At 40.8% G+C, this 144,179-nt stretch overlaps 4 long non-coding RNA genes across 4 annotated transcripts; 1 reads left to right on the plus strand and 3 right to left on the minus strand.

Annotated features, from left to right (window-relative positions):
* Positions 1 to 11,536: 11,536 nt before the first annotated feature.
* LOC126094901 (uncharacterized) lies at positions 11,537 to 55,479 on the plus strand. Its single transcript, XR_007521893.1, has 3 exons — positions 11,537 to 11,651; positions 12,109 to 12,932; positions 55,465 to 55,479. It is a non-coding gene; the product is annotated as an uncharacterized LOC126094901 (long non-coding RNA).
* On the minus strand, positions 30,502 to 31,684 carry LOC126094897 (uncharacterized). The gene is made up of 2 exons (XR_007521890.1): positions 31,586 to 31,684; positions 30,502 to 31,128 (listed from the first exon to the last, which is right to left on the minus strand). It is a non-coding gene; the product is annotated as an uncharacterized LOC126094897 (long non-coding RNA).
* A 17,589-nt stretch (positions 55,480 to 73,068) lies between the features above and the next one.
* On the minus strand, positions 73,069 to 74,485 carry LOC126094896 (uncharacterized). The gene is made up of 2 exons (XR_007521889.1): positions 74,150 to 74,485; positions 73,069 to 73,692 (listed from the first exon to the last, which is right to left on the minus strand). It is a non-coding gene; the product is annotated as an uncharacterized LOC126094896 (long non-coding RNA).
* Positions 74,486 to 132,059: 57,574 nt separating this feature from the next.
* LOC126094903 (uncharacterized) lies at positions 132,060 to 135,562 on the minus strand. Its single transcript, XR_007521895.1, has 3 exons — positions 135,358 to 135,562; positions 132,323 to 132,411; positions 132,060 to 132,192 (listed from the first exon to the last, which is right to left on the minus strand). It is a non-coding gene; the product is annotated as an uncharacterized LOC126094903 (long non-coding RNA).
* Between the last annotated feature and the right edge of the window lie 8,617 nt (positions 135,563 to 144,179).

The raw sequence follows: 144,179 nt of genomic DNA on the forward strand, positions 1-144,179 counted from the left end.
AAACGTACGTTCCTTGTAGGAAGCTTAATCACTCATTTCCTCTGGCGACAATTTCTACCAAATTACCTGCATAGTATGACTTTAGGTCAGGGCTGGCAGTGATTAAGGTAAATCTGATGACAGAACGTTACGTGGCGGTCATCATGTGTTACCTCTCATTTTTCCATCAGTACAGTGCTCGTCCACATATGAACTGTCGGTGTAATGTTGAGGTACTCCCATGGACAGCAGAATGCCCAGATCTGTCTCTGATAGGACATGTTTGACCCCACTTCGGATGTTAGTTGTGACCCAGTGTCAGTATCAAGGTCCAGCTACAACAGTTGTGTGCCAACTAGCGTCAGAAGATAAAACAGCTTTATTTCACCCTTCCCAGCCGAACCAGTGGATGCATCCATGCCACAGCATTTGCAGTCCGATAACTAGTCTCATATTGCCAAGTTCTCTGTGAATTTGACTCGACATTGCAATTCCCGAAATAATATCACTTACCCTCTGAACCCGTGAAATTTAGTTTCGTTTCTTCCATTGTTTCTGGGTGCTCCTTTCTCTCTTTTTTTCAGCCAGTGTATTTTAGACGGTTTTCACTACTCACTCTTCTTTCGGGAAGCCTGGTAAAATTTAAGAATAACGAGATCCATAGCCACGGAAACATGGCGACTTGTGGCACTTCTCTCGTGAAGGAGTGGATCTGGATGCAGAGGCGCTGTGTGAACTCACCAGAATGCTGTAAGCCGTGGCTTCGCAGGCGATGGTGGCGCCGTCTCCAGCCACCCAGCCCGTCGGCTCCAGGTACTTCTCAAGGAGTCTCAGGGCGTCGTATAGGGCTGTCTTCTTATCTGGCTCTACTTCGTTTTTACCCAGGAAGAGCAGTGAAAACTGTGAAGAAGACAATATCTCCGTCAGTGTATAATGTACGCAATACAACACCGATACAAGAGAGCCACACTAAGTAAATGTTTGTCGTAGCGTATTAATACACGTCATTTTCCCGACACTTAGCTGTGTTGACACACAATGATAAAATTTATCGAAGTCGATACAGAGACAGTTTACCACAGACGTGTGTCTGCGCTCCACTCAAAGATAAAAATTTCAGATACGCGCAAAACAACATGCACATATCCCGTGATGTCATTAGATCGCTGGGAAAGCCTGAAGATTTACAACATGCACATATGTTTTGAACAATGAAATCACGAATGCAGATTTATGTGGAATAAAGAGATCTGTTTCGATACAACTTACTCAATGTATACACCTTGATTAGAAGTGTTTATATGAGGATATCTACTAGGCTGGCAGGCTTGGCGCCACATGTGTTGAAGTGCTGGACAAGTGTCAACAGGTTGAGTTTATTGATAAAATGTTTGGACATGGAATGTATTAAGATACGGCCACAGCAGCGATTGCCACTGAGTACAAGAGTAATGTATGTGAGATAGCTACTAAATTCTGAAAATTTTCTGTGACTATTTTGAAAAGGGAGTCTAGTCATGCAAGCTGCAAGAAACATTTGTTCCTCACACGCAAGGTGGGCAAACAGCTTCTTCTGTGGCAAAGAAGAAGATACTCAGGACCTTAGCCTTTCGCGGGCAGGTGCTCTACCAACTGAGCTACCCAAGCACGACTGCCGGCCGCGGTGGTCTAGCGGTTCTAGGCGCTCAGTCCGGAGCCGCGCGACTGCTATGGTCGCAGGTTCGAATCCTGCCTCAGGCATGGATGTGTATGATGTCCTTAGGTTAGTTAGGTTTAAGTAATTCTAAGTTCTAGGGGACTGATGACCATAGATGTTAAGTCCCATAGTGCTCAGAGACATTCGAACCAAGCACGACACCCGCCCCGTCCTCACAACTTTACTTCTGCCAGTACCTCGTCTCCTACCTTCCAAGCTTTACAGAAGCTCTCCTGCGAACCTTGCAGAACTAGCACTCCAGAAAGAAAAGATATTGTGGGGACATGGCTTAGCCACAGCTTGGGGAATGTTTCCAGAATGAGGTTTTCACTCTGCAGCGGAGTGTGCGCTGATATGAAACTTCCTGGCAGATTAAACTGTGCGCTGGCCCGAGACTCGAACTAGGGACCTTTACCTTTCGCGGGCAAGTGCTCTACCAACTGAGCCCCCTCAGCAAGACTCACGCCCCGTCCTCACAGCTTTACTTCTGCCAGAACCTCGTCTCCTACCTTCCAAACTTTCCAGAAGCTCTCCTGCAAACCTTGCAGAACTAGCACCCCTGAAAGAAAGGATATTGCGGAGACATGGCTTAGCCACAGCCTGGGGAATGTTTCCAGAATGAAATTTTCACTCTGCAGCGGAGTGTTCGCTGATATGAAACTTGCTGGCACACAGTTTTAATCTACCAGGAAGTTTCATATCAGCGAACACTCCGCTGCAGAGTGAAAATCTAATTCTGGAATAAGAAGACACTTAATACGTCGTGCATGGTTGCAACAAATGATCATCATGAATCAGTGATATCATGTCAGCGCTCTTTTACTTGAATTTCCAACTAGCAACATGGTACCAACATACTTTTGAGAGTCCTAAAAGATTATGGAGTAATGTATAAACATGTAAGGGAAATGGAAATGAACATCTGGTGTAGAATTAGTCTAATCTTATCCTCGCGATCCCTACAGGAATGATATGTGTGGGGTTGTAGTACATTCATAGCATCATCATTTAAAGCCGGTTCTGGAAATGAGTCTGTCTTCATGTCTATGCCGGTTCAGTTTATTCAGCAACTTCGTAGTGCTCTATTGTGGGTGAAAAGCCTGTGACCATTCGTGCTGCACTTTGTATACTTTCAATATCCCCTGTTGGTTCTATTTGGTACGTGTCCCACACACTTGAGCATTATTCTAGGATGGGTCACCTGAATGATTTGTAAGCAGTCTCCTTTGTGCACCGATTGCACTTTCCTACGTTTCTGCCTCCTGCTTTACCTACGACTGAGGCTATATGATCGTACCATTTTTCATCACTACAAATTGATAGCTCCAAATATTTGCATGAGTTGACCGAATCCAGCTGAAGCTTGTTGCTGTTGTAGGATACTATGTTTATTCGTTCAGTGAAGTGCGCAGTTGTATGTTTCTGAACACTTAAAGCGAGTTGCCAATCTTAGTACCGCTGTGAAAACTTACCAATATCTGACCGAATACTTGTGCAGCTCTTCTCATATTACATTTCATTGTAGAAAACTTCATCATTTGCGTGAAGACTGAGGTTACTATTAATATCGTGCACAAGGTTAATGTAGAACATGGACAGCAGGGGACACAATATACTATCCTGGAGCACAAACGAAGTTACTTTTACTCTGCATCTCAGATAACATGCTTCGTCCTCTCTACCAAAAATGCTAACCCCAGTCTGAAATTCCGTTCGATACCTCTTACGATGGTGCTTTCGATAAGTAAGCGTAGGTGTGGTACAGAGTCAAATGATTTTCGGAAGTCAAGATATACTGCGTCTACCAGACTGCCTCAGTCCATGGCTTTCAGCTTGACATGTAAATGGAGGGTTGGTTGCTGAGACATGTGGGCTCCTATTGAACTTATTTCCAGACGTTAGTCGTTATCTTTGACAGAGGCACGCTGGGATGGAGTAGAGGGCGCGGAGAGTGGAAGAGGGTGCATGCGGGCAGTGATCAGACCGGCGAGAGGCAGTGGTGGAGTGATGGTTCAGCAAGGCAGAAGGAAGTCAGCACCAGCACCGAGTGCAAGCGCCGCGAGCCGGGACCACTTGTGACGTGGCTATGGGAGTGGGTATCAGGCGCCTGGCCACCCAGGGTAGTATACCAGCTCACCTGCAGGTTCTGGGATGTACTGTGTGGCCCTCGTCAGTGGAACTCCTCGCTCTGGATTTCATGCACTTTGATGTTAACTGTCTGTACCGGGAATGTGCACGTATCAATCGACACAGCTACTTGTCAGGACTAAAACTGATCTTCGTGTAATGAAGTGCTGCAGTTTTTATGTGGTTTACCAGCATGTGACTCATTTGTAAATTGACTGTAGAACTGTATAACCTGCTCTCTTGCATTATAAGAAACATGATAAATTTAAATGGTAACTGATTCCGCTGGTGTCTGTATTATGTCGTAAGTTATCAGTTAGGGGGAATGTAACGCAATGCATACGCATGACAGCCTTTGTGTGTCCGGCATTATGTAAGTAACTTTTGAACGTGAGTTGACACCAAGCTGTTGAGCGAACTTTCTTAGCGTCTGTGTTCTGGTTGCATTGTGATTAATGAGAGTAGTTAAAATATATTCTCTTAGAGCATTTTGGAGAGCAAAGCTATTCTATTCTTCGGTTATCGTAATCTTGAGAAATATGTGACTTCCTAATATTGGCCAAATTGATTAGAACACCTTTATAGCGTAGAAAAGTTTGTGTTTGTTAAGTTTTAAAGCTGCTGTGAAGTCTGAATGAGATTTTGGAATCATTGCAGCGCATTCTGCTGTGGGTTTAATACCCGTTCCATTAAACAGTTTGATTCACAAACAGTAGTTGCCACTGAAGGGCTGTTATATGGCATTTTCCGTTCAATTGTAGTTAACCAAGTCTGTATAAATTTTACTGCATAGCTGGTCGTTGCCGACCTGAATATCTTGTCAGTATTAAACCTCAAGAAGGTACCTGTTTTTAGCTTAACCTTTTTTAATTTTATTTATTACGATCAGTGCTGTTTAAAGTAGAGGTCTTGTGGAACCATATTGGAATGTTCTTAAAGAAACTGAATTTAAAAAAAAAATACTTCAAGTTTTAAATTACACTGACGAAAAGAATCGCAACACTAAAAAATAATTAATATACAACATTTCTCTAGGTAACATATTTATGCAATTAACATTGCAACATCACAGGTCAAAGTAAGTGCGAGATGAGCCATTGCAAATGTGAAATGCTGGTGCATTAATAACCGATGTAACCGCCAGAATGTTGAATGCATTGTGTTGCACAGGTGCAGAACTTCAGATTGCAGGATGGAGTTCCACGTCTGTTGCACTTGGTCAGTCAATGTAGGAACGGTATCAACAAACGCTGAATTTGTAGTTCGATGATGTCCAATACATGGTCGAATGGACGGATCTGGTGATCGAGTAAGCCACGAAAAAAAGGTCGACACTCTGTAGAGCATGTTGGGTTACAACAGTGGTTTGTGGACGGACGTTATTCTGCTGGAAAATGTCTCCTGGAATGCTCTCCATGAATGGCAGCACAACAGATCGAATCACCAGACTGAAGTACAGTTTTGCAGTCGGGTTGCGTGGGATAATCACGAGAATGCTCCTGCGATGTTGCAATCCAGATTATAACTCAAAGCTTAGGTCCAGTTTGTCTAGCACATAGACAGATTGTGCAGGTCTTCACCTGGCCTTTTTCTAACCAACACACGGCCATCAATGACGCTGAGGCAAAATCAGCTTTCATCAGAAAACACAACAGATCTCCATCCTGCCCTCCAGTGAACTCTCGCTTAACACCACTGATGTCGTAAAGGGTGGTGGTTTGCGTTCAATGGAGTGCACGCTACAGGGCGCTTGCTGTCGAAGTAACCGATTTCTAACAGTTCGTTGTGTCACTGTGGTGCCAACTGTTGCTCGAACTGCTGCAGGTGCAGTTACGATGCGACACAGCCATACACTGAACACGACGGTCTTCCCTCTCTGGTCTTCTTGCGACCACACGTTGTCGTGACGACCGCTGCCAGCAGTCATGCACAGTGGCTACATCCCTGCCCTGTCTCTCTGCAGTATCGCAGAAGGAACATCCAGTTTCTCGCAGCCGTACAACACGACGTCGGTCAAACTCAGTGAGGTGCTGATAATGTGTTGATAATAGCGTCTCTGACGCCTTTAAGGGATTCTTGACTAACATCAGCTCACCACGTCCTGTCTCAAAGGTAACTAACGCTCACAACCGTTTCAACGTGTATTTAAAGCAAACCTAATTTCCTTCCTCGGCTGGCCGTTGTGGCCGAGCGTTTCTAGGCGCTTCAGTCCGGAACCACGCGGCTGCTACAGTAGCGGGTTCAAATCCTGCCTCGGGCATGGATGTGTGTGATGTCCTTAGGTTAGTTAGGTTTAAGTAGTTGTAAGTCTAGTGGACTGATGACCTCAGATGTTCAGTCCCATAGTGCTTAGAGTCATTTGAACCATTTTTTGCTTCCTCGTAGTAGCACTAGTAGCGGCACTTTGTGCGACTGCCGCGGAATCTGAATAGACGTCATCTTTGAGCTGTAGAAACACACCCACCAACTTTCGTTTGTGTCGCGCAACTCCTCCTTGTTGTTGCGATTTTTTTACGTCGTTGTATTTATGGCCGTTAATGCCAATCCAAGCCCAGTACCCAGAATATTTTAATATTTACATGCTTTTTCTACGATGCCATGGTTTAAGATTTTAAAATGTTTTAGCTTTCTGCTTCAAAAAATTTTTGCTGGTGCGCTGTTTAAGTTTGAAACGTAATCTTAGTTGTTAGTCTGTTGTGGTGATTTGAATGTAACTGCCCTTCTACCCACGCCTTTGGGTCCTGTTGGGTGATCTGTTATGGCCATTGAATCCGCTAGGTTGTAACTGTCTGCGATGAAGCCTATTTAAAGATACTTGTTCTATATTTGATTTTGTATTCTTTTGGAAAAAGTTTACAAACAAGAAAACTGGAAATTTGTGGTAAATTCCTATGGGAACAAACTGCTCAGGTCATCGATCCCTAGACTTACACACTACTTAATCTAACTTGAGCTAAGGACAACACACACACACACACACACACCCATGCCCGAGGTAGGACGCGAACCTCCGACGGGGGGAGCCGCACGGCTGCAATCAAGATCTAAATAATTTCATTATTAGTAGTGTGTAATGTAACCTTTGAAAATAAATGTTTATTGAACTTTCTTATTTAATTGTGAATGGTGTTTGAAATATTACCTCCGTTTACTTGTGGCCTGACCCTCCCACCGGACAGCTAATTACGTTGACGCCGAAGTGGCGTACCAATTCGGTTGGGTTTCACGTGACCGATATTTTTGTAATCCTTGCTAATTCTTATGGTGAAGATCATTATATTCGAGCACACGTCCATGACATAACCAAACATTCAATGTCATGTTTTCCTCCTATTTTTCAGAATCAACAACCTGAAGCTCTCCCAGTGGAAAATAGCACCACCTGTTTGACGAAAGAGTTGGTATCGTATGTTCTGGATTAATCTGAAACAAAAAGTCATTCAGTGCTCTGGTTCGTCATACTCGGTGGTTTTTACAGATTTCAAAAGAAAGGTGAATGAGCATAGAGGATATGAATCAGCGCCACTACTCGATTACGACATTACCCTTCCGACTGAAAGTAGGAAAAAATAGTATATGTTCAGGATACTCAACAGTCTAGTCAAGGATGTACAAATTAAATACGTACTAATGAAGAATGGTGTAAACCATAATAGCAACATTTTAGCGATCAAATTGAAGGAGAAATTCGCTGGTGTCAAAAATCAGGCTAGATTTGCACAAAACGTTCCTCAAATTCTAGGTTTGGAACGAAACAATGTTTTTGATAACAAAAAACAGCAGCACAACTGTAGGACAAGGAACTTGTAGCATTCAAAATGTCGCGCTATAGGAAGTGTAAAAATTAAGTGAACAGATTAACTACTAAACAAACAAGGGATACAAACTACTATCCGTTGGATCTTTGGCTGTGGTGTCATATTTTAAATTTTAAACATTGCTTGAGTGAACCACATATAATGTCTCAACTCAGTGTAATGTGTTTTCACTATATGCTACATGTAGACAAATCTAAAATATTTGACACCCAGTAATCGTCCTTAGTATATGTAAATATCTTTGAGACAGCAGTTCATATAAGCTACACAAGAGGATAACATAGAATAATTTTTCAGAAGAAAACTAGAAGAACTCCACTGAATATAGCACACAGTGCTGAAATATGTATGGATGATTACAAAACTATAAAACGATGTCCAGCCAAACTAGAGAGGATATAAAATGTAGACTGGCTAGACAAAGAAAATCAATTCCGGAAAAGAGCATATGTTAATACTGACTATAAATGTAAATGTTAATAAGTCCTTTCTGAAGGACTGTGCATGGAGGGTAGCTTTGTACTAAAGTGAAACATTGACAAAAAACAGTTGACAAAAGAAGAGTGTAAAAGTTTTGCAGTGAAGCGCTACAGAAGAATTGTAACGATTAGATGGTTAGATATGATGGCTGATGAGGACATTCTGAAGCGAGTTAGGGGAAAACAGAAATCTGTATCACAGGTTCACTAAAAGAAGGGATGGATTGATACGAAACATCCTGTGGCATCAATAATTCAGATTAGCAACAGAGGCAAGTGTGGGGATTAAGAACTGTAGAGGAAGAAGGGAGACCAAGGCTTGAAAACTGTTATGCAAGTTTAACTGGGTGTGGGTTGCAGTAGTTATGTAGAGCTGAAGAGGCTCGCACAGAACACGTGGAGAGCTGCATCAAACCAATCTACCACATGTGTGGTTAACGTTGAATGTTCTGGCCATGAAAATGTTAACGTCGTTTTGTCTATCCAGTATAGGAGGGCTGCTAAGAAAGTAAGGTACGATACGTCGCGAAACAGTGAAAATCCGATGAAGCTTTGCACAGATGTGTTGGGCAGTGTCTCTAGTATGCCTGTCGATCACATCAAGTCGCTCTTTTCAGTGACAGCTGATTAAAAACTAGAAGCATTCCGTGGAAGATGCAGATTCCGACATTACATGCCAAATAAGCAAAAACAAGTATGGAGTAAAGATTTTTGCAGTAGTGGATGCCAGAATGTTTTACACATTCAACATGGAGGTATATGGTGCGCAACAGCATGAAGGCCCTTACAGACAGGACAAAAGACCAGTTGAACTTGTTCAGAGACTTTGCCAACCTATCCTGAATACAGGCCACAACATAACTTGCGAGAATTATTTTACAAGTTACGGGCTTGCAAACACATTGATTAAGAAGAAGACGACCATCTTTGGTACCCTGAGGAAGAACAAGAGATAAGTCCCAAGGCGATTTATTAACACTAAAATACGACAAGAAAAGTCATCTATGTTTGGGTTTCAGAAAAATTGCATCTTAGTCTCTTAAGAGCCGAAACGAAATAGAGTGGCATCACTACTGTCAACGATGCACCACAATGGAAATATTGACGAAAATACAGGGAATGATAAAAAACAAGAAATTATCACTTTCTATAACCTTACTAAGGGCGGAGTTGACGTTGTAGACGGAATGAGTGCAACATACAATGTAGCTAGACACACAAGATGTCCTATGGTTGTTTTTTATCGCATCATGAACATACAGCTGCGATAAATGCTGCTATTATTTCCAACTCAAATCAGAAAGAACAACTCAGAAGAAGAGAGTTTTTGAGGCAGCTTTATTTGCGCTTCTGCATGATCATCTTCAGCAAAGAGTAATGTCACAAACATTGCCAAGGAAGATAACTGAAAGAATTGGAGAGCTTTGCAGTGTGAAAATTTGTGAAGTGGAGTCAACTGCGATTTCACGAGGACGGTGTGTGGACTGCAGAAGCAAAAACAGAAAAACAAGATATATTTGTAAGAACTGCAAGGAATACATTTGCCTTGAACATTCTGTTACTGTGTGCCAAGACTGTATCGACAAAATATCTGACTGAATACATCCATTATTTTGATAACAGCTAAATTTTATGTATCTCCATTTGTGTATATATTTTTGACCAAAATATTAAATTTATCCTTTAAATATATTTACTGAACTGATTTTTAATGATATTACTTCATTTAATAAGGCTTTCCTCCATAACATACAGCTAAATGCTGAACTGATATTTAATGATATTTTTTCATTTAATAACGCTTTCCTCCATAACATACAGCTAAATGCAAAGTCAGAAAGATAGAAACCGCAAGGGTCTGAGAGACCAGCTGCGTGTACTGAAGGACGACGCCGCCTTTGTGACCGAGCGGTTCTAACCGCTACAGTCTGGAATCGCGCGATCGCTACGGTCGCAGGTTCGAATCCTCCCTCGGGCGTGGATGTGCGTGATGTCCTCAGGTTAGTTAGGTTTAAGTAGTTCTAAGTTCTAGGGAACTGATGACCTCAGGTGTTAAGTCCCATAGCGCTCAGAGCCATTTGAACTAGACTTGGCCACTGTTTCTATGTTTCGATACAGTGTGTCGATACATGGAACTGTTTCAGTGTTTCGGAACGGTTGTCGTTCACTGCTTCGAAACAGTGGTGTTTCATTCCGCCCCCGTCTCAGACCAGATTCGATCTCAAGCCAGACACGGAAACTGTATCGTTGTTTCAAAATAAGGCTGTATCAGTCCACCTGTGCCTGGAACGGACTAATTGTATCGAAACAGTGATGTTTCATTCCACTCTGTGTCGGACGAGATTCGGGCTCGGCACAGGTACTGAAACACAACATACCACCTCATGAACCTCTTTCAAGAGTGTCGAAATCTTTTTGACAAACAATAGCATGAAGCTTAAGATATCCGAAAATAAGGCTTCGTTTCTAGCTGAATGTCCTGTTTCGAAATGGCGTAACATCTGCTTTATAAACACTAACCAAACAATAAAACAACACATACTATTCACATTCAAAATAATAAATATGTGAAAATCATTCAGTTAAATTACACTTTTTTTATAACATACGCTTCTCTGTTCATGTACAGTAATCATATTAAGAAACGCAAGTAAGCCTACAACATTTTGAATAAAAAAAGGCGTAGAGTGACAGTTATTTGACATATACATATATTTGATGTAGGTATAATTGCAAGCAATCTGTTTGACAAATCACTGATAGTGTAATGGTGTACGGGAAGGGCTGGGAAGCATGGTGAATTTATAGTAACGTTTCGAAACACCTTGAAAGACAAAAAAATTTCTGTTATATTTTGTTATTTATTCGAATTATTTGGCGTTATTTGTGAGTCTATAGTCACTGTGCCTATTATCCACAATGATTCCCTTTGTGTAGATGGAAATTAGCAGGATGGGTATAATACCCATACTAACGGAATGTGTGTTTCTGCAGTTTGCTCCCACCTCCAGTTCCGTTCGTGGTGGTTCTTCTGTCTTCAGCTATGGCTGTCCTCAGCCAACTGAAAAGTATGAAAGTCACGCGACACGAAAGCAGCGCATTTGCTGCAGGAAATACGAAACTGCCAAGACGCCTAAGTGATAGTTTCATACTTTCTGCGACATGATTAGCGCTCTCGCACCTCATTTGTGTTTATATGGACATACTTACACAGTAGACATTCAAGATGATAAAATGTGTAGCTTTATTAGAATACAAAACACAAACTGTTTCACTGTTTCGAAACAACGTGTCGGAACATTACATTGTACTGTTTCATTTGTTTCGAAACAATTACGTGTTTCAGTTTGCCCATCTCTAATTTGAACCATTTTTTGAAGGACGACATTTCAAAGTTCGCGGCGTCAAAGAGAAGCAATACATTAGACAAACGATGAACCACAGTCGGAAGCGCATCAGAGACGTAACTTTGTACAGGGAAATGTCAAATGGGTGTGTCCAAGCTGCTGTGAAGTAACAGGACGTAGTATTTGCAAACGAACAGGAGAAAACGTGAGTAAATACTATCAAAATGCAAAACAGAACCCATGAATGTAGAAACCACTCGAAATAGTTCTCTTTACCAAAGCTTCAAAAAATCGTTGTCGATGTCCACAGGTCCAGATCAATTACACGAAATCGCGTTTGATATATAAAACAAACTTGTCACAGCTAAGAACTTGGAAAATACGATAGCGGCAAGGACAGAAACGAACATATGCCATTAATTTCACCAAAATATACAAATTAAAGATCGGACGATAAAATTAATGCAGACGGTTTTCTATCATGCCTCATGTATGCAGATGTCTTGTGTTCTGATTTAGACTTGTGGCTTATTTTGCTGTGCAGGCACATGACACACTCAGTGTAAAATAAAATCTAAAGTGCACATATGATTTAAATGACAACGTAATCTGATGCATCATATTCCATAACCTAAAAAGATCTTGTATGTATGTATTTTCAGGAAAATAATAATATACCCACTGAGGATGCTACAACTGAGGTGAACCATGTTTGGGTGATGAAGTAAAACAATAATTTGTGTGCTTACAAAAAGGTGGACTCATCCTTAATTCATTAACATTTTTTTGCAAAACACTGGAACTGAGTCCAAACTCAAATAGGCCAATGATGTAAATAGACTGTTGTATTATAGAAGCTGCAACTCTCAGGAATACCTGCAATACTACCTTTACGACATACTTCTCCAGTTGGCCAACTCTTATTAAAGTTGCTGGGCATATAACTGATGAACTGCAAGAGGAAATTACCAACAAATGAAGACTTCAAAGGATGGTCTATGGACAAGTATTCCACAGGGGATACTCAGGATCCACTATTTTATGTCTATTAATAATCTTGTGTTACATATATATTTATTGTAAATGGTGTCGAAATAGCGGTAAGAAAATGTGTCGAGTAGCAAGTATAGACTGTTGGGTCAGGAGAACTAAGAAAACTGAATCCCTTTCTCCAAAACCAGATTTCACACAATTATGCCCAAAGTGATACAATGTAGTGGTAAAATATTGACATATTTTGTGAAAATATGTATAACACTGTTGAAAATAAAGAATGATAGCAGTCATAATTTTGTGAGATGTGGTCAGAGGTAAAAATGTAAAATTAGTGTTATGTTGTATATTTCTGTTGACAATGAAGAAAGATGCCAGCCTTAACATTGTGAGTTGTAGTCACATGAAAATTTAAAGTGAATGTAAATGAATGGTCATAATAATCCATTGGCACTACTGATGAGATGACAAGAAAAATTTTATAGTCTATGAGGTCAGTGTCTATAATATTTTACGAACGAGATGGGAGGTGTCCCAGAATCCAATATTAAGAGATGAAATATCACATTAAGTGTACTTTGTATCTAAGAGCTATCTTGGGAAGACAGCAGAAGCATTTGTGCAATCATTTGCTCAAGCACAATCAGTATGGGACTGGCTCTCATTGGCCCTAAGTTTCCTTGAGAATTACACTGAGTTCAGTCTTGGAGCATCCTTTTAGCTTGTTGGCTCTTTACAGGTTTGAGTCCTGCAACAGCCCGCATGAAAGTCGCTCTTCAGTTGCATCAATCGAGGTAGGCCTTTGTCAGTCAAACATGTAATCCTTACTCCCTCTAATTATTTCTTTATGTCTGTCCATCCCATCTTATGGCATTGTTTTGCACAAAAAAGAGTATAGCTTTGAAGATAATACCTGAGAAATACTGTTTGTGTGTGTGTGTGTGTGTGTGTGTGTGTGTGTGTGTGTGTGTTTGTTTGTTTTGCTGCTGTTGATCATGGTAAGAAGCTGTGTTGGGTTTCTACAGAGACATCATCTCTCTGCTCTTATGCACCTGCATTAGGCAACATGCATATGAAACGTCACGGTTGCAGAGTTAAGTGCAGTACGGTACTAAGCATTCCTACTGTGGGGTGAAAGCCCCATAGCTATAGTAGTATTAAGTATTTGAATGTTGTTAGTTTTATCACATTAATACACATGTATCTTAAACTACATGCTGTTCCAAGTCACATTTCATGGCTACTGTTACAAGGAGTGGAGACATTATTTCATTTTTGCAATAATGTCAAGATTAAAACAAAGCTCCTAAAATGTGAATACATGTTAGCAGCTACATGTGACAGTGGATGAAGGACACCATTCGTCGGTATTACCAGGTAACTTCTATGTTAAGTGTTATTTGGCGCCGGCCGGGGTGGCCAGGCACTACAGTCTGGAACCGCGCAGTCGCTACGGTTGCATGTTTGAATCCTGCCTCGGGCATGGATGCGTGTGATGTCCTTAGGTTAGTTAGGTTTAGGTAGTTCTAAGTTCTAGGGGACTGATGACCTCAGAAGTTAAGTCGCATGGTACTCGGAGCCATTTGAACCATTTGCTAATTGGCAGTGGGAACAATCATGGGTGTTAAATCATCAGCTGATTAAAAGACAGGGCTATTCAAAATCAAGAAACAAATTTCAGACATTTATATCTTCCAAGTTACAAACAGTAGCAACATAATTCCAATGTTTCTGGACATACAACAGTTTAAATTTTGAATTCTAGAACTAGACTTGCATCAAAACTGTTTATTTCCTCAACATGAAGGTGATTCAAATGACTTCATCTTCATGCAAGATGGTACCCCGTCTCATTTCTCTAAGTACATCCAATGTTATCTCAATGTCACCATTCCATGTGTTGGACTGGAAGAAGAGGAGCAGAAGATGAACATCACCAGTGACCTCCCAGGTCTCCAGATTTGACTTCTATGTCTGAGGTTATGTAAAAGACCAAAAGACCACTTTTTATCCCCCCCCCCCCCCTTTTGTCTGACACCCTTGAAAGTCTGTGACATCGCATTGTTGAAGCTGTGAATTTGATAACAAGATACGAGCTGCTTTGTGTGTGGCAGGCAGTGGGCCACCATTTTGATATTTGTCGTGTAACACATGGTGCTCACATTGAATACATAAAAATTTGAATTTTCTCTTTCCAGGAACGTTGGAGTCATGTTCCTATATTTCGTAGTTTTAAATCTCTTCCATCTTTTTGAATAAACATGTAAAATTGTTATTTTATTCATTAAAAACATTAAAGTAACTCACACAAGAAATTTGATGCAAGATCCTTTTTTTCGACAGAAACAGAACTAGAATAACACCAATGACTTTCTAGGTAATGTTGAAACATTGTTAAGATATAATACTATTAATCTCACAAATACTTTCATATTCCCTACTTTATAGGTCAGCTACACTTTCCCAAAATTTTTCCAATCGAACAATGCTGAGCATTTGCCTTTCCTACTGCCAGTCTGGTACGCCCATTCCATTTCTTATTACTTTGCAATGTTATGCCTAGATATTTGAGTGATGTGATTATGTCAAGCAGCACACTACTAATGGTGTATTTGAATGTTGCAGTATTGCTTTTCCTAGTCACCTGTATTAACCTACATTTTTCTGCCATTATAGCAAGTTGCAGTTAATCACACCACCTAGAAGTTCTGTCCAGGTCACATTGTCTGCTGCTACAGTCACTCAACGACAACACTTTTCCATAGAGCAAAACATCATCAGGTAACGGCAATAAATTGCAATTGCTGTGCAGCCTGTCAGTCAGATCATTTATGTGAATATAGAGTAACAGTGGTCCTATCACATTTCCGTGTGGCACTTGTGGTAATACACTTGTCTCTGATGAACACCCACTGTCAATGACAACACTCTGGCATCTATTATCTAAGAAGTCTTCAAACCACTTACATGTCCAGGAACCTTATCCACATGCTCTGAACTTTATCAACAGTGTGCAGTGAACACTTTCGGGAAAGCTAGGAATATGGAATCTGCCTGTTGTCCTCCACCGATGGTTTATATGGTATCGTGAAAAAAAGGTGAGCTGGGTTTGTCTTGAGTGATGCTTCCTAAATATGTACTTATTTGTGGTTACAAGCTTTCCTGTTTTAAAGAAATTTATTATATTTATTTTAAAGAAATTTATTATATTCAGACTCAGAATGTGTTCAAAACTTCTGCAGCAAATAATTGTTATGGATATTAGTCCGTAATTATAACATACTGATAAATTTTACCAACAGAATAACAACATAAAAATGTGTATTTTTTTAAGAATTCAGTACCATGTCATGGGAATATTCACATGACAAGGGAACTATTAGAACTTAACAATGGTGTGTTTTTCTTTCTTTCTACCACACTATTGTAACTGAACTTGTAAGTTTTTTAATACTGGTACTATTCTGCTTCATGACACAACAAACACCATTAAAAAGTTAAATTATCAATACAATCAAACACACGAACAAAATTGTAGCACTAAAATAATAGTGAACAATAAATGCAAGTCTTTTTCGTCTGCAGAAAAGTGTTAATGAGGAAGGTCAATAGCAGTTACTGATGAGAAAAGCATCTCTCTGTGTAATTTTCAGTTTATTCTGGTACAATTTATGATTGAGAGTAAATGTTCTGTGTAAAACTACTGTCTGCAAACTACTGTTAGTCTGGAAACTATTCTGCTTAACAGGTTATGGGTCCAGTTTCAGTGAACTGTTGTTGGCAAATCTTCTAAACTGTATTTAGTACAGTTAAGTGTTAAAAAGAAAAATTTTAAGCATGCTAGAAAATACAGTTGCAAGTTGATGTTAAAGTGTCGACAAATGAGTTTAGAGCACTGTCAGTTGAATTTTGAGGTTAGAAACATTAACAGCTGTGTTTTAGGTTAAAAGATTTGCATTCAGAAAGTAACTTGTGATTGTACAGTGTACACTCAGATCAAGGTCTGCAGAAATGGATACGTTGCTTTATAAGGTACATAAATCATTACTCCAAGAATTTGACTGGTGAGGCTGGAAAAGGAAGGTATTCATTTACCATGCAGGTGTTATGAATTTCATTGACAAGACATTACTGAATCTCCAGCAAATCAAAGAAGGTGCTGCAGAAATAAAAGTAATAAAGCATAAGGAACAGTTTGAATCAGTTTCCTAAGGCAAACATTGATACTGTGTGTATGACAACATGTGCTATTATTTATGAAGTGTATCAGCGGTAATGAAAAAGGAAACAGCTAGTGATACATGAGCTGCCTTAAAGCAGCAATTTGATGCCACATCCAAGGATCAGTTGTTTAAAATTTGTACGGTCATTTTCACCATTAGTTGGAGATTGGCTGGTGGTTCAGATGCGTTCTTTTGGTCGAATTGTGCCACAAATTTCTTTTTCCCCCATTTTGATTCAATACCTCATTAGTTACTTGATCGATTCACCTAGTGTCCAGCATCCTTCTGTAACAACTCATTTCAAAAGCTTCTGTTCTTTCCTTGTTTGAAATGTTTATCATCAAATTTCATTTCCACACAAGGCTATACTCTAGACAAATATCTTCAGAAAATGCTTCATACCACTTAAGTTTATGTTGGATATTAACAAATTTCTCTTTCTCAGAAATGCTTTTCTTCCTATTGCCAGTTTGCATTTTGCATCTTCCATACTTATGCAGTCATGAATTATTTTTCTGCCCAAATAGCAAAACTCACCAACTACTTTTAATGCATAATCTCCTAATCTAATTTCTTCAGCATTACTTGATATAATTCGACTGCATGCCATTACCCTTATTTTGCTACTGTTGATATTAATGTTATAATCTCTTTCCAAATCACTGTCTATTCCATTCAACTGTTCTTCTATTTCCTTTGCTGTCTTTACAGTGTTGTTAGCAGGCCTCAAAAAGTTTTTATTTCGTCTCCTTGAAGCTTAATGTGTTGTGTGAAATCCTCCTTGGTTTCCTGTACAGCTTGCTTGATGTACATATTGAAAAACATTGGGGAGAGGTTAACACTTTCTCACTACTATCTCAGCTACTACTTTCCTTTGATGCCCTTCAACATATATAACTACAGTCTGATGTCAATATTAGTTGTAGATAAGCAACTACTCCCTGTATTTCACTTCTGCTGCCTTACAACACAGTATGATTCCTGTATTTATATTCCTGTCAACATTGTCAAAAGCTTTCTCTAAATATACAAATGTATTAACCTAAAATTGATGATACAGTATTTACTGCCCTGTATGTTCCTGCATTTCCCTGGAACCCAAACTGATTAATTTCCACCATCTTCCATGATTCTGTAAATAATTTGTGTACTTATTTAGCAGCCATGGTTTAATAATACTAGTTCAGTAATATACTAGTTCAATAATATTCACACCGATCAGCAACTGCTTTCTTTGGGATTTGAATGATTACAATATTCTTAAAGTCCAGCAGTAACAGTAATTTGTCTGTCTCTTATATCTTGGTGTACCAGGTAGAATGAGTTTTGTCATGACTGTGTAATATCTCTTTATATTCGATGAATTATTCTGATACAATTCTACCCTTGAATGACGTTTACTAATTTTCTATCTTCATACTTGCAGAATCCATGTGCAAAGTAGTTTCAGACAATAGCTAAGCCATGAGTGCATACTTATTATTTGTAGAACTCTCTCTGGTGGTTGTTAGAAAAAAGCTTCAGAGATTGTCTTCGTGCCGATTAGCCTGAGCATTGTTTGAAGAATTGTAATCTCTCTCTCTCTCTCTCTCTCTCTCTCTCTCTCTCTCTCTCTCTCTCTCTCTCTCTCTACCTCCGGAAAGGCAACTCACTCTACCCTTCACAACCTTTCCAGCAAACCTCAACCACCTCTCATTGCACACAAACCCAGTCTCTCCCATCTACTCAATCTCCCACTTCCAGCTCCACTCCCTCCAAAACCTCAAAATTCCATTCACCGCAATCTGGTACCACAACACCCTAATTCAGTAGTTAACCTTTCCTCCAAACCTCTCTCCCAATCCGAAACCTCTGTCCTATCCAAAGGCCTCACCTTCAGCCCCACTCCCAGATTCAACCAAACAGCCCTCGTCAAAGATTTACTGTCCTACACTCGTACTCTCTGCTGGAAGTATCACTTTGCCACGAAGAAAAATGATCCTAATCCTACCCCTAATGATCCAACTCCCCAAGACACTATCCAAATTGAACCCTGCCTGGAACAGTTCCGTCCTCCGTCACAGCGGAACCCACCTCCTCTTCCTCAAAATCACCCTCTCCAAACCTTCCAGGAATTTCTGACTTCCAGCCTTGCCTCTCAATCCTTCTTAAAAAACCTTAATCCTACTCCCAACATCACCACTGCTGAAGCCCAGGCTACCCGTGATCTGAAGGCTGACCGATCCATCGTCATTCTTCCGGCGGACAAGGGTTCCACGACCGTGGTACTTGATCGTCGGGAGTATGTGGCTGAGGGACTGCGTCAGCTTTCAGACAACACCACATACAAAGTTTGCCAAGGTAATCCCATTCCTGATGTCCAGGCAGAGCTTCAAGGAATCCTCAGAACCTTAGGCCCCCTACAAAACCTTTCACCTGACTCCATCAACCTCCTGACCCCACCGACACCCCGCACCCCTACCTTCTACCTTCTTCCTAAAATTCACAAACCCAATCATCCCGGCCGCCCCATTGTAGCTGGTTACCAAGCCCCCACAGAACGTATCTCTGCCTATGTAGATCAACACCTTCAACCCATTACATGCAGTCTCCCATCCTTCATCAAAGACACCAACCACTTTCTCAAACGCCTGGAATCCTTACCCAATCCGTTACCCCCAGAAACCATCCTTGTAACCATTGATGCCACTTCCTTATACACAAATACCCCGCACGTCCAGGGCCTCGCTGCGATGGAGCACTTCCTTTCATGCCGATCACCTGCCACCCTACCTAAAACCTCTTTCCTCATTACCTTTGCCAGCTTCATCCTGACCCACAACTTCTTCACTTTTGAAGACCAGACATACCAACAATTAAAGGGAACAGCCATGGGTACCAGGATGGCCCCCTCGTACGCCAACCTATTCATGGGTCGCTTAGAGGAAGCCTTCATGGTTACCCAGGCCTGCCAACCTAAAGTTTGGTACAGATTTATTGATGACATCTTCATGATCTGGACTCACAGTGAAGAAGAACTCCAGAATTTCCTCTCCAACCTCAACTCCTTTGGTTCCATCAGATTCACCTGGTCCTACTCTAAATCCCATTCCACATAAACGGTCCCTTCCCTACAGCCTAGGTCTTCATGGCAAACGAATCTGCTCCAGTCCGGGATCCCTGAAGCATTACACCAACAACCTGACAACAGCTTTCGCGTCCCGCAACTACCCTCCAGACCTGGTACAGAAGCAAATAACCAGAGCCACTTCCTCATCCTCTCAAACCCAGAACCTCCCACAGAAGAACCACAAAAGTGCCCCACTTGTGACAGGATACTTTCCGGGACTGGATCAGATTCTGAATGTGGCTCTCCAGCAGGGATACGACTTCCTCAAATCCTGCCCTGAAATGAGATCCATCCTTCATGAAATCCTCCCCACTCCACCAAGAGTGTCTTTCCGCCGTCCACCTAACCTACGTAACCTCTTAGTTCATCCCTATGAAATCCCCAAACCACCTTCCCTACCCTCTGGCTCCTACCCTTGTAACCGCCCCCGGTGTAAAACCTGTCCCATGCACCCTCCCACCACCACCTACTCCAGTCCCGTAACCCGGAAGGTGTACACAATCAAAGGCAGAGCCACGTGTGAAAGCACCCACGTGATCCACCAACTGACCTGCCTACACTGTGATGCATTCTATGTGGGAATGACCAGCAACAAACTGTCCATTCGCATGAATGGACACAGGCAGACAGTGTTTGTTGGTAATGAGGATCACCCTGTGGCTAAACATGCCTTGGTGCATGGCCAGCACATCTTGGCGCAGTGTTACACTGTCCGGGTTATCTGGATACTTCCCACTAACACCAACCTGTCAGAACTCCGGAGATGGGAACTTGCCCTTCAGCATATCCTCTCTTCTCGCTATCCGCCAGGCCTCAATCTCCGCTAATTTCTAATTTAAATCTGCCGCTGCTCATACCTCACCTGTCTTTCAACATCACTTTTGCCTCTGTACTTCCGTCCCGACTGACATCTCCGCCCAAACTCTTTGCCTTTACAAATGTCTGCTTGTGTCTGTGTATGTGTGGATGGATATGTGTGTGTGTGTGTGTGTGTGTGTGTGTGTGTGTGTGTGTGCAAGTGTATACCTGTCCTTTTTTCCCCCTAAGGTAAGTCTTTCCGCTCCCGGGATTGGAATGACTCCTTACCCTCTCCCTTAAAACCCATATCCTTTTGTCTTTCCTTCTCCTTCCCTCTTTCCTGACGAGGCAACCGTTGGTTGCGAAAGCTAGAATTTTGTGTGTATGTTTGTGTTTGTTTGTGTGTCTATCGACCTGCCAGCGCTTTTGTTTGGTAAGTCTCATCACCTTTCTTTTTAAATATATTTTTCCCACGTGGAATGTTTCCCTCTATTATATATATATATATATATATATATATATATATATATATATATACATATTGCTCCTTCATACAAAAGGTGTGTAACAATTTACATTAATTGACATTTGAGAATTAATTACATTCATCGATATATTGTGTAGTTGTTAATCAGAAGGGAACTTCTGAAAGACTGGATACGAAACTGCATTTAATAATCCAAGAGCTCCATTACTTCTTCAGAAGGTTAAACTTCATCAAAGCCAAATAACCGCTTGATCTGAGGTTTCCAGACTGATTATACAATGCTCCCAAAAATATGAGGCATTTTATTCCTACAGACTGCCGCAAAGCACGAGCCAGCAGAGAAGAAGAATCATCGCCTGATTTCATTCTAACAAGTAAAATTTGTGAATCATTTAGAGTGACTGAGTTACGACTGTGTTTCTTATTATGAATGATTGACTGCTCGAATGAATTGAGAACTACATACTTACGTAGACAGGAGAAAAAATTACAACTGGTTCCCTCAAGGACCTCAGTAATTCTGAGTGACCTTGTTTTGACGTTTTCAGTGTTTTGTCAAATTCACTCGTAGAATTGTATCTCCCACGTCATCTTCATCTATTTGTGCTTCTCTTTATATAAGTTCTTCTGTCTTCGAGTTTCTTTTCCTTAGTCTACATATACATTTCAACTTTCAATATTCCATTCTTTGTTTAGTATGTTCTTGCCACCTGAGCTCTAAATTTGCTGACAGTGATTCCCTTTTCTATGAAGATCTCTCTACTTTTCCTATAGACAGTGTCTATGTTTCCCATAGTCATGCATGCTTCTGTAACGTTGCATTTCTCATCCAGCCATTGGTGTTTTGGCAATTTGCACTTCATATCAATTTCATTTTTTAGATATCTGTAATTCCTTTTGTCTGATTCATTTGTTGCATTTTTACATTTTCTCCTTGTGTTACTTATCTTCAATAACTAATACGTTAACCAAGGATTTCTACTGAACTATGTCTTTTTGCTTATTTGATTCTCTGTTATCTCACTATTTCATCTTTAAAAGCTACCCATTTGTCTTGCATTTCTTTCACCAGTTTTAGTCAACCATTGCCTACTTATGCTACCTTTGAAATTGTCAGCAACTCTAAAACCAGATTTGCCCCTGGAAATCTTTTACAATTGAAAATTTCGTTTTGAAAGCTCTGTCTTACTACTACATTATAAATCTGAAAGTTTATGGTGTGTACTTTGTACAACTAATTGTAAGTTAAGAACAGAAGGCCCATCAATGGCTCTAAGTTCTCTCATAAGCCAATGTAACCACAAAAATGATTTGAAAGCATCACATGCATCTATAAATTGAGCCCCAGTTGGCAGAAGAATGACACACTAACATAGTTTACTCTTTCACACAACTGCATCACCTTGAAACTCAGCCGGCCAGAGTGGCTGTGCAGTTCTAGGCGCTACTGTCTGGAGCCGAGCGACCGTTAAGGTGGCACTCTCGAATCCTGCCTCGGGCATGGATGTGTGTGATGTCCTTAGGTTAGTTAGGTTTAATTAGTTCTAAGTTCTAGGCGACTGATGACCTCACAAGTTTAAGTCTCATTGTGCTCACAGCCATTTGAACCATTTTTTTGAAACTCAGGAAGAGCATCATTAGTCTACTTTTCCCCAACATGATTGATATTACTGTAAGCTTCAATACTGCATTTATCGGTTTCCTCAGCATTAATTCCTTCTGTAATTGTCATTTTAATATACCAAACAGTGGAAAATCTGGGATGGATTAATGACAGAATTACGCAAAATACAGATTGCTACTCACCCATACAGTGCAGATGTTGAGCTGCAGATAGGCAGGACAAAAAGACTGCCAAACATTTAAGCTTTCAGCCAAAAAGGCCATCGTCAATGTGCTGGAGTGGGAGCAGGGAAGGCGGTAGGAGGGTGGAGGACAATGGCTAATGAAGGCTGAGGTCAGGAGGGTTACGGGAACATAGGATATACTGCAGAGAGTGTTCTCATCTGCGTTGGCCACTGTTCCTTGGTGACCATGCACATTCGCACGGACAGATTGTTGGATGCTAGGCCCACATAGAACAAGCACAGTGGTCGCAGCTTAGCTTGTAGATAACATGACTGGTTTCACAGGTTGCTCTGCCTGTGATGGGATAGGTGATGCTTGTATCCGGTCTGGAGTAGGTGGTGGCAGGACGATGTATGGGACAGGTCTTGCATATAGGTATATTACAATGATATGTGCCCTGAGGCAAGAAGTTGCGAGCTGAAGTTGTGTATGGATGGATGAGGATATTGTGTAGTTTTGGTAAATGGCAGAATACCACTGTGGGAAGGGTGGAAATGATAGTGGTTAGGACAGCCCTCATTTCAGTGCATGACAAGAGGTAGTTGAAACTGTGGCAGAGCACGTGATTCAGTTGCTCCAGTCCTGGGCGGTACTGAGTCACAAGTGGAATACTCCTCTGTGGTAATATGGTGGGACTTCAGTACATGGAGAGATAAGGCATGGGAGATCTATTTGTGTATGAAGGTGGGAATGTAATTACAGTCTGTGTAGACATCAGCGAGACCCATGGTATATTTCAAGTGGAACTGCTCATCATTACAGATGCAGTAGCTATGGGTGACTAGGCTGTATGAAATGGGTGGTAGCTGTTGAAGTGGAGGTATTTCTGGTGGTTGGAAGAGTTGATATGGATGGAGGTACAGACATAGCCATCTTTGAGTGGAGGTCAATATCAAGGAAGGTGCCCTGTTGGGTTAAGGAGGACCAGATGAAGTGAGTGCAAGAGGAGCTGTTGAGGTTCCGGAGGATTGTGGATAGGGCACAGCACCCTCACAACACGATCCAGATTGCAAAGATGTCATAAATGAGTGTGAACAAGGTAAGGTTTTTCGTATTCTAGGTGGTTAGAAAGGATTCCTCCACATGGCCCATGAGTATGTTGACATAAAATGCTGCTATGCGGGTGCCCATTGCCATACCCTGTATTTATTTGCTGGTGATGCCTTCAACGGGGAAGTAATTGTGGGTTAGGATATAGTTGGTCATTGTGACTAGGAAGTAGGTTGTAGGCGTGAAATCCATTGGGCATTGCGAAACAGAGCTCAATAGTGGCAAGGCAAAGGGCATTAGGAATATTGGTGTAAACGGATGTGGCATCAATAGTGACAAGCGGGATACCGTGTGGTACCACCAACGCAATGACAATCTTTTTACTTCTCTCGTTAACCCTACCCTCTTTCTAACCTCCTGATTTCACCTAGCCGTCCTTCCCTCTCTCTACCTTGTCCATGTATGCTCCCATAAGCAGCACTTTACCGTCCTCCACTCCTGCCCTGCTAAATGGTGAGTAGCAATCTTTGCTTTTCATAATTTTGTCATTTTAGTATACCTAAGTATTTGTTTCAGCAGTTCATGATGCACCTGTGTATGTATACACTCGCAGACACACACATATCTCCGGTGAATAGGTATAGGTGTGTGTGTGTGTGTGTGTGTGTGTGTGTGTGTGTGTGTGTGCGTGGGTGTGCGCGCGCGCGTATACCTGTCCTTTTTTCCCCCTAAAGTAAGTCTTTCCGCTCCCGGGATTGGAATGAGTCCTTACCCTCTCCCTTAAAACCCGCATCCTTTCATCCTTCCCTCTTTCCTGATGAAGCAACCGGGGGTTGCGATAGCTCGAAATTTTGTGTGTTTTTTATTGTACCCATCTACCAGCGCTTTCCCGTTTGGTAAGTCATGGAATCTTTGTTTTTAATATATTTTTCCCATGTGGAATGTTTCTTTCTATATATCCTTTTAATCGTACAATTTCGTATCAGTTATCTTTTGTCATAAATCTCAGTATTCAGATTACAATTCTTCAAACAATGCTCAGGCAAATCGGCACAAAGACAATCTCGGAAGCTTTTTTCTAACAACCACCAGAGAGTTCTACAAAGAATAATTATGCGCTCATGGCATAGCTATTGTCTGAAACTACTTTGCGCATGGATTCTGCAAGTATGAAGATAGAAAATTAGTAAACGTCATTCAAGGGTAGAATTGTATCAGAATAATTCATCGAATATAAAGAGATATTACACAGTCATGACAAAACTCATTCTACCTGGTACACCAAGATATAAGAGATAGACAAATTACTGTTACTGCTGGACTTTAAGAATATTGTAATCATTCAAATCCCAAAGAAAGTAGTTGCTGATCGGTGTGAATATTATTGAACTAGTATATTACTGAACTAGTATTATTAAACCATGGCTGCTAAATAAGTACACAAATTATTTACAGAATCATGAAATATGGTGGAAATTAATCAGTTTGGGTTCCAGGGAAATGCAGGAACATACAGGGCAGTAAATACGGTATCATCAATTTTAGGTTAATACATTCGTATATTTAGAGAAAGCTTTTGACAATGTTGACTGGAATATAAATACAGGAATCATACTGTGTTGTAAGGCAGCAGAAGTGAAATACAGGGAGCAGTTGGTTATCTACAACTAATATTGACATCAGACTGTAGTTATAAATGTTGAAGGGCATCAAAGAAAAGTAGTAGCTGAGATAGTAGTGAGAAAGTGTTAACCTCTCCCCAATGTTTTTTCAATATGTACATCAAGCAAGCTGTACAGGAAACCAAGGAGGCATTCACACAACACATTAAACTTCAAGGAGAAGAAATAAAAACTTTTTGAGGCCTGCTAACAACACTGTAAAGACAGCAAAGGAAATAGAGGAGCAGTTGAATGGAATAGACAGTGATTTGGAAAGAGGTTATAACATTAATATCAACAGTAGCAAAATAAGTGTAATGGCATGCAGTCCAATTATATCAGGTAATGCTGAAGAAATTAGATTAGGAGATTATGCATTAAAAGTAGTTGGTGAGTTTTGCTATTTGGGCAGAAAAATAATTCATGACTGCATAAGTATGGAAGATGCAAAATGCAAACTGGCAATAGGAAGAAAAGCATTTCTGAGAAAGAGAAATTTGTTAATATCCAACATAAACTTAAGTGGTATGAAGCATTTTCTGAAGATATTTGTCTAGAGTATAGAGTTGTGTGGAAGCGAAATATAGATGATAAACATTTCAAACAAGGAAAGAACAGAAGCTTTTGAAATAAGTTGTTACAGAAGGATGCTGGACACTAGGTGAATAGATCAAGTAACTAATGAGGTACTGAATCAAAATGGGGAAAAAGAAATTTGTGGCACAATTTGACCAAAAGAAGGGATTGGTGTAGAGTGCATCTGAACCACCAGCCAATCTCCAACTAATGGTGAAAATGACTGTACAAATTTTAAACAACTGATCCTTGAATGTGGCATCAATTTGCTGCTTTAAGGCAGCTCATGTATCACTAGCTGTTACCCTTTTCATTACCACTGATACACTTCATAAACAAAAGCACTTGTTGTCATATACACTGTACAAATGTTTGCCTTTGGAAACAAATCAAACAGTTCCTTGAGCTTTTTGATTTGTATTTCTGCAGCACCTTCTTTGAGTGGCTGGAGCTTCAGTAATGTTTTGTCTATGACATTCGAAACACCTTCGTGGTACTTGAATATCTTCCTTTTCCAGCCACATCAGTCAAATTCTTGGAGTAATGATTTATGTACCTTATAAAGCAACGTACCCATTTCTGCAGACCTTGATCTAAGTGTACACTATATGATCACAGGTTACTTTCTGAATGCAAATCTTTTAACGCAAAACTCAGCTGTTAATGTTTCTAACCTCAAAATTCAACTGACAGTGCTCTAAACTCATTTGTCGACACTTTAACATCAACTTGCAACTGTATTTTTTAGCATGCTTAAAATTTTTCTTTTTAACACTTAACTGTACTAAATACAGTTTAGAAGATTTGCCAACAACAGTTCACTGAAACTGGACCCGTAACCTGTTAAGCAGAATAGTTTCCAGACTAACAGTAGTTTGCAGACAGTAGTTTTACACAGAACATTTACTCTCAATCATAAATTGTACCAGAAAAAACTGAAAATTACACAGAGAGATGCTTTTCTCATCAGTAACTGCTATTGACCTTCCTCATTAAACAATCAAATACAAATATATTTATGACTGTAACAATTATGAGGTAACTTCATGTGTAATAACACTTTTCTGCAGACGAAAAAGACTTGCATTTATTGTTCACTATTATTTTAGTGCTACTATTTTGTTTGCGTGTTTGATTGTATTGATAATTTAATTTTTTAATGGTGTATGTTGTGTCATGAAGCAGAATAGTACCAGTATTCAAAAACTTACAAGTTCAGTTACAATAGTGTGGTAGAAAGAAAAACACATCATTGGTAAGTTCTAATAGTTCCCTTGTCATGTGAATATTCCCATGACATGGTACTGAATTCTTAAAAAAATACATATTTTTATATTGTTATTCTGTTGGTAAAATTTGTCAGTATGTTATAATTATCGTCTAATATCCATAACAATTGTTTTCTGCAGAAGTTTTGAACACATTCTGAGTCTGAATATAATAAATTTATTTAAAATAAATATAATAAATTTCTTTAAAATAGAAAAGCTTGTAACCACAAATCAGTACATATTTAGAAAGCATCACTCAAGCCAAACCCAGCTCACATTTTTTTCACAATAGCCTATAAATCATTGGTGGAGGACAACAGGCAGATTCCATATTCCTAACTTTCCAGAAAGTGTCCACTGCACACTGCTGACAAAGGTCAGAGCATGTGGATAAGGTTCCTGGACATGTAAGTGGTTTGAAGACTTCTCAGAAAATAGATGCCAGAGTGTTGTCATTGACAGTGGGTGTTCATCAGACACAAGTGTATTACCACAAGTGCCACACGGAAGTGTGATAGGACCACTGTTACTCTATATTCACATAAATGATCTGACTGACAGGCTGCACAGCAATTTACTGCCATTACCTGATGATGTTTTGCTCTATGGGAAAGTGTTGTCATTGTGTGACTATAGGAGCAGACAATATGACCTGCACAGAATTTCTGGGGGGCAACTTGCTATAAGGGCAGAAAAATGTAGGTTAATACAGGTGACTAGGAAAAGCAATACTGCAACATTCAAATACACCATTAGTAGTGTGCTTCTTGACATAATCACATCACTCAAATATCTAGGCATAACATTGCAAAGTAATAAGAAATGGAATGGGCGTACCAGACTGGCAGTAGGAAAGGCAAATGCTCAGCATTGTTCTATTGGAAAAATTTTGGGAAAGTGTAGCTGACCTAAAAAGTAGGGAATATGAAAGTATTTGTGAGATTAATAGTATTATATCTTAACAATGTTTCAACATTACCTAGAAAGTCATTGGTGTTATTCTAGTTCTTCTGTTTCTGTCGAAAAAAAGGATCTTGCATCAAATTTCTTGTGTGAGTTACTTTAATGTTTTTAATGAATAAAATAACAATTTTACACGTTTATTCAAAAAGATGGAAGAGATTTAAAACTACGAAATATAGGAACATGACTCCAACGTTCCTGGAAAGAGAAAATTCAAATTTTTATGTATTCAATGTGAGCACCATGTGTTACACGACAAATATCAAAATGGTGGCCCACTGCCTGCCACACACAAAGCAGCTCGTATCTTGTTATCAAATTCACAGCTTCAACAATGCGATGTCACAGACTTTCAAGGGTGTCAGACAAAAGGGGGGGGGGGGGGATGGATAAAAAGTGGTCTTTTGGTCTTTTACATAACCTCAGACATAGAAGTCAGATCTGGAGACCTGGGAGGTCACAGGTGATGTTCATCTTCTGCTCCTCTTCTTCCAGTCCAACACATGGAATGGTGTCATTGAGATAACATTGGATGTACTTAGAGAAATGAGCCGGGGTACCATCTTGCATGAAGATGAAGTCATTTGAATCACCTTCATGTTGAGGAAATAAACAGTTTTGATGCAAGTCTAGTTCTAGAATTCAAAATTTAAACTGTTGTATGTCCAGAAACATTGGAATTATGTTGCTACCGTTTGTAATTTGGAAGATATAAATGTCTGAAATCTGTTTCTTGATTTTGAATAGCCCTGTCTTTTAATCAGCTGATGATTTAACACCCATGATTGTTCCCACTGCCAATTAGCAAATGGTTCAAATGGCTCTGAGTACCATGCGACTTAACTTCTAAGGTCATCAGTCCCCTAGAACTTAGAACTACCTAAACCTAACTAACCTAAGGACATCACACGCATCCATGCCCGAGGCAGGATTCAAACATGCAACCGTAGCGACTGCGCGGTTCCAGACTGTAGTGCCCAAAACTGCTTGGCCACCCCGGCCGGCGCCAAATAACATTTAACATAGAAGTTACCTGGTAATACCGACGAATGGTGTCCTTCATCCACTGTCACATATAGCTGCTAACATGTATTCACATTTTAGGAGCTTTGTTTTATTCTTGACATTATTGCAAAAATGAAATAATGTCTCCACTCCTTGTAACAGTGGCCATGAAATGTGACTTGGAACAGCATGTACTTTAAGATACATGTGTATTAAAGTGATAAAATTAACAACATTCAAATACTTAATACTACTATAGCTATGGGGCTTTCACCCCACCGTAGGAATGCTTAGTACTGTACTGCACTTAACTCTGCAACCGTGACGTTTCATATGCATGTTGGCTAATGCAGGGGCATAAGAGCAGAGAGATGATTTGTCAGTTGGAACCCAACACAGCTTCTTACCATGATCAACAGCAGCAAAACAAACACACACACACACACACACACACACACACACACACACACAAAAACAGTATATCAGTAAATTATTTCTCATGTATTATCTTCAATGCTATACTCCTTTTTGTGCAAAACAATGCCATAAGACAGGATGGACAGACATAAAGAAATAATGAGAGGGAGTAAGGATTACATGTTTGACTGACAAAGGCCTACCTCGATTGATGCAACTGAAGAGCGACTTTCATGCGGGCTGTTGCAGGACTCAAACCTGTAAAGAACCAACAAGCTAAAAGGATGCTCCAAGACAGAACTCAGTGTAATTCTCAAGGAAACTTAGGGCCAATGAGAGCCAGTCCCATACTGATTGTGCTTGAGCAAATGATTGCACAAATGCATTGCACAAATGCTTCTGCTGTCTTCCCAGGACAGCTCTTAGATACAAAGTACACTTAATGTGATATTTCTTGTCTTAATATTGGATTCTGTGACACCTCCCATCTCCTTGTAAAAATATTATAGACACTGACCTCATAGACTATAAAATTTTTCTTGTCATCTCATCAGTAGTGCCAATGGATTATTATGTCCATTCATTTACATTCTCTTTAAATTTTCATGTGACTACAACTCACAATGTTAAGGCTGGCATCTCTCTTCATTGTCAACAGAAATATACAACATAACACTCATTTTACATTTTTACCTCTGACCACATCTCACAAAATTATGACTGCTATCATTCTTTATTTTCAACAGTGTTATACATATTTTCACAAAATATGTCAATATTTTACCACTACATTGTATCACTTTGGGCATAATTGTGTGAAATCTGGTTTTGGAGAAAGGGATTCAGTTTTCTTAGTTCTCCTGACCCAACAGTCTATACTTGCTACTCGACACATTTTCTTACCGCTATTTCGACACCATTTACAATAAATATATATGTAACACAAGATTATTAATAGACATAAAATAGTGGATCCTGAGTATCCCCTGTGGAATACTTGTCCATAGACCATCCTTTGAAGTCTTCATGTGTTGGTAATTTCCTCTTGCAGTTCATCAGTTATATGCCCAGCAACTTTAATAAGAGTTGGCCAACTGGAGAAGTATGTCGTAAAGGTAGTATTGCAGGTATTCCTGAGAGTTTCAGTTTCTATAATACAACAGTCTATTTACATCATTGGCCTATTTGAGTTTGGACTCAGTTCCAGTGTTTTGCAGAAAAATGTTAATGAATTAAGGATGAGTCCACCTTTTTGTAAGCACACAAATTATTGTTTTACTTCATCACCCAAACATGGTTCACCTCAGTTGTAGCATCCTCAGTGGGTATATTATTATTTTCCTGAAAATACATACATACAAGAGCTTTTTAGGTTATGGAATATGATGCATCTGATTACGTTGTCATTTAAATCATATGTGCACTTTAGATTTTATTTTACACTGAGTGTGTCATGTGCCTGCACAGCAAAATAAGCCACAAGTCTAAATCAGAACACAAGACATCTGCATACATGAGGCATGTTAGAAAACCGTCTGCATTAATTTTATCATCCGATCTTTAATTTGTATATTTTGGTGAAATTAATGGCATATGTTCGTTTCTGTCCTTGCCGCTATCGTATTTTCCAAGTTCTTAGCTGTGACAAGTTTGTTTTATATATCAAACGCGATTTCGTGTAATTGATCTGGACCTGTGGACATCGACAACGATTTTTTGAAGCTTTGGTAAAGAGAACTATTTCGAGTGGTTTGTATATTCATGGGTTCTGTTTTGCATTTTGATAGTATTTACTCACGTTTTCTCCTGTTCGTTTGCAAATACTACGTCCTGTTACTTCGCAGCAGCTTGGACACACCCACTTGACATTTCCCTGTACAAAGTTACGTCTCTGATGAGCTTCCGTCTGTGGTTTATCGTTTGTCTAATGTATTGCTTCTCTTTGACGCCGTGAACTTTGAAATGTCGTCCTTCAAAAAATGGTTCAAATTAGAGATGGGCAAACTGAAACACGTAATTGTTTCGAAACAAATGAAACAGTACAATGTAATGTTCCGACACGTTGTTTCGAAACAGTGAAACAGTTTGTGTTTTGTATTCTAATAAAGCTACACATTTTATCATCTTGAATGTCTACTGTGTAAGTATGTCCATATAAACACAAATGAGGTGCGAGAGCGCTAATCATGTCGCAGAAAGTATGAAACTATCACTTAGGCGTCTTGGCAGTTTCGTATTTCCTGCAGCAAATGCGCTGCTTTTGTGTCGCGTGACTTTCATACTTTTCAGTTGGCTGAGGACAGCCATAGCTGAAGACAGAAGAACCACCACGAACGGAACTGGAGGTGGGAGCAAACTGCAGAAACACACATTCCGTTAGTATGGGTACTATACCCATCCTGCTAATTTCCATCTACACAAAGGGAATCATTGTGGATAATAGGCACAGTGACTATAGACTCACAAATAACGCCAAATAATTCGAATAAATAACAAAATATAACAGAAATTTTTTTGTCTTTCAAGGTGTTTCGAAACGTTACTATAAATTCACCATGCTTCCCAGCCCTTCCCGTACACCATTACACTATCAGTGATTTGTCAAACAGATTGCTTGCAATTATACCTACATCAAATATATGTATATGTCTAATAACTGTCACTCTACGCCTTTTTTTATTCAAAATGTTGTAGGCTTACTTGCGTTTCTTAATATGATTACTGTACATGAACAGAGAAGCGTATGTTATAAAAAAAGTGTAATTTAACTGAATGATTTTCACATATTTATTATTTTGAATGTGAATAGTATGTGTTGTTTTATTGTTTGGTTAGTGTTTATAAAGCAGATGTTACGCCATTTCGAAACAGGACAGTCAGCTAGAAACGAAGCCTTATTTTCGGATATCTTAAGCTTCATGCTATTGTTTGTCAAAAAGATTTCGACACTCTTGAAAGAGGTTCATGAAGTGGTATGTTGTGTTTCGGTACCTGTGCCGAGCCCGAATCTCGTCCGACACAGAGTGGAATGAAACATCACTGTTTCGATACAATTAGTCCATTCCAGGCACAGGTGGACTGATACAGCCTTATTTTGAAACAACGATACAGTTTCCGTGTCTGGCTTGAGATCGAATCTGGTCTGAGACGGGGGCGGAATGAAACACCACTGTTTCGAAGCAGTGAACGACAACCGTTCCGAAACACTGAAACAGTTCCATGTATCGATACACTGTATCGAAACATAGAAACAGTGGCCAAGTCTAGTTCAAATGGCTCTGAGCGCTATGGGACTTAACACCTGAGGTCATCAGTTCCCTAGAACTTAGAACTACTTAAACCTAACTAACCTGAGGACATCACACACATCCACGCCCGAGGCAGGATTCGATCCTTCGACCGTAGCGGTCGCTCGTTTCCAGACTGTAGCGGAGAGTGTGACCCAGAAACCATCAAACATTATAAAAACTACTGTGTTATATTAAGAAAAGTTATTAAAAAATCCAGAAGTATGTGTATCATGTCTGAAATCAGCAACTCTGATAGTAAAATTCAAACAATTTGGAATATTATTAAAAGAGAAACTTGTCAACCAAGAGCACAGGAAGACAGTATTACCATCAAATTGAATGAAAATTTTACGAACAAAAAGTCAGAAGTTGAAAATATTTTTAATAATCATTTTCTAAATGTTGTGGATATAGTAGGATCCAAGTGTTCATTAGAAGATGCTAGGCTTTTAATGGAAGAGGCCACACCTATGCAATTTGATACAATTGAAATCTCACCCACTTCTCCCTCTGAAATTAGGAAAATAATAAACTTGCTTAAAAGCAAATACTCACATGGAATTGATGGCATTTCCAGCAAAATACTAAAAGCTTGTTTTCAATAGATAAGTAAGGTTCTCAGCCACCTGTGTAATAGCCTTCTGGAACAGGGCATTTTCCCTGGTGGACTGAAATATTCTATCGTTATACCTTTGCATAAAAAGGGGATAGATCCGATGTCAACAATTACCGTCCAATCTCCCTTCTAACAGCTTTATCCAAAATTTTTGAGAAAGTAATGTATTCAAGAGTAGCTTCACATATCTGTAACAATGAAGTACTAACAAAATGTCAGTTTGGTTTCCAGAAAGGTTTTTCAACAGAAAATGCCATATATGCTTTCACCAATCAAATTTTGAATGATCTGAATAACCGAACACCACCCATTGGGATTTTTTGTGATCTCTCAAAGGCTTTTGATTGTGTAAATCACGAAATACTGCTAGATAAGCTCAAGTATTGTGGCATGAGTGGGACAGTGCACAAATGGTTTAATTCGTACCTAACTGGAAGAGTGCAGAAAGTTGAAATAAGTAGTTCTCATAATATGCAAAGATCAGCACATTCCTCAAACTGGGGAACTATCAAGAATGGGGTTCCACAAGGGTCAGTCTTGGGTCCTTTGTTGTTCTTAATATATATTAATGACTTGCCATTCTATATTCATGAAGAGGCAAAGTTACACCCCTGGAAATGGAAAAAAGAACACAATGACACCGGTGTGTCAGACCCACCATACTTGCTCCGGACACTGCGAGAGGTCTGTACAAGCAATGATCACACGCACGGCATGGCGGACACACCAGGAACCGTGGTGTTGGCCGTCGAATGGCGCTAGCTGCGCAGCATTTGTGCACCGCCGCCGTCAGTGTCAGCCAGTTTGCCGTGGCATACGGAGCTCCATCGCAGTCTTTAACACTGGTAGCATGCCGCGACAGCGTGTACGTGAACCGTATGTGCAGTTGACAGACTTTGAGCGAGGGCGTATAGTGGGCATGCGGAAGGCCGGGTGGACGTACCACCGAATTGCTCAACGCATGGGGCGTGAGGTCTCCACAGTACATCAATGTTGTCGCCAGTGGTCGGCGGAAGGTGCACGTGCCCGTCGACCTGGGACCGGACCGCAGCGACGCACGGATGCACGCCAAGACCGTAGGATCCTACGCAGTGCCGTAGGGGACCGCACCGCCACTTCCCAGCAAATTAGGGACACTGTTGCTCCTGGGGTATCAGCGAGGACCATTCGCAACCATCTCCATGAAGCTGGGCTACGGTCCCGCACACCGTTAGGCCGTCTTCCGCTCACGCCCCAACATCGTGCAGCCCGCCTCCAGTGGTGTCGCGACAGGCGTGAATGGAGGGACGAATGGAGACGTGTCGTCTTCAACGATGAGAGTCGCTTCTGCCCTGGTGCCAATGATGGTCGTATGCGTGTTTGGCGCCGTGCAGGTGAGCGCCACAATCAGGATTGCATACGACCGAGGCACACAGGGCCAATACCCGGCATCATGGTGTGGGGAGCGATCTCCTACACTGGCCGTACACCACTGGTGATCGTCGAGGGGACACTGGATAGTGCACGGTACATCCAAACCGTCATCGAACCCAATGTTCTACCATTCCTAGACCGGCAAGGGAACTTGCTGTTCCAACAGGACAATGCACGTCCGCATGTATCCCGTGCCACCCAACGTGCTCTAGAAGGTGTAAGTCAACTACCCTGGCCAGCAAGATCTCCGGATCTGTCCCCCATTGAGCATGTTTGGCACTGGATGAAGCGTCGTCTCACGCGGTCTGCACGTCCAGCACGAACGCTGGTCCAACTGAGGCGCCAGGTGGAAATGGCATGGCAAGCCGTTCCACAGGACTACATCCAGCATCTCTACGATCGTCTCCATGGGAGAATAGCAGGCCGCATTGCTGCGAGAGGTGGATATACACTGTACTAGTGCCGACATTGTGCATGCTCTGTTGCCTGTGTCTATGTGCCTGTGGTTCTGTCAGTGTGATCATGTGATGTATCTGACCCCAGGAATGTGTCAATAAAGTTTCCCCTTCCTGGGACAATGAATTAACGGTGTTCTTATTTCAATTTCCAGGAGTGTAGTATGACTTTAGGTCAGGGCTGGCAGTGATTGAGTTAAATCTGATGACAGAACGTTACGTGGCGGTCATAATGTGTTACCTCTTATTTTTCCGTCAGTACACTGCTCGTCCACATATGAACTGTCGGTGCAATGTTGAGGTACTCCCATGGACAGTAGAATACTCAGATCTGTTTCTGATAGGACATGTTTGACCCCGCCTCGGATGTCAGTTATGACCCAGTGTCAGTATCAAGGTCCAGCTACAACAGTTGTGTGCCAAATAGCGTCAGAAGACAAAACAGCTTCATTTCACCCTTCCCCGCCAAACCAGTGGATGCATCCATGCCACAGCGTTTGCAGTCCGATTACTAGTCTCATATTTCCAAGTTCTCTGTGAATTTGACTCGACATTGCAATTCCTGAAATAATATCACTTACCCTCTGAACCCGTGAAATTTAGTTTCGTTTCCTCCATTGTTTCTGGGTGCTCCTTTCTCTCCTTTTCTTCAGCCAGTGTATTGTAGACGGTTTTCACTACTCACTCTTCTTTTGGGAAGCCTGGTAAAATTTAAGAATAACGAGATCCATAGCCGCGGAAACATGGCGATTTGTGGCACTTCTCTCGTGAAGGAGTGGATCTGGATGCAGAGGCGCTGTGTGAACTCACCAGAATGCTGTAAGCCGTGGCGGCGCAGGCGATGGTGGCGCCGTCTCCAGCCACCCAGCCCGTCGGCTCCAGGTACTTCTCAAGGAGTCTCAGGGCTTCGTATAGGGCTGTCTTCTTATCTGGCTCTACTTCGTTTTTACCCAGGAAGAGCAGTGGAAACTGTGAAGAAGACAATGTCTCCGTCAGTGTATAATGTATGCTATACAACACCGATACAAGAGAGCCACACTAAGTAAATGTTTGTCGTAGCGTATTAATACACGTCGTTTTCCCGACACTTAGCTGTGTTGATACACAATGATAAAATTTATCGAAGTCGATACAGAGACAGTTTACCACAGACGTGTGACTGTGCTCCACTCATAGATAAAAATTTCAGATACGCGCAAAACAACATGCACATATCCCATGATGTCATTAGATCGCTGGGAAAGCCTGAAGATTTACAACATGCACATATGTTTCGAACAATGAAATCACGAAAGCAGATTTATGTGGAATAAAGAGATCTGTTTTAAATACAACTTACTCAATGTATACACCTTGATTAGAAGTGTTTATACACTCCTGGAAATTGAAATAAGAACGCCGTGAATTCATTGTCCCAGGAAGAAGAAACTTTATTGACACATTCCTGGGGTCAGATACATCACATAATCACACTGACAGAACCACAGGCACATAGACACAGGCAACAGAGCATGAATAATGTCGGCACTAGTACAGTGTATATCCACCTTTCGCAGCAATGCAGGCTGCCATTCCCCCATGGAGACGATCGTAGAGATGCTGGATGTAGTCCTGTGGAACGGCTTGCCATGCCATTTCCACCTGGCGCCTCAGTTGGACCAGCGTTCGTGCTGGACGTGCAGACCGCGTGAGACGACGCTTCATCCAGTCCCAAACATGCTTAATGGGGGACAGTTCCGGAGATCTTGCTGGCCAGGGTAGTTGACTTACACCTTCTAGAGCACGTTGGGTGCCACGGGATACATGCGGACGTGCATTGTCCTGTTGGAACAGCAAGTTCCGTTGCCGGTCTAGGAATGGTAGAACGATGGGTTCGATGACGGTTTGGATGTACCGTGCACTATTCAGTGTCCCCTCGACGATCACCAGTGGTGTACGGCCAGTGTAGGAGATCGCTCCCCACACCATGATGCCGGGTGTTGGCCCTGTGTGCCTCAGTCGTATGCAGTCCTGATTGTGGCGCTCACCTGCACGGCGCCAAACACGCATACGACCATCATTGGCACCAAGGCAGAAGCGACTCTCATCGCTGAAGACGACACGTCTCCATTCGTCCCTCCATTCACGCCTGTCGCGACACCACTGGAGGCGGGCTGCACGATGTTGGGGCGTGAGCGGAAGACGGCCTAACGGTGTGCGGGACCGTAGCCCAGCTTCATGGAGACGGTTGCGAATGGTCCTCGCCGATACCCCAGGAGCAACAGTGTCCCTAATTTGCTGGGAAGTGGCGGTGCGGTCCCCTACGGCACTGCGTAGGATCCTACGGTCTTGGCGTGCATCCGTGCGTCGCTGCGGTCCGGTCCCAGGTCGACGGGCACGTGCACCTTCCGCCGACCACTGGCGACAACATCGATGTACTGTGGAGACCTCACGCCCCACGTGTTGAGCAATTCGGCGGTACGTCCACCCGGCCTCCCGCATGCCCACTATACGCCCTCGCTCAAAGTCCGTCAACTGCACATACGGTTCACGTCCACGCTGTCGCGGCATGCTACCAGTGTTAAAGACCGCGATGGAGCTCCGTATGCCACGGCAAACTGGCTGACACTGACGGCGGCGGTGCACAAATGCTGCGCAGCTAGCGCCATTCGACGGCCAACACCGCGGTTCCTGGTGTGTCCGCTGTACCATACGTGTGATCATTGCTTGTACAGCCCTCTCGCAGTGTCCGGAGCAAGTATGGTGGGTCTGACACACCGGTGTCAATGTGTTCTTTTTTCCATTTCCAGGAGTGTATGAGGATATCTACTGGGCTGGCAGGCTTGGCGCCACATGTGTTGAAGTGCTGGACAAGTGTCAACAGGTTGAGTTTATTGATAAAATGTTTGGACATGGAATGTATTAAGATACGGCTACAGCAGCGATTGCCACTGAGTACAAGAGTAATGTATGTGAGATAGCTAATAAGTTCTGAAAATTTTCTGTGACTATTTTGAAAAGGGAGTCTAATTATGCAAGCTGCAAGAAACATTTGTTCCTCACACGCAAGGTGGGCAAACAGCTTCTTCTGTGGCAAAGAAGAAGATACTCGGGACCTTAGCCTTTCGCGGGCAAGTGCTCTACCAACTGAGCTTCCCCAGCACGACTCACGCCCTGTCCTCACAGCTTTACTTCTGCCAGTGCCTCGTCTCCTACCTTCCAAACTTTACAAAAGCTCTCCTGCGAACCCTGCAGAACTAGCACTCCTGAAAGAAAGGATACTGCGGAAACATGGCTTAGCCACAGCCTGGGTGATGTTTCCAGAACGAGATTTTCACTCTGCAGTGGAGTGTGTGCTGATATGAAACTTCCTGGCACACAGTTTTAATCTGCCAGGAAGTTTCATACCAGCGAACACTCCACTGCAGAGTGAAAATCTCATTCTGGAAGAAGAAGATACTTAATACATCGTGCATGGTTGCAACAAATGATAATCATGAATCAGTAATATCATGTCTGCGCTCTTTTACTCGAATTTCCAGCTAGCAACATGCTACCATCATACATTTCAGAGTCCTAAAAGATTATGGAGTAATGTATAACCATGTAAGGGAAACGGAAATGAACATCTGGTGTAGAATTAGTCTAATCTTATCCTCGCGATCCCTACAGGAACGATATGTGTGGGGTTGTAGTACATTCATAGCATCATCATTTAAAGCCGGTTCTGGAAATGAGTCTGTCTTCATGTCTATGCCGGTTCAGTTTATTCAGCAACTTCGTAGTGCTCTACTGTGGGTGAAAAGCCTGTGACCATTCGTGCTGCACTTTGTATACTTTCAATATCCCCTGTTGGTTCTATTTGGTACGTGTCCCACACACTTGAGCATTATTCTAGGATGGGTCACCTGAATGATTTGTAAGCAATCTCCTTTGTGCACCGATTGCACTTTCCTACGTTTCTGCCTCCTGCTTTACCTACGACTGAGGCTATATGATCGTACCATTTTACATCACTACAAATTGATAGCTCCAAATATTTGCATGAGTTGGCCGATTCCAGCTGAAGCTTGTTTCTGTTGTAGGATACTATGTTTATTCGTTCAGTGAAGCGCGCAGTTGTATGTTTCTGAACACTTAAAGCGAGTTGCCAATCTTAGTACCGGTGTGAAAACTTATCAATATCTGACCGAATACTTGTGCAGCTCTTTTGATATTACATTTCATTGTAGAAAACTTCATCATTTGCGTGAAGACTGAGGTTACTATTAATATCGTGCACAAGGTTAATGTAGAACATGGACAGCAGGGGACACAATATACTATCCTGGAGCACACACGAAGTTACTTTTACTCTGCATCTCTGATAACATGCTTCGTCCTCTCTACCAAAAATGCTAACCCCAGTCTGAAATTCCGTTCGATACCTCTTACGACGGTGCTTTCGATAAGTAAGCGTAGGTGTGGTACAGAGTCAAATGATTTTCGGAAGTCAAGATATACTGCGTCTACCAGACTGCCTCAGTCCATGGCTTTCAGCTTGACGTGTAAATGGAGGGTTGGTTGCTGAGACATGTGGGCTCCTATTGAACTTATTTCCAGACGTTAGTCGTTATCTTTGACAGAGGCACACTAGGGTGGAGTAGAGGGCACGGAGAGTGGAAGAGGGTGCATGCGGGCAGTGATCAGACCGGCGAGAGGCAGTGGTGGAGTGATGGTTCAGCCAGGCACCAGGAAGTCAGCACCAGCACCGAGTGCAAGCGCGGCGAGACGGGACCACTTTTGTGACGTGGCTATGGGAGTGGGTTTCAGGCGCCTGGCCACCTGGGATAGTAAACCAGCTCACCTGCAGGTTCTGGGATGTACTGTGTGGCCCTCGTCAGTGGAACGCCTAGCTCTGGATTTCATGCACTTTGATGTTAACTTAGACTTAGAGAAAGCTTTTGACTATGTTAACTGGAATACTCTCTTTCAAATTCTAAAGGTGGCAGGGGTAAAATACAGGGAGCGAAAGGCTATTTACAGTTTGTACAGAAACCAGATGGCAGTTATAAGAGTCGAGGGGCATGAAAGGGAAGCAGTGGTTGGGAAAGGAGTAAGACAGGGTTGTAGCCTCTCCCCGATGTTATTCAATCTGTATATTGAGCAAGCAGTAAAGGAAACAAAAGAAAAATTCGGAGTAGGTATTAAAATTCATGGAGAAGAAGTAAAAACTTTGAGGTTCGCCGATGACATTGTAATTCTGTCAGAGACAGCAAAGGACTTGGAAGAGCAGTTGAACGGAATGGACAGTGTCTTGAAAGGGGGATATAAGATGAACATCAACAAAAGCAAAACGAGGATAATGGAATGTAGTCAAATTAAGTCGGGTGATGCTGAGGGAATTAGATTAGGAAATGAGACACTTAAAGTAGTAAAGGAGTTTTGCTATTTAGGGAGTAAAATAACCGATGATGGTCGAAGTAGAGAGGATATAAAATGTAGACTGGCAATGGCAAGGAAAGCGTTTCTCAAGAAGAGGAATTTGTTGACATCGAGAATAGATTTAAGTGTCAGGAAGTCGTTTCTGAATGTATTTGTATGGAGTGTAGCCATGTATGGAAGTGAAACATGGACGATAACTAGTTTGGACAAGAAGAGAATAGAAGCTTTCGAAATGTGGTGCTACAGAAGAATGCTGAAGATAAGGTGGGTAGATCACGTAACTAATGAGGAGGTATTGAATAGGATTGGGGAGAAGAGAAATTTGTGGCACAACTTGACTAGAAGAAGGGATCGGTTGGTAGAACATGTTTTGAGGCATCAAGGGATCACAAATTTAGCATTGGAGGGCAGTGTGGAGGGTAAAAATCGTAGAGTGAGACCAAGAGATGAATGCACTAAGCAGATTCAGAAGGATGTAGGTTGCAGTAGATACTGGGAGATGAAGAAGCTTGCGCAGGATAGAGTAGCATGGAGAGCTGCATCAAACCAGTCTCAGGACTGAAGACCACAACAACAACAATGATGTTAACTGTCTGTACCGGGAATGTGCACGTACTAATCGACACGGCAACATGTCAGGACTAAAACTGATCTTCGTGTAAGGAAGAGCTGCAGTTTTTATGTGGTTTACCAGCATGTGACTCATTTGTAAATTGACTGTAGAACTGAATAACCTGCTCTCTTGCATTATAAGAAACATGATAAATTTAAATGGTAACTGATTCCGCTGGTGTCTGTATTATGTCGTAAGTTATCAGTTAGGGGGAATGTAACGCAATGCATACGCATGACAGTCTTTATGTGTCCGGTATTCTATAAGTAACTTTTGAACGTGAGTTGACACCAAGCTGTTGAGCAAACTTTCTTAGCGTCTGTGTTCTGGTTGCATTGTGATTAATGAGAGTAGTTAAAATATATTCTCTTAGAGCATTTTGGAGAGCAAAGCTGTTCTATTCTTCGGTTATCGTAATCTTGAGAATTATGTGACTTCCTAATATTGGCCAAATTGATTAGAACACCTTTATAGCGTAGAAAAGTTTGTGTTTGTTAAGTTTTAAAGCTGCTGTGAAGTCTGAATGAGATTTTGGAATCATTGCAGTGCATTCTGCTGTGGGTTTAATACCCGTTCCATTAAACAGTTTGATTCACAAACAGTAGTTGTCACTGAAGGGCTGTTATACGGCATTTTCCGTTCAATTGTAGTTGACCAAGTCTGTATAAATTTTACTGCATAGCTGGTCGTTACCAACCTGAATATCTTGTCAGTATTAAACCTCAAGAAGGTACCTGTTTTTAGGTTAACCTTTTTTTAATTGTATTTATTATGATCAGTGTTGTTTAAAGTAGAGATCTTCTGGAACCATATTGTAATGTTCTTAAAGAAACTGAATTTAAAAAATAATTCAAGGTTTAAATTACACTGACGGAAAAATTGCAACACCAAAAAATAATTAATATACAACATTTCTCTAGGTAACATATTTATGCAATTAACATTGCAACATCACAGGTCAATGTAAGTGCGAGATGAGCCATTGCAAATGTGAAATGCTGGTCCATTAATAACCGATGTAACCGCCAGAATGTTGAATGCATTGTGTTGCACAGGTGCAGAACTTCAGATTGCAGGATGGAGTTCCACGTCTGTTGCACTTGGTCAGTCAATGTAGGAACGGTATCAACAAACACTGAATTTGTAGTTCGATGATGTCCAATACGTGGTCGAATGGACGGATCTGGTGATCGAGTAAGCCACGACAAAATGTCGACACTCTGTAGAGCATGTTGGGTTACAACAGTGGTTTGTGGACAGACGTTATTCTGCTGGAAAATGTCTCCTGGAATGCTCTCCATGAATGGCAGCACAACAGATCGAATCACCAGACTGAAGTACAGTTTTGCAGTCGGGTTGCGTGGGATAATCACGAGAATGCTCCTGCGACATTGCAAATCAGCTCATAACTCAGAGCTTAGGTTCAGTTTGTCTAGCACATAGACAGATTGTGCAGGTCTTCACCTGGCCTTTTTCTAACCAACACACGGCCATTAATGGCGCTGAGGCAAAATCAGCTTTCATCAGAAAACACAACAGATCTCCATTCTGCCCTCCAGTGAGCTCTCGCTTAACACCACTGATGTCGCAAATGGTGGTGGTTTGGGGTCAGTGGAGTGCACGCTACAGGGCGCTTGCTGTCGAAGTAACCGATTTCTAACAGTTCGTTGTGTCACTGTGGTGCCAACTGTTGCTCGAACTGCTGCAGGTGCAGTTACGATGCCACACAGCCATACGCCGAACACGATGGTCTTCCCTCTCTGGTCTTCTTGCGACCACACGTTGTCGTGACGACCGCTGCCAGCAGTCATGCACAGTGGCTACATCCCTGCCCTGTCTCTCTGCAGTATCGCAGAAGGAACATCCAGTTTCTCGTAGCCGTACAACACGACGTTGGTCAAACTCAGTGAGGTGCTGATAATGTGTTGATAATAGCGTCTCTGACGCCTTTAAGGGATTCTTGACTAACATCAGCTCACCACGTCCTGTCTCAAAGGTAACTAACGCTCACAACCGTTTCAACGTGTATTTAAAGCAAACCTAATTTCCTTCCTCGGCTGGCCGTTGTGGCCGAGCGTTTCTAGGCGCTTCAGTCCGGAACCACGCGGCTGCTACCGTAGCGGGTTCAAATCCTGCCTCGGGCATGGATGTGTGTGATGTCCTTAGGTTAGTTAGGTTTAAGTAGTTGTAAGTCTAGTGGACTGATGACCTCAGATGTTCAGTCCCATAGTGCTTAGAGTCATTTGAACCATTTTTTGCTTCCTCGTAGTAGCACTAGTAGCGGCACTTTGTGCGACTGCCGCGGAATCTGAATAGACGTCATCTTTGAGCTGTAGAAACACACCCACCAACTTTCGTTTGTGTCGTGCAACTCCTCCTTGTTGTTGCGATTTTTTTACGTCGTTGTATTTATGGCCGTTAATGCCAATCCAAGCCCAGTACCCAGAATATTTTAATATTTACATGCTTTTTCTACGATGCCATGGTTTAAGATTTTAAAATGTTTTAGCTTTCTGCTTCAAAAAATTTTTGCTGGTGCGCTGTTTAAGTTTGAAACGTAATCTTAGTTGTTAGTCTGTTGTGGTGATTTGAATGTAACTGCCCTTCTACCCACGCCTTTGGGTCCTGTTGGGCGATCTGTTATGGCCATTGAATCCGCTAGGTTGTAACTGTCTGCGATGACGCCTATTTAAAGATACTTGTTCTATATTTGATTTTGTATTCTTTTGGAAAAAGTTTACAAACAAGAAAACTGGAAATTTGTGGTAAATTCCTATGGGAACAAACTGCTCAGGTCATCGATCCCTAGACTTACACACTACTTAATCTAACTTGAGCTAAGGACAACACACACACACACACACCCATGCCCGAGGTAGGACGCGAACCTCCGACGGGGGGAGCCGCACGGCTGCAATCAAGATCTAAATAATTTCATTATAAGTAGTGTGTAATGTAACCTTTGAAAATAAATGTTTATTGAACTTTGTTATTTAATTGTGAATGGTGTTTGAAATATTACCTCCGTTTACTTGTGGCCTGACCCTCCCACCGGACAGCTAATTACGTTGACGCCGAAGTGGCGTACCAATTCGGTTGGGTTTCACGTGACCGATATTTTTGTAATCCTTGCTAATTCTTATGGTGAAGATCATTATATTCGAGCACACGTCCATGACATAACCAAACATTCAATGTCATGTTTTCCTCCTATTTTTCAGAATCAACAACCTGAAGCTCTCCCAGTGGAAAATAGCACCACCTGTTTGACGAAAGAGTTGGTATCGTATATTCTGGATTAATCTGAAACAAAAAGTCATTCAGTGCTCTGGTTTGTCATACTCGGCGGTTTTTACAGATTTCAAAAGAAAGGTGAATGAGCATAGAGAATATGAATCAGCGCCACTACTCGATTACGCCATTACCCTTCCGACTGAAAGTAGGAAAAAATAGTATATGTTCAGGATACTCAACAGTCTAGTCAAGGACGTACAAATTAAATACGTACTAATGAAGAATGGTGTAAACCATAATAGCAACATTTTAGCGATCAAATTGAAGGAGAAATTCGCTGGTGTCAAAAATCAGGCTAGATTTGCACAAAACGTTCCTCAAATTCTAGGTTTGGAACAAAAAAATGTTTTTGATAACAAAAAACAGCAGCACAACTGTAGGACAAGGAACTTGTAGCATTCAAAATGTCGCACTATAGGAAGATGTAAAAATTAAGTGAACAGATTAACTACTAAACAAACAAGGGATACAAACTATTATCCGTTGGATCTTTGTCTGTGGTGTCATATTTTAAATTTTAAACATAGCTTGAGTGAACAACATATAATGTCTCAACTCAGTGTAATGTGTTTTCACTATATGCTACATGTAGACAAATCTAAAATATTTGACACCCAGTAATCGTCCTTAGTATATGTAAATATCTTTGAGACAGCAGTTCATATAAGCTACACAAGAGGATAACATAGAATAATTTTTGAGAAGAAAACTAGAAGAACTCCACTGAATATAGTACGCAGTGCTGAAACATGTATGGATGATTACAAAACTATAAAACGATGTCCAGCCAAACTAGAGAGGATATAAAATGTAGACTGGCTAGACAAAGAAAATCAATTCAGGAAAAGAGCAAATGTTAATATTGAACATAAATGTAAATGTTAATAAGTCCTTTCTGAAGGACTGTGCGTGGAGGGTAGCTTTGTACTAAGGTGAAACATTGACAATAAACAGTTGACAAAAGAAGAGTGTAAAAGTTTTGCAGTGAAGCGCTACAGATGAATTGTAACGATTAGATGGTTAGATATGATGACTGATGAGGACATACTGAAGCGAGTTAGGGGAAAACAGAAATCTGTATCACAGGTTCACTAAAAGAAGGGATGGATTGATACGAAACATCCTGTGGCATCAATAATTCTCAGATTAGCAACAGAGGCAAGTGTGGGGATTAAGAACTGTAGAGGGAGAAGGGAGACCAAGGCTTGAAAACTGTTATGCAGGTTTAACTGGGTGTGGGTTGCAGTAGTTATGTAGAGCTGAAGAGGCTCGCACAGAACACGTGGAGAGCTGCAACAAACCATTCTACACTCCTGGAAATGGAAAAAAATACACATTGACACCGGTGTGTCAGACCCACCATACTTGCTCCGGACACTGCGAGAGGGCTGTACAAGCAATGATCACAAACACGGCACAGCGGACACACCAGGAACCGCGGTGTTGGCCGTCGAATGGCGCTAGCTGCGCAGCATTTGTGCACCGCCGCCGTCAGTGTCAGCCAGTTTGCCGTGGCATACGGAGCTCCATCGCAGTCTTTAACACTGGTAGCATGCCGCGACAGCGTGGACGTGAACCGTATGTGCAGTTGACGGACTTTGTAGCGAGGGCGTATAGTGGGCATGCGGGAGGCCGGGTGGACGTACCGCCGAATTGCTCAACACGTGGGGCGTGAGGTCTCCACAGTACATCGATGTTGTCGCCAGTGGTCGGCGGAAGGTGCACGTGCCCGTCGACCTGGGACCGGACCGCAGCGACGCACGGATGCACGCCAAGACCGTAGGATCCTACGCAGTGCCATAGGGGACCGCACCGCCACTTCCCAGCAAATTAGGAACACTGTTGCTCCTGGGGTATCGGCGAGGACCATTCGCAACCGTCTCCATGAAGCTGGGCTACGGTCCCGCACACCGTTAGGCCGTCTTCCGCTCACGCCCCAACATCGTGCAGCCCGCCTCCAGTGGTGTCGCGACAGGCGTGAATGGAGGGACGAATGGAGATGTGTCGTCTTCAGCGATGAGAGTCGCTTCTGCCTTGGTGCCAATGATGGTCGTATGCTTGTTTGGCGCCGTGCAGGTGAGCGCCACAATCAGGACTGCATACGACCGAGGCACACAGGGCCAACACCCGGCATCATGGTGTGGGGAGTGATCTCCTACACTGGCCGTACACCACTGGTGATCGTCGAGGGGACACTGAATAGTGCACGGTACATCCAAACCGTCATCGAACCCATCGTTCTACCATTCCTAGACCGGCAAGGGAACTTGCTGTTCCAACAGGACAATGCACATCCGCATGTATCCCGTGCCACCCAACGTGCTCTAGAAGTTGTAAGTCAACTACCCTGTCCAGCAAGATCTCCGGATCTGTCCCCCATTGAGCATGTTTGGGACTGGATGAAGCGTCGTCTCACGCGGTCTGCACGTCCAGCATGAACGCTGGTCCAACTGAGGCGCCAGGTGGAAATGGCATGGCAAGCCATTCCACAGGACTACATCCAGCATCTCTACGATCGTCTCCATGGGAGAATAGCAGGCTGCATTGCTGCGAAAGGTGGATATACACTGTACTAGTGCCGACATTGTGCATGCTCTGTTGCCTGTGTCTATGTGCCTGTGGTTCTGTCAGTGTGATCATGTGATGTATCTGACCCCAGGAATGTGTCAATAAAGTTTCCCCTTCCTGGGACAATGAATTCACGGTGTTCTTATTTCAATTTCCAGGAGTGTACCACATGTGTGGTTAACGTTGAATGTTCTGGCCATGAAAATGTTAACGTCGTTTTGTCTATCCAGTATAGGAGGGCTGCTAAGAAAGTAAGGTACGATACGTCGCGAAACAGTGAAAATCCGATGAAGTTTTGCACAGATGTGTTGGGCAGTGTCTCTAGTATGCCTGTCGATCACATCAAGTCGCTCTTTTCAGTGACAGCTGATTAAAAACTAGAAGCATTCCGTGGAAGATGCAGATTCCGACATTACATGCCAAATAAGCAAAAACAAGTATGGAGTAAAGATTTTTGCAGTAGTGAATGCCAGAATGTTTTACACATTCAACATGGAGGTATATGTTGCGCAACAGCATGAAGGCCCTTACAGACAGGACAACAGACCAGTTGAACTTGTTCAGAGACTTTGCCAACCTATCCTGAATACAGGCCACAACATAACTTGCGAGAATTATTTTACAAGTTACGGGCTTGCAAACACATTGATTAAGAAGAAGACGACCATCTTTGGTACCCTGAGGAAGAACAAGAGATAAGTCCCAAGGCGATTTATTAACACTAAAATCCAACAAAAAAAGTCATCTATGTTTGGCTTTCAGAAAAATTGCACCTTAGTCTCTTATGTGCCGAAACGAAATAGAGTGGCATTACTACTGTCAACGATGCACCACAATGGAAATATTGACGAAAATACAGGGAATGATAAAAAACCAGAAATTATCACTTTCTATAACATTACTAAGGGTGGAGTTGACGTTGTAGACGGAATGAGTGCAACATACAATGTAGCTAGACACACAAGATGTCCTATGGTTGTTTTTTATCGCATCATGAACATACAGCTGCGGTAAATGCTGCTATTATTTTCAACTCAAATCAGAAAGAACAACTGAGAAGAAGAGAGTTTTTGAGGCAGCTTTAATTGCGCTTCTGCATGATCATCTTCAGCAAAGAGTAATGTCACAAACATTGCCAAGGAAGATAACTGAAAGAATTGGAGAGCTTTGCAGTGTGAAAATTTGTGAAGTGGAGTCAACTGCGGTTTCACGAAGATAGTGTGTGGACTGCAGAAGCAAAAACAGAAAAACAAGACATATTTGTAAGAACTGCAAGGAATACATTTGCCTTGAACATTCTGTTACTGTGTGCCAAGACTGTATCGACAAAATATCTGACTGAATACATCCATTGCTTTGATAACAGCTAAATTTTATGTATCTCCATTTGTGTAAATATTTTCGACCAAAATATTAAATTTATCCTTTAAATATACACTCCTGGAAATTGAAATAAGAACACCGTGAATTCATTGTCCCAGGAAGGGGAAACTTTATTGACACATTCCTGGGGTCAGATACATCACATGATCACACTGACAGAACCACAGGCACATAGACACAGGCAACAGAGCATGCACAATGTCGGCACTAGTACAGTGTATATCCACCTTTCGCAGCAATGCAGGCTGCTATTCTCCCATGGAGACGATCGTAGAGATGCTGGATGTAGTCCTCTGGAACGGCTTGCCATGCCATTTCCACCTGGTGCCTCAGTTGGACCAGCGTTCGTGCTGGACGTGCAGACCGCGTGAGACGACGCTTCATCCAGTCCCAAACATGCTCAATGGGGGACAGATCCGGAGATCTTGCTGGCCAGGGTAGTTGACTTACACCTTCTAGAGCACGTTGGGTGGCACGGGATACATGCGGACATGCATTGTCCTGTTGGAACAGCAAGTTCCCTTGCCGGTCTAGGAATGGTAGAACGATGGGTTCGATGACGGTTTGGATGTACCGTGCACTATTCAGTGTCCCCTCGACGATCACCAGTGGTGTACGGCCAGTGTAGGAGATCGCTCCCCACACCACGATGCCGGGTGTTGGCCCTGTGTGCCTCGGTCGTATGCAGTCCTGATTGTGGCGCTCACCTGCACGGCGCCAAACACGCATACGACCATCATTGGCACCAAGGCAGAAGCGACTCTCATCGCTGAAGACGACACGTCTCCATTCGTCCCTCCATTCACGCCTGTCGCGACACCACTGGAGGCGGGCTGCACGATGTTGGGGCGTGAGCGGAAGACGGCCTAACGGTGTGCGGGACCGTAGCCCAGCTTCATGGAGACGGTTGCGAATGGTCCTCGCCGATACCCCAGGAGCAACAGTGTCCGTAATTTGCTGGGAAGTGGCGGTGCGGTCCCCTACGGCACTGCGTAGGATCCTACGGTCTTGGCATGCATCCGTGCGTCGCTGCGGTCCGGTCCCAGGTCGACGAGCACGTGCACCTTCTGCCGACCACTGGCGACAACATCGATGTACTGTGGAGACCTCACGCCCCACGTGTTGAGCAATTCGGCGGTACGTCCACCCGGCCTCCCGCATGCCCACTATACGCCCTCGCTCAAAGTCCGTCAACTGCACATACGGTTCACGTCCACGCTGTCGCGGCATGCTACCAGTGTTAAAGACTGCGATGGAGCTCCGTATGCCACGGCAAACTGGCTGACACTGACGGCGGCGGTGCACAAATGCTGCGCAGCTAGCGCCATTCGACGGCCAACACCGCGGTTCCTGGTGTGTCCGCTGTGCCGTGCGTGTGATCATTGCTTGTACAGCCCTCTCGCAGTGTCCGGAGCAAGTATGGTGGGTCTGACACACCGGTGTCAGTGTGTTCTTTTTTCCATTTCCAGGAGTGTATTTACTGAACTGATTTTTAAAGATATTACTTCATTTAATAACGCTTTCCTCCATAATATACAGCTAAATGCAAAGTCAGAAAGATAGAAACTGCAAGGGTCTGTGAGACCAGCTGCGTGTACTGAAGGACGACGCCGGCTGGAGTGACCGAGCGGTTCTAACCGCTAGATTAGATTAGATTAGATTAGATTAATACTAGTTCCATGGATCATGAATACGATATTTTGTAATGATGTGGAACGAGTCAAATTTTCCAATACATGACATAATTAAGTTAGTTTAACAACATACTTAAGTTAATATAACAACTTTTTAATTTTTTTTTATATTTTTTAATTTTTTAAAATTTATATCTTAAAATTCCTCTATGGAGTAGAAGGAGTTGTCATTCAGAAATTCTTTTAATTTCTTCTTAAATACTTGTTGGTTATCTGTCAGACGTTTGATACTATTTGGTAAGTGACCAAAGACTTTAGTGCCAGTATAATTCACCCCTTTCTGTGCCAAAGTTAGATTTAATATTGAATAGTGAAGATCATCCTTTCTCCTAGTATTGTAGTTATGCACACTGCTATTACTTTTGAATTGGGTTTGGTTGTTAATAACAAATTTCATAAGAGAGTATATATACTGAGAAGCTACTGTGAATATCCCTAGATCCTTAAATAAATGTCTGCAGGATGATCTTGGGTGGACTCCAGCTATTATTCTGATTACACGCTTTTGTGCAATAAATACTTTATTCCTCAGCGATGAATTACCCCAAAATATGATGCCATATGAAAGCAACGAGTGAAAACAGGCGTAGTAAGCTAATTTACTAAGATGTTTATCACCAAAATTTGCAATGACCCTTATTGCATAAGTAGCTGAACTCAAACGTTTCAGCAGATCATCAATGTGTTTCTTCCAATTTAATCTCTTATCAATGGACACACCTAAAAATTTTGAATATTCTACCTTAGCTATATGCTTCTGATTAAGGTCTATATTTATTAATGGCGTCATACCATTCACTGTACGGAACTGTATGTACTGTGACTTATCAAAATTCAGTGAGAGTCCGTTTACAAGGAACCACTTAGTAATTTTCTGAAATACTGTATTGACAATTTCATCAGTTAATTATTGTTTGTCAGGTGTGATTACTATACTTGTATCATCAGCAAAGAGAACTACATAACTTTGCCTCTTCATGAATATAGAATGGCAAGTCATTAATATATATTAAGAACAACAAAGGACCCAAGACTGACCCTTGTGGAACCCCATTCTTGATAGTTCCCCAGTTTGAGGAATGTGCTGATCTTTGCATATTATGAGAACTACTTATTTCAACTTTCTGCACTCTTCCAGTTAGGTACGAATTAAACCATTTGTGCACTGTCCCACTCATGCCACAATACTTGAGCTTATCTAGCAGAATTTCGTGATTTACACAATCAAAAGCCTTTGAGAGATCACAAAAAATCCCAATGGGTGGTGTTCGGTTATTCAGATCATTCAAAATTTGATTGGTGAAAGCATATATGGCATTTTCTGTTGAAAAACCTTTCTGGAAACCAAACTGACATTTTGTTACTACTTCATTGTTACAGATATGTGAAGCTACTCTTGAATACATTACTTTCTCAAAAATTTTGGATAAAGCTGTTAGAAGGGAGATTGGACGGTAATTGTTGACATCAGATCTATCCCCTTTTTATGCAAAGGTATAACAATAGAATATTTCAGTCCACCAGGGAAAATGCCCTGTTCCAGAAGGCTATTACACAGGTGGCTGAGAACCTTACTTATCTATTGAAAACAAGCTTTTAGTATTTTGCTGGAAATGCCATCAATTCCATGTGAGTTTTTGCTTTTAAGCAAGTTTATTATTTTCCTAATTTCAGAGGGAGAAGTGGGTGAGATTTCAATTGTATCAAATTGCATAGGTGTGGCCTCTTCCATTAAAAGCCTAGCATCTTCTAATGAACACTTGGATCCTACTATATCCACAACATTTAGAAAATGATTATTAAAAATATTTTCAACTTCTGACTTTTTGTTCGTAAAATTTTCATTCAATTTGATGGTAATACTGTCTTCCTGTGCTCTTGGTTGACATGTTTCTCTTTTAATAATATTCCAAATTGTTTGAATTTTACTATCAGAGTTGCTGATTTCAGACATGATACACATACTTCTGGATTTTTTAATAACTTTTCTTAATATAACACAGTAGTTTTTATAATATTTGATAGTTTCTGGGTCACACTCTCCGCTACAGTCTGGAACCGAGCGACCGCTACGGTCGCAGGTTCGAATCCTCCCTCGGGCGTGGATGTGTGTGATGTCCTCAGGTTAGTTAGGTTTAAGTAGTTCTAAGCTCTAGGGAACTGATGACCTCAGGTGTTAAGTCCCATAGCGCTCAGAGCCATTTGAACTAGACTTGGCCACTGTTTCTATGTTTCGATACAGTGTATCGATACATGGAACTGTTTCAGTGTTTCGGAACGGTTGTCGTTCACTGCTTCGAAACAGTGGTGTTTCATTCCGCCCCCGTCTCAGACCAGATTCGATCTCAAGCCAGACACGGAAACTGTATCGTTGTTTCAAAATAAGGCTGTATCAGTCCACCTGTGCCTGGAACGGACTAATTGTATCGAAACAGTGATGTTTCATTCCACTCTGTGTCGGACGAGATTCGGGCTCGGCACAGGTACTGAAACACAACATACCACTTCATGAACCTCTTTCAAGAGTGTCGAAATCTTTTTGACAAACAATAGCATGAAGCTTAAGATATCCGAAAATAAGGCTTCGTTTCTAGCTGACTGTCCTGTTTCGAAATGGCGTAACATCTGCTTTATAAACACTAACCAAACAATAAAACAACACATACTATTCACATTCAAAATAATAAATATGTGAAAATCATTCAGTTAAATTACACTTTTTTTATAACATACGCTTCTCTGTTCATGTACAGTAATCATATTAAAAAACGCAAGTAAGCCTACAACATTTTGAATAAAAAAAGGCGTAGAGTGACAGTTATTAGACATATACATAAATTTGATGTAGGTATAATTGCAAGCAATCTGACTAATCACTGATAGTGTAATGGTGTACGGGAAGGGCTGGGAAGCATGGTGAATTTATAGTAACGTTTCGAAACACCTTGAAAGACAAAAAAATTTCTGTTATATTTTGTTATTTATTCGAATTATTTGGCGTTATTTGTGAGTCTATAGTCACTGTGCCTATTATCCACAATGATTCCCTTTGTGTAGATGGAAATTAGCAGGATGGGTATAGTACCCATACTAACGGAATGTGTGTTTCTGCAGTTTGCTCCCACCTCCAGTTCCGTTCGTGGTGGTTCTTCTGTCTTCAGCTATGGCTGTCCTCAGCCAACTGAAAAGTATGAAAGTCACGCGACACGAAAGCAGCGCATTTGCTGCAGGAAATACGAAACTGCCAAGACGCCTAAGTGATAGTTTCATACTTTCTGTGACATGATTAGCGCTCTCGCACCTCATTTGTGTTTATATGGACATACTTACACAGTAGACATTCAAGATGATAAAATGTGTAGCTTTATTAGAATACAAAACACAAACTGTTTCACTGTTTCGAAACAATGTGTCGGAACATTACATTGTACTGTTTCATTTGTTTCGAAACAATTACGTGTTTCAGTTTGCCCATCTCTAATTTGAACCATTTTTTGAAGGACGACATTTCAAAGTTCGCGGCGTCAAAGAGAAGCAATACATTAGACAAACGATAAACCACAGTGGAAGCTCATAAGAGACGTAACTTTGTACAGGGAAATGTCAAGTGGGTGTGTCCAAGCTGCTGCGAAGTAACAGGACGTAGTATTTGCAAACGAACAGGAGAAAACGTGAGTAAGTACTATCAAAATGCAAAACAGAACCCATGAATGTAGAAACCACTCGAAATAGTTCTCTTTACCAAAGCTTCAAAAAATCGTTGTCGATGTCCACAGGTCCAGATCAATTACACGAAATCGCGTTTGATATATAAAACAAACTTGTCACAGCTAAGAACTTGGAAAATACGATAGCGGCAAGGACAGAAACGAACATATGCCATTAATTTCACCAAAATATACAAATTAAAGATCGGATGATAAAATTAATGCAGACGGTTTTCTAACATGCCTCATGTATGCAGATGTCTTGTGTCCTGATTTAGACTTGTGGCTTATTTTGCTGTGCAGGCACATGACACACTCAGTGTAAAATAAAATCTAAAGTGCACATATGATTTAAATGACAATGTAATCTGATGCATCATATTCCATAACCTAAAAAGATCTTGTATGTATGTATTTTCAGGAAAATAATAATATACCCACTGAGGATGCTACAACTGAGGTGAACCTTGTTTGGGTGATGAAGTAAAACAATAATTTGTGTGCTTCCAAATGGTGGACTCATCCTTAATTCATTTACATTTTTCTGCAAAACACTGGAACTGAGTCCAAACTCAAATAGGCCAATGATGTAAATAGACTGTTGTATTATAGAAGCTGAAACTCTCAGGAATACCTGCAATACTACCTTTACGACATACTTCTCCAGTTGGCCAACTCTTAAAGTTGCTGGGCATATAACTGATGAACTGCAAGAGGAAATTACCAACAAATGAAGACTTCAAAGGATGGTCTATGGACAAGTATTCCACAGGGGATACTCAGGATCCACTATTTTATGTCTATTAATAATCTTGTGTTACATATATATTTATTGTAAATGGTGTCGAAATAGCGGTAAGAAAATGTGTCGAGTAGCAAGTATAGACTGTTGGGTCAGGAGAACTAAGAAAACTGAATCCCTTTCTCCAAAACCAGATTTCACACAATTATGCCCAAAGTGATACAATGTAGTGGTAAAATATTGACATATTTTGTGAAAATATGTATAACACTGTTGAAAATAAAGAATGATAGCAGTCATAATTTTGTGAGATGTGGTCAGAGGTAAAAATGTAAAATGAGTGTTATGTTGTATATTTCTGTTGACAATGAAGAGAGATGCCAGCCTTAACATTGTGAGTTGTAGTCACATGAAAATTTAAAGTGAATGTAAATGAATGGACATAATAATCCATTGGCAATACTGATGAGATGACAAGAAAAAATTTATAGTCTATGAGGTCAGTGTCTATAATATTTTTACAAGGAGATGGGAGGTGTCACAGAATCCAATATTAAGACAAGAAATATCACATTAAGTGTACTTTGTATCTAAGAGCTGTCTTGGGAAGACAGCAGAAGCATTTGTGCAATGCATTTGTGCAATCATTTGCTCAAGCACAATCAGTATGGGACTGGCTCTCATTGGCCCTAAGTTTCCTTGAGAATTACACTGAGTTCTGTCTTGGAGCATCCTTTTAGCTTGTTGGTTCTTTACAGGTTTGAGTCCTGCAACAGCCCGCATGAAAGTCGCTCTTCAGTTGCATCAATCGAGGTAGGCCTTTGTCAGTCAAACATGTAATCCTTACTCCCTCTCATTATTTCTTTATGTCTGTCCATCCTGTCTTATGGCATTGTTTTGCACAAAAAAGAGTATAGCATTGAAGATAATACATGAGAAATAATTTACTGATATACTGTTTTTGTGTGTGTGTGTGTGTGTGTGTGTGTGTGTGTGTGTGTGTGTGTGTGTTTGTTTGTTTGTTTGTTTGTTTTGCTGCTGTTGATCATGGTAAGAAGCTGTGTTGGGTTCCAACTGACAAATCATCTCTCTGCTCTTATGCCCCTGCATTAGCCAACATGCATATGAAACGTCACGGTTGCAGAGTTAAGTGCAGTACGGTACTAAGCATTCCTACGGTGGGGTGAAAGCCCCGTAGCTATAGTAGTATTAAGTATTTGAATGTTGTTAATTTTATCACATTAATACACATGTATCTTAAACTACATGCTGTTCCAAGTCACATTTCATGGCCACTGTTACAAGGAGTGGAGACATTATTTCATTTTTGCAATAATGTCAAGAATAAAACAAAGCTCCTAAAATGTGAATACATGTTAGCAGCTATATGTGACAGTGGATGTAGGACACCATTCGTCGGTATTACCAGGTAACTTCTATGTTAAATGTTATTTGGCGCCGGCCGGGATGGCCAAGCAGTTCTGGGCACTACAGTCTGGAACCGCGCAGTCGCTACGGTTGCATGTTTGAATCCTGCCTCGGGCATGGATGCGTGTGATGTCCTTAGGTTAGTTAGGTTTAGGTAGTTCTAAGTTCTAGGGGGCTGATGACCTCAGAAGTTAAGTCGCATGGTGCTCAGAGCCATTTGAACCATTTGCTAATTGGCAGTGGGAACAATCATGGGTGTTAAATCATCAGGTGATTAAAAGACAGGGCTATTCAAAATCAAGAAACAGATTTCAGACATTTATATCTTCCAAATTACAAACGGTAGCAACATAATTCCAATGTTTCTGGACATACAACAGTTTAAATTTTGAATTCTAGAACTAGACTTGCATCAAAACTGTTTATTTCCTCAACATGAAGGTGATTCAAATGACTTCATCTTCATGCAAGATGGTACCCCGGCTCATTTCTCTAAGTACATCCAATGTTATCTCAATGACACCATTCCATGTGTTGGACTGGAAGAAGAGGAGCAGAAGATGAACATCACCAGTGACCTCCCAGGTCTCCAGATCTGACTTCTATGTCTGAGGTTATGTAAAAGACCAAAAGACCACTTTTTATCCCTCCCCCCCCCCCCCCCCCTTTTGTCTGACACCCTTGAAAGTCTGTGACATCGCATTGTTGAAGCTGTGAATTTGATAACAAGATACGAGCTGCATTGTGTGTGGCAGGCAGTGGGCCACCATTTTGATATTTGTCGTGTAACACATGGTGCTCACATTGAATACATAAAAATTTGAATTTTCTCTTTCCAGGAACGTTGGAGTCATGTTCCTATATTTCGTAGTTTTAAATCTCTTCCATCTTTTTGAATAAACGTGTAAAATTGTTATTTTATTCATTAAAAACATTAAAGTAACTCACACAAGAAATTTGATGCAAGATCCTTTTTTTCGACAGAAACAGAAGAACTAGAATAACACCAATGACTTTCTAGGTAATGTTGAAACATTGTTAAGATATAATACTATTAATCTCACAAATACTTTCATATTCCCTACTTTTTAGGTCAGCTACACTTTCCCAAAATTTTTCCAATAGAACAATGCTGAGCATTTGCCTTTCCTACTGCCAGTCTGGTACGCCCATTCCATTTCTTATTACTTTGCAATGTTATGCCTAGATATTTGAGTGATGTGAATATGTCAAGCAGCACACTACTAATGGTGTATTTGAATGTTGCAGTATTGCGTTTCCTAGTCACCTGTATTAACCTACATTTTTCTGCCCTTATAGCAAGTTGCCCCCCAGAAATTCTGTGCAGGTCATATTGTCTGCTCCTATAGTCACACAATGACAACACTTTCCCATAGAGCAAAACATCATCAGGTAATGGCAGTAAATTGCTGTGCAGCCTGTCAGTCAGATCATTTATGTGAATATAGAGTAACAGTGGTCCTATCACTCTTCCGTGTGGCACTTGTGGTAATACACTTGTCTCTGATGAACACCCACTGTCAATGACAACACTCTGGCATCTATTTTCTGAGAAGTCTTCAAACCACTTACATGTCCAGGAACCTTATCCACATGCTCTGACCTTTGTCAGCAGTGTGCAGTGGACACTTTCTGGAAAGTTAGGAATATGGAATCTGCCTGTTGTCCTCCACCAATGGTTTATAGGCTATTGTGAAAAAAATGTGAGCTGGGTTTGGCTTCAGTGATGCTTTCTAAATATGTACTGATTTGTGGTTACAAGCTTTTCTATTTTAAAGAAATTTATTATATTTATTTTAAATAAATTTATTATATTCAGACTCAGAATGTGTTCAAAACTTCTGCAGAAAACAATTGTTATGGATATTAGACGATAATTATAACATACTGACAGATTATACCAACAGAATAACAATATAAAAATATGTATTTTTTTAAGAATTCAGTACCATGTCATGGGAATATTCACATGACAAGGGAACTATTAGAACTTACCAATGATGTGTTTTTCTTTCTACCACACTATTGTAACTGAACTTGTAAGTTTTTGAATACTGGTACTATTCTGCTTCATGACACAACATACACCATTAAAAAATTAAATTATCAATACAATCAAACACGCAAACAAAATTGTAGCACTAAAATAATAGTGAACAATAAATGCAAGTCTTTTTCGTCTGCAGAAAAGTGTTATTACACATGAAGAAGTTACCTCATAATTGTTACAGTCATAAATATATTTGTATTTGATTGTTTAATGAGGAAGGTCAATAGCAGTTACTGATGAGAAAAGCATCTCTCTGTGTAATTTTCAGTTTTTTCTGGTACAATTTATGATTGAGAGTAAATGTTCTGTGTAAAACTACTGTCTGCAAACTACTGTTAGTCTGGAAACTATTCTGCTTAACAGGTTACGGGTCCAGTTTCAGTAAACTGTTGTTGGCAAATCTTCTAAACTGTATTTAGTACAGTTAAGTGTTAAAAAGAAAAATTTTAAGCATGCTAAAAAATACAGTTGCAAGTTGATGTTAAAGTGTCGACAAATGAGTTTAGAGCACTGTCAGTTGAATTTTGAGGTTAGAAACATTAACAGCTGAGTTTTGCGTTAAAAGATTTGCATTCAGAAAGTAACCTGTGATCATATAGTGTACACTTAGATCAAGGTCTGCAGAAATGGGTACGTTGCTTTATAAGGTACATAAATCATTACTCCAAGAATTTGACTGGTGTGGCTGGAAAAGGAAGATATTCAAGTACCACGAAGGTGTTTCGAATGTCATAGACAAAACATTACTGAAGCTCCAGCCACTCAAAGCATGTGCTGCAGAAATACAAATCAACAAGCTCAAGGAACTGTTTGATTTGTTTCCAAAGGCAAACATTTGTACAGTGTATATGACAACAAGTGCTTTTGTTTATGAAGTGTATCAGTGGTAATGAAAAGGGAAACAGCTAGTGATACATGAGCTGCCTTAAAGCAGCAAATTGATGCCACATTCAAGGATCAGTTGTTTAAAATTTGTACAGTCATTTTCACCATTAGTTGGAGATTGGCTGGTGGTTCAGATGCACTCTACACCAATCCCTTCTTTTGGTCAAATTGTGCCACAAATTTCTTTTTCCCCCATTTTGATTCAGTACCTCATTAGTTACTTGATCTATTCACCTAGTGTCCAGCATCCTTCTGTAACAACTCATTTCAAAAGCTTCTGTTCTTTCCTTGTTTGAAATGTTTATCATCTATATTTCGCTTCCACACAACTCTATACTCTAGACAAATATCTTCAGAAAATGCTTCATACCACTTAAGTTTATGTTGGATATTAACAAATTTCTCTTTCTCAGAAATGCTTTTCTTCCTATTGCCAGTTTGCATTTTGCATCTTCCATACTTATGCAGTCATGAATTATTTTTCTGCCCAAATAGCAAAACTCACCAACTACTTTTAATGCATAATCTCCTAATCTAATTTCTTCAGCATTACCTGATATAATTGGACTGCATGCCATTACACTTATTTTGCTACTGTTGATATTAATGTTATAACCTCTTTCCAAATCACTGTCTATTCCATTCAACTGCTCCTCTATTTCCTTTGCTGTCTTTACAGTGTTGTTAGCAGGCCTCAAAAAGTTTTTATTTCTTCTCCTTGAAGTTTAATGTGTTGTGTGAATGCCTCCTTGGTTTCCTGTACAGCTTGCTTGATGTACATATTGAAAAAACATTGGGGAGAGGTTAACACTTTCTCACTACTATCTCAGCTACTACTTTTCTTTGATGCCCTTCAACATTTATAACTACAGTCTGATGTCAATATTAGTTGTAGATAACCAACTGCTCCCTGTATTTCACTTCTGCTGCCTTACAACACAGTATGATTCCTGTATTTATATTCCAGTCAACATTGTCAAAAGCTTTCTCTAAATATACGAATGTATTAACCTAAAATTGATGATACCGTATTTACTGCCCTGTATGTTCCTGCATTTCCCTGGAACCCAAACTGATTAATTTCCACCATATTTCATGATTCTGTAAATAATTTGTGTACTTATTTAGCAGCCATGGTTTAATAATACTAGTTCAGTAATATACTAGTTCAATAATATTCACACCGATCAGCAACTACTTTCTTTGGGATTTGAATGATTACAATATTCTTAAAGTCCAGCAGTAACAGTAATTTGTCTATCTCTTACATCTTGGTGTACCAGGTAGAATGAGTTTTGTCATGACTGTGTAATATCTCTTTATATTCGATGAATTATTCTGATACAATTCTACCCTTGAATGACGTTTACTAATTTTCTATCTTCATACTTGCAGAATCCATGCGCAAAGTAGTTTCAGACAATAGCTATGCCATGAGCGCATAATTATTCTTTGTAGAACTCTCTGGTGGTTGTTAGAAAAAAGCTTCCGAGATTGTCTTTGTGCCGATTTGCCTGAGCATTGTTTGAAGAATTGTAATCTGAATACTGAGATTTATGACAAAAGATAACTGATACGAAATTGTACGATTAAAAGGATATATAGAAAGAAACATTCCACATGGGAAAAATATATTAAAAACAAAGATTCCATGACTTACCAAACGGGAAAGCGCTGGTAGATAGGTACAATAAAAAACACACAAAATTTCGAGCTATCGCAACCCCCGGTTGCTTCATCAGGAAAGAGGGAAGGAGAGGGAAAGATGAAAGGATGCGGGTTTTAAGGGAGAGGGTAAGGACTCATTCCAATCCCGGGAGCGGAAAGACTTACTTTAGGGGGAAAAAAGGACAGGTATACGCGCGCGCGCACACCCACACACACACACACACACACACACACACACACACACACACACACACACACACACACCTATACCTATTCACCGGAGATATGTGTGTGTCTGCGAGTGTATACATACACAGGTGCATCATGAACTGCTGAAACAAATACTTAGGTATACTAAAATGACAAAATTATGAAAAGCAAAGATTGCTACTCACCATTTAGCAGGGCAGGAGTGGAGGACGGTAAAGTGCTGCTTATGGGAGCATACATGGACAAGGTAGAGAGAGGGAAGGACGGCTAGGTGAAATCAGGAGGTTAGAAAGAGGGTAGGGTTAACGAGAGAAGTAAAAAGATTGTCATTGCGTTGGTGGTACCACACGGTATCCCGCTTGTCACTATTGATGCCACATCCGTTTACACCAATATTCCTAATGCCCTTTGCCTTGCCACTATTGAGCTCTTTTCGCAATGCCCAATGGATTTCACGCCTACAACCTACTTCCTAGTCACAATGACCAACTATATCCTAACCCACAATTACTTCCCCGTTGAAGGCATCACCAGCAAATAAATACAGGGTATGGCAATGGGCACCCGCATAGCAGCATTTTATGTCAACATACTCATGGGCCATGTGGAGGAATCCTTTCTAACCACCTAGAATACGAAAAACCTTACCTTGTTCACACTCATTTATGACATCTTTGCAATCTGGATCGTGTTGTGAGGGTGCTGTGCCCTATCCACAATCCTCCGGAACCTCAACAGCTCCTCTTGCACTCACTTCATCTGGTCCTCCTTAACCCAACAGGGCACCTTCCTTGATATTGACCTCCACTCAAAGATGGCTATGTCTGTACCTCCATCCATATCAACTCTTCCAACCACCAGAAATACCTCCACTTCAACAACTACCACCCATTTCATACAGCCTAGTCACCCATAGCTACTGCATCTGTAATGATGAGCAGTTCCACTTGAAATATACCATGGGTCTCGCTGATGTCTTCACAGACTGTAATTACATTCCCACCTTCATACACAAATAGATCTCCCATGCCTTATCTCTCCATGTACTGAAGTCCCACCATATTACCACAGAGGAGTATTCCACTTGTGACTCAGTACCGCCCAGGACTGGAGCAACTGAATCACGTGCTCTGCCACAGTTTCAACTACCTCTTGTCATGCACTGAAATGAGGGCTGTCCTAACCACTATCATTTCCACCCTTCCCACAGTGGTATTCTGCCATTTACCAAAACTACACAATATCCTCATCCATCCATACACAACTTCAGCTCGCAACTTCTTGCCTCAGGGCACATATCATTGTAATATACCTATATGCAAGACCTGTCCCATACATCGTCCTGCCACCACCTACTCCAGACCGGACACAAGCATCACCTATCCCATCACAGGCAGAGCAACCTGTGAAACCAGTCATGTTATCTACAAGCTAAGCTGCGACCACTGTGCTTGTTCTATGTGGGCCTAGCATCCAACAATCTGTCCGTGCGAATGTGCATGGTCACCAAGAAACAGTGGCCAACGCAGATGAGAACACTCTCTGCAGTATATCCTATGTTCCCGTAACCCTCCTGACCTCAGCCTTCATTAGCCATTGTCCTCCACCCTCCTACCGCCTTCCCTGCTCCCACTCCAGCACATTGACGATGGCCTTTTTGGCTGAAAGCTTAAATGTTTGGCAGTCTTTTTGTCCTGCCTATCTGCAGCTCAACATCTGCACTGTATGGTGAGTAGCAATCTGTATTTTGCGTAATTCTGTCATTAATCCATCCCAGATTTTCCACTGTTTGGTATATTAAAATGACAATTACAGAAGGAATTAATGCTGAGGAAACCGATAAATGCAGTATTGAAGCTTACAGTAATATCAATCATGTTGGGGAAAAGTAGACTAATGATGCTCTTCCTGAGTTTCAAAAAAATGGTTCAAATGGCTGTGAGCACAATGAGACTTAAACTTGTGAGGTCATCAGTCGCCTAGAACTTAGAACTAATTAAACCTAACTAACCTAAGGACATCACACACATCCATGCCCGAGGCAGGATTCGAGAGTGCCACCTTAACGGTCGCTCGGCTCCAGACAGTAGCGCCTAGAACTGCACAGCCACTCTGGCCGGCTGAGTTTCAAGGTGATGCAGTTGTGTGAAAGAGTAAACTATGTTAGTGTGTCATTCTTCTGCCAACTGGGGCTCAATATATAGATGCATGTGATGCTTTCAAATCATTTTTGTGGTTACATTGGCTTATGAGAGAACTTAGAGCCATTGATGGGCCTTCTGTTCTTAACTTACAATTAGTTGTACAAAGTACACACCATAAACTTTCAGATTTATAATGTAGTAGCAAGACAGAGCTTTCAAAACGAAATTTTCAATTGTAAAAGATTTCCAGGGGCAAATCTGGTTTTAGAGTTGCTGACAATTTCAAAGGTAGCATAAGTAGGCAATGGTTGACTAAAACTGGTGAAAGAAATGCAAGACAAATGGGTAGCTTTTAAAGATGAAATAGTGAGATAACAGAGAATCAAATAAGCAAAAAGACAAAGTTCAGTGGAAATCCTTGGTTAACGTATTAGTTATTGAAGATAAGTAACACAAGGAGAAAATGTAAAAATGCAACAAATGAATCAGACAAAAGGAATTACACATATCTAAAAAATGAAATTGATATGAAGTGCAAATTGCCAAAACACCAATGGCTGGATGAGAAATGCAACGTTACAGAAGCATGCATGACTATGGGAAACATAGACACTGTCTATAGGAAAAGTAGAGAGATCTTCATAGAAAAGGGAATCACTGTCAGCAAATTTAGAGCTCAGGTGGCAAGAACATACTAAACAAAGAATGGAATATTGAAAGTTGAAATGTATATGTAGACTAAGGAAAAGAAACTCGAAGACAGAAGAACTAATATAAAGAGAAGCACAAATAGATGAAGATGACGTGGGAGATACAATTCTACGAGTGAATTTGACAAAACACTGAAAACGTCAAAACAAGGTCACTCAGAATTACTGAGGTCCTTGAGGGAACCAGTTGTAATTTTTTCTCCTGTCTACGTAAGTATGTAGTTCTCAATTCATTCGAGCAGTCAATCATTCATAATAAGAAACACAGTCGTAACTCAGTCACTCTAAATGATTCACAAATTTTACTTGTTAGAATGAAATCAGGCGATGATTCTTCTTCTCTGCTGGCTCGTGCTTTGCGGCAGTCTGTCAATCTGTAGGAATAAAATGCCTCATATTTTTGGGAGCATTGTATAATCAGTCTGGAAACCTCAGATCAAGCGGTTATTTGGCTTTGATGAAGTTTAACCTTCTGAAGAAGTAATGGAGCTCTTGGATTATTAAATGCAGTTTCGTATCCAGTCTTTCAGAAGTCTGATTAACAACTACACAATATATCGATGAATGTAATTAATTCTCAAATGTCAATTAATGTAAATTGTTACACACCTTTTGTATGAAGGAGCAATATATATATATATAATAGAGGGAAACATTCCACGTGGGAAAAATATATTTAAAAAGAAAGGTGATGAGACTCACCAAACAAAAGCGCTGGCAGGTCGATAGACACACAAACTAACACAAACATACACACAAAATTCTAGCTTTCGCAACCAACGGTTGCCTCGTCAGGAAAGAGGGAAGGAGAAGGAAAGACAAAAGGATATGGGTTTTAAGGGAGAGGGTAAGGAGTCATTCCAATCCCGGGAGCGGAAAGACTTACCTTAGGGGGAAAAAAGGACAGGTATACACTTGCACACACACACACACACACACACACACACACACACACACACACACACACATATCCATCCACACATACACAGACACAAGCAGACATTTGTAAAGGCAAAGAGTTTGGGCGGAGATGTCAGTCGGGACGGAAGTACAGAGGCAAAGGTGATGTTGAAAGACAGGTGAGGTATGAGCAGCGGCAGATTTAAATTAGAAATTAGCGGAGATTGAGGCCTGGCGGATAGCGAGAAGAGAGGATATGCTGAAGGGCAAGTTCCCATCTCCGGAGTTCTGACAGGTTGGTGTTAGTGGGAAGTATCCAGATAACCCGGACGGTGGAACACTGTGCCAAGATGTGCTGGCCGTGCACCAAGGCATGTTTAGCCACAGGGTGATCCTCATTACCAACAAACACTGTCTGCCTGTGTCCATTCATGCGAATGGACAGTTTGTTGCTGGTCATTCCCACATAGAATGCATCACAGTGTAGGCAGGTCAGTTGGTGGATCACGTGGGTGCTTTCACACGTGGCTCTGCCTTTGATTGTGTACACCTTCCGGGTTACGGGACTGGAGTAGGTGGTGGTGGGAGGGTGCATGGGACAGGTTTTACACCGGGGGCGGTTACAAGGGTAGGAGCCAGAGGGTAGGGAAGGTGGTTTGGGGATTTCATAGGGATGAACTAAGAGGTTACGTAGGTTAGGTGGACGGCGGAAAGACACTCTTGGTGGAGTGGGGAGGATTTCATGAAGGATGGATCTCATTTCAGGGCAGGATTTGAGGAAGTCGTATCCCTGCTGGAGAGCCACATTCAGAATCTGATCCAGTCCCGGAAAGTATCCTGTCACAAGTGGGGCACTTTTGTGGTTCTTCTGTGGGAGGTTCTGGGTTTGAGAGGATGAGGAAGTGGCTCTGGTTATTTGCTTCTGTACCAGGTCTGGAGGGTAGTTGCGGGACGCGAAAGCTGTTGTCAGGTTGTTGGTGTAATGCTTCAGGGATCCCGGACTGGAGCAGATTCGTTTGCCATGAAGACCTAGGCTGTAGGGAAGGGACCGTTTATGTGGAATGGGATTTAGAGTAGGACCAGGTGAATCTGATGGAACCAAAGGAGTTGAGGTTGGAGAGGAAATTCTGGAGTTCTTCTTCACTGTGAGTCCAGATCATGAAGATGTCATCAATAAATCTGTACCAAACTTTAGGTTGGCAGGCCTGGGTAACCATGAAGGCTTCCTCTAAGCGACCCATGAATAGGTTGGCGTACGAGGGGGCCATCCTGGTACCCATGGCTGTTCCCTTTAATTGTTGGTATGTCTGGTCTTCAAAAGTGAAGAAGTTGTGGGTCAGGATGAAGCTGGCAAAGGTAATGAGGAAAGAGGTTTTAGGTAGGGTGGCAGGTGATCGGCATGAAAGGAAGTGCTCCATCGCAGCGAGGCCCTGGACGTGCGGGGTATTTGTGTATAAGGAAGTGGCATCAATGGTTACAAGGATGGTTTCTGGGGGTAACGGATTGGGTAAGGATTCCAGGCGTTTGAGAAAGTGGTTGGTGTCTTTGATGAAGGATGGGAGACTGCATGTAATGGGTTGAAGGTGTTGATCTACGTAGGCAGAGATACGTTCTGTGGGGGCTTGGTAACCAGCTACAATGGGGCGGCCGGGATGATTGGGTTTGTGAATTTTAGGAAGAAGGTAGAAGGTAGGGGTGCGGGGTGTCGGTGGGGTCAGGAGGTTGATGGAGTCAGGTGAAAGGTTTTGTAGGGGGCCTAAGGTTCTGAGGATTCCTTGAAGCTCTGCCTGGACATCAGGAATGGGATTACCTTGGCAAACTTTGTATGTGGTGTTGTCTGAAAGCTGACGCAGTCCCTCAGCCACATACTCCCGACGATCAAGTACCACGGTCGTGGAACCCTTGTCCGCCGGAAGAATGACGATGGATCGGTCAGCCTTCAGATCACGGATAGCCTGAGCTTCAGCAGTGGTGATGTTGGGAGTAGGATTAAGGTTTTTTAAGAAGGATTGAGAGGCAAGGCTGGAAGTCAGAAATTCCTGGAAGGTTTGGAGAGGGTGATTTTGAGGAAGAGGAGGTGGGTTCCGCTGTGACGGAGGACGGAACTGTTCCAGGCAGGGTTCAATTTGGATAGTGTCTTGGGGAGTTGGATCATTAGGGGTAGGATTAGGATCATTTTTCTTCGTGGCAAAGTGATACTTCCAGCAGAGAGTACGAGTGTAGGACAGTAAATCTTTGACGAGGGCTGTTTGGTTGAATCTGGGAGTGGGGCTGAAGGTGAGGCCTTTGGATAGGACAGAGGTTTCGGATTGGGAGAGAGGTTTGGAGGAAAGGTTAACTACTGAATTAGGGTGTTGTGGTACCAGATTGCGGTGATTGGAATTTTGAGGTTTTGGAGGGAGTGGAGCTGGAAGTGGGAGATTGAGTAGATGGGAGAGACTGGGTTTGTGTGCAATGAGAGGTGGTTGAGGTTTGCTGGAAAGGTTGTGAAGGGTGAGTGAGTTGCCTTTCCGGAGGTAGAGAGAGAGAGAGAGAGAGAGAGAGAGAGAGAGAGAGAGAGAGAGAGAGAGATTACAATTCTTCAAACAATGCTCAGGCTAATCGGCACGAAGACAATCTCTGAAGCTTTTTTCTAACAACCACCAGAGAGAGTTCTACAAATAATAATTATGCACTCATGGCTTAGCTATTGTCTGAAACTACTTTGCACATGGATTCTGCAAGTATGAAGATAGAAAATTAGTAAACGTCATTCAAGGGTAGAATTGTATCAGAATAATTCATCGAATATAAAGAGATATTACACAGTCATGACAAAACTCATTCTACCTGGTACACCAAGATATAAGAGATAGACAAATTACTGTTACTGCTGGACTTTAAGAATATTGTAATCATTCAAATCCCAAAGAAAGCAGTTGCTGATCGGTGTGAATATTATTGAACTAGTATATTACTGAACTAGTATTATTAAACCATGGCTGCTAAATAAGTACACAAATTATTTACAGAATCATGGAAGATGGTGGAAATTAATCAGTTTGGGTTCCAGGGAAATGCAGGAACATACAGGGCAGTAAATACTGTATCATCAATTTTAGGTTAATACATTTGTATATTTAGAGAAAGCTTTTGACAATGTTGACAGGAATATAAATACAGGAATCATACTGTGTTGTAAGGCAGCAGAAGTGAAATACAGGGAGTAGTTGCTTATCTACAACTAATATTGACATCAGACTGTAGTTATATATGTTGAAGGGCATCAAAGGAAAGTAGTAGCTGAGATAGTAGTGAGAAAGTGTTAACCTCTCCCCAATGTTTTTCAATATGTACATCAAGCAAGCTGTACAGGAAACCAAGGAGGATTTCACACAACACATTAAGCTTCAAGGAGACGAAATAAAAACTTTTTGAGGCCTGCTAACAACACTGTAAAGACAGCAAAGGAAATAGAAGAACAGTTGAATGGAATAGACAGTGATTTGGAAAGAGATTATAACATTAATATCAACAGTAGCAAAATAAGGGTAATGGCATGCAGTCGAATTATATCAAGTAATGCTGAAGAAATTAGATTAGGAGATTATGCATTAAAAGTAGTTGGTGAGTTTTGCTATTTGGGCAGAAAAATAATTCATGACTGCATAAGTATGGAAGATGCAAAATGCAAACTGGCAATAGGAAGAAAAGCATTTCTGAGAAAGAGAAATTTGTTAATATCCAACATAAACTTAAGTGGTATGAAGCATTTTCTGAAGATATTTGTCTAGAGTATAGCCTTGTGTGGAAATGAAATTTGATGATAAACATTTCAAACAAGGAAAGAACAGAAGCTTTTGAAATGAGTTGTTACAGAAGGATGCTGGACACTAGGTGAATCGATCAAGTAACTAATGAGGTATTGAATCAAAATGGGGGAAAAAGAAATTTGTGGCACAATTCGACCAAAAGAACGCATCTGAACCACCAGCCAATCTCCAACTAATGGTGAAAATGACCGTACAAATTTTAAACAACTGATCCTTGGATGTGGCATCAAATTGCTGCTTTAAGGCAGCTCATGTATCACTAGCTGTTTCCTTTTTCATTACCGCTGATACACTTCATAAATAATAGCACATGTTGTCATACACACAGTATCAATGTTTGCCTTAGGAAACTGATTCAAACTGTTCCTTATGCTTTATTACTTTTATTTCTGCAGCACCTTCTTTGATTTGCTGGAGCTTCAGTAATGTCTTGTCAATGAAATTCATAACACCTGCATGGTAAATGAATACCTTCCTTTTCCAGCCTCACCAGTCAAATTCTTGGAGTAATGATTTATGTACCTTATAAAGCAACGTATCCATTTCTGCAGACCTTGATCTGAGTGTACACTGTACAATCACAAGTTACTTTCTGAATGCAAATCTTTTAACCTAAAACACAGCTGTTAATGTTTCTAACCTCAAAATTCAACTGACAGTGCTCTAAACTCATTTGTCGACACTTTAACATCAACTTGCAACTGTATTTTCTAGCATGCTTAAAATTTTTCTTTTTAACACTTAACTGTACTAAATACAGTTTAGAAGATTTGCCAACAACAGTTCACTGAAACTGGACCCATAACCTGTTAAGCAGAATAGTTTCCAGACTAACAGTAGTTTGCAGACAGTAGTTTTACACAGAACATTTACTCTCAATCATAAATTGTACCAGAATAAACTGAAAATTACACAGAGAGATGCTTTTCTCATCAGTAACTGCTATTGACCTTCCTCATTAACACTTTTCTGCAGACGAAAAAGACTTGCATTTATTGTTCACTATTATTTTAGTGCTACAATTTTGTTCGTGTGTTTGATTGTATTGATAATTTAACTTTTTAATGGTGTGTGTTGTGTCATGAAGCAGAATAGTACCAGTATTCAAAAACTTACAAGTTCAGTTACAATAGTGTGGTAGAAAGAAAGAAAAACACACCATTGTTAAGTTCTAATAGTTCCCTTGTCATGTAAATATTCCCATGACATGGTACTGAATTCTTAAAAAAATACACATTTTTATGTTGTTATTCTGTTGGTAAAATTTATCAGTATGTTATAATTACGGACTAATATCCATAACAATTATTTGCTGCAGAAGTTTTGAACACATTCTGAGTCTGAATATAATAAATTTCTTTAAAATAAATATAATAAATTTCTTTAAAACAGGAAAGCTTGTAACCACAAATAAGTACATATTTAGGAAGCATCACTCAAGACAAACCCAGCTCACCTTTTTTTCACGATACCATATAAACCATCGGTGGAGGACAACAGGCAGATTCCATATTCCTAGCTTTCCCGAAAGTGTTCACTGCACACTGTTGATAAAGTTCAGAGCATGTGGATAAGGTTCCTGGACATGTAAGTGGTTTGAAGACTTCTTAGATAATAGATGCCAGAGTGTTGTCATTGACAGTGGGTGTTCATCAGAGACAAGTGTATTACCACAAGTGCCACACGGAAATGTGATAGGACCACTGTTACTCTATATTCACATAAATGATCTGACTGACAGGCTGCACAGCAATTGCAATTTATTGCCGTTACCTGATGATGTTTTGCTCTATGGAAAAGTGTTGTCGTTGAGTGACTGTAGCAGCAGACAATGTGACCTGGACAGAACTTCTAGGTGGTGTGATTAACTGCAACTTGCTATAATGGCAGAAAAATGTAGGTTAATACAGGTGACTAGGAAAAGCAATACTGCAACATTCAAATACACCATTAGTAGTGTGCTGCTTGACATAATCACATCACTCAAATATCTAGGCATAACATTGCAAAGTAATAAGAAATGGAATGGGCGTACCAGACTGGCAGTAGGAAAGGCAAATGCTCAGCATTGTTCTATTGGAAAATTTTTGGGAAAGTGTAGCTGACCTATAAAGTAGGGAATATGAAAGTATTTGTGAGATTAATAGTATTATATCTTAACAATGTTTCAACATTACCTAGAAAGTCATTGGTGTTATTCTAGTTCTAGTTCTGTTTCTGTCGAAAAAAAGGATCTTGCATCAAATTTCTTGTGTGTGTTACTTCCATGTTTTTAATGAATAAAATAACAATTTTACATGTTTATTCAAAAAGATGGAAGAGATTTAAAACTACGAAATATAGGAACATGACTCCAACGTTCCTGGAAAGAGAAAATTCAAATTTTTATGTATTCAATGTGAGCACCATGTGTTACACGACAAATATCAAAATGGTGGCCCACTGCCTGCCACACACAATGCAGCTCGTATCTTGTTATCAAATTCACAGCTTCAACAATGCGATGTCACAGACTTTCAAGGGTGTCAGACAAAAGGGGGGGGGGGGGATAAAAAGTGGTCTTTTGGTCTTTTACATAACCTCAGACATAGAAGTCAGATCTGGAGACCTGGGAGGTCACTGGTGATGTTCATCTTCTGCTCCTCTTCTTCCAGTCCAACACATGGAATGGTGTCATTGAGATAACATTGGATGTACTTAGAGAAATGAGCCGGGGTACCATCTTGCATGAAGATGAAGTCATTTGAATCACCTTCATGTTGAGGAAATAAACAGTTTTGATGCAAGTCTAGTTCTAGAATTCAAAATTTAAACTGTTGTATGTCCAGAAACATTGGAATTATGTTGCTACTGTTTGTAATTTGGAAGATGTAAATGTCTGAAATCTGTTTCTTGATTTTGAATAGCCCTGTCTTTTAATCAGCTGATGATTTAACACCCATGATTGGTCCCACTGCCAATTAGCAAATGGTTCAAATGGCTCCGAGTACCATGCGACTTAACTTCTGAGGTCATCAGTCCCCTAGAACTTAGAACTACCTAAACCTAACTAACCTAAGGACATCACACGCATCCATGCCCGAGGCAGGATTCAAACATGCAACCGTAGCGACAGCGCGGTTCCAGACTGTAGTGCCTGGCCACCCCGGCCGGCGCCAAATAACACTTAACATAGAAGTTACCTGGTAATACCAACGAATGGTGTCCTTCATCCACTGTCACATGTAGCTGCTAACATGTATTCACATTTTAGGAGCTTTGTTTTTTTCTTGACATTATTGCAAAAATGAAATAATGTCTCCACTCCTTGTGACAGTGGCCATGAAATGTGACTTGGAACAGCATGTAGTTTAAGATACATGTGTATTAATGTGATAAAACTAACAACATTCAAATACTTAATACTACTATAGCTATGGGGCTTTCACCCCACCGTAGGAATGCTTAGTACCGTACTGCACTTAACTCTGCAACCGTGACGTTTCATATGCATGTTGCCTAATGCAGGTGCATAAGAGCAGAGAGATGATGTCTCTGTAGAAACCCAACACACGTTCTTACCATGATCAACAGCAGCAAAACAAACAAACAAACATACATACATACATACACACACACACACACACACACACACACACACACAAACAGTATTTCTCAGGTATTATCTTCAAAGCTATACTCTTTTTTGTGCAAAACAATGCCATAAGATGGGATGGACAGACATAAAGAAATAATTAGAGGGAGTAAGGATTACATGTTTGACTGACAAAGGCCTACCTCGATTGAAGCAACTGAAGAGCGACTTTCATGCGGGCTGTTGCAGGACTCAAACCTGTAAAGAGCCAACAAGCTAAAAGGATGCTCCAAGACTGAACTCAGTGTAATTCTCAAGGAAACTTAGGGCCAATGAGAGCCAGTCCCATACTGATTGTGCTTGAGCAAATGATTGCACAAATGCTTCTGCTGTCTTCCCAAGATAGCTCTTAGATACAAAGTACACTTAATGTGATATTTCATCTCTTAATATTGGATTCTGGGACACCTCCCATCTCGTTCGTAAAATATTATAGACACTGACCTCATAGACTATAAAATTTTTCTTGTCATCTCATCAGTAGTGCCAATGGATTATTATGACCATTCATTTACATTCACTTTAAATTTTCATGTGACTACAACTCACAATGTTAAGGCTGGCATCTTTCTTCATTGTCAACAGAAATATACAACATAACACTAATTTTACATTTTTACCTCTGACCACATCTCACAAAATTATGACTGCTATCATTCTTTATTTTCAACAGTGTTATACATATTTTCACAAAATATGTCAATATTTTACCACTACATTGTATCACTTTGGGCATAATTGTGTGAAATCTGGTTTTGGAGAAAGGGATTCAGTTTTCTTAGTTCTCCTGACCCAACAGTCTATACTTGCTACTCGACACATTTTCTTACCGCTATTTCGACACCATTTACAATAAATATATATGTAACACAAGATTATTAATAGACATAAAATAGTGGATCCTGAGTATCCCCTGTGGAATACTTGTCCATAGACCATCCTTTGAAGTCTTCATTTGTTGGTAATTTCCTCTTGCAGTTCATCAGTTATATGCCCAGCAACTTTAAGAGTTGGCCAACTGGAGAAGTATGTCGTAAAGGTAGTATTGCAGGTATTCCTGAGAGTTGCAGCTTCTATAATACAACAGTCTATTTACATCATTGGCCTATTTGAGTTTGGACTCAGTTCCAGTGTTTTGCAAAAAAATGTTAATGAATTAAGGATGAGTTCACCTTTTTGTAAGCACACAAATTATTGTTTTACTTCATCACCCAAACATGGTTCACCTCAGTTGTAGCATCCTCAGTGGGTATATTATTATTTTCCTGAAAATACATACATACAAGATCTTTTTAGGTTATGGAATATGATGCATCAGATTACGTTGTCATTTAAATCATATGTGCACTTTAGATTTTATTTTACACTGAGTGTGTCATGTGCCTGCACAGCAAAATAAGCCACAAGTCTAAATCAGAACACAAGACATCTGCATACATGAGGCATGATAGAAAACCGTCTGCATTAATTTTATCATCCGATCTTTAATTTGTATATTTTGGTGAAATTAATGGCATATGTTCGTTTCTGTCCTTGCCGCTATCTTATTTTCCAAGTTCTTAGCTGTGACAAGTTTGTTTTATATATCAAACGCGATTTCGTGTAATTGATCTGGACCTGTGGACATCGACAACGATTTTTTGAAGCTTTGGTAAAGAGAACTATTTCGAGTGGTTTGTATATTCATGGGTTCTGTTTTGCATTTTGATAGTATTTACTCACGTTTTCTCCTGTTCGTTTGCAAATACTACGTCCTGTTACTTCGCAGCAGCTTGGACACACCCATTTGACATTTCCCTGTACAAAGTTACGTCTCTGATGCGCTTCCGACTGTGGTTTATCGTTTGTCTAATGTATTGTTTCTCTTTGACGCCGCGAACTTTGAAATGTCGTCCTTCAAAAAATGGTTCAAATTAGAGATGGGCAAACTGAAACACGTAATTGTTTCGAAACAAATGAAACAGTACAATGTAATGTTCCGACACGTTGTTTCGAAACAGTGAAACAGTTTGTGTTTTGTATTCTAATAAAGCTACACATTTTATCATCTTGAATGTCTACTGTGTAAGTATGTCCATATAAACACAAATGAGGTGCGAGAGCGCTAATCATGTCGCAGAAAGTATGAAACTATCACTTAGGCGTCTTGGCAGTTTCGTATTTCCTGCAGCAAATGCGCTGCTTTCGTGTCGCGTGACTTTCATACTTTTCAGTTGGCTGAGGACAGCCATAGCTGAAGACAGAAGAACCACCACGAACGGAACTGGAGGTGGGAGCAAACTGCAGAAACACACATTCCGTTAGTATGGGTACTATACCCATCCTGCTAATTTCCATCTACACAAAGGGAATCATTGTGGATAATAGGCACAGTGACTATAGACTCACAAATAACGCCAAATAATTCGAATAAATAACAAAATATAACAGAAATTTTTTTGTCTTTCAAGGTGTTTCGAAACGTTACTATAAATTCACCATGCTTCCCAGCCCTTCCCGTACACCATTACACTATCAGTGATTTGTCAAACAGATTGCTTGCAATTATACCTACATCAAATTTATGTATATGTCAAATAACTGTCACTCTACGCCTTTTTTTATTCAAAATGTTGTAGGCTTACTTGCGTTTCTTAATATGATTACTGTACATGAACAGAGAAGCGTATGTTATAAAAAAAGTGTAATTTAACTGAATGATTTTCACATATTTATTATTTTGAATGTGAATAGTAAGTGTTGTTTTATTGTTTGGTTAGTGTTTATAAAGCAGATATTACGCCATTTCTCATGCTATTGTTTGTCAAAAAGATTTCGACACTCTTGAAAGAGGTTCATGAAGTGGTATGTTGTGTTTCAGTACCTGTGTCGAGCCCGAATCTCGTCCGACACAGAGTGGAATGAAACATCACTGTTTCGATACAATTAGTCCATTCCAGGCACAGGTGGACTGATACAGCCTTATTTTGAAACAACGATACAGTTTCCGTGTCTGGCTTGAGATCGAATCTGGTCTGAGACGGGGGCGGAATGAAACACCACTGTTTCGAAGCAGTGAACGACAACCGTTCCGAAACACTGAAACAGTTCCATGTATCGATACACTGTATCGAAACATAGAAACAGTGGCCAAGTCTAGTTCAAATGGCTCTGAGCGCTATGGGACTTAACACCTGAGGTCATCAGTTCCCTAGAACTTAGAACTACTTAAACCTAACTAACCTGAGGACATCACACACATCCACGCCCGAGGGAGGATTCGAACCTGCGACCGTAGCGATCGCGCGGTTCCAAACTGTAACGGTTAGAACCGCTCGGTCACACAGGCGGCGGCGTCCTTCAGTACACGCAGCTGGTCTCTCAGACCCTTGCGGTTTCTATCTTTCTGACTTTGCATTTAGCTGTATGTTATGGAGGAAAGCGTTATTAAATGAAGTAATATCATTAAAAATCAGTTCAGCATTTAGCTGTATGTTATGGAGGAAAGCGTTATTAAATGAAGTAATATCATTAAAAATTAGTTCAGTAAATATATTTAAAGGATAAATTTAATATTTTGGTCAAAAATATTTACACAAATGGAGATACATAAAATTTAGCTGTTATCAAAATAATGGATGTATTCAGTCAGATATTTTGTCGATACAGTCTTGGCACACAGTAACAGAATGTTCAAGGCAAATGTATTCCTTGCAGTTCTTACAAATATATCTTGTTTTTCTGTTTTTGCTTCTGCAGTCCACACACCGTCCTCGTGAAGTCGCAGTTGACTCCACTTCACAAATTTTCACACTGCAAAGCTCTCCAATTCTTTCAGTTATCTTCCTTGGCAATGTTTGTGACATTACTCTTTGCTGAAGATGATCATGCAGAAGCGCAAATAAAGCTGCCTCAAAAACTCTCTTCTTCTCAGTTGTTCTTTCTGATTTGAGTTGAAAATAATAGCAGCATTTATCGCAGCTGTATGTTCATGATGCGATAAAAAACAACCATAGGACATCTTGTGTGTCTAGCTACATTGTATGTTGCACTCATTCCGTCTATAACGTCAACTCCACCATCCTCGTGAAGTCGCAGTTGACTCCACTTCACAAATTTTCACACTGCAAAGCTCTCCAATTCTTTCAGTTATCTTCCTTGGCAGTGTTTGTGACATTACTCTTTGCCTAAGATGATCATGCAGAAGCGCAAATAAAGCTGCCTCAAAAACTCTCTTCTTCTCAGTTGTTCTTTCTGATTTGAGTTGAAAATAATAGCAGCATTTACCGCAGCTGTATGTTCATGATGCGATAAAAAACAACCATAGGACATCTTGTGTGTCTAGCTACATTGTATGTTGCTCTCATTCCGTCTACAACGTCAACTCCACCCTTAGTAAGGTTATAGAAAGTGATAATGTCTTGTTTTTTATCATTCCCTGTATTTTCGTCAATATTTTTTATTGTGGTGCATCGTTGACAGTAGTGATGCCACTCTATTTCGTTTCGGCTCATAAGAGACTAAGATGCAATTTTTCTGAAACCCAAACATAGATGACTTTTCTTGTCGTATTTTAGTGTTAATAAATCGCCTTGGGACTTATCTCTTGTTCTTCCTCAGGGTACCAAAGATGGTCTTCTTCTTCTTAATCAATGTGTTTGCAAGCCCGTAACTTGTAAAATAATTCTCGCAAGTTATGTTGTGGCCTGTATTCAGGATAGGTTGGCAAAGTCTCTGAACAAGTTCAACTGGTCTGTTGTCCTGTCTGTAAGGGCCTTCATGCTGTTGCGCACCATATACCTCCATGTTGAATGTGTAAAACATTCTGGCATCCACTACTGCAAAAATCTGTACTCCATACTTGTTTTTGCTTATTTGGCATGTAATGTCGGAATCTGCATCTTCCACGGAATGCTTCTAGTTTTTAATCAGCTGTCACTGAAAAGAGCGACTTGATGTGATCGACAGGCATACTAGAGACACTGCTAACACATCTGTGCAAAGCTTCATCGGATTTTCACTGTTTCGCGACGTATCGTACCTTATTTTCTGAGCAGCCCTCCTATACTGGATAGACAAAACGATGTTAACATTTTCATGGCCAGAACATTCAACGTTAACCACACATGTGGTAGATTGGTTTGATGCAGCTCTCCACATGTTCTGTGCGAGCCTCTTCAGCTCTACATAACTACTGCAACCCACACCCAGTTAAACCTGCATAACAGTTTTCAAGCCTCGGTCTCCCTTCTCCCTCTACAGTTCTTAATCCCCACACTTGCCTCTGTTGCTAATCTGAATTATTGATGCCACAGGATGTTTCGTTTCAATCCATCCCTTCTTTTAGTGAACCTGTGATACAGATTTCTGTTTTCCCCTAACTCGCTTCAGAATGTCCTCATCAGCCATCATATCTAACCATCTAATCGTTACAATTCTTCTGTAGCGCTTCACTGCAAAACTTTTACACTCTTCTTTTGTCAACTGTTTTTTGTCAATGTGTCACTTTAGTACAAAGTTACCCTCCACGCACAGTCCTTCAGAAAGGACTTATTAACATTTACATTTATAGTCAGTATTAACATATGCTCTTTTCCAGAATTGATTTTCTTTGTCTAGCCAGTCTACATTTTATATCCTCTCTAGTTTGGCTGGACATCGTTTTATAGTTTTGTAATCATCCATACATGTTTCAGCACTGTGTGCTATATTCAGTGGAGTTCTTCTAGTTTTCTTCTGAAAAATTATTCTATGTTATCCTCTTGTGTAGCTTATATGAACTGCTGTCTCAAAGATATTTACATATACTAAGGACAATTACTGGGTGTCAAATATTTTAGATTTGTCTACATGTAGCATATAGTGAAAACACATTACACTGAGTTGAGACATTATATGTTGTTCACTCAAGCAATGTTTAAAATTTAAAATATGACACCACAGCCAAAGATCCAACGGATAGTAGTTTGTATCCCTTGTTTGTTTAGTAGTTAATCTGTTCACTTAATTTTTACACTTCCTATAGCGCGACATTTTGAATGCTACAAGTTCCTTGTCCTACAGTTGTGCTGCTGTTTTTTGTTATCAAAAACATTGTTTCGTTCCAAACCTAGAATTTGAGGAACGTTTTGTGCAAATCTAGCCTGATTTTTGACACCAGCGAATTTCTCCTTCAATTTGATCGCTAAAATGTTGCTATTATGGTTTACACCATTCTTCATTAGTACGTATTTAATTTGTACGTCCTTGACTAGACTGTTGAGTATCCTGAACATATACTATTTTTTCCTACTTTCAGTCGGAAGGGTAATGGCGTAATCGAGTAGTGGCGCTGATTCATATCCTCTATGCTCATTCACCTTTCTTTTGAAATCTGTAAAAACCGCCGAGTATGACAAACCAGAGCACTGAATGACTTTTTGTTTCAGATTAATCCAGAACATACGATACCAACTCTTTCGTCAAACAGGTGGTGCTATTTTCCACTGGGAGAGCTTCAGGTTGTTGATTCTGAAAAATAGGAGGAAAACATGACATTGAATGTTTGGTTATGTCATGGACGTGTGCTCGAATATAATGATCTTCACCATAAGAATTAGCAAGGATTACAAAAATATCGGTCACGTGAAACCCAACCGAATTGGTATGCCACTTCGGCGTCAACGTAATTAGCTGTCCGGTGGGAGGGTCAGGCCACAAGTAAACGGAGGTAATATTTCAAACACCATTCACAAATAAATAACAAAGTTCAATAAACATTTATTTTCAAAGGTTACATTACACACTACTTATAATGAAATTATTTAGATCTTGATTGCAGCCGTGCGGCTCCCCCCGTCGGAGGTTCGCGTCCTACCTCGGGCATGGGTGTGTGTGTGTGTGTGTGTTGTCCTTAGCTCAAGTTAGATTAAGTAGTGTGTAAGTCTAGGGATCGATGACCTGAGCAGTTTGTTCCCATAGGAATTTACCACAAATTTCCAGTTTTCTTGTTTGTAAACTTTTTCCAAAAGAATACAAAATCAAATATAGAACAAGTATCTTTAAATAGGCGTCATCGCAGACAGTTACAACCTAGCGGATTCAATGGCCATAACAGATCACCCAACAGGACCCAAAGGCGTGGGTAGAAGGGCAGTTACATTCAAATCACCACAACAAACTAACAACTAAGATTACGTTTCAAACTTAAACAGCGCACCAGCAAAAATTTTTTGAAGCAGAAAGCTAAAACATTTTAAAATCTTAAACCATGGCACCGTAGAAAAAGCATGTAAATATTAAAATATTCTGGGTACTGGGCTTGGATTGGCATTAACGGCCATAAATACAACGACGTAAAAAAATCGCAACAACAAGGAGGAGTTGCGCGACACAAAACGAAAGTTGGTGGGTGTGTTTCTACAGCTCAAAGATGACATCTATTCAGATTCCGCGGCAGTCGCACAAAGTGCCGCTACTAGTGCTACTACGAGGAAGCAAAAAATGGTTCAAATGACTCTAAGCACTATGGGACTGAACATCTGAGGTCATCAGTCCACTAGACTTACAACTACTTAAACCTAACTAACCTAAGGACATCACACATCCATGCCCGAGGCAGGATTTGAACCCGCGACTGTAGCAGCCGCGTGATTCCGGACTGAAGCGCCTAGAAACGCTCGGCCACAACGGCCAGCCGAGGAAGGAAATTAGGTTTGCTTTAAATACACATTGAAACGGTTGTGAGCGTTAGTTACCTTTGAGACAGGACGTGGTGAGCTGATGTTAGTCAAGAATCCCTTAAAGGCGTCAGAGACGCTATTATCAACACATTATCAGCACCTCACTGAGTTTGACCGACGTCGTGTTGTACGGCTACGAGAAACTGGATGTTCCTTCTGCGATACTGCAGAGAGACAGGGCAGGGATGTAGCCACTGTGCATGACTGCTGGCAGCGGTCGTCACGACAACGTGTGGTCGCAAGAAGACCAGAGAGGGAAGACCATCGTGTTCGGTGTATGGCTGTGTCGCATCGTAACTGCACCTGCAGCAGTTCGAGCAACAGTTGGCACCACAGTGACACAACGAACTGTTAGAAATCGGTTACTTCGACAGCAAGCGCCCTTAGCGTGCACTCCACTGACCCCAAACCACCACCCTTTACGACATCAGTGGTGTTAAGCGAGAGTTCACTGGAGGGCAGGATGGAGATCTGTTGTGTTTTCTGATGAAAGCTGATTTTGCCTCAGCGTCATTGATGGCCGTGTGTTGGTTAGAAAAAGGCCAGGTGAAGACCTGCACAATCTGTCTATGTGCTAGACAAACTGGACCTAAGCTTTGAGTTATAATCTGGATTGCAACATCGCAGGAGCATTCTCGTGATTATCCCACGCAACCCGACTGCAAAACTGTACTTCAGTCTGGTGATTCGATCTGTTGTGCTGCCATTCATGGAGAGCATTCCAGAAGACATTTTCCAGCAGAATAACGTCCGTCCACAAACCACTGTTGTAACCCAACATGCTCTACAGAGTGTCGACATTTTGTCGTGGCTTACTCGATCACCAGATCCGTCCATTCGACCACGTATTGGACATCATCGAACTACAAATTCAGCGTTTGTTGATACCGTTCCTACATTGACTGACCAAGTGCAACAGACGTGGAACTCCATCCTGCAATCTGAAGTTCTGCACCTGTGCAACACAATGCATTCAACATTCTGGCGGTTACATCGGTTATTAATGCACCAGCATTTCACATTTGCAATGGCTCATCTCGCACTTACATTGACCTGTGATGTTGCAATGTTAATTGCATAAATATGTTACCTAGAGAAATGTTGTATATTAATTATTTTTTAGTGTTGCGATTTTTTTCGTCAGTGTAATTTAAAACTTGAATTATTTTTTTTTTTTAATTCAGTTTCTTTAAGAACATTCCAATATGGTTCCACCAGACCTCTACTTTAAACAGCACTGATCGTAATAAATAAAATTAAAAAAGGTTAACCTAAAAACAGGTACCTTCTTGAGGTTTAATACTGACAAGATATTCAGGTCGGCAACGACCAGCTATGCAGTAAAATTTATACAGACTTGGTTAACTACAATTGAACGGAAAATGCCGTATAACAGCCCTTCAGTGGCAACTACTGTTTGTGAATCAAACTGTTTAATGGAACGGGTATTAAACCCACAGCAGAATGCGCTGCAATGATTCCAAAATCTCATTCAGACTTCACAGCAGCTTTAAAACTTAACAAACACAAACTTTTCTACGCTATAAAGGTGTTCTAATCAATTTGGCCAATATTAGGAAGTCACATATTTCTCAAGATTACGATAACCGAAGAATAGAATAGCTTTGCTCTCCAAAATGCTCTAAGAGAATATATTTTAACTACTCTCATTAATCACAATGCAACCGGAACACAGACGCTAAGAAAGTTCGCTCAACAGCTTGGTGTCAACTCACGTTCAAAAGTTACTTACAAAATGCCGGACACACAAAGGCTGTCATGCGTATGCATTGCGTTACATTCCCCCTAACTGATAACTTACGACATAATACAGACACCAGCGGAATCAGTTACCATTTAAATTTATCATGTTTCTTATAATGCAAGAGAGCAGGTTATACAGTTCTACAGTCAATTTACAAATGAGTCACATGCTGGTAAACCACATAAAAACTGCAGCACTTCATTACACGAAGATCAGTTTTAGTCCTGACAAGTAGCCGTGTCGATTGATACGTGCACATTCCCGGTACAGACAGTTAACATCAAAGTGCATGAAATCCAGAGCGAGGAGTTCCACTGACGAGGGCCACACAGTACATCCCAGAACCTGCAGGTGAGCTGGTATACTACCCTGGGTGGCCAGGCGCCTGATACCCACTCCCATAGCCACGTCACAAGTGGTCCCGGCTCGCGGCGCTTGCAGTCGGTGCTGGTGCTGACTTCCTTCTGCCTTGCTGAACCATCACTCCACCACTGCCTCTCGCCGGTCTGATCACTGCCCGCATGCACCCTCTTCCACTCTCCGCGCCCTCTACTCCATCCCAGCGTGCCTCTGTCAAAGATAACGACTAACGTCTGGAAATAAGTTCAATAGGAGCCCACATGTCTCAGCAACCAACCCTCCATTTACACGTCAAGCTGAAAGCCATGGACTGAGGCAGTCTGGTAGACGCAGTATATCTTGACTTCCGAAAATCATTTGACTCTGTACCACACCTACGCTTACTTATCGAAAGCACCATCGTAAGAGGTATCGAACGGAATTTCAGACTGGGGTGAGCATTTTTGGTAGAGAGGACGAAGCATGTTATCAGAGATGCAGAGTAAAAGTAACTTCGTTTGTGCTCCAGGATAGTATATTGTGTCCCCTGCTGTCCATGTTCTACATTAACCTTGCACACGATATTAATAGTAACCTCAGTCTTCACGCAAATGATGAAGTTTTCTACAATGAAATGTAATATGAGAAGAGCTGCACAAGTATTCGGTCAGATATTGGTAAGTTTTCACAGCGGTACTTAGATTGGCAACTCGCTTTAAGTGTTCAGAAACATACAACTGCGCGCTTCACTGAACGAATAAACATAGTATCCTACAACAGCAACAAGCTTCAGCTGGAATCGGCCAACTCATGCAAATATTTGGAGCTATCAATTTGTAGTGATGTAAAATGGTACGATCATATAGCCTCAGTCGTAGGTAAAGCAGGAGGCAGAAACGTAGGAAAGTGCAATCGGTGCACAAAGGAGATTGCTTACAAATCATTCAGGTGACCCATCCTAGAATAATGCTCAAGTGTGTGGGACACGTACCAAATAGAACCAACAGGGGATATTGAAAGTATACAAAGTGCAGCACGAATGGTCACAGGCTTTTCACCCACAGTAGAGCACTACGAAGTTGCTGAATAAACTGAACCGGCATAGACATGAAGACAGACTCATTTCCAGAACCGGCTTTAAATGATGATGCTATGAATGTACTACAACCCCACACATATCATTCCTGTAGGGATCGCGAGGATAAGATTAGACTAATTCTACACCAGATGTTCATTGCCATTTCCCTTACATGTTTATACATTACTCCATAATCTTTTAGGACTCTCAAAAGTATGTTGGTACCATGTTGCTAGTTGGAAATTCAAGTAAAAGAGCGCTGACATGATATCACTGATTCATGATGATCATTTGTTGCAACCATGCACGACGTATTAGGTGTCTTCTTCTTCCAGAATGAGATTTTCACTCTGCAGCGGAGTGTTCGCTGATATGAAACTTCCTGGTAGATTAAAACTGTGTGCCAGCAAGTTTCATATCAGCGAACACTCCGCTGCAGAGTGAAAATTTCATTCTGGAAACATTCCCCAGGCTATGGCTAAGCCATGTCTCCGCAATATCCTTTCTTTCAGGGGTGCTAGTTCTGCAGGGTTTGCAGGAGAGCTTCTGGAAAGTTTGGAAGGTAGGAGACGAGGTTCTGGCAGAAGTAAAGCTGTGAGGACGAGGCGTGAGTCTTGCTGGGGGGGCTCAGTTGGTAGAGCACTTGCCCGCGAAAGGTAAAGGTCCCTAGTTCGAGTCTCGGGCCGGCGCACAGTTTAATCTGCCAGGAAGTTTCATATCAGCGCACACTCCGCTGCAGAGTGAAAACCTCATTCTGGAAACATTCCCCAGGCTGTGGCTAAGCCATGTCCGCACAATATCCTTTCTTTCTGGAGTGCTAGTTCTGTAAGGTTCGCAGGAGAGCTTCTGTAAAGCTTGGAAGGTAGGAGACGAGGTACTGGCAGAAGTAAAGTTGTGAGGACGGGGCGGGTGTCGTGCTTGGTTCGAATGTCTCTGAGCACTATGGGACTTAACATCTATGGTCATCAGTCCCCTAGAACTTAGAATTACTTAAACCTAACTAACCTAAGGACATCATACACATCCATGCCTGAGGCAGGATTCGAACCTGCGACCATAGCAGTCGCGCGGCTCCGGACTGAGCGCCTAGAACCGCTAGACCACCGCGGCCGGCAGTCGTGCTTGGGTAGCTCAGTTGGTAGAGCACCTGCCCGCGAAAGGCTAAGGTCCTGAGTATCTTCTTCTTTGCCACAGAAGAAGCTGTTTGCCCACCTTGCGTGTGAGGAACAAATGTTTCTTGCAGCTTGCATGATTAGACTCCCTTTTCAAAATAGTCACAGAAAATTTTCAGATTTTAGTAGCTATCTCACATACATTACTCTTGTACTCAGTGGCAATCGCTGCTGTGGCCGTATCTTAATACATTCCATGTCCAAACATTTTATCAATAAACTCAACCTGTTGACACTTGTCCAGCACTTCAACACATGTGGCGCCAAGCCTGCCAGCCTAGTAGATTTTCTCATATAAACACTTCTAATCAAGGTGTATACATTGAGTAAGTTGTATCGAAACAGATCTCTTTATTCCACATAAATCTGCATTCGTGATTTCATTGTTCAAAACATATGTGCATGTTGTAAATCTTCAGGCTTTCCCAGCGATCTAATGACATCACGGGATATGTGCATGTTGTTTTGCGCGTATCTGAAATTTTTAACTTTGAGTGGAGCGCAGACACACGTCTGTGGTAAACTGTCTCTGTATCGACTTCGATAAATTTTATCATTGTGTATCAACACAGCTAAGTGTCGGGAAAATGACGTGTATTAATACGCTACGACAAACATTTACTTAGTGTGGCTCTCTTGTATCGGTGTTGTATTGTGTACATTATACACTGACGGAGATATTGTCTTCTTCACAGTTTCCACTGCTCTTCCTGGGTAAAAACGAAGTAGAGCCAGATAAGAAGACAGCCCTATACGACGCCCTGAGACTCCTTGAGAAGTACCTGGAGCCGACGGGCTGGGTGGCTGGAGACGGCGCCACCATCGCCTGCGCCGCCACGGCTTACAGCATTCTGGTGAGTTCACACAGCGCCTCTGCATCCAGATCCACTCCTTCACGAGAGAAGTGCCACAAGTCGCCATGTTTCCGTGGCTATGGATCTCGTTATTCTTAAATTTTACCAGGCTTCCCGAAAGAAGAGTGAGTAGTGAAAACCGTCTAAAATACACTGGCTGAAAAAAAAGAGAGAAAGGAGCACCCAGAAACAATGGAAGAAACGAAACTAAATTTCACGGGTTCAGAGGGTAAGTGATATTATTTCGGGAATTGCAATGTCGAGTCAAATTCACAGAGAACTTGGCAATATGAGACTAGTTATCGGACTGCAAATGCTGTGGCATGGATGCATCCACTGGTTCGGCTGGGAAGGGTGAAATAAAGCTGTTTTATCTTCTGACGCTAGTTGGCACACAACTGTTGTAGCTGGACCTTGATACTGACACTGGGTCACAACTAACATCCGAAGTGGGGTCAAACATGTCCTATCAGAGACATATCTGGGCATTCTGCTGTCCATGGGAGTACCTCAACATTACACCGACAGTTCATATGTGGACGAGCAGTGTACTGACGGAAAAATGAGAGGTAACACATGATGACCGCCACGTAACGTTCTGTCATCAGATTTACCTTAATCACTGCCAGCCCTGACCTAAAGTCATACTATGCAGGTAATTTGGTAGAAATTGTCGCCAGAGGAAATGAGTGATTAAGCTTCCTACAAGGAACGTACGTTTCGATTCCAATAATAATTTTGTGTTCTGTAAACTTTGTGTTGAGCCACAGTGTTTGATCCTTAGTCATTTACCTGGACAGGGTCCTATGTAGATACAAACCGGGCATACACTTTGTTCAGGTGAAACGTGGACTTGCACACGTAGCAGTGTGAATAAATGAGGCAATGTGAGTGGGTGAGGAGTATTTCGAATGGAAACGCCGAGCAGTTGTAGCAGAAGTTTTCGTATGTGTCGCTGCTCCGCTTCGCTTTTTCTCGGTCATGTTACAAGGACTGTACGCAGAGGTTTCGATTTCTGTGTTCGTTATGGAGCTGGCATATTCGGCCTAAATCAGAAGACATGGTGCTACGTCGCTAAGAGAAAAAGTGGTCACTTTGTAATACTATTATCGATATTAACTACAGTGGTCTGATCTAAATTATTTTTCTGTTTTTACTTAATGTGACTTCTGTCTAACTGTCCTTTTTGGTGTAACATTCCTTATTTATGATAATTCATGTAATTTTAATTAGTCTATGAATATAATTTCAGAAGCAATGTGCTGTGAAAGAATGTAAAAGCTAAAATGTTATTTGTAATACTGGTTTATGCACAGGAAAAGTAGGTTTGTAATCATGTAAAACTTGGAGGGAAGTCCCTCCTCATCGGAACTGGCTAGGCAGGAATAGAACAGGTGGATCCCGTGATCGAACTGCGGGGCTCCTGTGTGGCGTAAGTCAGTCGTTGGCTAGCAGGCAATGGGTGCAAATCTTGTGATCTGAAAGAGGCGAGAAGAACTGCGAGATTATGTAATACTGCATCGGATGTGGAAGTAATGCGGCTTATTATTCATGGTATACTTTGGTTAGCTCTGAAAATCTGATGCTAAGCAGAGAATTTTCAGAGCTCGTCACATAGGATGAGCCACGGATACTTTTCGAATAGCTCAGCAGATCGACGTTGCCACCACCTTCATCTCACATTAGCAGTTGAGTACTACAACGATGAATCCAAGTATCCTGTTTTTCTGAATTGAAAAGCAATTATTTGCCTTAACAAAAGATAACAGACCTTGTAGAGTTGTAAAGTACATAACTATTTAGTGAGCATAAGTTTTGAAATACTCCACCTAGTTTTCATGAATGGACAATTAAAACACTCAACTCAAAGATTATTTTAATTGAAATAATGGTATTTACAATTTCATGTGTAATATTGTTAACAGTGTTTCCCATTTTGTGTCATAACTAAAGTGTTCAGCCACAATCTGTATCTACCGATAAATTAGTTTCCGGGTTTCCATACTAGCTGTTCAGCTAAGTTTAAATCTCATATTACAATAACAGCAATAAAAAATTAGCAAATGGCTACATTTATTCAAACTATACTAGATCAAGGCACTACGTATTCCATTTGAGCTAAATAATACTAGGTAGTGATGTACCTTAAAAATACAAATAGTATTCAGTACAAAAGATACTATTAATTCATAACTATTTCAGTAGTAATAATTTCCTATAATTAAACTGACAAAAGAACTTCTTGTCCATGTTAAGAATGCTCTGCGATTAGTAACTATTTACCTATAACTATCATCATCTTTCTGCTGTAATGTACAGATACTAAGTGTTATTGAGAGTCAGTTGTTGCCAAAAGATATTAATAGTTCTCCAGTGTAGTTGAAGTCAGTTCACTGGAAGATTACTTACTAAATTGTGCTACTGTCCTGTATCTTATGAGCAAATCAAAAGTTTAGTATCAAGTAAAGGCGACCCACATAGTTAAATTTCTTTATGAATCATACTAGTACTGAGTACAACTTTGTCTAATTAGGATGGCGACCATTTCCTTTTGCGTAGTTACTGTTTGCTTGATTGCTAATAGAACCTTGGTTAGATTCCCGTTAGTTTCGCTATTGTTTCCTCTCAATAACAATCTTTCTAGAATCAAAAAATAGACCAATACGTTTCCATTACACACAGACATAGTCATAAAAAATCCATTCACAGTAATAACATTATCGGTATAGTACTAATATAATAGCAGCCGGTAGTGTTATAACTTCCGGCGAAAGTATCGTTTAAAAGTATGCTTTAATCTGAAGCAGTATTTTTATGTTCGAAAATAAATTGTGGTTAGCATATACTAGGGCGATGTTACCCACACATGCTGCTGTTTCGTGGAAAATATTGCAGCAACAGCGCCAGCAAGCTGCGGGTCACATGTCTGCTGAAATTGCAAGTGCACTAACTGTATCACATATGATGCATATTGGTAGCGCAATATTTATATACACTCTTGGAAATTGAAATAAGAACACCGTGCATTCATTGTCCCAGGAAGGGGAAACTTTATTGACACATTCCTGGGGTCAGATACATCACATGATCACACTGAGAGAACCACAGGCACATAGACACAGGCAACAGAGCATGCACAATGTCGGCACTAGTACAGTGTATATCCACCTTTCCCAGCAATTCAGGCTGCTATTCTCCCATGGAGACGATCGTAGAGATGCTGGATGTAGTCCTGTGGAACGGCTTGCCATGCCATTTCCACCTGGCGCCTCAGTTGGACCAGCGTTCGTGCTGGACGTGCAGACCGCGTGAGACGACGCTTCATCCAGTCCCAAACATGCTCAATGGGGGACAGATCCGGAGATCTTGCTGGCCAGGGTAGTTGACTTACACCTTCTAGAGCACGTTGGGTGGCACGGGATACATGCGGACGTGCATTGTCCTGTTGGAACAGCAAGTTCCCTTGCCGGTCTAGGAATGGTAGAACGATGGGTTCGATGACGGCTTGGATGTACCGTGCACTATTCAGTGTCCCCTCGACGATCACCAGTGGTATACGGCCAGTGTAGGAGATCGCTCCCCACACCATGATGCCGGGTGTTGGCCCTGTGTGCCTCGGTCGTCTGGAGTCCTGATTATGGCGCTCACCTGCACGGCGCCAAACACGCATACGACCATCATTGGCACCAAGGCAGAAGCGACTCTCATCGCTGAAGACGACACGTCTCCATTCGTCCCTCCATTCACGCCTGTCGCGACACCACTGGAGGCGGGCTGCACGATGTTGGGGCGTGAGCGGAAGACGGCCTAACGGTGTGCGGGACCGTAGCCCAGCTTCATGGAGACGGTTGCGAATGGTCCTCGCCGATACCCCAGGAGCAACAGTGTCCCTAATGTGCTGGGAAGTGGCGGTGCGGTCCCCTACGGCACTGCGTAGGATCCTACGGTCTTGGCGTGCATCCGTGCGTCGCTGCGGTCCGGTCCCAGGTCGACGGGCACGTGCACCTTCCGCCGACCACTGGCGACAACATCGATGTACTGTGGAGACCTCACGCCCCACGTCTTGAGCAATTGGGCGGTACGTCCACCCGGCCTCCCGCATGCCCACTATACGCCCTCGCTCAAAGTCCTTCAACTGCACATACGGTTCACGTCCACGCTGTCGCGGCATGCTACCAGTGTTAAAGACTGCGATGGAGCTCCGTATGCCACGGCAAACTGGCTGACACTGACGGCGGCGGTGCACAAATGCTGCGCAGCTAGCGCCATTCGACGGCCAACACCGCGGTTCCTGGTGTGTCCGCTGTGCCGTGCGTGTGATCATTGCTTGTACAGCCCTCTCGCAGTGTCCAGAGCAAGTATGGTGGGTCTGACACACCGGTGTCAATGTGTTCTTTTTTCCATTTCCAGGAGTGTAGATTACATTGTCTACTCTCCATCGTAATTATTGTCTTTTAATAAAGGTGCCATTTTTGTTCGTCTCATTGCGTATTTCTTCAAGTTACCTTCTGTGCTATACGTTAGCAGTTCGGTCTATATACAGTCCTAGTTTCATTGAACTATGTAGTCGGGCAGTGACATATCATGCGAACGTTATTTCTGTCCTTACGTTTTGCACACCCCTGCATAAAGCCTTTTGTTGTATACACCCTTGGGAAAAACAGGTCTGGTATCAGAAATTTGTTACTGCAATCGCCAAGAATTATAATTTTTGTACATATGGTAAAATTTACTTGTGATACCTTCAGCAACAACACAGATATATTTCAATAAGAGTGAAAATTATCACAGTCTAGTGTTTTTTATTTTGCTTTTAACTATTTCAAATAAGTATTTCAAATACCAGAGCAGTAGTAAAATTACAACCTAAAGCCTCACAGAGAGTTAAATTCCCAATAATATGGGATTTGACAGTGTCGACAAGAATCATTCCGGAGAAGGGCACTGTACAAAAACTGCAGATACGACTCTTTATTGCACAGAACCATATTTTCTTAAATAATTATGCATTATTAATGAAAAAATTAAGTTACAAAATCAAACAAGCCAAATACAATTCATGGGAGTAGCCTGTGCCATTTTGAAGAGATGCTGCAACAATTCAGTGTGGTTCACGATTCGCTAACGACGCCACAAACGCGTGTTCAAGCGGCAGACATTCTAACAAACACTGTCAGCATCAGTCATTTACCGCACAATAATGACTGCAGTGACGTAGGATCATGTGACGAGCCTGCTGAGTAGAGACCTTATGGCGAGAACACGACGGTGATGCCTCTCCGATCGGTAGGTATGGTACTTCAGTTCGAATCATCAGATTATACCAGGACCACCCAAATGCACTTCGTTAGGTTAATTGCGTTATTACTGGGTTCTTTAATTCCAAGACTGGTTCGATGAAACTCATTATGCTCTTTTACCGAACAAAGCGTCTATATCTCTATACACGACTATTACAGGCTACATCCATCTGTACTTGCTTACTGCAGTCAACTCTTGACCTCCCTCTGTAATTTTACCTCTCCCCCCCCCCCCCCCCCCCACACACACAGACTGCACTTTAACAGTACTAAAGTGACGATTGCTTGATGCCTCAGAACGTGTCCTCTGAACCAATCCCTTCTCTCCGTCAAGTTATGCCACGAATTTCTTTTCAGCACATTTCTGTTCAGTACCTCGACATTAATTACGCGATCTACCCATCTATCTTTCAGCATTCTCCTATAGTATCACATTTCAAAAGTTTCTATTCTCTTCTTGTCTGAACTGCTTATCGCCCACGTTTCATTTGCGTATGACGCTACATAACACACAAATGTCATCAAAAAAGAACTTCTGACACTTAAAACTTATTTTCCACATTCACAAATTTCTCTTCTTCAGACACGGTTATCCTGCCATTACCAGTCTACATTTTATATCCTCTGTACTTAGGCCATTATCATTTGTTTTGCTTCCCAAATATCAAAACGTATCCACTGCTTTTAATATCTCGTTGCCTAATGCGATTTCCAGAGCATTGCCTGATTTAATTACCCTTGTTTTTCTTTCATTAAGCTACGTCATATATCCTCCTTTCAACAGACTATCCATTCCATTCAGTTGCACTTTCAAGTGCTTCATTGTCTCTGATAGAATTATAATATCATCGACAAACCTAAAAAAATTTATTTCTTCACGCTATTCTCTTTCCATATTTCTCGTTCTTTTCCTTTACAGCCTGCTCATCGTACGGATTGAATAACCTCGGCTACAACCCTGTCTCATTCCGTTCTCAACCACTACTTCCCTTTCACGATCAATGACTCCTATAACTACCGTCTGGTTCCTGTAAAAGTTGTAAATAATCTTTCGCTTCCTCTATTTTGCCCTTGCTACTTTCAAAATTTTAAAGACTGTATTCCAGTCAACACCGTCAAAAGCTTTCTCCATATCTACAAAAGATACAAATGTAGGTTTGCTTTCCTTTAACCTATCTTCTAACATACATTGTAGTGTAAGTACTACCTCACATGTTCCAACTTTTTTCCAGAACGTAAACTGGTCTTTCCCAAGGTCGGCTGCTACCAACATTTTTCATTGCTCTGTAGGTAATTCGTGTTAGCATTTTGTTAACACGACTTATTAATCAGATAGCTCAGTAATTTTCATACCTGTCAGCCCTTTCTTTCTTTGGAATTGGAATTATTACATTCTTCTTTAAGTGTAAGGGCATTTCGCCTCTCTCATAGATCTTGCATGTAATCTGGAATAGTTTAGTACTGACTGACTCTCCCAAGTATATCAACTGTTCTGAGCGAATGTCGTCTACACCAGGGGCCTTGTTTCGGCTTAGGACTTACAGTGCTCTGTCAAATTCTTCTCGCATTCTTCTCCTATCTGGTCTTCACCTACTTGCTCTTCCCTTTCTACAATATCGCCGTGAAGTTCATTTCCCTTTCACGACACTTCTATACACTGAACTAACAAAATTAATGGCATAGCGATGTGCACATATACAGGCTGCATTAGTATCACATACACAAGGTATAAAATGACAGTGCACTGGTGGAGCTGTCATTTGTGCTTAGGTGATTCATGTGAAAAGGTCTCTGAAGTGATTATTGCTGCATGAAGGGAATTAACAGACTTTGATCGCAGAATGGTAGTTGGAGCTAGACATGTGGGTTATTCCATTTTGGAAATCGTTAGGGAATTCAATATTCCGAGATCCACAGTGTCAAGAGAGTGCCGAGAATATCAAATTTCAGGCATTACCTCTCACCTCGGACAACGCAGTGGCCGATGTCATTCACTTAGCGATCGAAGGCAGCGACGTTTGCGAAGAGGTGTCAGTGCTATCAGACAAACAGTGCTGCGTGAAATAACCACTGAGATCAATGTGGGACGTACGAAGAACTTCTCCGTTAGGACAGTGTAGTGAAATTTGGAGGTAATGGACTATGGCGACAGATGACCGACGCAGTGCGTTTTGCTAACAGTATGACATCGCCTGTGACCATATTGGTTGGACCCTAGACGACTGGAAAACCGTGGTCTGGTCAGATGAGTCGAGATTTCAGTTGGTAAGAGCTATTGACAGGATTTGAGTGTGGCGCAAACCCTACAAAACCTTGGACCCAAGTTGTCAACAAGGCGCTGTACAAGCTGATTGTGACTTCGTAAGATGTGGGCTCTGTTTGCATGGAGTGAACTGGGTCCTGTGGTCCAACTGAACCGATCATTGACTGGAAATGATGATGTTCGGTTACTTGGAGATCATTTGGTGCCGGCCATGGATTACATGTTCTCAAACAATGATGTCGTGTCACCAGCTCACAACTGTTCGCAGTTGGCTTGAAGAACGTTCTGGACGATCCGAGCGAATAATTTGGCCTCCCAGATCGCCCGACATGAATCGCATCGAACATTTATGCGACATAATGGAGTGGACAGTTCGTACACAACATCTTTCATCGACAACACTTCCGCATTTGTGGACAACTATGAAGGCAGCATGGCTCAATATTTCTACAAGGGACTTACAGAGATCTGTTGAGTCCCTGCCACGTTCAGTTGCTGCACTACGTCAGGCTAATGGAGGCCAGACACGACATTTGGAGGTACCCCATAACTTTTGTCTGCTCAGTGTATGTTCCTTCAACATTTGAGTTTTCCCTTCTTGGTTAGTGCTGATTTTCCATCTGAGTTATTTATATTCGTACAGCTGCTTCTCGTTTCTCCAAAGGCCTCTTTAATTTTCGTGTAGGAGTCATCTTTTTTCCCCTGGTTACACATGCTTCTATAAACTTAAAATTGTTCTCTAGCCATTCCTGCTTAGCAATTTTGCATTTAATATCAGTCTCATTTTTAGAAGCTTGCATTTACTTTCACCTGCTTCATTTTTATATATTCGTCTTTCATCAGTTAATTTCAGTATCTCCTGTGTTACCCAAGGATTTCTACTAGACCTTGACTTTTAACTTATTTTAGCCTCTACTGCCTTCACTATTTCATTTCTCAAAGCTGTCGATTCATCTTCTACTGTATTCCTTTCCCCCTTTCAGTCAATCGCTACCTAATGCTCCCTCGGAAACTCTCAACTTACGGTGCTTTCAGGTCCCATCTTATTCGTATTATACTCTTTTGCAAACTCTTAAGTTTTAATCTACAGTTTATAATCAATAAATTATGGTTGAAGTCCACATCTGCCCCTGGAAATGTTTTACAGTTTAAAATCTGGTTCTCAAATCTCTGTCTCACCAGTACATAACCAGTCTGAATCTCTGTATTACCATTATGTAGTCAATCTGAAATCTCTGTTTTCACATTATGTAATCGGTCTAAAACCTACCAGTGTCTCTTCCTCATATACAGCCTTCTTTGATGATCCTTAAACCGAGTGTTAGCCATGATAAATTATGCTCTGTGCAGAATTCTACCAGGCAGTTTCCTCTTTGACTGCTTTCCCCCAATCCATATTCTTCTATTATTTTTCCTTTTCTTCCTCTTCCTACGAACGAATTCCAGTCGCCCATCACAGTTAAGTTTCCTTCTCCTGTTACTATCTGAAAACCTTTTTTTATCTCATCAGACATGTCTTCAATTTCTTCATCATCTGTGGATCTAGTTGGCATATAAACTTTCACTACCGTGGTGTATGTTGGCTTTTTGCCTATCTTGGCTACGATAATGCTTTCACTATGTTGCTCAAAGCAGCTTACATACTTCTCTAATTTCCTGTTAATTATTAGACCTACTGCAATATTGTCTCTATTTAATATTGTATTTATAACCCTGGAACATCCATTATTTATAACCCTGGAAGTTCCATATTTGGCCCAAATGAGAAGACACGGTACTACGAAGCTACGAGGGTAATCCCAAAAGAAAGGTCTCCAATTTTCTTATAAGTACATAGATCTGTTTATTTCTACAATGGTTTACATCAGTTTACAGCTTGAACATTTAGCTATTTTTCGACATAATCACCATTTCTTTCGATGCATTTTTGTAGACGCTGTGGCAGTTTTTGTATGCCCATGACACACCAGCTCGCCACAATGCTATTCAAGTTATGAACTCTTTTTTCACCTTGTCGTAGGAGCTGAATCGCTTTCCAGCCAAATGTTCTTTTAACCTAGAGGACAGGTGATAGTCACTGGGCGCCAGGTCAGAACTATAGGGTGGGTGGGTGATTAATTTTCCACTGAAACTGTTGCAGGAGAGCAACGGTTTGCCGAGCGATGTGTGGGCGAGCGTTGTCATGGAGAATGTGTGCGCCCTTGCTCAACATTCCTCTCCTCCGGTTCTGAATTGCCCGTTTGAGTTTTTTCACAGTCTCAGAGTACCTGTCAGCGTTAATTGTGGTCCCAGTGGGCATAAAGCCGACCAACAGTACCCCTTTCCGATCCCACAAAACGGTTGTCATGACTTTACCGGTAGACTATGTTTGTTTGAATTTCCGCGGCTTTGCCAAAGATGGATGCCGCCACTGGCGTGATTGTTGCTTGGACTCAGGCGTAAAGTGGTATGCCCACGTTTCGTCACCCGTGACAACTGAGTCCAGAAAGTTGTCCTTTTCGGCTGCAAGGCGGTGAAGAAATGCGCAGGAAGCATCAAATCATTGCCACATGTGGTCCTCAGTCAGTATGTGTGGCACCCATCTTGTGCACACCTTCCTGAAGTTCAATGTTTCCGATAAAATTCTGTGAGTGGTGCTTCGGGAAACCTCAGAAACCAATGTGCAGAGATCATCCAGGGTGATCCGACGATTCAACGCTGTCTCCTCAGAAACTGATGGTCTCCCGCTCCTTTGGTCGTCGTGAATTTCGGTCCGACCAGCTGCAGACTCTGTACACCACTTACGAACATTTTTGACATCCATGCACGACTCACCATACAATTCCGTCAGTTGGCGATGGATTTCAATCGGCGCAGTGCTCTTTGCATTCAAAAACCGAATAACTGCGCACAATTCGCACTTGGCGGTAACATCCAACGAAAGCTCCATCCTCAACGGCTGCCAAGACAAGACTGAACGCCTCAGCGTGGCGTGCGTATGTTTGCACACAGCGCGTGAAGCGCTCTTCATAACAGTGTGACCAACTGCCAAACAAACAGAGTTCTGTACTTATAAAAAAATAGCAGACCTTACCTTTGGGATTACCCTCGTAAGAGAAAAGTGGTCACTTTCGACAGTAATTATCTTTTAGGAGCAGGTTCTAAATTGAAACATTATTTTTATGTTTGAAAATAAATTGTATGTAGCATATACGAGAACGAGTTTGTTCACACATGCTACCTGTTTCATGGAAACATGCAGCAACACAACCAACAAGGCGCGGGTATCATTAGCTGTAACTGCACCCGACTAACTGATTCATATGTGATGCATATTGGTATTGATATCTTTATGTAGATTATTTAGTCTGCTCTTCATTGTAATTATTGTGTTTGAATAAAAGCGTCAGTTTCGTTAGTCTCGTTGTATATTTCTTTCAGTCACTTTCTGAACCTGTGGTAGGGCGTTCCTTCCTCCAACAGTGTGTTTAACAAGTGCTGGATCGTCGCTGGTGCACGTAGCCGGGCTGTAAAACGTCTCCTCAACGCACCCCACACGTGTTCAGTGGGATTCAATTCGAGAAGGGGCGGGTCAGTCCATTCACCGAATGTCCTCTCGTTCCAAGAGCTCCCCCACCTGCTCTGTTCGATGCAGCTGCGCTTTGTCATCCATTAAAATAAAGTGAGGGCTGATTGCACCCGAGAAAAGACAGTACAATGCTACAATAGCGCTGACCGGTGAGTATACCGTGTTCAAATATTTGGAGATAAGCACATCCATGTAACGTTATGCCTCCCCACATCATAACACCTGGCCATCAAAGCGACCTTGCTCGACAGTGTTCCTGGGCGCATTACATGTTCCCACCTCTCACCACATGTGGGTATGTTCAGTATCTAATCTCACACTTCTTCTGTAGCATCACATTGGAAATGCTTCTATTCTCTTCTTGTCTGAAATACTTATCGTCCACGTTTCACTTCTGAACAAGTCTACAGTCCACACAAATACTTCAGAAAGGCTTCCTTATAGTTAAATGGTTTAGGACAGCTTTTCTTGCCATTGCATGTCTGCATTTCATATCTTCTCTACTTCAGCCATCATCAGGTATTTGGCTACCTAAATAGCAAATCCCATCTAAGTCTTTTATTGTATCATTTCCTAATCTAACTCAATTGGCATCGCCTGACTTAATACGGCTATGTTCATTACCTTCGTTTTACTCTTGGCGATATTCATCTTACAGTCGATTTTCAAGACACTCATTTCTTTTCAGATGTTTTTACCAAGTACTTTGCTGTCTCTTACAATGTCGTTGGCGTAGTTAAAAGTTTTTATTTCTTCTTCCTGAACTTCAATTCCCTTTCCTATTTTCTCTCTGATTTCCTAGGTGACAACTGTTGTCTTACTCCCTTCTCAACTACTGAACGTTTCCTGTCGGTCGACTCTCATAACCTCAGTCTGATTTGTGTACGAGTTGCAGTTAACTTTTCACTCCATGTTTTCAGCTTTGTTGCGTTCAGAGTTACAAAGAATGTCTTTCAGTCAAAATTGTCAAGAGCTGTCTCTAAATCTGCTAACTGACATAATACTCCAAGTTTAAAAGCAGTTATTACAATCAAATGATGTATAACTCATGCCACATTTGTACCAAAAATTTTCGAATACATTCAAATTAATCCACTAACAAGGTGTCATTGTCAACAGGAACTACAAGAGAATAGCGTGTAGCTGCCTTTGGACCTCAGACATACGAGGGGCATTGAAATGGCTACGTTCTTATCACTAATTTATGAGTAGATTACCTTCAGCGAAATTAACAGTTCTTGCTAATGAGTTGACGCAACGATTAGTTGCTTACGCTGTTCAGCTGAAACATCATCTCTTTTATGGAAGATATCGTGACATGCCACAGAGCTTTCACAAAATGACACGCTACTTGTTACGTAGCATTCTTAATTACCGAGTTATCTGTATTTACTTTGCCTTTTCGCTGATGTTAGTGTTATAATACTTGACAAATCGAATTCCAAAAGGGTATCGCTCATTGACACCTGTCAATAGTGTCGCACTTTGTTATAAGTGTGTGAGTCGCAAGAAGGGAAGGTGTCTGCAGCTAACGTATCATTGCAGCTGGGTCGACAGAAAAGAGTAAAATGAATTTGAAATTATGGCTTTTCTGGAAGTTCGAAAAAATTGTGTAGTCTCTCTCTTGCACATATCATGTGGTACCAGTGTTTTGCGAATAGAAATCCTAGCATAAAGACTTTAAGAAACTGTAATGGTCTTCATCTTCCAAAAATAGTCATAATAAAGAATTGTCATTTTGTAAATATTTTGTAGGATTCTTCTAGGTAACAGCAGAATTAATATGTTGACAAATAACTTGATTGCTCTCACAAATGACTTTATTAGCATGACTGAAATACGTATATTTCAAGGGTTAAGAACCAGGCGACCAAAAATATAGTGAAGTTATAGACATTAGAAAAGTGTTCAAGTGGCATGATCTGCGACTGAAAAGTATTCCGAATCTCCAGAACCACATATCATAGAATCATTTACATAAAATTTGTTAATTTTTCCTTATGCGCTTGATACTTGTCATTCATTTACAGCGGGTAAGAATTCTTTTGATCACCTTGTAAGTGTACCATCATTTACTACAATTATTATAATTTTTGGCCTGTTACATGATAATGTTGTGTTGGCCTTTTTTAGAAAGTTCTTTGCTGGTAATGGGTCGCTTTCAAATCTGGGCCTTGTCACAAGCCGCGTTGCGGCAGTTAGCTACGAGTTTGTGATCCATAACTGACATACACATTAAGAAAAAAACAGAATAACAAAAAAGGAATTAACCGAATGGGACTGAAATCGGTAGACTGATGTACATGTGCAGACAAGCAAATGATTAAAGTTTCAGATTAATTGGATGACTGATTCAAGAGAAAGAGCTTCATAAATTGAGCAAGTCAATAACGTGTTGGTCCATCTTTGGTCCTTACGTAAGCCGTAATTCGGCTTGACATTGATTGACGGAGTTGTCGGATGTCCTCCAGAGGGATATCGTGCCAGACCCTGTCCAATTTTGGCGTTAGATCGTCAAAATATCGAGATGATTGGAAGGCCCTGTTCATAACGCTCCGAACAGTCTCAACTGGGCCGACATTCGGCGACCTTGCTTGTCAAGGAAGGTAGCGGGTAGCACGTAGACAAGCAGTACAAACTCTTGACTTTGCAGGCGGGCATTATCTATCTGAAATATTACCCTACGATGGCTTCCCATGAAGGAATAAAACGGGGTGTATAATACTGTCGACGTACTACTGTGCTGTAAGAATGCCTTGGATGACAACCAAAGGCGTTCTGTTATGAAATGAAATGGCACGCCAAAGCATCACTCACGGCTGTCTAGTTGTATGGCAGGTGATACACTGGTATACCAGTGCTGTCTGGGGCGTCTCATGACACGTTTTAAGCCTGGAATCTCAATGACTGGGAAATAATTTCTTTCAAGTGATGAGTCCCACTTCGAACTGATCCCCGATAACCAGCGAAGATGTGTCTGGAGACGCCCTAGACAGTGACGGGGTACCAACCTGACCGTCGCCTGCCTTGCGGCCCAAGAATCATCACTAATGGTCTGGGTTGCCATTTCTTTTCATAGCAGGACCCCTCTGGTTTTCATTCGCGGTACCCTTACATCACAGCGGTACTCAATGATATTCTATGGCCCGTTTTCATGCCCTTCATGGCAAGCCATCCTGGGATTAGATTTCAGCAAAATAATGCCCACCCACAGATGCCGAGAGCTTCTGTTGTTTGTCTTCGTGCTTGCCAAACCCTGTCTTGGTCAGCAAGGTCACAAGATCTGTCCCCAAAACATTTGGAGCATTATGGGCAGGGCCCTCCCACTACTTCGGGATTTTGACGATCTAACACGAAAATTGGACAGAATTTGACACTATACCCCTCAGGAGGACATCCAACAACTCTATCAATCAATGCAAGGCTGAATAACTGGTTGCATAAGCGCCAGAAGGGGACCAACATTTTATAGACAAGATTTTATACATAACTGAAACAGCAACTGTTGAAATTTTTTACAGTAAATGATAACACCCAAACAGTTGCAGGATAAAGATTTATTAAAATCCTTGACCACGGTTTCGGTATATCTAAATATACCTTCATCAGAAGTAAAATAAACTACAATCACATCCGGCAGTGGTGATACATAAACTACTGACAACGCCTTTGGCACGATTGTTTTATGTATCTCCACTGCAGGATGTGATTTTAGTGTATTTTACTTCTGATGAAGGTATATTTAGATATACCGAAACTGTGGTAAAGGATTTTAATAAATCTTTATCCTGCAACTGTTAGGCTGTTATCATTTACCGTGAAAATTTTTATTGACAATTGGTCAAATTCTTTCTCTTGAATAAATCATCCAATTTTTCTGAAACTGTAATATCATTGGTTTCACTGTAAGTCGGATTACCGATTTCCGTCCCATTCAGGTAACTCCTTCGTGGTGCGTCGTCTTTTTTTCATCTCTGAGTTGATTTTGTAGTTATGAACCGACTTTCGGCTTTTTAGGCAACCTCCAGACAACTTAATACTATACATATAGTCGCCACAACATGAACATCAGTTTATAGCTGGACAGAGATTCTTATAGATATGTATCTGTATCGATATTAGCCATACTTAATGTGATGTCTGTACAACCATGAACTTTGATGTGACATCTATGTAAAAGTTTGATTCATTATTTATGTCCATTTACGTCTTTATAATTATTCTACAGATGTAATTTCAAAGTAATGTTCTGGAAAGTTATTGAAATGTGAAGACAATACTTGTATCTCTGGTTCATTCATAGGGCAATTAGGTTTTTAAATATGTAAAACCTGGAGGGAAGTCCCCTCCCCTACACAACCAACATGACAGGGAGATAAAAGGTGGATTTAGCAGTCGAACAGCAAGACTCCTTTGTGGTAGGAGTTAGTCGATGACTGGTAGGCAATGTGTTTCGCATCTTGTTTGCCTTACAATAGCTACAGTATCTCTGTACTATGAAAATCCTACGCTATGTACAAAATTTTCAGAGCATGTTATACAGCAAGAACAATAGGTACTTTCGCCACCTTTCGAGTAGCCATGGCAAATCGCCACAGCCACCACCTCCATTTCAAATTATCAGTTGAGTACTGTATAACCGTAGGGACTAATTGGTTTATCATATAAATAATAAAGCTATTTTGTTTAAACTTTATGTCGAAGACTCATATTTAATCGCTTGTCATTTACCGCAGCAGGATCGTTTCCCATGTGCTGCAATGTTTCCGAGTGTCCTATTTTATTAAACTGAAAGATAATTATTGTCTATAACAAAATTTAATAACTTTTGTGAATTAGGAAAGCTCATAATCATTCAGAGAGTCTAGTTTTTGAAGTATTCCATGTGCTTTTTCATAAAAGGATAGTTAAAGTCTCATCAAAGAACAATTCCAAAGACATTATTTAAAATGTTTTGCCTAGATGCCATTCTTATCGAAATCTCAGACCAGTATTAAAGTTACATGAATAAAACTGGAATCGTTCAGAATAGTTTACTAGCTAATAAACTTGAAGGGCCACCACAGAGTTTCTGGTACTGTGATTGTCCGGAGGGTGTTTCAGAAATGTAAGCTTCTGTAAACGTTATTTTAATTCTTTTGAAACATGTAATTACTACACTTGTACTGTTAAAAAATGAAACTTCCATGTGGACCATCAGTCTTTTACAGCATGTTTTATTATCTAAGTTAAATATTATTTCTCAGTTTACAATCTGTTACAAAAGGAAATTAAACTGAGGTGAACACATGTAGATTTGAACAACAGGATACTGAAAAAGGGAAATACAGTTAAATGTTTTAACTTACAGTTTATAAAAATATCCAAAGCTTTGAAATGTTTTTGTTGTATGTCCCTTCTCTCTCTCCTTCTTTGCTGTTGGTGCCCGTAGCAGAGTTCCATCCACGAAGCAGCCAAGACTCTATGCACTTTGAAGGATCAAAACAGTCAGTGGCGCGCCATTCAACTTAAGAAAAAGTAGCGAAGAAACAATTTTGTTAACAGAGAGGCTCTACCACTAGCAATGATCAAATTCATTTGGGAAAACGTTCTTTCATATTCACTATGTGGTAATGGAATTGTATTGATGCTAGTTTTCAAATTTTTGCGTTTATTTTATTTTCGCAATTTCCGTCGAAGTTCTCAAAAATATCATAAACATACTCACGAAAGGCTTTAATCGTATGTCGTTAGTTCAACTGAAAGTGAACAGCAAGTGACTCAACATCGTTTTGCCCTAAAGCATTGTCTTTGAACCAGCTGTTTGTGTCAACCAAGCGGACTGAATTGGCCAAAGCTGCGTCTTCCCCACTCAAAATTCTCTTTTTAGTCGCTTGTGGAAGGTTTCATAAAAGGCAACAGGATTAATAGGGCTGTTCTTTAGTTCGTCAAGATAAAGTACAGTCTAGTCTCGCACCAAATAGGCGTAGTTTTATATGACTTGAACCGCAGCGAAAGTTCTGTTGTACCACATCTCAAAATCTGTGGATCTGATAATTTGCGTTAGGGGTACCGGTGTCTACCGCCAAAAATCACGAACTTAGTTAAAAGTGTTTCTCATATCCTGTATTAACTAAAATGATCAGTTTTGATCTTAAGTAAGTCAGTTTATAGAACAGTTTCTGGGTCTCCATGCCAGTTGTTGAGCAGTTTTGCAGTACATGATACAACAAAAGCACTAAGAAAGTGGAACTTTCATTTTTGTAATTAGTGTATGATATAACAAGTAACTGGCTACCACTGTATAAACTTTGACAGAACTAGGGGCCTCACGTTTCATTTGAGCTACACACACTGAAGCATCAAATAAAATAGTGAAGGCATGCATATTAAAATACAAAGATATGTTAACAGGTAGAATACAGCGCTGTGGCCGGCAACGCCTATCTATGACAACAAGTGTCTGGTGCGATTGTTAGATCGGTTGTTGCTGCTACAATGTCAGGTTATCACGGTTGAAATGAGTTTCAACGTTGTATTATAGTCAGCGCACGAGCGATGGGGCACAGCATCTCCAAGGTAGCGATGAAGAGGGGTTTTCCCCTACAACCATTTCACTAGTGTACTGTGAAAATCAGGAATCCGGTAAAACATCAAATCTCCGACATTGTTGCGGCCGGAAAATGATCTTGCAGGAACAGAACCAACAATGACTGAAGAGAATCCTTCAACGTGTCAGAAGTGCAGCCGTCCCCAGACTGCTGCAATTTGGAAGCTGGGCTTTCAACACGTGTCAACATGGGAACCATTCAATGAAACATCATCGATATGGGCTTTCGGAGCCAATGGCCCACTCGTGTGCCCTTGATGATTGCACGACACAAAGCTTTACGCTTCACCTGGGACCGTCAACACCAACATTGGACTGTTGATCACTGGAAACATGTTGCCTGGTCGGACGAGTCTCGTTACAAATTATATCGAGCGGATGGACGTGTACGGGTGTGGAGACAACCTCATGAGTCCATGGACCCTGCATGCTGCAGGGGACTTTCAAGCTCTGTAACGGTGTGGGGCGCATGCAGTTGGAGTGATATGGGACCCCTGATACGTCTAGGTACGACTCTGACAGGTGACGCTTACGTAAGCATCCTGTCTGATCACCTGCATCCAATTATGTCACTTGTGCGTTCCGACGAACTTGGGTATTTCCAGCAGGACAGTGCGACACCCCACATATCCAGAATTCCTACAGAGTGGCTCCAGGAATACTCTTCTGAGTGTCAACACTTCCACTGGCCACCAAACTCCCCAGACATGAATATCATTGAGCATATTTGGGATGCCTTGCAACGAGCTGTTTAGAAGTAGTCTCCACCTCCTCGTACTCTTACGGTTTTATGGACAGCCTGCAGGATTCATGGTGTCAGTTGCCTCCGGCACTACTTCAGACATTAATCGAGTGCATGCCACATGCCACGTCGTGTCGCCACACTTCTGCGTGTTCAGGAGGGCCCTACACAATATTAGGCTGGTGTGCCAGTTTCTGTAGCTCTTCAGTGTAGCATGAACAAGTGAATGCTCCTTGAGAAAACTAATAGTAATCACAATTATATAATAATATAATTACCTGAAAACTATTTCAATGACAGATTTTTCACTAATTAAGCCCATAATAGAACCTATTTTTCAAGTCAGTATTGCTGCACCATTAGTAATGGCTCAAATGGTTCAAATGGCTCTGAGCACTATGGGAGTTAACTTCTGAGGTCATCAGTCCCCTGGAACTTAGAACTACTCAAACCTAACTAACCTAAGGACATCACACACATCCATACCCGAGGCAGGATTCGAACCTGTGACTGTAGCGGTCGCGCAGTTCATAACTGTAGCGCGTAGAACTGCTCGACCACCCCGGCTGGCCATTAGTAATCATTTACCTATAACGCTCATTAGCTTCCAACCATAATAGACAGATAGTGTTACTGAGAAGCAGTTGTTAGCTTCTGTGTTGTTCATGCCAAACCCCTGTTACATTGCTTGCTAAATTGCGCTACTACATTGTATATCATCTGCAAAAACCAAATTTCATTATCAAGCAAAGTGAACAGCAATAGTTAAATTTCTTTATGAACAGTGCTAGTACTGGCTAAGACTTTACCTGATTAGACTGGAGACCGTTCCCTTTTACGTAATTGCAGTTCACTTTAACTATAGAACCTTGGTTCGAATCCTGTTTATTATGCTGTTGCTTCGTTTCAATAGTTTCTAGAAACAAAAATAATGGGAGACTTTAACTACTACACACAGTGATGGTCAAATACTAAGTCCTTTCACAGGAGTAACAAAATCGGTATGTGGCTGATTTATTTTTTGATTAATTTTACTGGATTTTTGTAACGAACAATACAGCCATTACAGTTCCTAATTTATTGAGAACCGGTAGTGTTATAAGGTCATATCTTTAGAGAAACAATCTCTGTACAGCTATACACTGTCACAGATGTTGTGTGGAGCAGCTGTTTAGTCTTAACTCTTTGAAGGGCAGGCAAATCTGTAACTAACCACATACGAAGACGGTTTCAATGGGCGGTGGTCACTGTGGCTAAACACATAATATTTTCTCCCTTTACCACTCAGGGGCCAGTAGTATCTCTGACAAACAGCTAATTGTTGCCTAAAATGTTGCTAGATGGCAGTGCAGGTCTTCTTCGCGAATTTTTGCCGAACAATATTTCATACTTCTTCATTGTTAGCACTGTTCTTGGTAGCGGCGTGCAGTATTGTCTGTAGCTCTTCTTTATAGGACTATTTTTGGTAAGTAATTGCTCATATTTGTATGTTGAACACATATAAGTCTTCATGTAATGTAACTTTAAATTGAAATAGAATTTTCCATGTTTTACTGACAAATTTCTGTGTGGTTAGTGCTCCACCCAGTATATTTTCTTCGTCTCCATCGAATATGTCTAGCCGAAAAAGAATAACTGAGGACGAATGTTACCCGAATTTCTAGTGACAGCAGTGTTGACAGTGATGGCACTGATGGAAATGACCCCACATTCACGACTAGCTGTGCAAGTTCTAGTCTTGTGTGCAGTCGTGTGGTTGTAAATTTAACAAGTGATCTTCATGGAATCATATTATTTTCATGGACAATTATTTTACATCATATGATGCGTTCAAGGACCTAAAATCCAATGGTCTTCACACTTGTGGAACAATAAATCCCAGAAGGAAAAACATACCAAAACTCAAGGAGGAAAAGGAACTGAATTAGAGGGGAATGATGGCATAGTAATCTATAGATGGAAAGATAACAGGTCAGCCAACTTGATTTCAACATGTCATTCGCCATCAGATGTGTCCATAGTAACTCGAAAAATGAAAGATGTAACAATAACCAATATCACTTGTCGAATTGTATTGAAAGACTACAATTCCAGTATCAACTATGTGGATAATTTTGATCGACTTAAGTCAGACTATGCTATTGACAGAAAAAGCAAGAAATGGTGAATGAGATAGTTTTTTCACTTTTTAGACTGCAGTATGACAAATGCGTTCATTATGCACAAAGAAATCGAAATGGAGCAGTTCTCCAATAAAGACTTCCATCGAGAGGTGTACAAAATCTTGTTGGCTCCAAAAATAATTTCAGTGGCAGCTAATTTTGCTTCTGTATCCCAAAGTAGTACAGCAACTCAGATCAAATCACACAAACCATATGTAGACGAAAGTGTTCGCCACGAAAGCAGTAAACATCAACCAGTTCACTCATCATCTAGAACAGGGCTTAACAACTGGCCGGTTTTGAGCGCGAGTACTCGTGTCTCCTCAGGCACGTGCTCGTGAGCAGGTGCAAGGTCGCGGAGAAGGGAGGGAGGGGAAATGCGCGCGCACGTTTGAATAGGGCCACAGCGTGCCTATTGAATTCGCGCCGACTGTGTAACGTTTAAAGTACTAAGATCAGCTCTAACAGTCACTTCGCTGGTTAAGAATCATGTCAAGTCGCCGTTGTGTAACCCCAACCATGCTTTTGCAGTTCAACCACCATTGGGAGGAAATGTATCTGTTTACAGAAAAAGATGGTGTTGCAAAATGTTTAGTATGTCACAAAACGCTGAATTCTTTTAGGAAATTTAATTTGCAGTGACATTATATGTCGTACCACGCGAAAGACTACGGAAGTGGAAAATGTGATGGACCAGATCGTGCACAGGAAGTTATTAAACTTAAAAGGAAGCATCCGAAGAAGATCTGGACGATGAAGAAAAATCAACTGAGGCAGCTCTCAGAGTGAGTTGCAAAATTGCTTTTAGCAAAATCCCTGCGCCCCTTCACTGATGGCGATTTAATAAAAGAATGTTTGGTAGTTGCAGCGGAACATTTGTGTCCATCTCATGTTGAACAGTTTCGAATTGTGCCATTATCTAACATGACCATTATGCGTCGCATACAGGACATGGCAGACGACGTCCAGAGCCAGTTTGCAAATATCTGTAAAGATTTTATGGCGTATTCTCTAGCTGTGGACGAAAGTGTTGATATCACTGGAACAGTGCAGCTTGCCATATTTATTAGAGATGTTAATAGAGATCTTCAGGTGAGGGAGGAGCTCCTCGATGTAGTAGCCATGAAGCACACTACAACCCGAGGTGATATTTTAAGTAGTGTTGAAGAAAGCGTTGAATATATAGGACTGTCGTGGAATTTTTTAGTTTCAGTGTCTACAGACGGTGCACCAGCGATGACAGGGAAAAAATCAGGTTTCGTTGCGCTGTTGAAGGAGAAAATGCAAAAACTGACCCTGCCGAATGAAATAAGGGGTGTTCACTGTGTGATCCACCAGGAAAACTTATGTGCAAAGAGTATCACTCTAGAAAATGTGATGAGTGTTGTTGTTGTTGGTACAACCAATTATATAAGAAAGCATGTGCTAGAACACAGACAATTTAAAAGCTTTCTTGAGGATGTAGAAAGCCAGTATGGTAGACTGCGTTATTACAGCGAGGTCCGCTGGCTTAGTCGTGGCGAATTATTAAATCGATTTTTTTGCCTATTAGATTAGATAAATATGTTCATAGAAATAAATAACATGTGTGTTCCTGAATTGAAAGAGCCTTCATTGAAATGTGATCTCGCGTTCTTAGGAGATTTAACTAGCCATCTGAATGCATTGAACATTTCACTACAAGCTAAAGATCTGCTAATTACTCATTTCACAGATCGAATACGAGCTTTTAAAATGAAATTGACACTTTGGGTGAGTATGCTGGAAACTGAAAATCTAGCTCATTTTCCTAAATTATCATCCATGCAAGATGTTCACGAAGACTGTGAACGTTATTCACATAGTTTAGTTGCCCTTAAAGAAGAATCTGATCAACTTTTTCAAGATCTAACAGCACTAGACAGTGATTGTGATATGTTCTCCTCTCCATATTCAGCGAATATTGAAGAAATTCGTCCTGAGCTGCAACTAGAAATTAGTGACCTGCAGTGTGACAGAGAATTCAGAGACAAATTTCAGAACAAGAAAAACATTTTGGAATTCTACAGACACTACCCTCAGGATAGATATCCTCGTTTGCACAAACTGGCGGCAACAATAATATCAATGTTCGGTTCCACATATGTTTGTGAACAACTGTTCTCTGCAACGAAATGTAACAAGACACGCCTGAGAATCGCATTGTCTGATCGAAATTTAAACTGCACGCTGCGCTTACAATGCACAAGAACAATTACTCCGAACATAGACACAATTGTAAAGGGCAAAAAGTACAAGATAACCGAGAATCCCACACTTCAGTGACACCTTTTATTGTGTAACAGTTCACAAATTAATACGAATGTAGAGGCATAGACTAAGCTAATAAAATTATGTGGCATGTGTACATTCTCCTTTATTTGTTTGATTTGTCGCAGTAATAATTCGTGAGTGATACCCCTGCAGGTGGCCGCGGATTTACATTGACTGGCGGCAGCTGTTGTGTGTCCCACGTGACTCTCCCCACTCTCCGCTCTGGTCCAGTAGTGGGGGTAGCGTGCTCGCGCTGCTCCGTGCTCACACCTTGCTGCTCACAGCTTGCTCCGCGAGCACGTGTGTTGTGAAGCCCTGATCTAGAAGATGTGCAGTTTGCAGTTCAAAGAAAAATTCAGTATGAACAGTGTGGATGAGTTCAGTGTGCAAAGTACCTTTGTGTCTGAGAGCAGGCAAGAACTGTTTCAAGAGATACCACGAAAATAACAACTAGTTATTTCAAAGTTCAACCACCAAATATCGAATTTATATACTGTAATGGGTTGGTTGTTACCTGTACCGACCACATTTAATGTTAATATTTTGCTGTTGTTTGAGTGAATTTCTACAAACTCAGTGTATAAAACATGTCAAGACAATAAAACAAATGTGTTACAAGTAAAAAAATTTTGAAATAAATTTTCTTGCCTAACTAGGGTAAATTTTAGTGGTGTTTACCTGTCCCTCAAAGAGTTAAGCTTGCTGAGAATGGCCTGAAAAGTCGAAAACCAGTTCACAATGAAATGTAAAATAAATGGTATTGTGGAGCATCAATACCGAGTAGTTCAGTTTTTAAGAAGTTTCATATCAGTTGGTGTATGGAAATGCTGTGACTATTGTTTTAATGAATCGAAGAGTAGTTAACGGTGAATTGTAGGCAAAAATTAGTTTTCCACAAAAAACAACGTCACATTATTTTTCATCATCATATTACCACAGCACGTCAAATTAATGTCTCATTGTGTGTACTCGCTCGACTTATCGCCTAGTGACTTCTTTTTGTTTTCTTATTTCAAACAAAAAACATTAGGACAACGAGTTTCATTTCCTGAGAAAGCCACAGAATCCTGACAAAACCATGAGTCTGAATGGAAAAAAATTTCAGAATTGGTTCATTCACGTGCGAAAGTTTAGTGGTTTCTAAAGGTGAATAGTCTAAGAAACATAAAACGATTTGTACTAAAACAATTTTACTTTTATTGTTTTCGTAAAAAATGTAAAAACAGCGGTCCTCTTATGAGACAAGCGGTTCACCGATAGCAGTATTCTTTATTTGCTCTCAGTATAGTATTGTCACGTAGGGTGCTGTTTGTGAACTATATTCCCTTGCTCCCTCAACACCCGGTTTTTTTAATGAAAATTTCTTTCGCTGCAAGCAGCCCCGAATCTACGATATTATTTCCGAACCCCCCCTCCCCTGTCCGCCCCCCCCCCTCCCCTCACACACACACTCGAATGTTCCAGATAGGACGACAAGAATTTTAAACAATCGATACTTCACAAATATGTTCATTTCGTAGCACACATCTTTCTGAAGGGGTTGATACATGAAACATATGTCCTCGAGGAAATGTAAGATAGCTTATTTGGTCTAAAGTGTGCCAATGTGCAGTGCCACACCTTTTCATACAGCTTTCTTCTATCGCACGTCACTGTACTTCGCTCTGCGGAATTCAAACATATATATTTTGTAATGGAAGCCATGAAACCTATATTAAGAACAGTGGAAATTAAAATGGCCTGTGGTGCCCCTTCCGCTCCTAGCTGGCTGGTGTGCCATCCTACCCCCTTTAAAAAAAAAAATCACGATTAGTACGGGGTGTGATTATTTGTGACTGGGAATACGAAATCTTCAGAAAATTTGCACTCTTAATTGCCTGTTAGCTAATAACTTTCTCTTTTGTGTGACATAACATTAAATATAGGAAACATAGAGGCAATAAAGACAAGAATAAGCAAGACAGTACACATTTCTTCAATCCATGGGTCCCAGCATTTATTTCTCGTGCTTTCCTACCTGCCAAAGAATCTATTGCCTCACAAAAGTCGTCATACATTTTGCTACACGAAAAATCAAAATGTCGCTGTCTAAGAATGAAAAAGCTGTTAACACGAATGGTACACACGACTGGTGTTTCTCAGTTTGATTACGTCACTGTGTGCTAGATAAAATGGAACAGACCTTTCTAATAATAACGCTTCAAGTCAAACAAAAGTTTTCAGAGTCCAAAAGCGTGTAATACGTATTATTTGTGAAGTAAATTCACGGACGTCTGTAGAAACCTCTTCAAGGAACTGGGTATACTAACTACTGCCTCTCAGTATATTTACTCCTTAATGAAATTTGTTCTAAATAATATATCTCTTTTTCCAACAAATAACTCAGTTCATACATACAATACCAGGAACAAAAACGATCTGCACAAGGACTTAAAAGCACTTACTTTAGTTCAAAAAGGGGTCCACTACTCAGGAACACTCATCTCCAATAATTTGCCAGCAAACATAAAAAATTTAGTTACAAATAAAGATCAGTTTAAAAGGAGCCTGAAAGACTTACTAGTGGCCAACTCCTTCTACTCCACTGACGAAATTTTTAATAGAAACAAATGATGTATTGTATATATTCATACTATTAGTATTGTTATTTCAGCTTAAAAAAATTGACATGTTCCGCATCCACGAGGATCTCCTCAGCACGGATCTATGGAACGAAAAATTAATCTAATCTGGGTGAAGCCATGGGTTTTATGACGACATGATAAAAGCATTCAACAAAACTTGTTACGTGAGCTTATAGTGGAGGACGTCGTAGATCAATTATTTAAGAATGGATGAGCATACATTTCTGCATGTGCTCAGTGAAGTGTATCCTCTTGTCACAAAGCACAATATTCACTTAAGAACTGCTACATCTGCAGAAGACAGGCTCACTGTAACACTCCGATTCCTTGGCACAGGAGAGGGTTATGTTATGTTAGGTCAGGTCAGGTCTCCAATCTTCTTAATCTATTTTGGTATTCAGAGTGCCTCATGCATCTCTATTAATTTTGTAGTTGTCGGCACACACCAATTGTATTTACCGGCAATGTTTATAAAAACGCTACAGACGACAGAATGCTGCAGCGATGCTAGCACTCCATGCGGTAACATGTCACATTGCAGTGAACAGAAGAGAGGCGACTTCTTTGATCAAATCTACAGCGAGGCCCTAGATTTGATCAAATATTGGATGACATTTGACAAAGTTCCCTATTACACCATCAAATATCTTTGACAAAGATAGTGGACAAAGATATTTGACAAAGAAATTTGATAGTGTAATACCGGCCTATGTGCATGCTTTCACATTGGACGGTTTTGAGTCGTACGGCGTCGACTAGTTCGTTGTAGTGTCGTGTTATTCATTTGTGTTTATTCTTGTTTACTGAAAAGAGTAGAAGAATGGATGAAATTGATACTGAAGTTTTGATAACCTTGGTGGAAGTAAGACCTGCTCTGTGGGACAAAACTCTAGATGCGTATAAAGATCGTATTGCTGCAAAGAATGCTTGGCGGGAAGTTTGCGAAGCACTGAAGCAAGATGTTGATGAGATGAAAGACAAAGACAAAAATGCGTTTGGTAAGTATTTACTTAATATTAAATTTTATACGTTTTAAACAGTATTTATTTAACGGTATACATTTTATTCTAAAAGTAAAAGGTTTGTTTATAAATAAATTACTGCTACAAGTCACGTTTTTTCTCTAAGTTGTCATCATGTGTGGGGTGTTTTTATGTGCCAGGTCTTACATTCTGTTTTCTTTACTGTAATATATAAGAGAAACACGTGCAAGACCTCACACATCAGAAAAACATCACACATAATGGGAACTTAGAGAAAAAAAACGCAGTTGAAGATGTGAATTATTTCCCGAAACGCAGCGTGCAAAATATAAACAAAACGAATAAAAACGTGAGTGGTAGCAGCAATTTATTTATAAACAAAACTATTTATTATACAGTCGCAAGCTTTCACAAACCATCTACAAAAAGTAAAAGGCTTGTTAATTTATATCTTTAACATCTGCCATGACACGCTTCCAGCATTTGTCATAAAATATTTACAAAGAGTGTGCCTTATGGCGTTGGTTGTCAGTCCTCCTCTTATGTTAGCATCGTGGGGCAAGTCTTCCAAACCAGTGGTGGATGTGGTGTCTTCAATTATAAATCCATCTCTCTGACGTACAAAATTGTGTAAAACAATGCTAGCTTTAACCATTTTTACTGAAAAATCTGGATGAACATTTAAAGGTCGGTGAAACACCCGCCACTTATTGGTGAGGATGCCAAAAGCACATTCCACATACCTCCTTGCTCTGCACAAACGGTAATTATATACACGTCTCTCAACTGTCAAGTTTGTTCCCCTAAAAGGCCGGAGAAATTGTGTGTATAGGCCAAATGCGTCTCCCACGAAAAAGTAGGGCACTTTTGGACCTTCCGTACCAGGCAGACGTCTGACGCCTGGAAATTGCAGGGAATTACTTTCTATTGACTTCCATAAACTGGATCGTCTGAACACTGAAGAGTCACAGTCTTTGCATAACTTCCTACGTCGACATAAATGAACCTGTAGTTGGAATCCGCTACAGCCATCAGAACCACAGAAAAGTATTTTTTGTAACTGAAGTACATTGATCTGCTATTAAATGGGGCAGTAAGACCGATATGTTTTCCATCCACCGCTCCTAAGCAGTGGGGGAAATTAGCAGTACGTTCAAATCCAGCCGCTATTGATTCGTATACCTCTTTGGTCGGTCTTTGTATACATTCTTCCCGCAGTGATGCCAAAATTGCTGTGCATACGTCATAACCACATTACTTACTGTAGAAATCCCAATTCTGTACTGGAAATGTAAGTCAGTGAAGGAACAACCGCTTGCCAGATACCTGAACAAAACAAAAAAAAGTGACATTTAGTTTGCAGTGGACATTTTTTGTTACAGTTTTGCTTTTTTCTATACAAAATTAAAATGTTTTCATACAGTTTTGTTTTATTTTGATATAGGAAAAGAAGTAATACGGAGGTGGACCAATCTATGAGACTCCTTTGTGAAGTCAAACATAAAAATTCAAGCTACGAAAAAAAGTGGCTCAGCAGCATAGAAAATGAAAAATTACGTATATTCTGATCAGCTGCAGTTTCTAAAAAAACTGTATGATGCTCGAGAGACGGAGGACAGTTTTCAGTCGGAACCCACTGTCAGACTGGAAGGAGATATAGAAACGCAGGGCTCCGTCGAAAATACTGAGAATGTTTCTGAGCCATTTGATACACCACCCACACAACAAACATCCAAAAGCGAACGCCATACAAACAGAAAAAAAAAGAAAACCTGATGCAATCGAAATGAAAATATTAAGAGCTCTGGAAGAAGGCAAACCTTGCAGCAAAATGTCATTTTTACTTAGTCTGAAGCCTCACCTGGAAAAATCTGATGAACAGGATTATCTTCAGTTTCAGATGGGAGTACTCAAAGTTATAGAAAATATATATGAAAGAAGAAGATATTGACAGCTCAACCTCCTCCATTTACCCATCACACACCTTCCATGCCCTACAATAATCGATTTCAAGCTTATTCTTATTCACCTATGGAAAATACTGCTCCAATATCCTCTTACCAATGCGCATCAGATTCGTCCTCCTCCAGCCGCACCAGACCCAACGTCTTTTCTGGATCAACCACTACAGACTTCTCAAGGTCGCAGTTCTTATCAACAAAGAAATAAAGTGCGATCACCGTACCCTTTGCCTTCCACTAGTAGCCATGAAGGCCCACCATCAACAACGCAGTTCTACAACCTTTTCGCAGAGAGCCTGCCACCGCAAAGTGACAGTACAGTCAGTCCTGCTACAAACTCTTTGGTTTCGACTGCTGATTATGATATTGACTTTTCTACTTCATAATCTGAGCGAAATCAAAATGTAAAACACAAATAAATAAGTAAATAAACAGAACTAGTTTTTTATGTATTAGCTTACCTTAACGTGAAAGCCAGCGTATGAACAGGTTGGATGCAATTGCGGAATTGTGTGTTTTGTCGTTGTACCACATCCTTAAGTTTTCTATGTAATTCGTCAAAATAGGTAATAGAAAATCAGAAATAGTTAAAGAATTTATTTCCGTCGTTCCTCAAATCTTCAAAGACTGTATAAAATAAACCCACTTCCTCTCTTCTCTGGTGAATGGGTTGTACCCACAAAAGGCGATGAAGCAACCACGAAGCAACAAGTCGTTTACGGTTAATCTTCACATACACATTAAGCAAACTGAATAGACACCAACAACTGGGCCGGCCTTGGTGACCGAGCGGTTCTAGGCGCTACAATCTGGAACCGCGCGACCCTACGGTCGCTGGTTCGAATCCTGCTTCGGGCATGGATGTGTGTGATGTCCTTAGGTTATTTCGGTTTAAATAGTTCTAAGTTCTAGGGGGCTGATGACCTGAGAAGTTAAGTCTCATAGTGCCCAGAGCCATTTTGAATCAACAACTGGTCGCGTCAAAAACCGTGTAATGTGAAAGCAACACAGTCACGGCTAAAACTCGTACGGCTTTTTGCCGCACGGTCAAAACCGTATAGTGTGAAAGCGCCCTAAGCAAATCGTTGCATCAATTCCTACCGGTACGTAGTAAATAGCACCGCGCCCATTGCGTAGTTGACAGTTCGGTACCAACGATAGCAACAGATTTTTCTATGTGAGTATGTCATTTCAGCTGTACTATGTAACCGGCTGTCGATTATACTTTTCGTATTTTTCATTCGCTTCGCTACCAATTGACATATGGATACAAAAACGCACTAATTTCGATCAAAGTTGCTGTTCTTTACTTCAATAAGGCCTTTATTGTTTTCATATCAGGTTGTGTGGTGGTGGTGGAGGTGGTGGTGGTGGTAGTGGTGGTGGTGGGGAGGGGGGTGGTGGTGGTCAGGTTAAGCGTGTTTGTGTTAGCGTGACTGGAATATTTTTGTACAGATTATGTAAGCTACAATTCATTATTTCTTTACACACACACACACAAGCGGGCGCGCAGGCGTAGGGCCACGAAAAAAGTATCGATATTCTTCCATCTCAATACCGACACTTTTTTACTTTGCTTTTATGCATATGAGTATTTCATAGCAGGTATCTCATCGAATGATCGTTGTTGTTGTTGTGGTCTTCAGTCCTGAGACTGGTTTGATGCAGCTCTCCATGCTACTCTATCCTGTGCAAGCTTCTTCATCTCCCAGTATCTACTGCAACCTACATCCTTCTGAATCTGCTTAGTGTATTCATCTCTTGGTCTCCCTCTACGATTTTTACCCTCCACACTGCCCTCCAATGCTAAATTTGTGATCCCTTGATGCCTCAGGACATGTCCTACCAACCGATCCCTTCTTCTAGTCAAGTTGTGCCACAAACTTCTCTTCTCCCCAATCCTATTCAATACCTCCTCATTAGTTACGTGATCTACCCACCTTATCTTCAGCATTCTTCTGTAGCACCACATTTCGAAAGCTTCTATTCTCTTCTTGTCCAAACTAGTTATCGTCCATGTTTCACATCCATACATGGCTACACTCCATACAAATACTTTCAGAAACGACTTCCTGACACTTAAATCTATACTCGATGTTAACAAATTCCTCTTCTTGAGAAACACTTTCCTTGCCATTGCCAGTCTACATTTTATATCCTCTCTACTTCGACCATCATCGGTTATTTTACTCCCTAAATAGCAAAACTCCTTTACTACTTTAAGTGTCTCATTTCCTAATCTAATTCCCTCAGCATCACCCGACTTAATTTGACTACATTCCATTATCCTCGTTTTACTTTTGTTGATGTTCATCTTATATCCTCCTTTCAAGACACTGTCCATTCCGTTCAACTGCTCTTCCAAGTCCTTTGCTGTCTCTGACAGAATTACAATGTCATCGGCGAACCTCAAAGTTTTTACTTCTTCTCCATGAATTTTAATACCTACTCCGAATTTTTCTTTTGTTTCCTTTACTGCTTGCTCAACATACAGATTGAATAACATCAGGGAGAGGCTACAACCCTGTCTTACTCCTTTCCCAACCACTGCTTCCCTTTCGTGCCCCTCGACTCTTATAACTGCCATCTGGTTTCTGTACAAACTGTAAATAGCCTTTCACTCCCTGTATTTTACCCCTGCCACCTTCAGAATTTGAAAGAGAGTATTCCAGTCAACATTGTCAAAAGCTTTCTCTAAGTCTACAAATGCTAGAAACGTAGGTTTGCCTTTTCTTAATCTTTCTTCTAAGATAAGTCGTAAGGTCAGTATTGCCTCACGTGTTCCAACATTTCTACGGAATCCAAACTGATCTTCCCCGAGGTCAGCTTCTACCAGTTTTTCCATTCGTCTGTAAAGAATTCGCGTTAGTATTTTGCAGCTGTGACTTATTAAACTGATAGTTCGGTAATTTTCACATCTGTCAACACCTGCTTTCTTTGGGACTGGAATTATTATATTCTTCTTGAAGTCTGAGGGTATTTCGCCTGTCTCATACATCGTGCTCACCAGATGGTAGAGTTTTGTCATGACTGGCTCTCCCGATGCCATCAGTAGTTCAAATGGAATGTTGTCTACTCCCGGGGCCTTGTTTCGACTCAGGTCTTTCAGAGCTCTGTCAAACTCTTCATGCAGTATCTTATCTCCCATTTCGTCTTCATCTACATCCTCTTCCATTTCCATAATATTGTCCTCAAGTACATCGCCCTTGTATAAACCCTCTATATACTCCTTCCACCTTTCTGCCTTCCTTTCTTTGCTTAGAACTGGGTTGCCATCTGAGCTCTTGATATTCATACAAGTGGTTCTCTTCTCTCCAAAGGTCTCTTTAATTTTCCTGTAGGCAGTATCTATCTTACCCCTAGTGAGACAAGCCTCTACATCCTTACATTTGTCCTCTAGCCATCCCTGCTTAGCCATTTTGCACTTCCTGTCGATCTCGTTTTTGAGACGTTTGTATTCCTTTTTGCCTGCTTCATTTACTGCATTTTTATATTTTCTCCTTTCATCAATTAAATTCAATATTTCTTCTGTTACCCAAGGATTTCTATTAGCCCTCGTCTTTTTGCCTACTTGATCCTCTGCTGCCTTCACTACTTCATCCCTCAGAGCTACCCATTCTTCTTCTACTGTATTTCTTTCCCCCATTCCTGTCAATTGTTCCCTTATGCTCTCCGTGAAACTCTCTACAACCTCTGGTTCTTTCAGTTTATCCAGGTCCCATCTCCTTAAATTCCCACCTTTTTGCAGTTTCTTCAGTTTCAATCTGCAGTTCATAACCACTAGATTGTGGTCAGAATCCACATCTGCCCCTGGAAATGTCTTACAATTTAAAACCTGGTTCCTAAATCTCTGTCTTACCATTATATAATCTATCTGATACCTTTTAGTATCTCCAGGATTCTTCCAGGTATACAACCTTCTTTTATGATTCTTGAACCAAGTGTTGGCTATGATTAAGTTATGCTCTGTGCAAAATTCTACAAGGCGGCTTCCTCTTTCATTCCTTCCGCCCAATCCATATTCACCTACTATGTTTCCTTCTCTCCCTTTTCCTACTGACGAATTCCAGTCACCCATGACTATTAAATTTTCGTCTCCCTTCACTACCTGAATAATTTCTTTTATCTCGTCATACATTTCATCTATTTCTTCATCATCTGCAGAGGTAGTTGGCATATAAACTTGTACTACTGTAGTAGGCATGGGCTTTGTGTCTATCTTGGCCACAATAATGCGTTCACTATGCTGTTTGTAGTAGCTAACCCACACTCCTATTTTTTTATTCATTATTAAACCTACTCCTGCAATACCCCTATTTGATTTTGTATTTATAACCCTGTAATCACCTGACCAAAAGTCTTGTTCCTCCTGCCACCGAACTTCACTAATTCCCATTATATCTAACTGTAACCTATCCATTTCCCTTTTTAAATTTTCTAACCTACCTGCCCGATTAAGGGATCTGACGTTCCAAGCTCCGATCCGTAGAACGCCAGTTTTCTTTCTCCTGATAACGACGTCCTCCTGAGTAGTCCCCGCCCGGAGATCCGAATGGGGGACTCTTTTACCTCCGGAATATTTTACCCAAGAGGACGCCATAATCATTTAATCATACAGTAGAGCTGCATGTCCTCGGGAAAAATTACGGCTGTAGTTTCCCCTTGCTTTCAGTCGTTCGCAGTACCAGCACAGCAAGGCCGTTTTGGTTAATGTTACAAGGCCAGATCAGTCAATCATCCAGACTGTTGCCCCTGCAACTACTGAAAAGGCTGCTGCCCCTCTTCAGGAACCACATGTTTGTCTGGCCTCTCAACAGATACCCCTCCGTTGTGGTTGCACCTACGGTACGGCCATCTGTATCGCTGAGGCACGCAAGCCTCCCCACCAACGGCAAGGTCCATGGTTCATGGGGGGATCGAATGATCCTAATACAATTATTACATTCTCATAATTCATGAAAAATTTTAGAAGTCTTGGTCGCAATAAAATATAATTACAACCTGATCAATATCTGCTTTGGATGACAAGTAGCCACCCTCAGAGCAATGAAAATAAACAGAGGAATTGTGTTTCGATTAATGTTTTATAAAGGTTTTAAGACATAAAAAACAGTAAAAAATAAGTACCATGTTTACTGAAGAATTGGTATCAACTAGGTACGATGTTAGGCACTACACTGCTACTATGCGTAGTTTGTCAATACTAAAGTTTAGTCAACACATGACTGTTAGCGTACAGCATCAGAAGACTGTGTGTGCTTGCGTTTGCCCACTATGGTTTGCAAGTTATAGCTGACATGTGGCACATAAGTGTGCATAGTTATAATTTTAAGAAAAAACAGATATGATTATTAACATTATGATAAAACTTATAAAATACCTGAGACAAGACCGAGAACGTATGTGAAAATGGTAATCACAATGTACACTGATCAACCAGAACATTACAACCACCGACCTACTACCAACGTAAACCCGTCCCAGCGATAGCAGCACAACCTGGCGAGGAATGACTGCCAATCAGGCACACGCATGGTGCATGTTGTTTGAGTGAGCGTGCTGTCCATGTTTACAGTGGGGTAGGCGTGGAATCTACCCGAGTTTGACCGAGAGCAGATTTCAGATTTTGGTGGCCTGGAGGCTTTTTATGAGTATTTCGGAAACTGCATGGCTTGTCGAGTGTTCGAGTAGTGTTGTGGTGAGTTTCTTCAACACATGGTGAAACCATATCTAGACGTCTTGGGATTGGGTGGTCACAACTTGTTACAGATGTCGGATGTCACAGGCTGGGCAGATAAAGCAGGACAGGTGGCGAACTGTGGCGGAACTAATATCAGACTTTAATGTTGGGCACTGTACAAGTGTGTCTGAACACACAGAGCACTGAACACTCCTAAAGATGGGATTCCACAGCCGACGACTCGTGCATGTGCCAATGTTAACACCACGACATCGACAACTAAGACTGAAATGGGCACATGACTGTCGACCCTGGACACTGGCAGAGTGTTGTCTGGTCTAATGAATCCCGTTACTTTCTTCATCATGACGATGGGAGGGAGCGAATTCGTCGTCTTCCAGAGGAACAGCTCCTTGACACCCGAACCATGGGATGGAGACAAGTTGTCCGTGGCTCCATTATATTCTGGGGAACATTCATGTGGACATCCACAGGTCCAGTGGTTATCGTTGAAGACACCATGACGATTAAGGAGTATCGTACATTCGTGCAGACCACGTACACCCCTTCATGATGGTCATGTTTTCTGACGGTAGTGGCGTTTTTCAGAAAGATAATGCGCCATGTCACAAGACCAGGAGTGTGATGGAGTGGTTCCAGGAACACAGTGGCGAGTTCCAGTTGATGCACTGGCCCCCAGCTCGCCAGATCTAAACCCGATCAAACACATCTGGGATGTGACTGCATGTGGCGTCAGAGCTCATTGGCCCCCTCCCCAGAATTTACCAGAATTAGGTGACGTGTGTGCAGATGTAGTACCAACTCCCTCCCATGACCCACAAGGTCTCATTGCTTCCATGCCATCACTTGTTGCTGCTGTTATCCGTGCTAAAGGAGGACTTACCGGTTATTAGATTGATGCTCATAATGTTCTTGCTGATCAGTGTAAATATAAAATTCACAATAACAGTATCAGGATTATATAAGAACACAAATTAATTATCAGATGGTAGCTGTTAAAACAAAGGGTAAAAGCATGAAATGTAATTTCTATATTTTAAGTAAATGAATAATGGTGATAAGAGTGCTTCAATTTATTAAAATTGTTCTTAACAGTCAATACTTGTCCAACATCACTGAGGCATCATTTTATCAAAACTTTTACCTAAATTTTGGGTTTAGCTCCAACTATTTCAACAACTGAAAGTGAAAGCACGAACAGGCCAACAGTTGAATGAGCAGTATGCATGTGAGTGACAGAGCAAGTGTACAAAGACATTTGCAGTGCTTCTCAAACCTTTCCAATTTTTCGTTCACAGTGCTTTCATTTAGACTCCTCTTGTTTACACCATTCAACTTTGTTGTTGCTTTTTAACTGATGCTTCAGACAGTTCAGATACAAGAGTTATTGGATTTACACAAAACTGCAGTTAACAAAAGTTAAACTTGTCAGTATTTTGATAAACTGAATACCAATGAAGTGAGGTACAAAATCCATTTAAGAAATTTGAGGTTCTCATGAAATACTTCAAATGCAAAAAAGCATTTGAGAAAGCACCTGACCTTGACAGCAAGATGACATTTACTCAACAAGATCAAACGAGAGTGAATAGAACATTATAAATTTGTTAGTACAAGTGGATTATAACTTGGTTCTAAAAAGAGCGTAAAGAAAAAACTTAGTGTTTGGGTAACTGAGTTATGAGAATCACAGATTTGCAGGTTTTTTGGCATTATCTGTTTGTTTCTCCGATAATTTCATATTCCAAGTAACAATATTTTTAAATGGTAATCTGCAAAACTGTTTCACAAGCAGTCCAGATAGATGCAGGACTGTTTGATGACGGGTTATAGAAGGTGGTGAAACTATAAGTTTGCTGTATTTTCCAATTTCTTTACACATATCGATTGTTTGTTTACATTTGATGTGTGAAAGTTTGAACATTTCCATAACATTTATACTGTGAAACCTACTTCTTCTAGCATGCTTTGTACTGTGTATATGATTTTTAGAACAATAAAGAACAGTCATATTTCTCACATTATGAAACGAGGTTGTACATCGAATAGACAAAGTACTTCAAACAAAAAATTTGAGCGAGGCCTTTCTGTCGATGATTTCAGGGCAGAAGATGAAATCTTGAATGGATTTAGACTTACAGGTTTCACTATTCTGTGTAAAGTGATTGAATCTGCTCATGCTTCTGCTAATTGTGGTGGCCATGCTTTGAGGGTATACACTGGCCTAAAAAGAATTGGGGGCTTGAGACTTTGAATTTATTTTGTGAGAGCTGTCGGTCTAGTGTTAGTTTCAAAACTTTTGAAGTTAATAACTGGGCTTATGAAGCAAACTCTAGATTGTGTACTGGGATGAGGTTTTTTTGGTATTAGCAGGGAAGGTGTGAACTTTGTAGCAACCCTCTGTCGATATGCTGTCATCGACTTGTCTGACGTACGATATTTTGTTGTTGTTATCTATTGTATATGCCTGACTGTTCGTTACATCTGTACATATTATGGGGCAGCCACAAACATCTTCACTGTAGCGGCGACTAAATTTCGGGTTCTCATGATAATTAACGTTAAGTTTTTGCTCAGTCGATCACCATTCATTTGTTGCTGCATTACCGAAGACAAGATAGTTAATAACATATTCTGGACGCTAGTTATTATTCACCAGTACACACATAATTATGGAAAACACTTTAGTTTTTTATTAACAATATTCAATAGTGATTAAATGACTATGGATGATTGCATTTTATACAGAGGGAAAAGGAAGGTTGATCCTACAATTACTCTCAGCTATTATGGCAACTAAAATGTTCACGATTTTTATAGTTCATCACTCAAAGATATTATAGCAAGGACTGTGGTCCATTACTATACTTTGATACAGTCGTTCAAACTTCGTACACTTTTTTCACAAAGCTGTGTCCAGTTCCATTCTAATATTCAGTTCAAAATCCTCTTGTATAGTTCACAGTTCCTATTATCAGTTATCCGACATGCAATAGAATTTAATACTGAGCGATACTTGTCTCGTGCACATGATACCTCAGATATTCTCAGTCTGTGACATACGGCAAAAGTCTGTCCCGTATAAATTAGCTATACTCAATTTTCTTGCAGTTTAAAAAAATTGCCCCAATCCCTTCCGTAGCTTATCACACAGAAATTCCCACTATGTTGCAGGCCGGAGCTACGTAGACTTATTTAGATTTGAAAACTTTTGAATAGTTTAAAACACCAAAAACGTTATTTACAAGCTACAGTTTTAAACCAGAAAAACAATTCTTAAAGGTAGAATACATGCATGTTACTCTACTGCTCATACATAGCAGCCTTCCGCAGTCGCAGACCGCTCAGTTGTACTGGTCGCATGGCAACACATTAGGTGCCGCCCAACCAGCTTACAAAACAACAAGCTCCTTCTACGACACACTAAACACACTATCACAAAATGGCCCATTTTACACCAACAACCTTTTTCATGCAAGATGTTAAAGCATATATTAACGTATAGCCCTGCAAACAGTCAATACGCCCGAAGGTCTTAAAGCAAACTGGAATACTTTAAAGCACACAAGACATTCGTATTGCAATTTTAACGTTACATCAAATGTTTTAAGCAGGGGGCTTTCTGAAATACTCTAGCTATGTGCAAAGCTCATCATAGATCATTATAGGTGTAAAATAAAATAACCCCTTTAAGATTACAATTAAAATGGTACTGCATAATGTTGTGACTCGCCGATCATTCAAAGTGCCGCCGCGCAATTACGCGCGTCCTCTACATGCGGCGCTGTCTGCCAGCCATGCAGCACCCGGGCCACCTAAGCGGCCAGCCGGCCAGCGTCCGCTAGACTCGGACTCAGTGCTCATTCGAATGTTACCGTGTTCACATGTCTTGCTTAGTCAACTAGCTCAGAGACTTATATGTGTTGTGTCGTTTTGAAATATATGTGTTTAACTTGACGTTATAACAATTGGCGACGAGGTAGTGGATTTTTCCTTTTCATCGTCGACCCACAGGTTTCCATGGCTACTGTCGAGCAACTATTGCAAGGTCTCATTGAACAGCAAACGCTTCTAACATCGGCGATTCGCGATTTCGTCGCGCCATCAAATGCGGGGCGTTTCTCGTCGTTGTCTATTCCTCCTTTTCCTCCTTACGACGAGACGGCGGAAGACTGGTCTGATTACGAAAAACGTCTTCGACAGCACTTCTTGGCATTCCATGTCACGGACGAACAAACATGTAAGTCTCTGTTCCTTTCCTGGATTTCACCTCAAGTGTATCGGTTGTTGTCGCAGTTGGCTCCTTTGAAAGATCCTGCGTCTTTGTCCTTTGCTGAAATGTGCTCACTTCTGTCTGTCTATTTTCAAAACCAAACGCATGTGGTAGCCACTCGTGTTGCCTTTTATCGTTGTCAAAAACAACCGCATCAATCCTATCGCGCTTGGGCTGCTGAACTTCACGGCCTCAGTCGAAAGTGTCAATTTGTTACTGACGTTCATGAAGACTCCTATGCCGATTCCATGGTACGGGATGCTATTATCTGGTCGGCGCCCGACAAAGAAGTTCGGCAACGTGCCCTTCAGTTGGCAAATCCGACTCTAGATGAAGTCCTATCCATCGCGCAGTCTTTTGAAATTTCTCGCACCGCTGGGGCGCAAATAGAGGCGTGGGGGTGATGTCGGGGAAATACAACCTCTGTGCGCTGTTGGCGACGCGTGCCGCTGGCCGACGTGGCCGCAGTACGCTCCCACGCGCAGCCTCGGCCTAACCGTAAACAACCCGCTAAGACACTGCAGCAAAACCCCCGGCAATTTACTTCATGTCCGCGCTGTTTTACGAAACATTCACGGGAGGACTGTCCCCAACGTTGGGCCGTGTGTCACAATTGCAAAAAGAAGGTTAATGTGTCTGCCGTTTGCAAATCCGACCGCATACATGATGTTCATGACCGTGACGCTGATTCTGTTTCTGTGTTGTCTGTCAAGTGCACTTCTTCCCTTTCAGGGAAGTTATTCCTCACTGTCCAAATCCTTGGTCGGGATGTTCGCATGCAGGTGGATACCGGTTCTGCTACCACTATAATTAATTCTCAGACGTATCTTCAGTTGGGTTCTCCACTCCTATCACCTGTCACTCGGCAATTACGGACGTACAATAAACAGAAGATTTCTCTCTTGGGACAATTTAATGCTGAGGTAACCTACAAATCCGTCGTTCGCACTGTTTCCATATTTGTGGTCGACCAGAGTAGCGCAGAGAATCTTTTTGGTTTCGATGCCTTCCGCGTTTTTGGGTTCTCCATAGATGACTCTGTCAATATCGTCTCTGATGCTATTCCTTATGCTCAATTGGATTCCTTGTCGACGACATTTTCGTCCCTTTTTTCTCCTGGGTTAGGCCGTGCAAACGACTTTGAAGCTCATATAACGCTCAAACCCACTGCTCGGCCTACGTTTTTTCGGGCTCGGCTCATTCCTGTGGTCCTTCGTGATCGGGTAAAACGGGAGCTGACTCGTCTCACTACTTCAGGTGTCTTGCTTCCTGTCACTTCCAGTAAGTGGTCCTCTCCTGTCGTTGTCGTTGCCAAGCCCAATGGTAATATTCGTCTCTGTGGTGATTTTCAAGCCACTGTAAATGCGCAATGCCTCATCGACACGTACCCTATGCCCCGACCTGAAGAATTGTTCACTAAACTTGTGGGAGCCCAGTATTTTTCTAAAATTGACCTGTCAGAAGCTTATCATCAACTTTCTCTTGACGCTGCTTCCCTGCAGTTTCTGGTCCTTAACACGTCTTTCGGCCTCTATCAGTACCAACGATTGAAATTCGGGGTTGCCAGCGCCCCTGCTCTCTTTCAGCGATTCTTGGAACAACTATTGCTCCCTGTCCCTGTGTGTATAAATTACATGGACGACATTGTTGTCACTGGCTCCACCACTTAAGAACATCTTCAGAACCTCTGCACACTTTTTCATGTCTTACACACTGCCGGTCTTACGTGTAATCTTCAGAAATCACAATTTTTTCAGGCATCTGTCACGTACTTGGGGTTTCAGCTCTCTCGGGATGGTATTCGTCCGCTTCACCAAACTGTCACTGCGATCGATGCCCTTCCTCGCCCTACATCTGTTAAGGAACTGCAGGCCTTCTTGGGGAAAATAGCATACTATCACAAGTTTTTACCATCTGCTGCGTCGGTGGCTCAGCCGTTGCATCGCCTGTTGTATAAAAACGTGCCTTTTCACTGGTCCGCGTCATGCAATCCGGCTTTCCAGAAACTGAAGATTATGCTGAAACAGGCCCCGCACCTGGCTACTTATAGACCTGGCCAACGTCTTGTTCTTGCCACGGACACCTCTCAATAGGGGTCGGTGCAGTCATTGCGCACCGTTTTTCTGACGGCTCTGAACAACCCATTGCTTATGCATCCAAAACGCTCATGGATGCCCAACAAATGTATTCTCAAATTGAGAAAGAAGCTTTGGCCATTATTTATGTTCCTCATAAGTTTGGTGTTTTTCTCTATGGATCCAAATTTCATCTTGTTACGGATCACAAACCATTTGTTTCCTTATTTCACCTATCATCGTCACTTCCCAACAAGGCTGCACACTGCCTCCAGCGTTGGGCTCTTTACTTGTCTCGTTTCAATTAGGAGATTCATTTCCGGCCGACGGCTCAACATGCGAATGCTGATGCACTGTCTCGCCTTCCCATGGGTCCTGATCTGGCATTCGATAGGGACGAACTTTTGTGTTTCCACCTCGATGTTGCCGAGCAGCGGGTTGTGGACGGATTCCCCATCACTGGGGACCGGCTGGCAGCTGCTACGGGTTCTGATCCTACCTTCTCCCGGGTTTTACGCTGTATTCAGAAGGGTTGGCAAGATCGTCCGTCCGCTAAGACTTCTGACCCGTTGCGGAACTACTACGCTTTGTGCTACCGCCTCACAGCTAGGGATTGTGTTATCCTCCTTTCCACCGACAATGCTTCGCCGCGTGTTGTGGTACCTGCGTCTTTGCGTGCTTCGGTCTTGCGCCTCCTTCGCCAAGGGCACTGGGGTGTCTCTCGCACAAATCTCTGGCACGCTGTCACGTGTACTGGCCTGGCATCGACTCTGAAATAGCGCACATGGTCGCTGCCTGCGGGCCTTGTGCGTCACAGGCCGCCGCCCCGAAGTCATCTCTGTCACCGTGGCCTTCGCCCCCTGGGAGCGCATTCATGCCGACTTCGCAGGACTTTTTTAGGTAGTTATTGGCTCCTCGTAATTGACGCCTACTCTAACTTTCCTTTCATTGTCCGTTGCACGTCGCCTACCACCGCGGCAACCACAAGTGCTCTCGCCCGCATTTTTTCTTTGGAAGGCCTTCCCTCTACTCTTGTTACTGATAATAGTCCGCAATTTGCCTCTTCCGAATTTGCGGATTTTTGTGCTCGTCACAGCGTTACGCATGTCACAGCCCCTCCGTTCCACCCACAATCAAACGGTGGGGCTGAACGACTAGTCCGCACATTTAAGGCTCAGATGCGGAAACTCCTGACTTCTTCTGTTGCTGATGATGCGCTTCTCCAGTTTCTGGCTTCTTACCGTTTCACCCCAATGGTTGACCACAGCCCGGCTGAGCTCTTACATGGACGACAGCCCCGCATGCTACTTCATCTTCTGCGGCCTTCCACCTCACGGCCGCGGGTGCCTTCACCGCCGACGACTTCGTCTGGGTACGAGGATATGGCACGCGGCCAAAATGGAGTCCGGGCTGCATCTTACGACACCGTGGCCGACGCCTGTATGAAATCCAGACGGACAGTGGTGTTGCAGTGCGTTATTCGGACCAGCTTCAGCCTCGTGTGCCGGCAACGCCTGTTCCGAATGCCGCTACACCACCTTCGGCTCTACCTGACGCTCGGGATCTTGACAGCTCTCATTACTCACAATGCAGCCCTCTCACCGTCATCTCGGTGCCAGTAGAAGAACGGACGCCACCAGGAGACGTGCCCATGCAGGAACCGGATGACCATCATCTGTCAGAGCCAATCTACTCGCCTCCTTCTCCTACGGACGCGGACACATCGCCCATGGTTCCTGTTATATCAACTGGACTTGCCACAATGGGAAGATTGGTGCACAGGGCCCCAGCAGATTCGACCCCTACGTCTCCTGTCATCTCGACCCGTTATCATCGGGGACACTTCCGTCCGTACGGGAAGCCTCCTTCTCGAGACTTTACGGCCAGTCAAACAACGCCTATGGACGTTAACAATCTCCAGGCCACCTCCATCAAGACCAGTGCAAAAATTTCAAAGGGGGGAAAAGTGTTGTGACTCGCCGATCATTCAAAGTGCCGCCGCACAATTACGCGCGTCCTCTACATGCGGCGCTGTCTGCCAGCCATGGAGCAGCCGCGCCACCTAAGCGGCCAGCCGGCCAGCGTCCGCCAGACTCGGACTCACTGCTCATTCGAAAGTTACCGTGTTCACATGTCTTGCTTAGTCAACTAGCTCAGTGACTTATATGTGTTGTGTCGTTTTGAAATATATGTGTTCAACTTGACGTTATAACAAAATTTGAGCTATTTGCACACAAAGTTGAGCAGAGGTAACCAGAATGTAGTCAAGTACTGCAAGAGCAACTGTCATCACTAATTTTACTGCCTCACACGACTACAAACCGGTCGCAGGTTCGAATCCTGCCTCGGGCATGGATGTGCGTGATGTCCTTAGGTTAGTTAGGTTTAAGTAGTTCTAAGTTCTAGGGGGCTGATGACCACAGAAGTTAAGTCCCATAGTGCTCAGAGCCATTTGAACCATTTGACTACAAACGCTGCTAATCAATACAACGTACATCAAACAATATCATGCTTATAGAACTTGCCAGGCATTTTGGTTTAAACAAACAGATATTACTCCAGCATATTTTCTCGATGCAAACTTTCATAAGTTAGACCCAGTAGATAATGCAGTAGACACAGGTAGTACTTATAAGCAAAACTGTACCTACAGGGTAAAGAGCTCCCACACGAAAGATGTGACAGCACATTTGAGGTACCACAGCTCAAAACGAAAGTCATAAAGGGTCACCCAACAGTTAATCATACAGGAACAATCCTAGATGAGAATACAACTCAGACACCAGAATTAATGCAACTGAAGTTCGCAGCGGCAGGCAGAAGTCTTGGAATGGTGATAGGATGCAGATGGTTGTATTCAGGCCTCAGCATAGCTATACTGTCCTCCAGAAGTAGCAATGCCCCAGTTCCGCTATTAGCGAGACGTTTCACGCCATGTTGCCGACTAATGAGTGTTGCATCCATACTCAGCCTAAACAAACTCCAGGCTCGCACGGCCCACCACTGACCATAGCACGACGAGCACTCCCACAATGACAACTGACATGGTCACTGCCCTCTCTCGGCAACCAGCGTAACTTCCCCCATGTATCACTGCTGCTTCAACTCTCCTTCAAATCGTTCTGCACGCATCTAAATAGGCGATCGTGATCAACTACATTAGGGCAAAATGCAGGCACAAGAAAGAGCCAATACACTCACCATTCCAGAGATAAGTTACAGCTCAAACTCAAAACTCCAATGAAAGTTGCAGTTCCCTTATATGGAAGAGATGTCCATAAACATTATTAGTTTCATCAAATGTAGAAAAAATATCTGCATATGGCATGTGTTTAGTAGAATCGGGTAGGTTGTTTGGATATAAGGAAACAACAGCCTTGTCACAGTGGTAACACTGGTTCCCGTCAGATCACTGAAGTTTAGGGATGTTGAGCTTCGCTAACACTTGGATGGGTGACCATCCAGGTTTGCTGAATGCTTATAGCAAGAAGGTTGCACTCAGCTCTTGTGAGACCAATTGAGCACCTAGTTGACTGTAAATTAGCAGCTCTGATCACGAAAACTGACAATGGCTGGGAGAGCGGTGCATCAACCACATGACCCTCCATAACCACATCCAGTCACACTTATTGCCTGAGGATGCCATGGCAGTCGGTTGTTACCATTCGGTCTTCCGAGATCTGTTCAGATGGAGAGAGTTTAACTAAGTTTATCAGAATTATGTTTCAAACACATGTAATGTACAAATATTTGACTTGACCTTATCCGTTGCTAACAGTGTTTCTTCTGTGACTGTATTATTTTTGTAAAATAAAGAACAGTTGCCTACAGCCACAATCGAGATTTCATTTCAATTCACAATGCATTTCGAGCCCTGGGGGCTCATCTTCAGGTGCTCTGACAGTCTACATCTATTATTTTTCCAGATTTAGGTTAACTTTGGCTGTGGTAAGATTACAATGTTATACACAAAGTGGGCACACAGTGAATATAAGTTTACAAAACTAATACAAATTGAAAAGTAACTTACTGTTTCGAATGGTAGATACATGATTTTGAAGCACATTAGGGGTAAACATGTTTATGCACATATACACATTTTTCATTCTACAGCACATTTTGTATACACAGGTCAAAAAAGTCAAAGAATTTCAAATCTACAGATCCTGCAGTACTACAAATACACATTTGTTATTGTTTCAAAAAAGCTACATTATTAATTATACACGATATCATTTACAAAACAGTGGATTATGTTATCAAATTGTTGTACTATTAAATATTGGTTTCCTTAGGAAAAAATATACTTTTAAAATTCCTGAAAAAACTGAGGCTGCAGAACTCTGTCTGTTGATTCTACATGTCTTCAAAGATTTTTCTTTTTGTATGACACCATTTCTAATTGTTCTAAAAGATCAAATTTTTTACTATGGTAGTCTGTTATGGATGTCACTTAGTCTGTGTATATTAAGGTGCATGTGCTTGGCTGTTGTGAATTTTTTTTAAGTGGTTAAGAGTAAAAGCATCAATGTGTTCTTTTTAATGTGGGTGGAAAGTTTTTCCTGTTTTGGCCACATAAAATAAATGGCAGCTGCCACATTCTAATTTATATATTTCACTATGGTCCATTAGTGGGGTGTTCTTGCTTTAATATTGGTGTTTCTAAGAAGTTCGTAATTTTTTATGATGCTGTACCTAAATAGGGAATTCTTGTGAAGAAATGTGTTGTCAGTTGTTATTCATGCATTACTTCTGTTACTGATGTTGGCCTGTATTTTGTTAGATAGTTTGTCAACTGATTCTTTCTGAATCCCATAATTTATTGCAATTGCTTTGACTGTATCAATTTCTTGTTTTTTTTTTAATTCAGCCTGTAAATCTTGATTAACTTCATAGTTACTTCAAATGATATAGAGCAAGTCAGGTTTGATACACAATGCACAGATTTATACATACTATGATTTAGGAAACAACAGTCACTACAAGCTGAATACTTGTAAGTACTTAAAGTTAATTACAGATGATACAAAAGAATAACTGTTTCTGAGCAAACTCACTGTGAACCAGGGTTACCAGTTATTACATATTACAAATTTCAGTGTACTCTTAGCTGACAGTAAATTAAGTTATGTTCTAAGTGTAGCACAAGTGGATAACAATGAGTACAATGCATATAAAATATGGCCATTACCAGCAGAAGTTGATAAAACTAGAAGAATGTTTTCTATATTGCTCCTGAAATAGATTTCTCACTACCTGATGAAGCCAAGAGGCAGTATATGCAACTGTCTCTTGAACAATAAAAGGTAAAAATTTTAAGGTTATGAATCATACATGTAAACAGAATTTTCTGCTCGTCTCTACCTATGATCATGAAAGATGCAAAGCACAAATTCTGCAGCTGGTTAGAGAGGTGCTAAGGATTTCAATCTAAAGTATATTGTGATTGACAGAAGTATCTCGACAGAGGTACAAGACAATGAATGGTTATTCATAGCTCCCAAAGTGAGGGATTGACAGTTTCATCTAATAAGTTACCGCTGATTGATGTCATAATATGCGATACTGGCAAGTTGACATTTCTGGGAAAATGCAGGGGTCCTGGAGCTTGGATCATGTTGTGATTAAAACATATGAGGCATGCCAATATAAGTAGAGATAGTACCTGCTTTAAGCCCCAATTACACGAACTGCATTAACTGTGCACCAATGCACCAGTGCCCCAAGTGTGCATATCTGTAACTAGACTCTGGTTCACGTAGACCTGTTACGCCATCCACATGTGATATACCCGGCGCACATGTCCAGTAAACAAACAGGAACACAAACACAAAAAGAACTGTCTAATCTCTTGTAAAGTCATTCGTTCTACAGCACAAAACACAAGGGGGACTGTGTGCAATATTGGAATGTCATTCAATTAAAATATTTATGGGAGGTTCCTATGCAATATGAAACTGTTTTTTTATCATTATTTATTAAGTAACTGTTATTCTCTTAGGTACATTACCACTGTTCTGAATTACAAACCCAACAGTTAGTTTTATATCATGACTCTTGGTTAAACAATTACATGTACTTATACAGCACTTTGCACAAGGAGGACCCATTTGTTTTTGGAGCTATGGCCCTGGCAGTGATAGTAAATCTTCCGATTAAGGCAGCACTTTAAAGGACCAGTACTTAAAGGTGCACTTATGTTATTTTCCCCAAGTTTGTACTATGTATATGTGCTACTCAGAGTTTTGAAGTTCTCGTCTGTCGCACTGGACCAAATTGAACAGACATTCTCCCCTGTCACTACCAATTTCTCTTGAAGGCATGCTGAAATAAAGCAAGAGATGCAGTCAAATCGAAAATGGACCTTCATAAACTAAGGCATTAAGATTCAAATAAAAAATCGCCTTATAACATTATACGCATATTACTCAGAAAGAGACAATTGCCGACATACCTTATTCTGATACAGCGGGTCATACATATAGTTTTCCTTGCTGTGTGCCAGATTTAAGATGCTCAATGCCTCTTTGCTCCATTTCATTTCTAGAATATGAAGCAATTAATAAAAAAACAATTCTTACACAAACAAGTAGTATAAAAGATTCTACTGTGAAAAAAAAGCTTTATTCCTGCATTTATGAAACCTACTTATTGAAAAAATGTGCAAAATCCCCAACATGAAAATCTGAAAGCAATCACTAGCCGCCCAACAATAACCAAACAACTGGCAAAAAGCACTGTGGTACACCCTTCGTGCGAGTTATCGCTGCCTAATGCAAATGCGCGAATTGATGGCAGTTTAGAACTGCTCTCTATTTTGATGCACAGATAATGCGTCTGCTAATTTTCGTAGTTTCACCCATTCTACCACTAGATGGCTGTTGCTTTAGACCAGTACCATTCGAGGCGGATCATCATGTGATGTCCATTTTAAATATATAAATAGACAATGGATTTAGGTTGGATCCACCTTTTTGCAAGTACCCAAATCAATGATGACCCGCATACCAACTGAAGAAACAATTAAAGTAATTGAAAGACAACTACATTGGACAAACATTATACCAAAAACACATACACAGGAAGTCTCAACTATTTTGAAGGTAATCACAGGTCAACATTATTTCAGAGTTAAGGATGAACTCTACATCCTACATGAAGGATTCTCCTTGGGGTCACCGATAAGGGGCCTGCTGGCCAACATCTTCCTTAACCACCTTGAAAACAAAATATTTGACGAAATAACGAAAAAAAAAAGTGCAAAGTAATGTATCGGTACAGTTATGTTGATGACATAATTTGATTGACACATGAAACACGTGATTGGACCTATAGAATACACAGAGCCATCAATACTGGTCACACAAAAATACCCTTCATCCTTGAAACTGAAGAGACAAAGACATAGATTTACTAGGCATCACAATAGAAACCAAAAAACACTGGTTTTCAGTGTATAGAAAAGCAACACCAAACAGTAGAATTATTCACAGCACAGGAAACCACCCGACAACTGAAAAGCAGGCCATCCTCAGATACATCCTACAAACATACATAAGTACGTACGTACATACATATATACATACATAAATACTTGTTCCATAGATCATGAATACGACATTTCATAATGACATGAAACATGTCACTTAAACGTAAGTTTTCTTAAGACAATATTTTTTACTATTTCAGATCTAAAAATTCGTCTATTGAGTTGAAGGAGTTGTCATTCAGAAATTTTTTTTAAACTTGTTTTTAAATGTTGGTTGGCTATATGTAAGACTTTTAATGCTATTTGATAAATGACCAAAGATTTTTGTGGCAGTATAGTTCACCCTTTTCTGTGCCAACGTCAGATTTAACCCAGAATAGTGATGATCATGCTTTCTTCCAGTGTTGTACCTATGCACTTCACTGTTATTTTTGAATTGGGATGGGCTATTAATAACAAATTTCATAAGTAAATATATGTCCCTTGAAGGTACTGTGAATATCCTGAGTTCCATAAATAAATGTTGCAAGGTGATTTTGGGTGGGGTCCAGCTATCATTCTGATTACATGCTTTTTTGCAATGACTACTTTTTCTCTTAATGAGGAATTACCCCAAAATATGAAGCCATATGAAAGCAATGAATGAAAATACGCATAGTAAGTTAATAGCATAAGCCTAATAGCATAAGGAGCTGAACCTAACTGTTCCAGCAGATCATTAATGTGTTTCCCCCAATTCAATTTACCATCAATGCACACACCCAGAAACTTTGAATTATCAACAGACTTCCATTCATAGTTCATATCTATAAATGGTTTCATGCCATTTACTTTAGTGTACAAAATTATATGTACTGTGTTTTCCCCAAATATAGTGATAGTCAATTTGCAGACAACCACTTAATCATTTTCTGAAAGGCATTATTCACAGTTTCCTCGGCTGATTCTTGTTTGTTGGATGTGGTTACTATACTTGTATAAAGAACTAGCTTTGCATCTTCATGGATATAGAGTGGCAAGTCTTTAATATATATTATGAACAATAAGAACCCAAAACTGAACCCTGTGGGACACCATTCTTGATACTTCCCCAGTTAGAGGGTTTGTGGACTATCTGTACTGTTAATTTGAGCCTTCTGCATTCTTCCAGTTAAATATGAATTCATGTGCTTATCTAGAAGAATTTGATGATCACTCAATGAAAAGCCTTTTAGAGATTAGAAAATATCTCAATGGGTTGTGTTTGGTTATTCAGTGCAGTTAATATTTGATTAGTAGAAACATATATAGCATTTCCTGTTGAAAAACATTTCTGAAAACCAAATTGACATTTTATTGGTACCATACTTCATTTTTACTAATACGTCATGTTACTCTTGAATACATTATTTTTTCAAAAATTTCGGATAAAGCTATCAGAAGTGAGAATGGGCAGTAGTTGTTAGCAACACACGTAATCTTGAAAAATGCCCTGTTTCAGTGAGGTGCTAGACATGTGGCTGAGAATCCTACTTATCAGTTGGGAACAAGCTTTTAGTACTCTGTTGAAAATGCCATCAATTCCAAGTGAGCTTTTACTTTTGAGTGAATTTATTACTTTCCTCATTTTAGTAGGAGAGGTGGGTTAATTTGTTTTAACAAATTACATAGAGGCCTATTGCCTCTTCCACGTGCAGACATGCATTTTCTAATGAATAGTGGGATCATATTTTCTCTAAAACACTTAAAAAATGATCGTTTAATGTGTTTTCTGCTTCTGACTTCTTGTTAACAAACTTTTCACTGAGTTTGATAGAAACTTCCTGTGCTCTCACTTGCCCTGTGTCCCTTTTAACAATATTCCAAAATGGCACAACATGACATTTGGTAACAAAATATCACACACGAAACAAACATCATGCATGAACATGGTATAAATGTGCCATATAAAACAATACTCGGCAGAAAAGACCTAACACCACCAAATACATAGTCAACAAAGTAGGTATATACCAACTAACCTGCAAATACTGTAATTCAGTATACATTGGGCACACATGCAGAAATTTCTCAATAAGATACTCAGATACATTGGACAAATATGCAGAAATTTCCGAATTTGATACTCCGAGCATTTATAATCACTGAAAAGTGACAGCATACTTTCCACATTTGCAGAGCATTTCATCAAAAACGACTACTCCTCCCGTGGCATAGAAACAGACGTAAACCCTGAAACACAGAAACCATATGTCACAACTTTTAACAACAGAAGACAATTACTATCTCCACAAGGGTACCACACGGGGCAAAAAGTTATCAATGACCAAATAGTACTGTATAATAAAAGACTATTCAACATTCTAAATGAATTATCAGACACACACACAAAGACGACATTTCACAGTGCGCGGGCGTCAAAGAAAAACTAAAGATTAAACAAATGAGAAACGACAGAAGGAAGCGTATCAGAGAACTACAGAGAAGTAAATTTGTGCAGGGAAATGTGTGTGTCCAAGCTGCAGCGGAGTATTTGCAAACGAACAGGAGAAAACGTGAGTAAATACTATCAAAATGCAACACAGAATCCATGAATATACAAACCACACGAAATAGTTCGCCGTACCAAAGCTTCACAAAATCTTTGTCTATGCCCACAGGTCCAGATCAATTACATGAAATCGCATTTGGTATATAAAACAAACTTGTCACATCTAAGAACTAGGAAAATACTACAACGGTAAGGAGAGAAACGAACATATGGGGTCAACAGAAACATCCGATCTCACGCGTCGGCTTTGACCCGTGACGTAAGGGTGTTGTGGTGTGTGACGTCATTTCAATCTTTATGGTCTATATGTTTTGTCGCTACTCGTAATGTCTAATGAATCAATATTGTTTTTTTCTTTTTTTTATTTGTTTCTTTTTTTTATCTTTTGATTGACCTACACATTGATCTGTAGCGTAGCCCTGAATACGAGGTTAGGTTGGGAGTTTTTTTTTGGCGGGGGGTGGGGTGGGGGGGTCAGGGGGGGGGGGGGCGCAGCCCCCCCCCTGCCTGGCCTTGAGTACCACTTGTTTATTATTATCTTTGTTTGCTATCAATGTTAGCAGATTGTTCTTGTGAAACCTTTGTGTGTGTTCTTTTTCTATGTGTTTTCGTCTTTGTGATACGTATGCAACGTTTCTATATCCGCCATATTGGAATTGTCGTTTCCGCTATATTTGTGACGTCATGGGTCAAAGCCGACGGGTTAGATCGGACGCTTCCGTATTTCCAACATATGCAATTAATTTTACCAAAATATACAAATTAAAGATTGGATAATAAAATCAATGCAGACGGTTTTCTAACATCCCTCATGTATGCAGATGTCTGGTGTTCTGATTTAGACCTGTGGCTTATTTTGGTGTGCAGCCACAGGGCACACTCAGTGTAAAATAGAACCTAAAGCGCACACATAATTCAAGTGACAACATAATGTGATGCATCATATTCCATAACCTTACAATAACTTGTATGTGTGTATTTCCAGGAAAATAATAAGAAATCCACTGAGGATGATACAACTTCTGTGACCCATTATTGGGTAAAGTAAAACAATAACTTGTGTACCTACAAAAAGGTGGACTCATCCTTAATTCATTAACATTTTGCTTCAAGCACTGGAACTGAGTCCAAACTGAAATATGATGTAAATAGACAGTTGTATTATAGAAGATGAGAAGCAGAAACTCTCAGGAATACCTGTAATGCCTTTAGAGCACGTAGTTCTCCTGTTGGACAACTCTGAAGTTGCTGGGTTTAAGACTGATTAACTACAAATGAATCCTTCAAAGGATGGTGTACTGGCAAGTATTCCACAGGGGATACTCAGGATCCACTATTTTATGTGTATTAATAATCTTGTGTTGCCTATATATTTATTGTAAATGTTGTCATAATAGCAGTAAGAAAATGTGTCGAATAGCAAGTATAGACTGTTGGGTCATAATTTGTATGACAAATAATGAGATATACCCCAACTCGCCAAACAGATGTAGACTATGGTGAGTGGTTAATGAATCATTCCCCTGCAGCCAGACAGAGACTGTGGAGGGCTGCTAGTCCTCTACCAACGAGAACTAGGGACACTGAATCCCATTCTTCAAAACCAGATATCCCACAATTATGCCCAAAGTGATACAATGTAGTGGTAAAATATTGACATGTTTTGTGAAAATATGTATAACTCTGTCGAAAATAAAGAATGATAGCAGTCGTAATTTTGTAAGATGTGGTCAGAGGTAAAAATGTAAAATGAGTGTTATGTTGTATAATACTGTTGACAATGAAGAAAGATACCAGCCTTAACTTTGTGAGCTGGAGTCACATGAAAAAGTAAAATGAATGTAAATAAACGGAAATAATAATCCATTGGCTCTACTGATGAGATGACAAGACGAATTTTGTAGTCTCTGAGGTCAGTGTCTGTAATATTTTACGAACGAAATGGGCGGAGTCACAGAATCCAATATTAATAGATGAAGTATCAAATTAAGTGTACTTTGTATCTAAGAGCTGTCTTGGGAAGACAGCAGAAGCAATTGTGCCATCATTTACTCAAGCAGCATCAGCATGTGACTGGCTTTCATTGGCCCTAAGTTTCCTCGAGAATTACACTGAGTTCTGTCTTGGAAGACCCTTTTAGCTTGTAGGTTCCTTACAGGTTTGAGTCCTGCAACTGCCCGCGTGAAAGTCTCTCTTCAGTTGCATCTATTGAGGTAAGCCCTTGTCAGTCAAACATGAAATCCTTACTCCCTCACAGGACAAGACAATATTATTTCTTTATGGCTCTCCATCCTATCTTATGGCATTGTTTTGCACAAAAAAGAATATAGCATTAAAGATAATACATGAGAAATAATTTTCTGATTTTTGTGTGTGTGTGTGTGTGTGTGTGTGTGTGTGTGTGTGTGTGTTTGTTTGTTTGTTTGTTTGTTTTGCTGCTGTTGATGATGGTCAGAAGCTGTGTCAGGTTTCTACTGACAAAGCATCTCGCTGCTCTTATGCCCCTCCATTAGGCAACATGCATATGCAATGTCATGCTTACAGTGTTCAGTACAGTACAGTACAGTACTAAGCATACATATTGTGGGGTGAAAGCCCCATAGCTATAGTAGTATTAAGTATTTGAATGATGTTAATTTTATCACATTAATACACTTGTATCTTAAAATACATGCTGTTCCAAGTCACATATCATGGCCACTGTTACAAAGAGTGGAGACATTATTTCATTTTTGCAACAATGTCAGGAATAAAACAGATATCCTAAAATGTGATTATATATTAGCAGCCACATGTGACAGTGGATCAAGAACACCATTCATCTGTATTGCCAGGTAATGTGTATGTGAAGTGCTAATTGGCAGTGGGAACAACCATGGGTAACAAATCATCATCAGCTGATTAAAATACAGGGCTATTCAGAATCAAGAAACAGATTTCAGACTTTTATATCTTCTAAATTACAAAAGGTAGCACCATAAATCCATCATTTCTGGGTGGACAACAGTTTAAAATTTGAATTCTAGAACTAGACTTGCTTCAAAACTGATTATTTCCTCAATGAGAAGGTGATTCAAATGACTTCAGCTTCAAGCAAGATGGTACCCCGGCTCATACCTCTAAGTACATCCATTGTGACCTGAATGACATTATTCGAGGATGTTGGACTGGAAGAAGATGAGCAGAAGATGAACTTCATTGCCAGTGACCTCACAGGTCTCCAGATCTGACTTCTTGACTTCTATGTCTGAGGTTATGTGAAAGACCGCATTTTTATCCCCCCTATGTCTGACACTCTTGAAAGTCTGTGACAGCACATTGTTGAAGCTGTGAATATGATAACAAGAGATCAGCTGCTTTGTGCGTGGCAGGCAATGGGCCACCGCTTTGATATTTGTCGTGTAACACATGGTGCTCACATTGAATACATAAAAATTAAAAATTTTCTCTTTCCAGGAACGTTGGAATCATGTTTCTATCTTTTGTAGTTCAGAAGTGATCAATATTGGAAATCTCTTCCTTCTTTTTGAATAGTCCTGTAAAATTGGTATTTTATTGATTAAAAATAAGTCACACACGAGTTTTGATGCAACATCCATTTTTTCAACAGAAACAGAAGAACTAGAATAACACCAAAGACTTTGTACATAATCAGTTTACATGTTGAAATATTGTTAAGATATATTACCATTAATCTCACAAATACTTTCATATTCCCTCCCCATATTTTATATTATGGCAATGATTTTATTCGTCACTTGTAACTGAGCATATAGTAATTATTTTGTAAGAATGCTAGCTGCCTGTCAGCTTTTACCTCACCCATAAATACCTAATCCTTTTATAAGTCTGATGGCTCTTTGATTTTTTGTTTGTTGCTGTCTTCAGTCTGATGACTGCTTTGATGGAGCTCACCACACTAGCAAAACCTTCATAAGCCCCTTGATCTTCACCTAATGCCTATAACCTACATGCATTTGAACTGCTTGCTGTAGTCCAGCCTTACTTTGCATCTACAATTTTTACCACCAGGCCTCCCTCCATTATGAAACTGATGATTCTACAACTGCACACACACTCTGCAAGTCCCTGTACAGTGCACAACAGAAGGTACCATGTTCTATTACATGTCATTTCCTTTCCTGTTCCACTCACAAATAGAGTGACAGGAAAACAGCTGTCTATAAGCCTCTGTAGAAGCCCCAATTTCTTGCATCTTATCTTCGTGGTCCTGATGCAAAATGTACATTGATGGCAGTACAACTGATCTGGAATCAACCTCAAATGCTGGTTCTCTAAATTTCCACAGAGAGCATTGATTCCCCCTCCAGGGATTCACATTTGAGTTTAAGAAGCATCTCTGTAATAGTTGTGTGCTGATCGAACTTACTGGTAGCAAAACTAGCAGCATGCTTCTGAATTGTTTTAATCTCTTCCTTTATTCTGATCTGGTAGGGATCCCAAACAGTTGAGCAGCACAAAAGATTGGGTGACACTAGCATTCTATACGCTGTCTCCTTTATAGGTGAGTTATACTTTACCAAAATTTTTCCAATGAAAGAAAGTTGAGCATTTGCGTTCCCTACTACCAACCTGGTATGCTCATTCGATTTCATATCACTTTACAACATTATGAATAGATATTTGATTGATGTGATTATGTCAAGCAACACACTACTAATTCTGAATTTGAATGTTACAGTATTGCTTTCCCTAGTTACCTTACCCTACATTTTTCTGTATTTAGACGAAGCTGCAATTCATCACATCAGCTAGAAATTCTTTCCAGGTCACATTGTCTGCTGCTACAGACACTCAACAACAACACTTTCCCATAGAGCAAAACATCATCAGGTAACGGCAATAAATTGCTGTGCAGCTGTCTGTCAGATCATTTATGTGAATATAGAGTAACAGTGGTCCTGTCTCACTTCCCTGCAGCACTCCTGGTAATACCGTTGTCTCTGATGAACACCCACTGTCAATGACAACACTCTGCCATCTATTATCTAATAAGTCTTCAAGCCACTTACATATCTAGGAACGTAATCCATATGCTCTGACCCTTGTCAACAGTGTGCAGTGGACACTTTCCGGAAAGCTAGGAATATGGAATCTACCTGTTGTCCTCCACCCATGGTTTGTAGGATATCATGTGAAAAAAAGGCAAGCTGAGTTTGGCCTGAGTGATGCTTTCTAAATCTGTACTGATTTGTGGTTACAAGCTTTTCTGTTTTGAAGACATTTATTATATTCAGACTCAGAATGTGTTCATAACTTCTGCAGAAAATAAATGTTAAGGATATTGGTCTGTAATTGTAATATACTGGCAAATTTTACCAACAGAATCACAATATAAAAAAATTTATTTTTTTAAGAATTCAGTACATCATGGGTATATTCAGATGACAAGGGAACTATCAGAACTTATCAATGGTGTGTTTTTCTTTCTTTCAACCACACTAATGTAAATGACCTTGTAAAGTCTTTAAATACTATTCTGCTTCATGACACAGCACGCACCATAAAAAAATTATATTATCAGTACAATCAAACACGTGAACATAAGTGTAGCACTAAAGTAATAGTGAACAATAAAAATAAGTCTTTTTCTTTTACAGAAAAAAGTTATTACAAGCAATGTTCACTGTAAATTTCATCAACACAAACTGCAACTAATTAACACAGGGGGTTTACATAAACAAGTTGCCTCATATTTGTTGCTGTCCTAAATATATTTGTATTTAATTGTTTAATGAGGAAGGCATATCTCAGTATAATTATCAGTTTTTTTCTTGTACAATGTATGACAGAGTAAATATTCAGTGTGAAACTACAGCCTGCAAACTACTGTTAGTATGGAAACCATTCAGCTTAACAGGTTACAGGTCCAGTTTCAGTGAACTATTCTTGGCAAATCTTCTTCTAAACTGTATTTTCTAAATTGTACATGATGAAAAGAAAAATGCTAGAAAATACAGATGCAAGTTGAGGTTAAAGTGCCGTCAAATGAGTTTAAAGCACTGTCAGTTGAATTTTGAGGTTAGAAACATTAACAGCTGAGTTTTAGGTTCAAAGAAATGCATTCAGAATGTAACTTGTGATCATATAGTGTACACTTAGATCAAGGTCTGCAGAAATGGGTATGTTGGTATAATGTACATAAATGATTAGTCCAAAAATTTGACTGGTGAAGCTGGAAAAGAAAGATATTCACTTACCATGAAGATGTTTTGAATGTCATTGACAAGACATTACTGAAGCTCCAGCCACTCAAAGAAGGTGCTGCAGAAATACAAATCAAAAAGCTCAAGGAACTGTTTGATTTGTTTCCTAAGGCAAACATTTATACAGTGTGTATGAGAACAAGTGCTGTTATTTATGAAGTTTGTCAGTGGTAATGTAAAACAAAACAGCTAGTGATATATGAGATGCCTTAAAGCAGCAATTTGATGCCACATTCAGGGATCAGTTGTTTAAAATTTGTACGGTCTCCATTAGTTGGAGATTCATTGGTGCTTCAGATGTGTTATACACCAATCCTTTCTTTTGGTCAAATTGTGCCACAAATTTCTTTTTCCCTCATTTCCATCTGTAACAGCTCATTTCAAAAGCTTCTGTTCTTTCCTTGTTTGAAATGTTTATCATCTATATTTCAGTTCCACACAAGGCTATGCTCCAGACAAATATCTTCAGAAGATGCTTCATAACACTTAAATTTCCGTTGGATGTTAACAAATTTCTCCTTCTCAGAAATGCTTTTCTTCATATTGCCAGTTTGCATTTTGCATCTTCCACACTTATGCAATCATGAATTATTTTGCTGCCAAAATAGCAAAACTCACCAACTACTTTTAATGCATAATCTCCTAATCTAATTTCTTCAGCATTACTTGATTTAATTGGACTGCATGCCATTACCCTTATTTTACTTCTGTTGACACTAATGTTATAACCTCTTTCCAAACCACTGTCTATTCCATTCAACTGCTCTTCTAATTCCTTTGCTGTCTTTACAATGTTGTTAGCAGCCCTCAAAAAGTTTTTATATCTTCTCCTTGAAGTTTAATGTCATGTGTGAATATCTCCTTGGTTTCCTGTACAGCTTGCTTGATGTACATATTGAAAAACATTGGAGAGAGAGGCTAACACTTCCTCACTACCATCTCGGCTTCTACTTTCCTTTCATGCCCTTCAACTTTTATAACTACAGTCTGATGTCAATACTAGTTATAGATAACTAGCTGCTCCTTGGATTTTACCTCTGCTGTCTTATAACTACATTCTGATTCCTGTATTTGTATTCCAGTCAACATCGTCAAAAGCTTTCTCTAAATATAGAAATGTTTTAACCTAAGAGAAATGATAGGGGCTTTATTTCCCTGTATGTTCCTGCATTTCCCTGGAACACAAACTGATTACGTTCCACCAGTTTTCCATGATTCTGTAAATAATTTGTGTACTTATTTTGCAGAAATGACTTAATAATACTAGTTTTGTAATATACTGGTTCAATAATATTCACACCTATCAACAACTGCTTTCTTTGGAATTTGAATAATTACATTCTTCTTAAAGTCCAGGAGTAATTTGGCTGTCTCATATATCTTGGTATACCAGGTAGAATAGTTTTATCATGACTGGTTCCCTCAAAGACCTCAGTAATTCAGAGGGGTCTCTTTCAACTTAACATTTTCAGTGTTTTGTCAAATTCACTCACAGAATCATATCCCACCTCATCTTCATCCATTTGTGCTTCTCTTTCTATAAGTTCTTCTGCCTTCAAGTTTTCCCTTAGTGTACATATTCATTTCAACTTTTGATATTCCATTCTTTGTTTAGTATGTTCTTGCTACCAGAGCTCTTAATTTGCTAGCAGTGTTTCCCTTTTCTATGGAGATCTCTTTACTTTTCCTATAGGCAGTATATAGTTTCTCATAGTCATGCATGCTTCTATAACATTGCATTTCTAATCTAGCCATTGGTGTTTTTGCAATTTGCACTTCCTGTCAATCTCATTTTTTTAGATATCTGTAATTCCTTTTATCTGATTCATTTGTTGCATTTTTACATTTGCTCCTCAAGTTACTTATCTTCAATAACTAATACATTATTCAAGGATGTCTATTGAACTTTGTCTTTTTGCTTATTTGATTATCTGTTAGTCTCACTATTTTGTCTTTAAAAGCTACCCGTTTGTCTTGTATTTCTTTCCCCTGTTTTAGTCAACCATTGCCTACTTATGATTCCTTTCAAAGTCTCAACAACTCTAAAACCAGATTTGCCCCTGGA

The sequence above is a fragment of the Schistocerca cancellata genome, chromosome 8 (genome assembly GCF_023864275.1).
Source record: "Schistocerca cancellata isolate TAMUIC-IGC-003103 chromosome 8, iqSchCanc2.1, whole genome shotgun sequence".
In the NCBI taxonomy this organism is placed as follows: domain Eukaryota; kingdom Metazoa; phylum Arthropoda; class Insecta; order Orthoptera; family Acrididae; genus Schistocerca; species Schistocerca cancellata.